We start from the raw sequence: 144,179 nt of genomic DNA, 5'->3' as shown, positions 1-144,179 counted from the left end.
CAAGAAAACATGCTTTACTCCTTCCCAAGATTTCTCAGGCTTTCAGTGGATTCAGTTGTCCACAAGGCTGCAAGCCATTCTGTAGTTATTTGAGCAGTGAGGCTGTGTCCCCAGCACCACGACCGCATGAAGGTTATGCCTGAAATAAATACACCAAAACTTTATTCTTTTAAACACTGCTGGCCAATTAGATTCAGCATTTTAACCCATTTCTAATAATCAGTGTAGTATAACGAGGTGCACTTACCAGGAAAAATTCAGCATGTCTGACATGGTGGCTGGCTGCATCGACATCTGCCTCAGAGAGCAGAGCTATGGCATCTGCCGGGGAGAGGGGAGCATGGCTTCTCTGAGCTCACTACCTCTTCCTCCCGGCATTCTATTTTGTTTACTCCACCTACCTATGTTCTAACCTATCAGCTGAAGCGGATTCTTTCTTTAATTAATCAATAAACTTCTTCTGTCACTTTATCCTTTCAACAGCTTGCCCATATAAATCTCCCATGTGTCTTCTGTTGTATAATCTTTCATTTGTAAAGAACTTGCACTCTCAGGGGAGGATTTTTCTGACATCTCTGTGGATGGAGATCATATGAGGAAGGTCAGATGAGCAACCATGACAACTCTAATGCTGTAGAGTTAGGTGGACCAGAGATTGATGGCTGACATTCCTGTGCTATGCATCAGATGCCCCTGAACTCTGGCCCTGTTGACAGACAGGCAGACATCAAGTTGGTCACACATACTTAACTCATTCGGGTTCACAGATACTGTAAATGGAGTTTTAATTCTTCTCCTAAACTAATAAAGAAACCAAGATTAGGAGAAGAGAAGAGCCTGAAGTAAGGCCTCAAAATGGGTCATTTTGCAAAGGAAAGGTTACCTGCCTCCATGTATGCTGTCTCCCTTTCTTAGTCAAATCCATCCTTCCAGTGTCTAGCTAACAGCTAACCATAGGATTGAACCCAACTGCCTTTGATTTCTGAAATAAGTGCTGTCTCCTTAAGGTCTCATAACAGCACAGGAAGGTTTGTAAGACTGTCCCAGCAACAATTTAAAGCAATTCTAGGACACCAAAGAGCAGCAAATTTGTTTAATTGGTAATAGAGATCGTTCTGATGGGACAAAATAATTTAGAATTAAAAAAAAAAAACAGATTGGTGTACTCACGATGAATTTATGTGATATGGCACACACAGGCTTCTGGTTCTGAAATCTTCATGCTCGGTGGGTTTTGGAGATTGTCGTGACCCTGAACCTAGCTGGAGGCTTTGGGGCCTTGAAAGGACAAGACTTAATATTTCCGGACATCCTTGTACTTGGTGCCCACTGTTTACTGATTTCCTTACAGAGAATGAGTAGCCATCTACTCCTGCTGCCATGCCTTCCCCACATGAATAGAGAGAAGACCCTATACACACAGGTCGCTTGTATCACATGTGAAGGCATAAGTCACAAACAAACTCCCACAGCAGTTTAGAATTGTGATTAATAGAATGATTAGTTCTTGAAAGGGGAAAAACTTAGAGATCACAATCCCTGACAAAAGCCCTCTGCAGGATCAGAAAAGGAGCCTAGTAGCCGGAAGGGAAGCTGCCCTCTGCAGGATCAGAAAAGGAGCCTAGTAGCCAGAAGGGAAGCTCAAGCAAGAGATCAAGCTGAAGGTAGAAGTTGATTTGTAAAAGAGAGAGAGACCACAACTCAATGGGCTGGTATCTCAGTGGCTATTCAGGAAACATCACAGAGAAAGGATCTGCTTCATGCATGAGAGTCACCGATGATTTCCCTTTAAGAAAAAAACCCATCAAAACTCGCAATAACATCATCAGCATTCAACAACATGTCTATGATTTCTTTGCCTTGCCTTTGATTGTGCAGTAAATGATGCTGATAGTTAATCTGTGCAATTAATGCAAATATCCTTGTAACTCACTAGACAGAATTGACAGGTTATCTTAAACAGAGCAGGGCATCACTCTACGATGGGATAGTTCATCATCACCTGTGTGCCAGTGACATAATTAAGATCTTTCCTTTGTCTATAAATCTCATTATGTTCAACATGATATGTTGTCATACAGATTTCTTAGGGTTTTGTCCCACTGGTGGTTTCCTTGGTATGCTTACATAATTTTTGCCAGATCCAATCAGTTTTGCCATGCACTCTCAGCTCCACGTCATTGTGTTCCCCTTATGTTCCAGTCCAGGCATTTTAGACCTCTTGTAACTGTTGTAAGCGTATCTCATGTTCCACCTAAATGATTTAGGGTTTTATTTAGGCTGGGTTTTATCTTGCATCACTGAGTTCATTGACTTTCCTTGGGCGTAATTCCTGGGACACTGAGCCTAACTCCTGGGGGATTCCTCCAGTTATTTCTCCTTTCTTAGATAGTGTACACTCTCACTATTACTTTGAGAGTGTTTCTGTAGTAAATATTCTTCTCAAGATGAGAAGAAACTTCAATATTACAATCCATTTGTTATTGTGATTTAAATACACACACACAAACACACACAAGTTAATGCACATACACTGATGATATCTCAATTTATGGGGCCATTCTGGGGATGTCAAGATCGATATCTCTCGAGTGGTTCTAAGAAGGCCATAGGGTGACCCTCTCTAGGTACTTAAGCAGGGAGGAGAAGTTGACCGCACTGTGACATGTCCCTAGAAACTATGTGTGCCTTGTCCCATAGTCAGACTGATGACTGACTATCTTGAAAACCACCATGGAACTTTTGTTTGGCAAATGATGGAGATCAAGTCAGGGTCAAAATCAGAAAACTAGATGGAGCTTCCAAGCTCCAGTGGAAGAGCAGATCGATGGAGAAAAAGCGCAAGGATGTCAGGAATATAAGGGCTTGGTCCACACTATGAGACACTGTGCCTGAACTAAGGGGATTTCAACTAATCCAGTGACCTGGGAATGAAAGAAGATGGGATCAAACCGGAAGCTCTGAATGTGGCTTACAATTGGGGCAGACGGAGAAGCCAAATATAATGGCACTTGCAATTGTCTGCATATCATACACTGGCTTTTTGTGATCATATTTTTTGTGGATGCATACCTTGCTAAATCTGGATGGATGAAGGGTGGGCTTGGACTTCCCACAGCTCAAAGTACCCTGCCCTCTATTTGGACTGGTGTTTGAGTGGAGAGGTTTATTTGCGGAGCAAGAAGAATGTGGGAGGAGGAAGAGAAGTGGAAAGTTTGATAATTATTATTATGAAGTAATGGAAAAATCAATAGAAAATAACCAATGAGGACATTGGAGCTAGGAAAAAAAAACATTTATGTGAGTTGTTGATTAAGACCAAAAATTATTTTACATAAAAAAACACAAAAATGGGTTGAGTTACATGGAAAATATGACTCAAGTAATTGGGAAGAAGATTGGGGTTTTTATTTTGGGTCTTCATGGGGCTGTATGAGCAGCATTTTAGGACCTGTATGCTGGATATTTCTGGGGGTTAGTAGGGAAGAAACCTGGCTAGGAGGAGTTTTATGACATAAGTAGAGCCTTGATGATGTCACAAAGCTTTGGTTGTGGGTGGCAACTCTGTTCCACATGAAGCACTGGTCTTCTTTGAAGGTGGGCTTACTATCTTCACGGTGGCTGAGGAGGTCAGTTCAGCTCTTGGGCTCTACAACTGTTCAACCGAATTTCCAGAAGTTGGAATCTAGAGAGCCAAGATATTTTCTTTTGGGTAAATATGTTTAGGAAGCAACTAGGACCTCTGTAGTCAAAGAAAGGTTTCTTTCAAATCTGCTCTGGGTCCAAAATTTATGTCGTTAACAGCTCCTATATTTGATAGCTGGGGGATGGATAATGTCAGGTATTCTCCCCACTCTATCTTTGCTAAAAATGTCCAATTCCTCAGTCCACTTAAATGACAAAGATCCCCTTTGTCCATATGTGTTTTAAAAGATAATTATTTCCAATAGGTGCTGTTGCACAGATTAATGTTTCTTTCTTTTGGCAGTTTGACTCACAGTACTCACTTCTCTAATGAAGATACAGAATATCTTTATGTAATCAACCTGGATCTGGATCAGGAGACACAATAGAGAGAGTCAGTGGACTGGAGTGCCATGACCTTGGGCAGGTGGTTATAGATCAGCCAACTAACCAGTAGCTTGAGTGGTAAGGAGAGGAGTGGCTGTTCTTTGAATTCTTTGCCATCTGTTCAGATATTTCTTTCTCACTTTAGGTATAGGCATAGCTTCCTCTCTCATTGATATAGTAAGTCAGGAAGTAGGTTTCTCAGTAGAGGTCAATTGCATTTTGCAGCAGGAATATGTCTCTGATACACATATACTGAGCTGTAGACAAGAGTTTGATAATTTTCCTATTAATTTCTTAAGAACATATTCCATTTAGGTATCCAAATCTATTCAGCCCTGCCTTTTTCACCTGCTCCAAAGTTATTCCTAAAAAGAGCCTTGACCTCACATCCTCACCTTCTTATCCTTGCAGGCACTTATGGTGGAGGAAACCACTTTGTGTCTGATTTAAACTGAAGAGTTCTTCCTATGCAGAGATTGGCAGCTATGAAGCCCAAGCACAGAAACAGAGCCAAGAGACAGTGGAACAGGAGTGCTGTGGCCTATCTCAGAAAGTCTCCCGCCATGATGAAGATGCCTCTTAGTATGAGTTGCATGCCACATCTCCAGAAGAAGAATGGGCCATTGCTCCAGATGCAAAAACTCAATAAGCATTTTGAGGCACTGGAGAATATTGTTGGCCACAGAATTTCTCATGGCTGGAAGGAAGCCAACGAACCAGTCACCCATTGGAAAGCCATCATTCTAGATCAACTGCCAACATATCCCTCTCTCTATTTGTTGAAATATGATGGGATTGATTGTGTCTATGGCTTGGAGCTTCATAGTGATGAAAGGATTTTAAACCTGAAGATCCTGCCTAATAATGTGCCATTTCCTCAGGTGACAGACACTCATCTCTCAAACACCATAGCTGGCAGAGCAGTGAAACATACATTCATGGGCACAAATGGCTCTAAGAATGACTGGAACGGGATGGTCCTAGAAGAGGTGCCAATCATGAAGACCTGGTTTTATATTACCTACAAGAAAGATCCGGTCTTGTACATTTACCACCTCCTGGATGACAACCTCGAAGGCAACCTCCACATCATGCCAGGCTCTAAGGAAGAGTGGAGTGGCGTGGTCCCAGATGAGGTGCAGACCATAAAGACCTGTTTCTACATTGTCAACGAGAATGATCCGGTCCTGTACCTTTACCACCATCATGATGATTCCATTGAAGGCAACCTCCACATCATGCCTGAATGTCCTCCAGTAGAGGTGACTTTGGAATTAGGCAGGGATTCCTTGGAGGGCAAAAGAGTGCAGTACAACAAAAAAGATGAAACCCAAGAGATAAGTAAAATTATTTGCTAAGTTCCCAACAAACCTTCTGTGTATTTCATCAAGTTTGATAATGACTTCCATATCTATGTCTATGATTTGTTGAAGATCTGTTAAAGTGAAATTCTCAAATTTGAGGGGCAGACTTAATTCTCTCCTTGGGAATGTGCTTTTTCAGAGATACCTCAGGTCTTCTATGAATCCTGTTATCTTCTCCAATGGATTATTCTTTCTCAAAGAATAAAAATTTTTTAACATGTTGTGTTATTTGGTCAATGATGGATTGTGTTTGGTGGATGGGGCATCACAGAAATACATGCCTCAAAACAAAGCAGGATTTATGGCCTTTTCCCCTTGGAGAGTAAAGGACTGGGGATGTGTGGTGTGGTAAAGGACAAGATGGCTGTCAAGGAAGCAGTGGAGAGGGGACAAAAAGTTGTATGATCTCGGGGCGGTATGAAGCTTGAGGGAAAACCATGTCAAATGGAAAGATGTGACCGATATCAGCGTGAGGTATTGGGACTTAAGAGGATAAAGAGTAGATTAATCAGGAAGGGACACAAATGTATACTCAAAATCAGAGAAAATTAGGTTTCATTTGATGAATGGTTTAATTCGTACAGGCTGTAAGTCAAAGGATGTTTGATCTCCACTAGAGCATGTTGCTTAGTGAAAAGTGTCTCCGCTCAGTTGCTCTTCTCCAGTAAGTTGGACATCAAGCTACCTACTTAGTTTTGCCAGAATTCTGTCTGCCACCTACTTTGTCATGCCTGGATTGGGTATGCCTTGAACTCTCATAGGTCTTATCCATGCCATCCAACCCTTGTCAGTTCATTTAAATAATTGCCCTGCCATATCTGGAAAACAGTGTTCCCTTTCATTGATCATGTTCTGTAGGACTTGGGCTATAAAACTCATGCACACACTCACCCACACACATGATAAACATGTACATATGATGCCCACTAGTGTGTGACATGCACACATATGATGAATGCACCGAACTCCATAATATCAGTAAAGTAGGGAATCCATGATGCTAGGTGGAGTCTGGCAAAGACCCCACACACCCATCAAACCGCCAAATACCAGTATGGTACTGATGTCTGACTCCCATCCTGTAAGGAACCTGCCATCCTGTAACTGGGCTATTTTTGGTTCCTTCATCTTCACAAACTTGGTTAAAATGTTAGAGTGGTCAAACTGGGAGGTAAGGTCCAGCATGTAGATCAGCTGTCCCAGGTCAGGTGATTTGGCTACAATTTGGGTGAGAAATTGTACAAGGGAATTCTGGTACACCCTCTCCTCTTCTTCTCCCTGTCCTCATCATCACTCTTGTGGGTGGGCCTGGAGCACAAAGAAGGTAAAATGGAATAAGCCTCCTCCTTAGTGGAAAACCTTGTCAATCCTTAATTTGACCTGACTCTCTGAGGGAATGCAGCACATTTTTTCCTACTAGGTCTCCTCATTCATTGGTTCACTCATTTTTCCAAGGAATGATTGAATTCATCCATTCTTCCTTGTCTCTCTCTCTTCTTTCTTCCCTTCTTCCATTTCCCCCTTGATTGTAGAAATTTGAGCAGCAGGGCTGCATCCCCATGAGGCTGCCTTGTAAGGTTATGCTCCGAAATAACAACACAAAACTATTCATTTAAACACTGCCTGCCCCATTATTTTCAGCCTCTTAACCCATGTCTAATAATGTATGTTGCAGCATGAGGTGCGCTTAGAAGGAAAGATTTAGCATGTCTGACCTGGTGGCTGGCTGTATCGCCATCTGCCTCAGAGTGCAGAGCTACCATTTCTGCCCATGGGAGAGGTGCATGGCATCTCTAAGCTCAATTCCTATTCCTCCCAGCATTCTCTTCTGTTTATTCCACCCACCTATGTTCTAACCTTTCAGGCCAAACAGTTTCTTTATTTAATTAACCAATGACCTATACTCCATCATTACTCCTATTTCTGTTTAAACAAGAACGGAATCTTTAACTTTAACATAGCAAAATTACATATAACAAAACAGTTATCAAGCAAGAATTACAGTTACAATATTTATATCTATTTTATCTTTTATCATAACAATGGAAAACTATAACTATCTATCTATTCTTCAACTCCATCAGAGACTCCATAATAATACAGTATTACCTAAGCAAACAAAAAGTAAGCCATTTTCAAACTCTAGAAATGACAGAGACATCTCGATGCCTGGACAGTCACCCAAAGTTCCTCTGTACCGTTGGGGTTTCCATCCTCAGCCCACAGGCCCATAGTTTCCAGCAGACATTTCCATGAAGCAGGAAATTTCAAAGGCAGTCACTATCTGCTTGTCTTGAAGAATGTTTTGTTGACCCTTTCCTGAATCAGGAACACGAAAAGATCATCTCACCTTTAGACAAGTTCAGTAGTCCCCTCTGAGTATTTTCTGTGTACAGTTTATGCAACAATCCAAGCAAGAGCAGTTTCTTCCCCAAATGGCTATCAAACTCCATAAGGATCCTCTTTGATGCCCATCTTCTTCCTGAAGTAGATATGTGCTGCCAAGAGTAGAGTGTCTCACTGTCATGAAAAACCCTAAGGTACTAAAACATTAAATACCCTATTTTGTAGTCTAGAGAGATATGAATATTGCCTATCTAACTGAAATATATATATCTATGTAGCTAGAAAATCTAACTAACATGACTACAAATTTGACTATTATTAATGCTTATCCATTAATAACCTATATACATTATATTTTTAAATGAACTACACAATCACAATACCTTAATTGAGATCAAAAATGCATATACATATAACAAAATTGACCTAAAATCTCTATCTGTAAAGCAACATCTATACTAATGCAAATATTCATATCTATATCACATCCCACTTTAAATGTAAAAGAACGTTTATAAGCCATATTTGGGAACGTGGGTGCAGTTTCTTCTCTCCAAAATGCTTCCTGCTGAATGGTGGCATCATTATTGATTTATCTCAGTTGGGAGTTGAGCGAAGCAATTTTTTAAAGGTGTTCACAGCAACCTTTAAGTAGGGCGTGGTCCATCCTGCCATATTAGGATAGAGGCATCCACAGACTATCACCCTCTGTGAAAACAAAATAGAAACTCCTTTCCAAAGCATCATGTCCTTAGATCCAAATTTCAAAGTCAAGGCATTTTCAAAATATCTATGTTGGATTATTTCAGCAGCTTTTATAAAGAAACATCTTTTAGCAGTTATTTTTTCTGCCTCAAAATTCAAATGATTCAAAAAGAGCATAATAGCATACAATATCAAAATTCGCTGTGAATTTTCCATCTTTGTGCGCTTCAATTTAACCTCTATTTTGTTTATTTTTCCTTTTTATTTTTTGCCTTTTGAGACAGGTTCTCTGTATCTTTGACCTGGAATAACTCTGTATACCTGTCTGTCCTTGAAGTCTCAGAGATCTGCCTCTCTCTGCCTTTCAGGCATTGAGATTAAAGGTGTATGCTACTACACATTGAACTCACAAATATCTGTTTGTCTCTGCCTTCAAGGCACTGGGATTAAAGGTGTGTGCTACCTCACCTTGAAGGTACAGAGGTCAATCTCCTCTGCCTCCCATGTGTTGGGTTGACAGGTGTGTACTACCATACCCAACAACTCTCTTCCTTTTTTTAACTTTAAGAACTTCAAATTTTAGCCTGCACATATTTTTAACACACTGTAAATCATTTAAAAATTTTCTTTGTCTTTGAATCTCTCTTTACTCTATTTCTCTCTCTGTTTTTCTGACCACATGAGTCTTTCATTTACCAAGCAATCTCAGTAGGACTAAAGCCGTGGCTTTGCTGGCCAGATGTAGCCCATTCCTTAGCTTTCTGCCATTCCAACCTTGTGGCTGAGGTACCGAACAGAGCCGCATTCAGTGCCACAAGTCTACAGTGTTTCAAGGTCCTTGCCATCAAAGAGGCTGCAACAGACAACACTCAAGCCCTCTTTCTCTAGCTGGCCCTCCTTCCTCAAACAGTCAGAGTTTGCCCAGGCAGGATGGCCCAGTAAGCCGGCATTTTAAAACAACACAGTTTATTTTCCTGCTACTGCTGAAAACATACAAGCATTCAGTTGGCTTTTATCAACACCATTTAAATGTTTTGTGGCAGGACCTCTTAAGGGCTGCAGGGTTTTGCAGCTAAAGCTGAGTCAGCAAGCCTCTTTTAGATGAGAGCCCTTGCTTTCTTCTAGCAAGCAGTGCAGACCGAGAAATCGATGCTACCAAGAAAACATGCTTTACTCTTTTCCAAGCTTTCTCAGGCTTTCAGTGGATTCAGTTGTCCACAAGGCTGCAAGCCATTCTGTAGTTGTTTGAGCAGCGAGGCTGTGTCCCCAGCACCACGGCCGCATGAAGGTTATGCCTGAAATAAATACACCAAAACTGTATTCTTTTAAACACTGCTGGCCCATTAGATTCAGCATTTTAACCCATTTCTAATAATCAGTGTAGTATAACGAGGTGCACTTACCAGGAAAAATTCAGCATGTCTGACATGGTGGCTGGCTGCATCGACATCTGCCTCAGAGAGCAGAGCTATGGCATCTGCCGGGGAGAGGGGAGCATGGCTTCTCTGAGCTCACTACCTCTTACTCCCGGCATTCTATTTTGTTTACTCCTCCTACCTATGTTCTAACCTATCAGCTGAAGCGGATTCTTTCTTTAATTAATCAATAAACTTCTTCTGTCACTTTATCCTTTCAACAGCTTGCCCATATAAATCTCCCATGTGTCTTCTGTTGTATAATCTTTCATTTGTAAAAAACTTGCACTCTCAGGGGAGGATTTTTCTGACATCTCTGTGGATGGAGATCATATGAGGAAGATCAGATGAGCAACCATGACAACTCTAATGCTGTAGAGTTAGGTGGACCAGAGATTGATGGCTGACATTCCTGTGCTATGCATCAGATGCCCCTGAACTCTGGCCCTGTTGACAGACAGGCAGACATCAAGTTGGTCACACATACTTAACTCATTCGGGTTCACAGATACTGTAAATGGAGTTTTAATTCTTCTCCTAAACTAATAAAAAAACCAAGATTAGGAGAAGAGAAGAGCCTGATGTAAGACCTCAAAATGGGTCATTTTGCAAAGTAAAGGTTACCTGCCTCCATGTATGCTGTCTCCCTTTCTTAGTCAAATCCATCCTTCCAGTGTCTAGCTCACAGCTAACCATAGGATTGAACCCAACTGCCTTTGATTTCTGAAATAAGTGCTGTCCCCTTAAGGTCTCATAACAGCACAGGAAGGTTTGTAAGACTGTCCCAGCAACAATTTAAAGCAATTCTAGGACACCAAAGATGCAGCAAATATGGTTTATTGGTAATATAGATCGTTCTGATGGGACAAAATAATTTAGAATTAAAAAAAAAAACAGATTGGTGTACTCACGATGAATTTATGTGATATGGCACACACAGGCTTCTGGTTCTGAATACTTCATGCTCGGTGGGTTTTGGAGATTGTCGTGACCCTGAACCTAGCTGGAGGCTTTGGGGCCTTGAAAGGACAAGACTTAATATTTCAGGACATCCTTGTACTTGGTCCCCACTGTTTACTGATTTCCTTAGAGAGCATGAGCAGCCATCTACTCCTGCTGCCATGCCTTCCCCACATGAACAGAGAGAAGACCCTATATACACAGGTCGCTTGTATCACATGTGAAGGCATAAGTCACAAACAAACTCCCACAGCAGTTTAGAATTGTGATTAATAGAATGATTAGTTCTTGAAAGGGGAAAAACTTAGAGATCACAATCCCTTACAAAAGCCCTCTGCAGGATCAGAAAAGGAGCCTAGTAGCCGGAAGGGAAGCTCAAGCAAGAGATCAAGCTGAAGGTAGAAGTTGCTTTTTCAAAGAGAGAGAGACCACAACTCAATGGGCTGGTATCTCAGTGGCTATTCAGGAAACATCACAGAGAAAGGATCTGCTTCATGCATGAGAGTCACCGATGATTTCCCTTTAAGAAAAAAACCCATCAAAACTCCCAATAACATCATCAGCATTCAACAACATGTCTATGATTTCTTTGCCTTGCCTTTGATTGTGCAGTAAATGATGCTGATAGTTAATCTGTGCAATTAATGCAAATTTCCTTGTAACTCACTAGACAGAATTGACAGGTTATCTTAAACACAGCAGGGAGTCACTCTACGATGGGACTGGTTCATCATCACCTGTGTGACAGTGACATAATTAAGATCTTTCCTTTGTCTATAAATCTCATTATGTTCAACATGATATGTTGTCATACAGATTTCTTAGGGTTTTGTCTCACTGGTGGTTACCTTGGTATGCTTACATAATTTTTGTCAGATCCAATCAATTTAACCATGCACTCTCAACTCCACGTCATTGTGTTCCCCTTATGTTCCAGTCCAGGCATTTTAGACCTCTTGTAACTGTTGTAAGCGTATCTCATGTTCCACCTAAATGATTTAGGGTTTTATTTAGGCTGGGTTTTATCTTCCATCACTGAGTTCATTGACTTTCCTTGGGCGTAATTCCTGGGACACTGAGCCTAACTCCTGGGGGATTCCTCCAGTTATTTCTCCTTTCTTAGATAGTGTACACTCTCACTATTACTTTGAGAGTGTTTCTGTAGCAAATATTCTTCTCAAGATGAGAAGAAACTTCAATATTACAATCCATTTGTTATTGTGATTTAAATACACACACACAAACACACACAAGTTAATGCACATACACTAATGTTATCTCAATTAATGGGGCCATTCTGGGGATGTCAAGATCGATATCTCTCGAGTGGTTCTCAGAAGGCCATAGGGTGACCCTCTCTAGGTACTTAAGCAGGGAGGAGAAGTTGACCGCACTGTGACATGTCCCTAGGAACTATGTGTGCCTTGTCCCATAGTCAGACGGATGACTGACTATCTTGAAAACCACCATGGAACTTTTGTTTGGCAAATGATGGAGATCAAGTCAGGGTCAAAATCAGAAAACTAGATGGAGCTTCCAAGCTCCAGTGGAAGAGCAGATCGATGGAGAAAAAGCGCAAGGATGTCAGGAATATAAGGGCTTGGTCCACACTATGAGACACTGTGCCTGAACTAAGGGGATTTCAACTAATCCAGTGACCTGGGAATGAAAGAAGATGGGATCAAACCGGAAGCTCTGAATGTGGCTTACAATTGGGGCAGACGGAGAAGCCAAAGATAATGGCACTTGCAATTGTCTGCATATCATACACTGGCTTTTTGTGATCATATTTTTTGTGGATGCATACCTTGCTAAATCTGGATGGATGAAGGGTGGGCTTGGACTTCCCACAGCTCAAAGTACCCTGCCCTCTATTTGGACTGGTGTTTGAGTGGAGAGGTTTATTTGCGGAGCAAGAAGAATGTGGGAGGAGGAAGAGAAGTGGAAAGTTTGATAATTATTATTATGAAGTAATGGAAAAATCAATAGAAAATAACCAATGAGGACATTGGAGCTAGGAAAAAAAAACATTTATGTGAGTTGTTGATTAAGACCAAAAATTATTTTACATAAAAAAACACAAAAATGGGTTGAGTTACATGGAAAATATGACTCAAGTAATTGGGAAGAAGATTGGGGTTTTTATTTTGGGTCTTCATGGGGCTGTATGAGCAGCATTTTAGGACCTGTATGCTGGATATTTCTGGGGGTTAGTAGGGAAGAAACCTGGCTAGGAGGAGTTTTATGACATAAGTAGAGCCTTGATGATGTCACAAAGCTTTGGTTGTGGGTGGTAACTCTGTTCCACATGAAGCACTGGTCTTCTTTGAAGGTGGGCTTACTATCTTCACGGTGGCTGAGGAGGTCAGTTCAGCTCTTGGGCTCTACAACTGTTCAACCGAATTTCCAGAAGTTGGAATCTAGAGAGCCAAGATATTTTCTTTTGGGTAAATATGTTTAGGAAGCAACTAGGACCTCTGTAGTCAAAGAAAGGTTTCTTTCAAATCTGCTCTGGGTCCAAAATTTATGTCGTTAACAGCTCCTATATTTGATAGCTGGGGGATGGATAATGTCAGGTATTCTCCCCACTCTATCTTTGCTAAAAATGTCCAATTCCTCAGTCCACTTAAATGACAAAGATCCCCTTTGTCCATATGTGTTTTAAAAGATAATTATTTCCAATAGGTGCTGTTGCACAGATTAATGTTTCTTTCTTTTGGCAGTTTGACTCACAGTACTCACTTCTCTAATGAAGATACAGAATATCTTTATGTAATCAACCTGGATCTGGATCAGGAGACACAATAGAGAGAGTCAGTGGACTGGAGTGCCATGACCTTGGGCAGGTGGTTATAGATCAGCCAACTAACCAGTAGCTTGAGTGGTAAGGAGAGGAGTGGCTGTTCTTTGAATTCTTTGCCATCTGTTCAGATATTTCTTTCTCACTTTAGGTATAGGCATAGCTTCCTCTCTCATTGATATAGTAAGTCAGGAAGTAGGTTTCTCAGTAGAGGTCAATTGCATTTTGCAGCAGGAATATGTCTCTGATACACATATACTGAGCTGTAGACAAGAGTTTGATAATTTTCCTATTAATTTCTTAAGAACATATTCCATTTAGGTATCCAAATCTATTCAGCCCTGCCTTTTTCACCTGCTCCAAAGTTATTCCTAAAAAGAGCCTTGACCTCACATCCTCACCTTCTTATCCTTGCAGGCACTTATGGTGGAGGAAACCACTTTGTGTCTGATTTAAACTGAAGAGTTCTTCCTATGCAGAGATTGGCAGCTATGAAGCCCAAGCACAGAAACAGAGCCAAGAGACAGTGGAACAGGAGTGCTGTGGCCTATCTCAGAAAGTCTCCCGCCATGATGAAGATGCCTCTTAGTATGAGTTGCATGCCACATCTCCAGAAGAAGAATGGGCCATCGCTCCAGATGCAAAAACTCAATAAGCATTTTGAGGCACTGGAGAATATTGTTGGCCACAGAATTTCTCATGGCTGGAAGGAAGCCAACGAACCAGTCACCCATTGGAAAGCCATCATTCTAGATCAACTGCCAACATATCCCTCTCTCTATTTGTTGAAATATGATGGGATTGATTGTGTCTATGGCTTGGAGCTTCATAGTGATGAAAGGATTTTAAACCTGAAGATCCTGCCTAATAATGTGCCATTTCCTCAGGTGACAGACACTCATCTCTCAAACACCATAGCTGGCAGAGCAGTGAAACATACATTCATGGGCACAAATGGCTCTAAGAATGACTGGAACGGGATGGTCCTAGAAGAGGTGCCAATCATGAAGACCTGGTTTTATATTACCTACAAGAAAGATCCGGTCTTGTACATTTACCACCTCCTGGATGACAACCTCGAAGGCAACCTCCACATCATGCCAGGCTCTAAGGAAGAGTGGAGTGGCGTGGTCCCAGATGAGGTGCAGACCATAAAGACCTGTTTCTACATTGTCAACGAGAATGATCCGGTCCTGTACCTTTACCACCATCATGATGATTCCATTGAAGGCAACCTCCACATCATGCCTGAATGTCCTCCAGTAGAGGTGACTTTGGAATTAGGCAGGGATTCCTTGGAGGGCAAAAGAGTGCAGTACAACAAAAAAGATGAAACCCAAGAGATAAGTAAAATTATTTGCTAAGTTCCCAACAAACCTTCTGTGTATTTCATCAAGTTTGATAATGACTTCCATATCTATGTCTATGATTTGTTGAAGATCTGTTAAAGTGAAATTCTCAAATTTGAGGGGCAGACTTAATTCTCTCCTTGGGAATGTGCTTTTTCAGAGATACCTCAGGTCTTCTATGAATCCTGTTATCTTCTCCAATGGATTATTCTTTCTCAAAGAATAAAAATTTTTTAACATGTTGTGTTATTTGGTCAATGATGGATTGTGTTTGGTGGATGGGGCATCACAGAAATACATGCCTCAAAACAAAGCAGGATTTATGGCCTTTTCCCCTTGGAGAGTAAAGGACTGGGGATGTGTGGTGTGGTAAAGGACAAGATGGCTGTCAAGGAAGCAGTGGAGAGGGGACAAAAAGTTGTATGATCTCGGGGCGGTATGAAGCTTGAGGGAAAACCATGTCAAATGGAAAGATGTGACCGATATCAGCGTGAGGTATTGGGACTTAAGAGGATAAAGAGTAGATTAATCAGGAAGGGACACAAATGTATACTCAAAATCAGAGAAAATTAGGTTTCATTTGATGAATGGTTTAATTCGTACAGGCTGTAAGTCAAAGGATGTTTGATCTCCACTAGAGCATGTTGCTTAGTGAAAAGTGTCTCCGCTCAGTTGCTCTTCTCCAGTAAGTTGGACATCAAGCTACCTACTTAGTTTTGCCAGAATTCTGTCTGCCACCTACTTTGTCATGCCTGGATTGGGTATGCCTTGAACTCTCATAGGTCTTATCCATGCCATACAACCCTTGTCAGTTCATTTAAATAATTGCCCTGCCATATCTGGAAAACAGTGTTCCCTTTCATTGATCATGTTCTGTAGGACTTGGGCTATAAAACTCATGCACACACTCACCCACACACATGATAAACATGTACATATGATGCCCACTAGTGTGTGACATGCACACATATGATGAATGCACCGAACTCCATAATATCAGTAAAGTAGGGAATCCATGATGCTAGGTGGAGTCTGGCAAAGACCCCACACACCCATCAAATCGCCAAATACCAGTATGGTACTGATGTCTGACTCCCATCCTGTAAGGAACCTGCCATCCTGTAACTGGGCTATTTTTGGTTCCTTCATCTTCACAAACTTGGTTAAAATGTTAGAGTTGTCAAACTGGGAGTTAGGGTCCAGCATGTAGATCAGCTGTCCCAGGTCAGGTGATTTGGCTACAATTTGGGTGAGAAATTGTACAAGGGAATTCTGGTACACCCTCTCCTCTTCTTCTCCCTGTCCTCATCATCACTCTTGTGGGTGGGCCTGGAGCACAAAGAAGGTAAAATGGAATAAGCCTCCTCCTTAGTGGAAAACCTTGTCAATCCTTAATTTGACCTGACTCTCTGAGGGAATGCAGCACATTTTTTCCTACTAGGTCTCCTCATTCATTGGTTCACTCATTTTTGCAAGGAATGATTGAATTCATCCATTCTTCCTTGTCTCTCTCTCTTCTTTCTTCCCTTCTTCCATTTCCCCCTTGATTGTAGAAATTTGAGCAGCAGGGCTGCATCCCCATGAGGCTGCCTTGTAAGGTTATGCTCCGAAATAACAACACAAAACTATTCATTTAAACACTGCCTGCCCCATTATTTTCAGCCTCTTAACCCATGTCTAATAATGTATGTTGCAGCATGAGGTGCGCTTAGAAGGAAAGATTTAGCATGTCTGACCTGGTGGCTGGCTGTATCGCCATCTGCCTCAGAGTGCAGAGCTACCATTTCTGCCCATGGGAGAGGTGCATGGCATCTCTAAGCTCAATTCCTATTCCTCCCAGCATTCTCTTCTGTTTATTCCACCCACCTATGTTCTAACCTTTCAGGCCAAACAGTTTCTTTATTTAATTAACCAATGACCTATACTCCATCATTACTCCTATTTCTGTTTAAACAAGAACGGAATCTTTAACTTTAACATAGCAAAATTACATATAACAAAACAGTTATCAAGCAAGAATTACAGTTACAATATTTATATCTATTTTATCTTTTATCATAACAATGGAAAACTATAACTATCTATCTATTCTTCAACTCCATCAGAGACTCCATAATAATACAGTATTACCTAAGCAAACAAAAAGTAAGCCATTTTCAAACTCTAGAAATGACAGAGACATCTCGATGCCTGGACAGTCACCCAAAGTTCCTCTGTACCGTTGGGGTTTCCATCCTCAGCCCACAGGCCCATAGTTTCCAGCAGACATTTCCATGAAGCAGGAAATTTCAAAGGCAGTCACTATCTGCTTGTCTTGAAGAATGTTTTGTTGACCCTTTCCTGAATCAGGAACACGAAAAGATCATCTCACCTTTAGACAAGTTCAGTAGTCCCCTCTGAGTATTTTCTGTGTACAGTTTATGCAACAATCCAAGCAAGAGCAGTTTCTTCCCCAAATGGCTATCAAACTCCATAAGGATCCTCTTTGATGCCCATCTTCTTCCTGAAGTAGATATGTGCTGCCAAGAGTAGAGTGTCTCACTGTCATGAAAAACCCTAAGGTACTAAAACATTAAATACCCTATTTTGTAGTCTAGAGAGATATGAATATTGCCTATCTAACTGAAATATATATATCTATGTAGCTAGAAAATCTAACTAACATGACTACAAATTTGACTATTATTAATGCTTATCCATTAATAACCTATATACATTATATTTTTAAATGAACTACACAATCACAATACCTTAATTGAGATCAAAAATGCATATACATATAACAAAATTGACCTAAAATCTCTATCTGTAAAGCAACATCTATACTAATGCAAATATTCATATCTATATCACATCCCACTTTAAATGTAAAAGAACGTTTATAAGCCATATTTGGGAACGTGGGTGCAGTTTCTTCTCTCCAAAATGCTTCCTGCTGAATGGTGGCATCATTATTGATTTATCTCAGTTGGGAGTTGAGCGAAGCAATTTTTTAAAGGTGTTCACAGCAACCTTTAAGTAGGGCGTGGTCCATCCTGCCATATTAGGATAGAGGCATCCACAGACTATCACCCTCTGTGAAAACAAAATAGAAACTCCTTTCCAAAGCATCATGTCCTTAGATCCAAATTTCAAAGTCAAGGCATTTTCAAAATATCTATGTTGGATTATTTCAGCAGCTTTTATAAAGAAACATCTTTTAGCAGTTATTTTTTCTGCCTCAAAATTCAAATGATTCAAAAAGAGCATAATAGCATACAATATCAAAATTCGCTGTGAATTTTCCATCTTTGTGCGCTTCAATTTAACCTCTATTTTGTTTATTTTTCCTTTTTATTTTTTGCCTTTTGAGACAGGTTCTCTGTATCTTTGACCTGGAATAACTCTGTATACCTGTCTGTCCTTGAAGTCTCAGAGATCTGCCTCTCTCTGCCTTTCAGGCATTGGGATTAAAGGTGTATGCTACTACACATTGAACTCACAAACATCTGTTTGTCTCTGCCTTCAAGGCACTGGGATTAAAGGTGTGTGCTACCTCACCTTGAAGGTACAGAGGTCAATCTCCTCTGCCTCCCATGTGTTGGGTTGACAGGTGTGTACTACCATACCCAACAACTCTCTTCCTTTTTTTAACTTTAAGAACTTCAAATTTTAGCCTGCACATATTTTTAACACACTGTAAATCATTTAAAAATTTTCTTTGTCTTTGAATCTCTCTTTACTCTATTTCTCTCTCTGTTTTTCTGACCACATGAGTCTTTCATTTACCAAGCAATCTCAGTAGGACTAAAGCCGTGGCTTTGCTGGCCAGATGTAGCCCATTCCTTAGCTTTCTGCCATTCCAACCTTGTGGCTGAGGTACCGAACAGAGCCGCATTCAGTGCCACAAGTCTACAGTGTTTCAAGGTCCTTGCCATCAAAGAGGCTGCAACAGACAACACTCAAGCCCTCTTTCTCTAGCTGGCCCTCCTTCCTCAAACAGTCAGAGTTTGCCCAGGCAGGATGGCCCAGTAAGCCGGCATTTTAAAACAACACAGTTTATTTTCCTGCTACTGCTGAAAACATACAAGCATTCAGTTGGCTTTTATCAACACCATTTAAATGTTTTGTGGCAGGACCTCTTAAGGGCTGCAGGGTTTTGCAGCTAAAGCTGAGTCAGCAAGCCTCTTTTAGATGAGAGCCCTTGCTTTCTTCTAGCAAGCAGTGCAGACCGAGAAATCGATGCTACCAAGAAAACATGCTTTACTCTTTCCCAAGTTTTCTCAGGCTTTCAGTGGATTCAGTTGTCCACAAGGCTGCAAGCCATTCTGTAGTTGTTTGAGCAGCGAGGCTGTGTCCCCAGCACCACGGCCGCATGAAGGTTATGCCTGAAATAAATACACCAAAACTGTATTCTTTTAAACACTGCTGGCCCATTAGATTCAGCATTTTAACCCATTTCTAATAATCAGTGTAGTATAACGAGGTGCACTTACCAGGAAAAATTCAGCATGTCTGACATGGTGGCTGGCTGCATCGACATCTGCCTCAGAGAGCAGAGCTATGGCATCTGCCGGGGAGAGGGGAGCATGGCTTCTCTGAGCTCACTACCTCTTACTCCCGGCATTCTATTTTGTTTACTCCTCCTACCTATGTTCTAACCTATCAGCTGAAGCGGATTCTTTCTTTAATTAATCAATAAACTTCTTCTGTCACTTTATCCTTTCAACAGCTTGCCCATATAAATCTCCCATGTGTCTTCTGTTGTATAATCTTTCATTTGTAAAAAACTTGCACTCTCAGGGGAGGATTTTTCTGACATCTCTGTGGATGGAGATCATATGAGGAAGATCAGATGAGCAACCATGACAACTCTAATGCTGTAGAGTTAGGTGGACCAGAGATTGATGGCTTACATTCCTGTGCTATGCATCAGATGCCCCTGAACTCTGGCCCTGTTGACAGACAGGCAGACATCAAGTTGGTCACACATACTTAACTCATTCTGGTTCAGAGATACTGTAAATGGAGTTTTAATTCTTCTCCTAAACTAATAAAAAAACCAAGATTAGGAGAAGAGAAGAGCCTGAAGTAAAGGCCTCAAAATGGGTCATTTTGCAAAGGAAAGGTTACCTGCCTCCATGTATGCTGTCTCCCTTTCTTAGTCAAATCCATCCTTCCAGTGTCTAGCTAACAGCTAACCATAGGATTGAACCCAACTGCCTTTGATTTCTGAAATAAGTGCTGTCCCCTTAAGGTCTCATAACAGCACAGGAAGGTTTGTAAGACTGTCCCAGCAACAATTTAAAGCAATTCTAGGACACCAAAGATGCAGCAAATTTGGTTAATTGGTAATATAGATCGTTCTGATGGGACAAAATAATTTAGAATTAAAAATAAACAGATTGGTGTACTCACGATGAATTTATGTGATATGGCACACTGGCTTCTGGTTCTGAATACTTCATGCTCGGTGGGTTTTGGAGATTGTTGTGACCCTGAACCTAGCTGGAGGCTTTGGGGCCTTGAAAGGGCAAGACTTAATATTTCAGGACATCCATGTACTTGGTCCCCACTGTTTACTGATTTCCTTACAGATAATGAGCAGCCATCTACTCCTGCTACCATGCCTTCTCCACATGAACAGAGAGAAGACCCTATATACACAGGTCGCTTGTATCACATGTGAAGGCATAAGTCACAAACAAACTCCCACAGCAGTTTAGAATTTTGATTAATAGAATGATTGGTTCTTGAAAGGGGAAAAACTTAGAGATCACAATCCCTTACAAATGCCCTCTGCAGGATCAGAAAAGGAGCCTAGTAGCCGGAAGGGAAGCTCAAGCAAGAGATCTAGCTGAAGGTAGAAGTTGCTTTTTCAAAGAGAGAGAGACCACAACTCAATGGGCTGGTATCTCAGTGGCTATTCAGGAAACATCACAGAGAAAGGATCTGCTTCATGCATGAGAGTCACCGATGATTTCCCTTTAAGAAAAAAACCCATCAAAACTCCCAATAACATTATCAGCATTCAACAACATGTCTATGATTTCTTTGCCTTGCCTTTGATTGTGCAGGAAATGATGCTGATAGTTAATCTGTGCAATTAATGCAAATTTCCTTGTAACCGACTAGACAGAATTGACAGGTTATCTTAAACACAGCAGGGAGTCACTCTACGATGGAACTGGTTCATCATCACCTGTGTGACAGTGACATAAGTGAGATCTTTCCTTTGTCTATAAATCTCATTATGTTCAACATGATATGTTGTCATACAGATTTCTTAGGGTTTTGTCCCACTGGTGGTTTCCTTGGTATGCTTACATAATTTTTGCCAGATCCAATCAGTTTTGCCATGCACTCTCAGCTCCACGTCATTGTGTTCCCATTATGTTCCAGTCCAGGCATTTTAGACCTCTTGTAACTGTTGTAAGAGTATCTCATGTTCCACCTAAATGATTTAGGGTTTTATTTAGGCTGGGTTTTATCTTCCATCACTGAGTTCATTGACTTTCCTTGGGCGTAATTCCTGGGACACTGAGCCTAACTCCTGGGGGATTCCTCCAGTTATTTCTCCTTTCTTAGATAGTGTACACTCTCACTATTACTGTGAGAGTGTTTCTGTAGCAAATATTCTTCTCAAGATGAGAAGAAACTTCAATATTACAATCCATTTGTTATTGTGATTTAAATACACACACACAAACACACACAAGTTAATGCACATACACTGATGATATCTCAATTTATGGGGCCATTCTGGGGATGTCAAGATCGATATCTCTCGAGTGGTTCTCAGAAGGCCATAGGGTGACCCTCTCTAGGTACTTAAGCAGGGAGGAGAAGTTGACCGCACTGTGACATGTCCCTAGGAACTATGTGTGCCTTGTCCCTTAGTCAGACGGATGACTGACTATCTTGAGAACCACCATGGAACTTTTGTTTGGCAAATGATGGAGATCAAGTCACGGTCAAAATCAGAAAACTAGATGGAGCTTCCAAGCTCCAGTGGAAGAGCAGATGGATGGAGAAAAAGAGCAAGGATGTCAGGAATATAAGGGTTTGGTCCACACTATGAGACACTGTGCCTGAACTAAGGGGATTTCAACTAATCCAGTGACCTGGGAATGAAAGAACATGGGATCAAACCGGAAGCTCTGAATGTGGCTGACAATTGGGGCAGACGGAGAAGCCAAAGATAATGGCACTTGCAATTGTCTGCATATCATACACTGGCTTTTTGTGATCGTATTTTTTGTGGATGCATACCTTGCTAAATCTGGATGGATGAAGGGTGGGCTTGGACTTCCCACAGCTCAAAGTACCCTGCCCTCTATTTGGACTGGTGTTTGAGTGGAGAGGTTTATTTGCGGAGCAAGAAGAATGTGGGAGGAGGAAGAGAAGTGGAAAGTTTGATAATTATTATTATGAAGTAATGGAAAAATCAATAGAAAATAACCAATAAGACATTGCAGAAAGGAAAAAAAAACATTCATGTGAGTTGTTGACTCAGACCAAAAATTATTTTACAGAAAAAAAAAAAACACATAAAGGGGTTGAGTTACTTGGAAAATATGACTCAAGTAATTGAGAAGAAGATTGGGGTTTTTATTTTGGGTCTTCATGGGGCTGTATGAGCAGCATTTTAGAACCTGTATGCTAAATATTTCTGGGGGTTAGTAGGGAAGAAACCTGGCTAGGAGGAGTTTTATGACATAAGTAGAGCCTTGATGATGTCACAAAGCTTTGGTTGGGGGTGGCAACTCTGTTCCACATGAAGCACTAGTCTTCTGTGAAGGTGGGCTTACTATCTTCACGGTGGCTGAGGAGGTCAGTTCAGCTCTTGGGCTCCACAACTGTTCAACCGAATTTCCAGAAGTTGGAATCTAGAGAGCCAAGATATTTTCTTTTGGTAAATATGTTTAGGAAGCAACTAGGACCTCTGTAGTCAAAGAAAGGTTTCTTTCAAATCTGGTCTGGGTCCAAAATTTATGTCGTTAACAGCTCCTATATTTGATAGCTGGGTGACGGTTAATGTCAGGTATTCTCCCCACTCTATCTTTGCTAAAAATGTCCAATTCCTCAGTCCACTTAAATGGCAAAGATCCTCTTTGTCCATATGTGTTTTAAAAGATAATTATTTCTAATAGGTGCTGTTGCACAGATTAATGTTTCTTTCTTTTGGCAGTTTGACTCACAGTACTCACTTCTCTAATGAAGATACAGAATATTTTTATGTAATCAACCTGGATCTGGATCGGGAGACACAATAGAGAGAGTCAGTGGACTGGAGTGCCATGACCTTGGGCAGGTGGTTATAGATCAGCCAACTAACCAGTAGTTTGAGTGGTAAGGAGAGGAGTGGCTGTTCTTTGAATTCTTTGCCATCTGTTCAGATATTTCTTTCTTACTTTAGGTATAGGCATAGCTTCCTCTCTCATTGATATAGTAAGTCAGGAAGTAGGTTTCTCAGTAGAGGTCAATTGCATTTTGCAGCAGGAATATGTCTCTGATACACATATACTGAACTGTAGAATAGAGTTTGATAATTTTCCTATTAATTTCTTAAGAACATATTCCATTTAGGTATCCAAATCTATTCAGCCCTGCCTTTTTCACCTGCTCCAAAGTTATTCCTAAAAAGAGCCTTGACCTCACATCCTCACCTTCTTATCCTTGTAGGCACTTATGGTGGAGGAAACCACTTTGTGTCTGATTTAAACTGAAGAGTTCTTCCTATGCAGAGATTGGCAGCTATGAAGACCAAGCACAGAAACAGAGCCAAGAGACAGTGGAACAGGAGTGCTGTGGCCTATCTCAGAAAGTCTCCCGCCATGATGAAGATGCCTCTTAGTATGAGTTGCATGCCACCTCTCCAGAAGAAGAATGGGCCATCGCTCCAGAAGCAAAAACTTAGTAAGCCTTTTGAGGCCCTGGAGAATATTGTTGGCCACAGAATTTCTCATGGCTGGAAGGAAGCCAATGAACCAGTCACCCATTGGAAAGCCATCATTCTAGATCAACTGCCAACATATCCCTCTCTCTATTTGTTGAAATATGATGGGATTGATTGTGTCTATGGCTTGGAGCTTCATAGTGATGAAAGGATTTTAAACCTGAAGATCCTGCCTAATAATGTGCCATTTCCTCAGGTGACAGACACTCATCTCTCAAACACCATAGTTGGCAGAGCAGTGAAACATACATTCATGGGCACAAATGGCTCTAAGAATGACTGGAACGGGATGGTCCTAGAAGAGGTGCCAATCATGAAGACCTGGTTTTATATTACCTACAAGAGAGATCCGGTCTTGTACATTTACCACCTCCTGGATGACTACCTGGAAGGCAACCTCCACATCATGCCAGGCTCTAAGGAAGAGTGGAGTGGCATGGTCCCAGGTGAGGTGCAGACCATAACGACCTGTTTCTACATTGTCAACGAGAATGATCCGGTCCTGTACCTTTACCACCATCATGATGATTCCATTGAAGGCAACCTCCACATCACGCCTGAATGTCCTCCAGTAGAGGTGACTTTGGAATTAGGCAGGGATTCCTTGGAGGGCAAAAGAGTGCAGTACAACAAAAAAGATGGAACCCAAGAGATAGGTAAAATTATTTGCCAAGTTCCCAACAAACCTTCTGTGTATTTCATCAAGTTTGATAATGACTTCCATATCTATGTCTATGATTTGGTGAAGATCTGTTAAAGTGAAATTCTCAAATTTTGAGGGGCAGACTTAATTCTCTCTTTGGGAATGTGTTTTTTCAGAGATACCTCAGGTCTTCTATGAATCCTGGTATCTTTTCCAATGGATTATTCTTTCTCAAAGAATAAAAATTTGCTAACATGTTGTGTTATTTGTTCAATGATGGGTTGTGTTTGGTGGATGGGGCATCACAGAAATACATGCCTCAAAACAAAGCAGGATTTATGGTCTTTTCCCCTTGGGGAGTAAAGGACTGGGGATGCGTGGTGTGGTAAAGGACAAGATGGCTGTCAAGGAAGCAGTGGAGAGGGGACAAAAAGTTGTATGATCTCGGGGCGGTATGAAGCTTGAGGGAAAACCATGTCAAATGGAAAGATGTGACCGATATCAGCGTGAGGTATTGGGACTTAAGAGGATAAAGAGAAGATTAATCAGGAAGGGACACAAATGTATACTCAAAATCAGAGAAAATTACGTTTCATTTGATGCATGGTTTAATTCGTACTGGCTGTAAGTCAAAGGATGTTTGTTCTCCACTAGAGCATGTTGCTTAGTGAAAAGTGTCTCCGCTCAGTTGCTCTTCTCCAGTAAGGTGGACATCAAGCTACCTACTTAGTTTTGCCAGAATTCTGTATGCCACCTACTTTGTCATGCCTGGATTCGGTATGCCTTGAACTCTCATAGGTCTTATCCATGCCATCCAACCCTTGTCAGTTCATTTAAATAATTGCCCTGCCATATCTGGAAAACAGTGTTCCCTTTCATTGATCATGTTCTGTAGTACTTGGGCTATAAAACTCATGAACACACTCACCCACACACAGGATAAACATGTACATATGATGCCCACTAGTGTGTGACATGCACACATATGATGAATGCACCGAACTCCATAATATCAGTAAAGTAGGGAATCCATGATGCTAGGTGGAGTCTGGCAAAGACCCCACACACCCATCAAACCGCCAAATACCAGTATGGTACTGATGTCTGACTCCCATCCTGTAAGGAACCTGCCATCCTGTAACTGGGCTATTTTTGGTTCCTTCATCTTCACAAACTTGGTTAAAATGTTAGAGTTGTCAAACTGGGAGTTAGGGTCCAGCATGTAGATCAGCTGTCCCAGGTCAGGTGATTTGGCTACAATTTGGGTGAGAAATTGTACCAGGGAATTCTGGTACACCCTCTCCTCTTCTTCTCCCTGTCCTCATCATCACTCTTGTGGGTGGGCCTGGAGCACAAAGAAGGTAAAATGGAATAAGCCTCCTCCTTAGTGGAAAACCTTGTCAATCCTTAATTTGACCTGACTCTCTGAGGGAATGCAGCACATTTTTTCCTACTAGGTCTCCTCATTCATTGGTTCACTCATTTTTCCAATGAATGATTGAATTCATCCATTCTTCCTTGTCTCTCTCTCTTCTTTCTTCCCTTCTTCCATTTCCCCCTTGATTGTAGAAATTTGAGCAGCAGGGCTGCATCCCCATGGGGCCGCCTTGTAAGGTTATGCTCCGAAATAACAACACAAAACTATTCATTTCAACACTGCCTGCCCCATTATTTTCAGCCTCTTAACCCATGTCTCATAATGTATGTTGCAGCACGAGGTGCGCTTAGAAGGAAAGATTTAGCATGTCTGACCTGGTGGCTGGCTGTATCGCCATCTGCCTCAGAGTGCAGAGCTACCATTTCTGCCCATGGGAGAGGTGCATGGCATCTCTAAGCTCAATTCCTATTCCTCCCAGCATTCTCTTATGTTTATTCCACCCACCTATGTTCTAACCTTGCAGGCCAAACAGTTTCTTTATTTAATTAACCAATGACCTATACTCCATCATTACTCCTATTTCTGTTTAAACAAGAACGGAATCTTTAACTTTAACATAGCAAAATTACATATAACAAAACAGTTATCAAGCAAGAATTACAGTTACAATATTTATATCTATTTTATCTTTTATCATAACAATGGAAAACTATAACTATCTATCTATTCTTCAACTCCATCAGAGACTCCAGAGTAATACAGTATTACCTAAGCAAACAAAAAGTAAGCCATTTTCAAAATCAAGAAATGACAGAGACATCTCGCTGCCTGGACAGTCACCCAAAGTTCCCCTGTACCGTTGGTGTTTCCATCCTCAGCCTACAGGCCCATAGTTTCCAGCAGACATTTCCATGAAGCAGGAAATTTCAAAGGCAGTCACTATCTGCTTGTCTTGAAGAATGTTTTGCTGACCCTTTCCTGAATCAGGAACACGAAAAGATCATCTCACCTTTAGGCAAGTTCAGTAGTCCTCTCTCTGAGTGTTTTCTGTGTACAGTTAATGCAACAATCCAGGCAAGAGCAGTTTCTTCCCCAAATGGCTATCAAACTCCATAAGGATCCTCTTTGATGCCCATCTTCTTCCTGAAGTAGATATGTGCTGCCAAGAGTAGAGTGTCTCACTGTCATGAAAAACCCTAAGGTACTAAGACATTAAATAGCCTGTTTTGTAGTCTAGAGAGATATGAATAATGCCTATCTAACTGAAATATACATATCTCTGTGTAGCTAGAAAATCTAACTAACATGACTACAAACTTGACTATTATTAATGATTATCCATTAATAACCTATATACATTATATTTTTAAATGAACTACACAATCACAATACCTTAATTAAGATCAAAAATGCATATACATATAACAAAATTGACCTAAAATCTCTATCAGTAAAGCAAAATCTATACTAATGCAAATATTCATATCTATATCACATCCCACTTTAAATGTAAAAGAACGTTTATAAGCCATATTTGGGAACGTGGGTGCAGTTTTTTCTCTCAAAAAGGCTTCCTGCTGAATGGTGGCATCATTATTGATTTATCTCAGTTGGCAGTTGAGCGAAGCAAATTTTTAAAGGTGTTCACAGCAACCTTTAAGTAGGGCGTGGTCCATCCTACCATATTAGGATAGAGGCATCCACAGACTATCACCCTCTGTGAAAACAAATAGAAACTCCTTTCCAAAGCATCATGTCCTTAGATCCAAATTTCAAAGTCAAGGCATTTTTAAAATATCTATGTTGGATTATTTCAGCAGCTTTTATAAAGAAACATCTTTTAGCAGCTATTGCTACTACCTCAAAATTCAAATGATTCAAAAAGAGCATAATAGCATACAATATCAAAATTTGCTGTGAATTTTCCATTTTGTGCGCTTCAATTTAACCTCTATTTTGTTTATTTTTCCTTTTTATTTTTTGCCTTTTGAGACAGGTTCTCTGTATCTTTGACCTGGAATAACTCTGTATACCTGTCTGTCCTTGAAGTCTCAGAGATCTGCCTCTCTCTGCCTTTCAGGCATTGGGATTAAAGGTGTATGCTACTACACATTGAACTCACAAAGATCTGTTTGTCTCTGATTTCAAGGCACTGGGATTAAAGGCGTGTGCTACCTCACCTTGAAGGTACAGAGGTCAATCTCCCTCTGCCTCCCATGTGTTGGGTTTAGAGGTGTGTACTACCACACCCAACAACTCTCTTCCTTTTTTTAACTTTAAGAACTTCACATTTTAGCCTGCACATATTTTTAACACACTGTAAATCATTTAAAAATTTTCTTTGTCTTTGAATCTCTCTTTACTCTATTTCTCTCTCTGTTTTTCTGACCACATGAGTCTTTCATTTACCAAGCAATCCCAGTAGGACTAAAGCCGTGGCTTTGCTGGCCAGATGTAGCCCATTCCTTAGCTTTCTGCCATTCCAACCTTGTGGCTGAGGTACCGAACAGAGCTGCATTCAGTGCCACAAGTCTACAGTGTTTCAAGGTCCTTGCCATCAAAGAGGCTGCAACAGACCACACTCAAGCCCTCTTTCTGTAGCTGGCCCTCCTTCCTCAAACAGTCAGAGTTTGCCCAGGCAGGATGGCCCAGAAAGCCGGCATTTTAAAACAACACAGTTTTTTATCCTGCTACTGCTGAAAACATACAAGCATTCAGTTGGCTTTTATCAACACCATTTAAATGTTTTGTGGCAGGACCTCGTAAGGGCTGCAGGGTTTTGCAGCTGAAGCTGAGTCAGCAAGCCTCTTTTAGATGAGAGCCCTTGCTTTCTTCTAGCAAGCAGAGCAGACCGAGAAATTGCTGCTACCAAGAAAACATGCTTTACACTTTCCCAAGCTTTCTCAGGCTTTCAGTGGATTCAGTTGTCCACAAGGCTGCAAGCCATTCTGTAGTTATTTGAGCAGCGAGGCTGTGTCCCCAGCACCACGACCGCATGAAGGTTATGCCTGAAATAAATAAACCAAAACTTTATTCTTTTAAACACTGCTGGCCCATTAGATTCAGCATTTTAACCCATTTCTAATAATCAGTGTAGTATAACGAGGTGCACTTACCAGGAAAAATTCAGCATGTCTGACATGGTGGCTGGCTGCATCGACATCTGCCTCAGAGAGCAGAGCTATGGCATCTGCCGGGGAGAGGGGAGCATGGCTTCTCTGAGCTCACTACCTCTTCCTCCCGGCATTCTATTTTGTTTACTCCACCTACCTATGTTCTAACCTATCAGCTGAAGCGGATTCTTTCTTTAATTAATCAATAAACTTCTTCTGTCACTTTATCCTTTCAACAGCTTGCCCATATAAATCTCCCATGTGTCTTCTGTTGTATAATCTTTCATTTGTAAAGAACTTGCACTCTCAGGGGAGGATTTTTCTGACATCTCTGTGGATGGAGATCATATGAGGAAGATCAGATGAGCAACCATGACAACTCTAATGCTGTAGAGTTAGGTGGACCAGAGATTGATGGCTGACATTCCTGTGCTATGCATCAGATGCCCCTGAACTCTGGCCCTGTTGACAGACAGGCAGACATCAAGTTGGTCACACATACTTAACTCATTCAGGTTCACAGATACTGTAAATGGAGTTTTAATTCTTCTCCTAAACTAATAAAAAAACCAAGATTAGGAGAAGAGAAGAGCCTGATGTAAGGCCTCAAAATGGGTCATTTTGCAAAGGAAAGGTTACCTGCCTCCATGTATGCTGTCTCCCTTTCTTAGTCAAATCCATCCTTCCAGTGTCTAGCTAACAGCTAACCATAGGATTGAACCCAACTGCCTTTGATTTCTGAAATAAGTGCTGTCCCCTTAAGGTCTCATAACAGCACAGGAAGGTTTGTAAGACTGTCCCAGCAACAATTTAAAGCAATTCTAGGACACCAAAGATGGAGCAAATTTGGTTAATTGGTAATATAGATCGTTCTGATGGGACAAAATAATTTAGAATTAAAAAAAAAACAGATTGGTGTACTCACGATGAATTTATGTGATATGGCACACACAGGCTTCTGGTTCTGAATACTTCATGCTCAGTGGGTTTTGGAGATTGTCCTGACCCTGAACCTAGCTAGAGGCTTTGGGGCCTTGAAAGGACAAGACTTAATATTTCAGGACATCCTTGTACTTGGTCCCCACTGTTTACTGGTTTCCTTACAGAGAATGATCAGCCATCTACTCCTGCTGCCATGCCTTCCCCATATGAACAGAGTGAAGACCCTATAGACACAGGTCGCTTGTATCACATGTGAAGGCTTAAGTCACAAACAAACTCCCACAGCAGTTTAGAATTGTGATTAATAGAATGATTAGTTCTTGAAAGGGGAAAAACTTAGAGATCACAATCCCTTACAAAAGCCCTCTGCAGGATCAGAAAAGGAGCCTAGTAGCCAGAAGGGAAGCTCAAACAAGGGATCTAGCTGAAGGTAGAAGTTGCTTTTTAAAAGAGAGAGAGACAACAACTCAATGGGTTGGTATCTCAGTGGCTATTCAGGAAACATCACAGAGAAAGGATCTGCTTCATGCATGAGTGTCACCGATGATTTCCCTTTAAGAAAAAAACCCATCAAAACTCCCAATAACATCATCAGCATTCAACAACATGTCTATGAATTCTTTGCCTTGCCTTTGATTGTGCAGTAAATGATGCTGATTGTTAATCTGTGCAATTATGCAAATTTCCTTGTAACTGACTAGACAGAATTGACAGGTTATCTTAAACACAGCAGGGAGTCACTCTACGATGGAACTGGTTCATCATCACCTGTGTGACAGTGACATAATTAAGATCTTTCCTTTGTCTATAAATCTCATTATGTTCAACATGATATGTTGTCATACAGATTTCTTAGGGTTTTGTCCCACTGGTGGTTTCCTTGGTATGCTTACATAATTTTTGCCAGATCCAATCAGTTTTGCCATACACTCTCAGCTCCACGTCCTTTTGTTCCCCTTATGTTCCAGTCCAGGCATTTTAGACCTCTTGTAACTGTTGTAAGAGTATCTCATGTTCCACCTAAATGATTTAGGGTTTTATTTAGGCTGGGTTTTATCTTCCATCACTGAGTTCATTGACTTTCCTTGGGCGTAATTCCTGGGACACTGAGCCTAACTCCTGGGGGATTCCTCCAGTTATTTCTCCTTGCTGAGAGAGTTTACACTCTCACGATTACTGTGAGAGTGTTTCTGTAGCAAATATTCTTCTCAAGATGAGAAGAAACTTCAATATTACAATCCATTTGTTATTGTGATTTAAATACACACACACAAACACACACAGGTTAATGCACATTCACTGATGATATCTCAATTTATGGGGCCATTCTGGGGATGTCAAGATCGATATCTCTTGAGTGGTTCTCAGAAGTCCATAGGGTGACCCTCTCTAGGTACTTAGGCAGGGAGGAGAAGTTGACCGCACTGTGACATGTCCCTAGGAACTATGTGTGCCTTGTCCCATAGTCAGACTGATGACTGACTATCTTGAAAACCACCATGGAACTTTTGTTTGGCAAATGATGGTGATCAAGTCAGGGTCAAAATCAGAAAACTAGATGGAGCTTCCAAGCTCCAGTGGAAGAGCAGATGGATGGAGAAAAAGAGCAAGGATGTCAGGAATATAAGGGCTTGGTCCACACTATGAGACACTGTGCCTGAACTAAGGGGATTTCAACTAATCCAGTGACCTGGGAATGAAAGAACATGGGATCAAACTGGAAGCTCTGAATGTGGCTGACAATTGGGGCAGACGGAGAAGCCAAAGATAATGGCACTTGCAATTGTCTGCATATCATACACTGGCTTTTTGTGATCATATTTTTGTGGATGCATACCTTGCTATATCTGGATGGATGAAGGGTGGGCTTGGACTTCCCACAGCTCAAAGTACCCTGCCCTCTATTGGGACTGGTGTTTGTGTAGAGAGGTTCATTTGCGGAGCAAGAAGAATGTGGGAGGAGGAAGAGAAGTGGAAAGTTTGATAATTATTATTATGAAGTAATGGAAAAATCAATAGAAAATAACCAATGAGGACATTTGAGCTAGGAAAAAAAAACATTCCTGTGAGTTGTTGACTCAGACCAAAAATTATTTTACAGAAAAAAAAAACACATAAAGGGGTTGAGTTACTTGGAAAATATGACTCAAGTAATTGGGACGAAGATTGGGGTATTTATTTTGGGTCTTCATGGGGCTGTATGAGCAGCATTTTAGAACCTGTATGCTGGATATTTCTGGGGGTTAGTAGGGAAGGAACCTGGCTAGGAGGAGTTTTATGACATAAGTAGGGCCTTGATGATGTCACAAAGCTTTGGTTGGGGGTGGCAACTCTGTTCCACATGAAGCACTAGTCTTCTGTGAAGGTGTGCTTACTATCTTCATGGTGGCTGAGGAGGTCAGTTCAGCTCTTGGGCTCCACAACTGTTCAACCGAATTTCCAGAAGTTGGAATCTAGCGAGCCAAGATATTTTCTTTTGGTAAATATGTTTAGGAAGCAACTAGGACCTCTGTAGTCAAAGAAAGGTTTCATTCGAATCTGCTCAGGGTCCAAAATTTATGTCGTTAACAGCTCCTATATTTGATAGCTGGGGGACGGTTAATGTAAGGTATTCTCCCCAGTCTATCTTTGCTAAAAATGTCCAATTCCTCAGTCCACTTAAATGGCAAAGATCCTCTTTGTCCATATGTGTTTTAAAAGATAATTATTTCTAATAGGTGCTGTTGCACAGATTGATGTTTCTTTCTTTTGGCAGTTTGACTCACAGTACTCACTTCTCTAATGAAGATACAGAATATCTTTATGTAATCAACCTGGATCTGGATCAGGAGACACAATAGAGAGAGCCAGTGAACTGGAGTGCCATGACCTTGGGCAGGTGGTTATAGATCAGCCAACTAACCAGTAGCTTGAGTGGTAAGGAGAGGAGTGGCTGTTCTTTGAATTCTTTGCCATCTTTTCAGATATTTCTTTCTCACTTTAGGTATAGGCATAGCTTCCTCTCTCATTGATATAGTAAGTCAGGAAGTAGGTTTCTCAGTAGAGGTCAATTGCATTTTGCAGCAGGAATATGTCTCTGATACACATATACTGAGCTGTAGACAAGAGTTTGATAATTTTCCTATTAATTTCTTAAGAACATATTCCATTTAGGTATCCAAATCTATTCAGCCCTGCCTTTTTCACCTGCTCCAAAGTTATTCCTAAAAAGAGCCTTGACCTCACATCCTCACCTTCTTATCCTTGCAGGCACTTATGGTGGAGGAAACCACTTTGTGTCTGATTTAAACTGAAGAGTTCTTCCTATGCAGAGATTGGCAGCTATGAAGCCCAAGCACAGAAACAGAGCCAAGAGAGAGTGGAACAGGAGTGCTGTGGCCTACCTCAGTAAGTCTCCCGCCATGGTGAAGATGCCTCTTAGTATGAGAGGCATGCCATATCTCCAGAGGAAGAATGGGCCATCGCTCCAGAAGCAAAAACTTAGTAAGCCTTTTGAGGCCCTGGAGAATATTGTTGGCCGCAGAATTTCTCATGGCTGGAAGGAAGCCAATGAACCAGTCACCCATTGGAAAGCCATCATTCTAGATCAACTGCCAACATATACCTCTTTCTATTTGTTGAAATATGATGGGATTGATTGTGTCTATGGCTTGGAGCTTCATAGTGATGAAAGGATTTTAAACCTGAAGATCCTGCCTAATAATGTGCCATTTCCTCAGGTGACAGACACTCATCTCTCAAACACCATAGCTGGCAGAGCAGTGAAACATACATTCATGGGCACAAATGGCTCTAAGAATGACTGGAACAGGATGGTCCTAGAAGAGGTGCCAATCATGAAGACCTGGTTTTATATTACCTACAAGAAAGATCCCGTCTTGTACATTTACCACCTCCTGGATGACTACCTGGAAGGCAACCTCCACATCATGCCAGGCTCTAAGGAAGAGTGGAGTGGCGTGGTCCCAGAGGAGGTGCAGACCATAACGACCTGTTTCTACATTGTCAACGAGAATGATCCGGTCCTGTACCTTTACCACCATCATGATGATTCCATTGAAGGCAACCTCCACATCACGCCTGAATGTCCTCCAGTAGAGGTGACTTTGGAATTAGGCAGGGATTCCTTGGAGGGCAAAAGAGTGCAGTACAACAAAAAAGATGGAACCCAAGAGATAGGTAAAATTATTTGCCATGTTCCCAACAAACCTTCTGTGTATTTCATCAAGTTTGATAATGACTTCCATATCTATGTCTATGATTTGGTGAAGATCTGTTAAAGTGAAATTCTCAAATTTTGAGGGGCAGACTTAATTCTCTCTTTGGGAATGTGTTTTTTCAGAGATACCTCAGGTCTTCTATGAATCCTGGTATCTTTCCAATGGATTATTCTTTCTCAAAGAATAAAAAATTGTTAACATGTTGTGTTATTTGGTCAATGATGGATTGTGTTTGGTGGATGGGGAATCACAGAAATACATGCCTCAAAACAAAGCAGGATTTATGGTCTTTTCCCCTTGGAGAGTAAAGGACTGGGGATGCGTGGTGTGGTAAAGGACAAGATGGCTGTCAAGGAAGCAGTGGAGAGGGGACAAAAAGTTGTATGATCTCGGGGCGGTATGAAGCTTGAGGGAAAACCATGTCAAATGGAAAGATGTGACCGATATCAGCGTGAGGTATTGGGACTTAAGAGGATAAATAGTACATTAATCAGGAAGGTACACAAATGTATACTCCAAATCAGAGAAAATTAGGTTTCATTTGATGAATGGTTTAATTCGTACTGGCTGTAAGTCAAAGGATGTTTGATCTCCACTAGAGCATGTTGCTTAGTGAAAAGTGTCTCCGCTCAGTTGCTCTTCTCCAGTAAGTTGGACATCAAGCTACCTACTTAGTTTTGCCAGAATTCTGTATGCCACCTACTTTGTCATGCCTGGATTGGGTATGCCTTGAACTCTCATAGGTCTTATCCATGCCATCCAACCCTTGTCAGTTCATTTAAATAATTGCCCTGCCATATCTTGAAAACAGTGTTCCCTTTCATTGATCATGTTCTTGGGCTATAAAACTCATGAACACACTCACCCACACACAGGATAAACATGTACATATGATGCCCACTAGTGTGTGACATGCACACATATGATGAATGCCCCGAACTCCATAATATCAGTAAAGTAGGGAATCCATGATGCTAGGTGGAGTCTGGCAAAGACCCCACACACCCATCAAACCGCCAAATACCAGTATGGTACTGATGTCTGACTCCCATTCTGTAAGGAACCTGCCATCCTGTAACTGGGCTATTTTTGGTTCCTTCATCTTCACAAACTTGGTTAAAATGTTAGAGTGGTCAAACTGGGAGTTAGGGTCCAGCATGTAGATCAGCTGTCCCAGGTCAGGTGATTTGGCTACAATTTGGGTGAGAAATTGTACCAGCGAATTCTGGTACACCCTCTCCTCTTCTTCTCCCTGTCCTCATCATCACTCTTGTGGGTGGGCCTGGAGCACAAAGAAGGTAAAATGGAATAAGCCTCCTCCTTAGTGGAAAACCTTGTCAATCCTTAATTTGACCTGACTCTCTGAGGGAATGCAGCACATTTTTTCCTACTAGGTCTCCTCATTCATTTGTTCACTCATTTTTCCAAGGAATGATTGAATTCATCCATTCTTCCTTGTCTCTCTCTCTTCTTTCTTCCCTTCTTCCATTTCCCCCTTGATTGTAGAAATTTGAGCAGCAGGGCTGCATCCCCATGGGGCCGCCTTGTAAGGTTATGCTCCGAAATAACAACACAAAACTATTCATTTCAACACTGCCTGCCCCATTATTTTCACCCTCTTAACCCATGTCTAATAATGTATGTTGCAGCACGAGGTGCGCTTAGAAGGAAAGATTTAGGATGTCTGACCTGGTGGCTGGCTGTATCGCCATCTGCCTCAGAGTGCAGAGCTACCATTTCTGCCCATGGGAGAGGTGCATGGCATCTCTAAGCTCAATTCCTATTCCTCCCAGCATTCTCTTATGTTTATTCCACCCACCTATGTTCTAACCTTTCAGGCCAAACAGTTTCTTTATTTAATTAACCAATGACCTATACTCCATCATTACTCCTATTTCTGTTTAAACAAGAACAGAATCTTTAACTTTAACATAGCAAAATTACATATAACAAAACAGTTATCAAGCAAGAATTACAGTTACAATATTTATATCATTTTATCTCTTATCATAACAATGGAAAACTATAACTATCTATCTATTCTTCAACTCCATCAGAGACTCCAGAATAATACAGTATTACCTAAGCAAACAAAAAGTAAGCCATTTTCAAACTCTAGAAATGACAGAGACATCTCGCTGCCTGGACAGTCACCCAAAGTTCCTCTGTACCGTTGGTGTTTCCATCCTCAGCCTACAGGCCCATAGTTTCCAGCAGACATTTCCATGAAGCAGGAAATTTCAAAGGCAGTCACTATCTGCTTGTCTTGAAGAATGTTTTGCTTACCCTTTCCTGAATCAGGAACACGAAAAGATCATCTGACCTTTAGGCAAGTTCAGTAGTCCTCTCTCTGAGTGTTTTCTGTGTACAGTTTATGCAACAATCCAGGCAAGAGCAGTTTCTTCCCCAAATGGCTATCAAACTCCATAAGGATCCTCTTTGATGCCCATCTTCTTCCTGAAGTAGATATGTGCTGCCAAGAGTAGAGTGTCTCACTGTCATGAAAAACCCTAAGGTACTAAAACATTAAATAGCCTATTTTGTAGTCTAGAGAGATATGAATAATGCCTATCTCACTGAAATATATATATCTGTGTAGCTAGAAAATCTAACTAACATGACTACAAACTTAACGATTATTAATGATTATCCATTAATAACCTATATACATTATATTTTTAAATGAACTACACAATCACAATACCTTAATTAAGATCAAAAATGCATATACATATAACAAAATTGACCTAAAATCTCTATCAGTAAAGCAAAATCTATACTAATGCAAATATTCATATCTATATCACATCCCACTTTAAATGTCAAAGAACTTTTATAAGCCATATTTGGGAACGTGGGTGCAGTTTTTTCTCTCCAAAATGCTTCCTGCTGAATGGTGGCATCATTATTGATTGATCTCAGTTGGCAGTTGAGCGAAGCAATTTTTTCAAGGTGTTCACAGCAACCTTTAAGTAGGGCGTGGTCCATCCTACCATGTTAGGATAGAGGCATCCACAGACTATCACCCTCTGTGAAATCAAAATAGAAACTCCTTTCCAAAGCATCATGTCCTTAGATCCAAATTTCAAAGTCAAGGCATTTTCAAAATATCTATGTTGGATTATTTCAGCAGCTTTTATAAAGAAACATCTTTTAGCAGCTATTGCTACTGCCTCAAAATTCAAATGATTCAAAAAGAGCATAATAGCCTACAATATCAAAATTCGCTGTGAATTTTCCATCGTTTTGCGCTTCAATTTAACCTCTATTTTGTTTATTTTTTCCTTTTTATTTTTTTCCTTTTGAGACAGGTTCTCTGTATCTTTGACCTGGAATAACTCTGTATACATGTCTGTCCTTGAAGTCTCAGAGATCTGCCTCTCTCTGCCTTTCAGGCATTGGGATTAAAGGTGTATGCTACTACACATTGAACTCACAAAGATCTGTTTGTCTCTGCCTTCAAGGCACTGGGATTAAAGGTGTGTGCTACCTCACCTTGAAGGTACAGAGGTCAATCTCCCTCTGCCTCCCATGTGTTGGGTTTACAGGTGTGTCCTACCACACCCAACAACTCTCTTCCTTTTTTTAACTTTAAGAACTTCAAATTTTAGCCTGCACATATTTTTAACACACTGTAAATCATTTAAAAATTTTCTTTGTCTTTGAATCTCTCTTTACTCTATTTCTCTCTCTGTTTTTCTGACCACATGAGTCTTTCATTTACCAAGCAATCTCAGTAGGACTAAAGCCGTGGCTTTGCTGGCCAGATGTAGCCCATTCCTTAGCTTTCTGCCATTCCAACCTTGTGGCTGAGGTACCGAACAGAGCCGCATTCAGTGCCACAAGTCTACAGTGTTTCAAGGACCTTGCCATCATATGGCTGCAACAGACAACACTCAAGCCCTCTTTCTGTACCTGGCCCTCCTTCCTCAAACAGTCAGAGTTTGCCCAGGCAGGATGGCCCAGAAAGCCGGCATTTTAAAACAACACAGTTTTTTTTCCTGCTACTGCTGAAAACATACAAGCATTCAGTTGGCTTTTATCAACACCATTTAAATGTTTTGTGGCAGGACCTCGTAAGGGCTGCAGGGTTTTGCAGCTGAAGCTGAGTCAGCAAGCCTCTTTTAGATGAGAGCCCTTGCTTTCTTTTAGCAAGCAGAGCAGACCGAGAAATTGCTGCTACCAAGAAAACATGCTTTACTCTTTCCCAAACTTTCTCAGGCTTTCAGTGGATTCAGTTGTCCACAAGGCTGCAAGCCATTCTGTAGTTATTTGAGCAGCGAGGCTGTGTCCCCAGCACCACGGCCGCATGAAGGTTATGCCTGAAATAAATACACCAAAACTGTATTCTTTTAAACACTGCTGGCCCATTAGATTCAGCATTTTAACCCATTTCTAATAATCAGTGTAGCATAACGAGGTGCACTTACCAGGAAAAATTCCGCATGTCTGACATGGTGGCTGGCTGCATCGACATCTGCCTCAGAGAGCAGAGCTATGGCATCTGCCGGTGAGAGGGGAGCATGGTTTCTCTGAGCTCACTACCTCTTCCTCCCGGCATTCTATTTTCTTTACTCCACCTACCTATGTTCTAACCTATCAGCTGAAGCGGATTCTTTCTTTAATTAATCAATAAACTTCTTCTGTCACTTTATTCTTTCAACAGCTTGCCCATATAAATCTCCCATGTGTCTTCTGTTGTATAATCTTTCATTTGTAAAGAACTTGCACTTTCAGGGGAGGATTTTTCTGACATCTCTGTGGATGGAGATCATATGAGGAAGATCAGATGAGCAACCATGACAACTCTAATGCTGTAGAGTTAGGTGGACCAGAGATGGATGGCTGACATTCCTGTGCTATGCATCAGATGCCCCTGAACTCTGGCCCTGTTGACAGACAGGCAGACATCAAGTTGGTCACACATACTTAACTCATTCCGGTTCACAGATACTGTAAATGGAGTTTTAATTCTTCTCCTAAACTAATAAAAAAACCAAGATTAGGAGAAGAGCCTGAAGTAAGGCCTCAAAATGGGTCATTTTGCAAAGGAAAGGTTACCTGCCTCCATGTATGCTGTCTCCCTTTCTTAGTCAAATCCATCCTTCCAGTGTCTAGCTAACAGCTAACCATAGGATTGAACCCAACTGCCTTTGATTTCTGAAATAAGTGCTGTTCCCTTAAGGTCTCCTAACAGCACAGGAAGTTTTGTAAGACTGTCTCAGCAAAAATTTAAAGCAATTCTAGGACACCAAAGATGCAGCAAATTTGGTTAATTGGTAATATAGATCGTTCTGATGGGACAAAATAATTTAGAATTAAAAAAAAACAGATTGGTGTACTCACGATGAATTTATGTGATATGGCACACACAGGCTTCTGGTTCTGAATACTTCATGCTCAGTGGGTTTTGGAGATTGTCCTGACCCTGAACCTAGCTGGAGGCTTTGGGGCCTTGAAAGGACAAGACTTAATATTTCAGTACATCCTTGTACTTGGTCCCCACTGTTTACTGATTTCCTTTCAGAGAATGAGCAGCCATCTACTCCTGCTGCCATGCCTTCCCCACATGAACAGAGAGAAGACCCTATACACACAGGTCGCTTGTATCACATGTGAAGGCATAAGTCACAAACAAACTCCCACAGCAGTTTAGAATTGTGATTAATTGAATGATTAGTTCTTGAAAGGGGAAAAACTTAGAGATCACAATCCCTTACAAAAGCCCTCTGCAGGATCAGAAAAGGAGCCTAGTAGCCGGAAGGGAAGCTCAAGCAAGAGATCAAGCTGAAGGTAGAAGTTGCTTTTTAAAAGAGAGAGAGACCACAACTCAATGGGCTGGTATCTCAGTGGCTATTCAGGAAACATCACAGAGAAAGGATCTGCTTCATGCATGAGTGTCACCGATGATTTCCCTTTAAGAAAAAAACCCATCAAAACTCCCAATAACATCATCAGCATTCAACAACATGTCTATGATTTCTTTGCCTTGCCTTTGATTGTGCAGTAAATGATGCTGATAGTTAATCTGTGCAATTAATGCAAATTTCCTTGTAACTGACTAGACAGAATTGACAGGTTATCTTAAACACAGCAGGGAGTCAATCTACGATGGAACTGGTTCATCATCACCTGTGTGACAGTGACATAATTAAGATCTTTCCTTTGTCTATAAATCTCATTATGTTCAACATGATATGTTGTCATACAGATTTCTTAGGGTTTTGTCCCACTGGTGGTTTCCTTGGTATGCTTACATATTTTTTGCCAGATCCAATCAGTTTTGCCATGCACTCTCAGCTCCACGTCATTGTGTTCCCCTTATGTTCCAGTCCAGGCATTTTAGACCTCTTGTAACTGTTGTAAGAGTATCTCATGCTCCACCTAAATGATTTAGGGTTTTATTTAGGCTGGGTTTTATCTTCCATCACTGAGTTCATTGACTTTCCTTGGGCGTAATTCCTGGGACACTGAGCCTAACTCCTGGGGGATTCCTCCAGTTATTTCTCCTTTCTTAGATAGTTTACACTCTCACTATTACTGTGAGAGTGGTTCTGTAGCAAATATTCTTCTCAAGATGAGAAGAAACTTCAATATTACAATCCATTTGTTATTGTGATTTAAATACACACACACAAACACACACAAGTTAATGCACATACACTGATGATATCTCAATTTATGGGGATATTCTGGGGATGTGAAGATCGATATCTCTCGAGTGGTTCTCAGAAGGCCATAGGGTGACCCTCTCTAGGTACTTAAGCAGGGAGGAGAAGTTGACCGCACTGTGACATGTCCCTAGGAACTATGTGTGCCTTGTCCCATAGTCAGACTGATGACTGACTATCTTGAGAACCACCATGGAACTTTTGTTTGGCAAATGATGGAGATCAAGTCAGGGTCAAAATCAGAAACCTAGATGGAGCTTCCAAGCTCCAGTGGAAAAGCAGATGGATGGAGAAAAAGAGCAAGGATGTCAGGAATATAAGGGCTTGGTCCACACTATGAGACACTGTGCCTGAACTAAGGGGATTTCAACTAATCCAGTGACCTGGGAATGAAAGAACATGGGATCAAACTGGAAGCTCTGAATGTGGCTGACAATTGGGGCAGACGGAGAAGCCAAAGATAATGGCACTTGCAATTGTCTGCATATCATACACTGGCTTTTTGTGATCATATTTTTTGTGGATGCATACCTTGCTAAATCTGGATGGATGAAGGGTGGGCTTGGACTTCCCACAGCTCAAAGTACCCTGCCCTCTATTTGGACTGGTGTTTGAGTGGAGAGGTTTATTTGCGGAGCAAGAAGAATGTGGGAGGAGGAAGAGAAGTGGACAGTTTGATAATTATTATTATGAAGTAATGGAAAAATCAATAGAAAATAACCAATGAGGACATTGGAGATAGGAAAAAAAACATTCACGTGAGTTGTTGACTCAGACCAAAAATTATTTTACAGAAAAAAAAAAAACACATAAAGGGGTTGAGTTACTTGGAAAATATGACTCAAGTAATTGGGAAGAAGATTGGGGTTTTTATTTTGGGTCTTCATGGGGCTGTATGAGCAGCATTTTAGGACCTGTATGCTGGATATTTCTGGGGGTTAGTAGGGAAGAAACCTGGCTAGGAGGAGTTTTATGACATAAGTAGAGCCTTGATGATGTCACAAAGCTTTGGCTGGGGGTGGCAACTCTGTTCCACATGAAGCACTAGTCTTCTGTGAAGGTGTGCTTACTATCTTCACGGTGGCTGAGGAGGTCAGTTCAGCTCTTGGGCTCCACAACTGTTCAACCGAATTTCCAGAAGTTGGAATCTAGAGAGCCAAGATATTTTCTTTTGGTAAATATGTTTAGGAAGCAACTAGGACCTCTGTAGTCAAAGAAAGGTTTCTTTCAAATCTGCTCTGGGTCCAAAATTTATGTCGTTAAAAGCTCCTATATTTGATAGCTGGGGGACGGTTAATGTCAGGTCTTCTCCCCACTCTATCTTTGCTAAAAATGTCCATTTCCTCAGTCCACTTAAATGGCAAAGATCCTCTTTGTCCATATGTGTTTTAAAAGATAATTATTTCTAATAGGTGCTGTTGCACAGATTAATGTTTCTTTCTTTTGGCAGTTTGACTCACAGTACTCACTTCTCTAATGAAGATACAGAATATCTTTATGTAATCAACCTGGATCTGGATCAGGAGACACAATAGAGAGAGCCAGTGGACTGGAGTGCCATGACCTGGGCAGGTGGTTATAGATCAGCCAACTAACCAGTAGCTTGAGTGGTAAGGAGAGGAGTGGCTGTTCTTTGAATTCTTTGCCATCTGTTCAGATATTTCTTTCTCACTTTATGTATAGGCATAGCTTCCTCTCTCATTGATATAGTAAGTCAGGAAGTAGGTTTCTCAGTAGAGGTCAATTGCATTTTGCAGCAGGAATATGTCTCTGATACACATATACTGAGCTGTAGACAAGATTTTGATACTTTTTCTATTAATTTCTTAAGAACATATTACATTTAGGTATCCAAATCTATTCAACCCTGCCTTTTTCACCTGCTCCAAAGTTATTCCTAAAAAGAGCCTTGACCTCACATCCTCACCTTCTTATCCTTGCAGGCACTTATGGTGGAGGAAACCACTTTGTGTCTCATTTAAACTGAAGAGTTCTTCCTATGCAGAGATTGGCAGCTATGAAGCCCAAGCACAGAAACAGAGCCAAGAGACAGTGGAACAGGAGTGCTGTGGCCTATCTCAGAAAGTCTCCCGCCTTGATGAAGATGCCTCTTAGTATGAGTTGCATGCCACATCTCCAGAGAAAGAATGGGCCATCGCTCCAGAAGCAAAAACTTAGTAAGCCTTTTGAGGCCCTGGAGAATACTGTTGGCCGCAGAATTTCTCATGGCTGAAAGTTAGCCAATGAACCAGTCACCCATTGGAAAGCCATCATTCTAGATCAACTGCCAACATATCCCTCTCTCTATTTGTTGAAATATGATGGGATTGATTGTGTCTATGGCTTGGAGCTTCATAGTGATGAAAGGATTTTAAACCTGAAGATCCTGCCTAATAATGTGCCATTTCCTCAGGTGACAGACACTCATCTCTCAAACACCATAGTTGGCAGAGCAGTGAAACATACATTCATGGGCACAAATGGCTCTAAGAATGACTGGAACGGGAGGGTCCTAGAAGAGGTGCCAATCATGAAGACCTGGTTTTATATTACCTACAAGAAAGATCCGGTCTTGTACATTTACCACCTCCTGGATGACTACCTGGAAGGCAACCTCCACATCATGCCAGGCTCTAAGGAAGAGTGGAGTGGCATGGTCCCAGGTGAGGTGCAGGCCATAACGACCTGTTTCTACATGGTCAACGAGAATGATCCGGTCCTCTACCTTTACCACCATCATGATGATTCCATTGAAGGCAACCTCCACATCACGCCTGAATGTCCTCCAGTAGAGGTGACTTTGGAATTAGGCAGGGATTCCTTGGAGGGCAAAAGAGTGCAGTACAACAAAAAAGATGGAACCCAAGAGATAGGTAAAATTATTTGCCAAGTTCCCAACAAACCTTCTGTGTATTTCATCAAGTTTGATAATGACTTCCATATCTATGTCTATGATTTGGTGAAGATCTGTTAAAGTGAAATTCTCAAATTTTGAGGGGCAGACTTAATTCTCTCTTTGGGAATGTGTTTTTTTCAGAGATACCTCAGGTATTCTATGAATCCTGGTATTTTTTCCAATGGATTATTCTTTCTCAAAGAATAAAAATTTGTTAACATGTTGTGTTATTTGGTCAATGATGGATTGTGTTTGGTGGATGGGGCATCACAGAAATACATGCCTCAAAACAAAGCAGGATTTATGGTCTTTTCCCCTTGGAGAGTAAAGGACTGGGGATGCGTGGTGTGGTAAAGGACTAGATGGCTGGCAAGGAAGCAGTGGAGAGGGGACAAAGAGTTGTATGTTATCGGGGCGGTATGAAGCTTGAGGGAAAACCATGTCAAATGGAAAGATGTGACCGATATCAGCGTGAGGTATTGGGACTTAAGAGGATAAAGAGTAGATTAATCAGGAAGGGACACAAATGTATACTCAAAATCAGAGAAAATTAGGTTTCATTTGATGAAAGGTTTAATTCGTACTGGCTGTAAGTCAAAGGATGTTTGATCTCCACTAGAGCATGTTGCTTAGTGAAAAGTGTCTCCGCTCAGTTGCTCTTCTCCAGCAAGTTGGACATCAAGCTACCTACTTAGTTTTGCCAGAATTCTGTCTGCCACCTACTTTGTCATGCCTGGATTGGGTATGCCTTGAACTCTCATAGGTCTTATCCATGCCATCCAACCCTTGTCAGTTCATTTAAATAATTGCCCTGCCATATCTGGAAAACAGTGTTCCCTTTCATTGATCATGTTCTGTAGTACTTGGGCTATAAAACTCATGAACACACTCACCCACACACAGGAAAAGCATGTATATATGATGCCCACTAGTGTGTGACATGCACACATATGATGAATGCACCGAACTCCATAATATCAGTAAAGTAGGGAATCCATGATGCTAGGTGGAGTCTGGCAAAGACCCCACACACCCATCAAACCGCCAAATACCAGTATGGTACTGATGTCTGACTCCCATCCTGTAAGGAACCTGCCATCCTGTAACTGGGCTATTTTTGGTTCCTTCATCTTCACAAACTTGGTTAAAATATTAGAGTTGTCCAACTGGGAGTTAGGGTCCAGCATGTAGATCAGCTGTCCCAGGTCAGGTGATTTGGCTACAATTTGGGTGAGAAATTGTACCAGGGAATTCTGGTACACCCTCTCCTCTTCTTCTCGCTGTCCTCATCATCACTCTTGTGGGTGGGCCTGGAGCACAAAGAAGGTAAAATGGAATAAGCCTCCTCCTTAGTGGAAAACCTTGTCAATCCTTAATTTGACCTGACTCTCTGAGGGAATGCAGCACATTTTTTCCTACTAGGTCTCCTCATTCATTTGTTCACTCATTTTTCCAAGGAATGATTGAATTCATCCATTCTTCCTTGCCTCTCTCTCTTCTTTCTTCCCTTCTTCCATTTCCCCTTTGATTGTAGAAATTTGAGCAGCAGGGCTGCATCCACATGGGGCCGCCTTGTAAGGTTATGCTCCGAAACAACAACACAAAACTATTCATTTAAACACTGCCTGCCCCATTATTTTCAGCCTCTTAACCCATGTCTAATAATGTATGTTGCAGCACGAGTTGAGCTTAGAAGGAAAGATTTAGCATGTTTGACCTGGTGGCTGGCTGTATCGCCATCTGCCTCAGAGTGCAGAGCTACCATTTCTGCCCATGGGAGAGGTGCATGGCATCTCTAAGCTCAATTCCTATTCCTCCCAGCATTCTCTTATGTTTATTCCACCCACCTATATTCTAACCTTTCAGGCCAAACAGTTCCTTTATTTAATTAACCAATGACCTATACTCCATCATTACTCCTATTTCTGTTTAAACAAGAACGGAATCTTTAACTTTAACATAGCAAAATTACATATAACAAAACAGTTATCAAGCAAGAATTACAGTTACAATATTTATATCTATTTTATCTTTTATCATAACAATGGAAAACTATAACTATCTATCTATTCTTCAACTCCATCAGAGACTCCAGAATAATACAGTATTACCTAAGCAAACAAAAAGTAAGCCATTTTCAAACTCTAGAAATGACAGAGACATCTCGCTGCCTGGACAGTCACCCAAAGTTCCTCTGTACCGTTGGGGTTTCCATCCTCAGCCTACAGGCCCATAGTTTCCAGCAGACATTTCCATGAAGCAGGAAATTTCAAAGGCAGTCACTATCTGCTTGTCTTGAAGAATGTTTTGCTGACCCTTTCCTGAATCAGGAACACGGAAAGATCATCTCACCTTTAGGCAAGTTCAGTAGTCCTCTCTCTGAGTGTTTTCTGTGTACAGTTTATGCAACAATCCAGGCAAGAGCAGTTTCTTCCCCAAATGGCTATCAAACTCCATAAGGATCCTCTTTGATGCCCATCTTCTTCCTGAAGTAGATATGTGCTGCCAAGAGTAGAGTGTCTCACTGTCATGAAAAACCCTAAGGTACTAAAACATTAAATAGCCTATTTTGTAGTCTAGAGAGATATGAATAATGCCTATCTAACTGAAATATATATATCTATGTAGCTAGAAAATCTAACTAACATGACTACAAACTTGACTATTATGAATGATTATCCATTAATAACCTATATACATTATATTTTTAAATGAACTACACAATCACAATACCTTAATGAAGATCAAAAATGCATGTACATATAAAAAAAATTGACCTAAAATCTCTATCAGTAAAGCAAAATCTATACTAATGCAAATATTCATATCTATATCACATCCCACTTTAAATGTAAAAGAACGTTTATAAGCCATATTTGGGAACGTGGGTGCAGTTTTTTCTCTCCAAAATGCTTCCTGCTGAATGGTGGCATCATTATTGATTTATCTCAGTTGGCAGTTGAGCGAAGCAATATTTTAAAGGTGTTCACAGCAACCTTTAAGTAGGGCGTGGTCCATCCTACCATATTAGGATAGAGGCATCCACAGACTATCACCCTGTGTGAAAACAAAATAGAAACTCCTTTCCAAAGCATCATGTCCTTAGATCTGAATTTCAAAGTCAAGGCATTTTCAAAATATCTATGTTGGATTATTTCAGCAGCTTTTATAAAGAAACATCTTTTAGCAGCTATTGCTACTGCCTCAAAATTCAAATGATTCAAAAAGAGCATAATAGCATACAATATCAAAATTCGCTGTGAATTTTCCATCTTTGTGCGCTTCAATTTAACCTCTATTTTGTTTATTTTTCCTTTTTATTTTTTGCCTTTTGAGACAGGTTCTCTGTATCTTTGACCTGGAATTACTCTGTATACCTGTCTGTCCTTGAAGTCTCAGAGATCTGCCTCTCTCTGCCTTTCAGGCATTGGGATTAAAGGTGTATGCTACTACACATTGAACTCACAAAGATCTGTTTGTCTCTGCCTTCAAGGCACTGGGATTAAAGGCGTGTGCTACCTCACCTTGAAGGTACAGAGGTCAATCTCCCTCTGCCTCCCATGTGTTGGGTTTACAGGTGTGTACTGCCACACCCAACAACTCTCTTCCTTTTTTTAACTTTAAGAACTTCAAATTTTAGCCTGCACATATTTTTAACACACTGTAAATCATTTAAAAATTTTCTTTGTCTTTGAATCTCTCTTTACTCTATTTCTCTCTCTGTTTTTCTGACCACATGAGTCTTTCATTTACCAAGCAATCTCAGTAGGACTAAAGCCGTGGCTTTGCTGGCCAGATGTAGCCCATTCCTTAGCTTTCTGCCATTCCAACCTTGTGGCTGAGGTACCGAACAGAGCCGCATTCAGTGCCACAAGTCTACAGTGTTTCAAGGTCCTTGCCATCATATGGCTGCAACAGACAACACTCAAGCCCTCTTTCTGTAGCTGGCCATCCTTCCTCAAACAGTCAGAGTTTGCCCAGGCAGGATGGCACAGAAAGCCGGCATTTTAAAACAACACAGTTTTTTTTCCTGCTACTGCTGAAAACATACAAGCATTCAGTTGGCTTTTATCAACACCATTTAAATGTTGTGTGGCAGGACCTCTTAAGGGCTGCAGGGTTTTGCAGCTGAAGCTGAGTCAGCAAGCCTCTTTTAGATGAGAGCCCTTGCTTTCTTCTAGCAAGCAGAGCAGACCAAGAAATCCCTGCTACCAAGAAAACATGCTTTACTCTTTCCCAAGCTTTCTCAGGCTTTCAGTGGATTCAGTTGTCCACAGGGCTGCAAGCCATTCTGTAGTTATTTGAGCAGCGAGGCTGTGTCCCCAGCACCACGGCCGCATGAAGGTTATGCCTGAAATAAATACACAAAAACTGTATTCTTTTAAACACTGCTGGCCCATTAGATTCAGCATTTTAACCCATTTCTAATAATCAGTGTAGTATAACGAGGTGCACTTACCAGGAAAAATTCAGCATGTCTGACATGGTGGCTGGCTGCATCGACATCTGCCTCAGAGAGCAGAGCTATGGCATCTGCCGGGGAGAGGGGAGCATGGCTTCTCTGAGCTCACTACCTCTTCCTCCCGGCATTCTATTTTCTTTACTCCACCTACCTATGTTCTAACCTATCAGCTGAAGCGGATTCTTTCTTTAATTAATCAATAAACTCCTTCTGTCACTTTATCCTTTCAACAGCTTGCCCATAGAAATCTCCCATGTGTCTTCTGTTGTATAATCTTTCATTTGTAAAGAACTTGCACTCTCAGGGGAGGATTTTTCTGACATCTCTGTGGATGGAGATCATATGAGGAAGATCAGATGAGCAACCATGACAACTCTAATGCTGTAGAGTTAGGTGGACCAGAGATTGATGGCTGACATTCCTGTGCTATGCATCAGATGCCCCTGAACTCTGGCCCTGTTGACAGACAGGCAGACATCAAGTTGGTCACACATACTTAACTCATTCAGGTTCACAGATACTGTAAATGGAGTTTTAATTCTTCTCCTAAACTAATAAAAAAACCAAGATTAGGAGAAGAGAAGAGCCTGAGTAAGGCCTCAAAATGGGTCATTTTGCAAAGGAAAGGTTACCTGCCTCCATGTATGCTGTCTCCCCTTCTTAGTCAAATCCATCCTTCCAGTGTCTAGCTAACAGCTAACCATAGGATTGAACCCAACTGCCTTTGATTTCTGAAATAAGTGCTGTCCCCTTAAGGTCTCATAACAGCACAGGAAGGTTTGTAAGACTGTCCCAGCAACAATTTAAAGCAATTCTAGGACACCAAAGATGCAGCAAATTTGGGTAATTGGTAATATAGATCGTTCCGATGGGAAAAAATAATGTAGCATTAAAAAAAAAACAGATTGGTGTACTCAAGATGAATTTATGTGATATGGCACACACAGGCTTCTGGTTCTGAATACTTCATGCTCGGTGGGTTTTGGAGATTGTCGTGACCCTGAACCTAGCTGGAGGCTTTGGGGCCTTGAAAGGACAAGACTTAATATTTCAGGACATCCTTGTACTTGGTGCCCACTGTTTACTGATTTCCTTACAGAGAATGAGCAGCCATCTACTCCTGCTGCCATGCCTTCCCCACATGAACAGAGAGAAGACCCTATACACACAGGTCGCTTGTATCACATGTGAAGGCATAAGTCACAAACAAACTCCCACAGCAGTTTAGAATTGTGATTAATAGAATGATTAGTTCTTGAAAGGGGAAAAACTAGGAGATCACAATCCCTGACAAAAGCCCTCTGCAGGATCAGAAAAGGAGCCTAGTAGCCGGAAGGGAAGCTCAAGCAAGAGATCAAGCTGAAGGTAGAAGTTGCTTTTTAAAAGAGAGAGAGACCACAACTCAATGGGCTGGTATCTCAGTGGCTATTCAGGAAACATCACAGAGAAAGGATCTGCTTCATGCATGAGAGTCACCGATGATTTCCCTTTAAGAAAAAAACCCATCAAAACTCCCAATAACATCATCAGCATTCAACAACATGTCTATGATTTCTTTGCCTTGCCTTTGATTGTGCAGTAAATGATGCTGATAGTTAATCTGTGCAATTATGCAAATTTCCTTGTAACTGACTAGACAGAATTGACAGGTTATCTAAAACACAGCAGGGAGTCACTCTACGATGAAACTGTTTCATCATCACCTGTGTGACAGTGACATAATTAAGATCTTTCCTTTGTCTATAAATCTCATTATGTTCAACATGATATGTTGTCATACAGATTTCTTAGGGTTTTGTCCCACTGGTGGTTTCCTTGGTATGCTTACATAATTTTGGCCAGATCCAATCAGTTTTGCCATGCACTCTCAGCTCCACGTCATTGTGTTCATCTTATGTTCCGGTCCAGGCATTTTAGACCTCTTGTAACTGTTGTAAGATTATTTCATGTTCCACCTAAATGATTTAGGATTTTATTTAGGCTGGGTTTTATCTTCCATCACTGAGTTCATTGACTTTCCTTGGATGAAATTCCTGGGACACTGAGCCTAACTCCTTGGGGATTCCTCCAGTTATTTCTCCTTTCTTAGATAGTTTACACTCTCACTATTACTGTGAGAGTGTTTCTGTAGCAAATATTCTTCTCAAGATGAGAAGAAACTTCAATATTACAATCCATTTGTTATTGTGATTTAAATACACATACACAAACACACACAAGTTAATGCACATACACTGATGATATCTCAATTTATGGGGCCATTCTGGGGATGTCAAGATCGATATCTCTCGAGTGGTTCTCAGAAGGCCATAGGGTGACCCTCTCTAGGTACTTAAGCAGGGAGGAGAAGTTGACCGCACTGTGACATGTCCCTAGGAACTATGTGTGCCTTGTCCCATAGTCAGACTGATGACTGACTATCTTGAAAACCACCATGGAACTTTTGTTTGGCAAATGATGGAGATCAAGTCAGGGTCAAAATCAGAAACCTAGATGGAGCTTCCAAGCTCCAGTGGAAGAGCAGATGGATGGAGAAAAAGAGCAAGGATGTCAGGAATATAAGGGCTTGGTCCACACTATGAGACACTGTGCCTGAACTAAGGGGATTTCAACTAATCCAGTGACCTGGGAATGAAAGAACATGGGATCAAACTGGAAGCTCTGAATGTGGCTGACAATTGTGGCAGACGGAGAAGCCAAAGATAATGGCACTTGCAATTGTCTGCATATCATACACTGGCTTTTTGTGATCATATTTTTTGTGGATGCATACCTTGCTAAATCTGGATGGATGAAGGGTGGGCTTGGACTTCCCACAGCTCAAAGTACCCTGCCCTCTATTTGGACTGGTGTTTGAGTGGAGAGGTTTATTTGCGGAGCAAGAAGAATGTGGGAGGAGGAAGAGAAGTGGAAAGTTTGATAATTATTATTATGAAGTAATGGAAAAATCAATAGAAAATAACCAATGAGGACATTGGAGCTAGGAAAAAAAAACATTCATGTGAGTTGTTGACTCAGACCAAAAATTATTTTACAGAAAAAAAAAAAGGGGGGTTGAGTTACTTGGAAAATATGACTCAAGTAATTGGGAAGAAGACGGGGGTTTTTATTTTGGGTCTTCATGGGGCTGTATGAGCAGCATTTTAGAACCTGTATGCTGGATATTTCTGGGGGTTAGTAGGAAAGAAACCTGGCTAGGAGGAGTTTTATGACATAAGTAGGGGCTTGATGATGTCACAAAGCTTTGGTTGGGGGTGGCAACTCTGTTCCTCATGAAGCACTAGTCTTCTGTGAAGGTGGGCTTACTATCTTCACCGTGGCTGAGGAGGTCAGTTCAGCTCTTGGGCTCCATAACTGTCCAACCGAATTTCCAGAAGTTGGAATCTAGAGAGCCAAGATATTTTCTTTTGGTAAATATGTTTAGGAAGCAACTAGGACCTCTGTAGTCAAAGAAAGGTTTCTTTCAAATCTGCTCTGGGTCCAAAATTTATGTCGTTAACAGCTCCTATATTTGATAGCTGGGGGACGGTTAATGTCGTGTATTCTCCCCACTCTATCTTTGCTGAACATGTCCAATTCCTCAGTCCACTTAAATGGCAAAGATCCTCTTTGTCCATATGTGTTTTAAAAGATAATTATTTCCAATAGGTGCTGTTGCACAGATTAATGTTTCTTTCTTTTGGCAGTTTGACTCACAGTACTCACTTCTCTAATGAAGATACAGAATATCTTTATGTAATCAACCTGGATCTGGATCAGGAGACACAATAGAGAGAGCCAGTGGACTGGAGTGCCATGACCTTGGGCAGGTGGTTATAGATCAGCCAACTAACCAGTAGCTTGAGTGGTAAGGAGAGGAGTGGCTGTTCTTTGAATTCTTTGCCATCTGTTCAGATATTTCTTTCTCACTTTAGGTATAGGCATAGCTTCCTCTCTCATTGATATAGTAAGTCAGGAAGTAGGTTTCTCAGTAGAGGTCAATTGCATTTTGCCGCAGGAATATGTCTCTGATACACATATACTGAGCTGTAGACAAGAGTTTGATAATTTTCCTATTAATTTCTTAAGAACATATTCCATTTAGGTATCCAAATCTATTCAGCCCTGCCTTTTTCACCTGCTCCAAAGTTATTCCTAAAAAGAGCCTTGACCTCACATCCTCACCTTCTTATCCTTGCAGGCACTTATGGTGGAGGAAACCACTTTGTGTCTGATTTAAACTGAAGAGTTCTTCATATGCAGAGATTGGCAGCTATGAAGCCCAAGCACAGAAACAGAGCCAAGAGACAGTGGAACAGGAGTGCTGTGGCCTATCTCAGAAAGTCTCCCGCCATGATGAAGATGCCTCTTAGTATGAGTTGCATGCCACATCTCCAGAAGAAGAATGGGCCATCGCTCCAGAAGCAAAAACTTAGTAAGCCTTTTGAGGCCCTGGAGAATATTGTTGGCCGCAGAATTTCTCATGGCTGGAAGGAAGCCAATGAACCAGTCACCCATTGGAAAGCCATCATTCTAGATCAACTGCCAACATATCCCTCTCTCTATTTGTTGAAATATGATGGGATTGATTGTGTCTATGGCTTGGAGCTTCATAGTGATGAAAGGATTTTAAACCTGAAGATCCTGCCTAATAATGTGCCATTTCCTCAGGTGACAGACACTCATCTCTCAAACACCATAGTTGGCAGAGCAGTGAAACATACATTCATGGGCACAAATGGCTCTAAGAATGACTGGAACGGGATGGTCCTAGAAGAGGTGCCAATCATGAAGACCTGGTTTTATATTACCTACAAGAAAGATCCCGTCTTGTACATTTACCACCTCCTGGATGACTACCTGGAAGGCAACCTCCACATCTGCCAGGCTCTAAGGAAGACTGGAGTGGCGTGGTCCCAGGTGAGGTGCAGACTATAACGATCTGTTTCTACATTGTCAACGAGAACGATCCGGTCCTGTACCTTTACCACCATCATGATGATTCCACGGAAGGCAACCTCCACATCACGCCTGAATGTCCTCCAGTAGAGGTGACTTTGGAATTAGGCAGGGATTCCTTGCAGGGCAAAAGAGTGCAGTACAACAAAAAAGATGGAACCCAAGAGATAGGTAAAATTATTTGCCAAGTTCCCAACAAACCTTCTGTGTATTTCATCAAGTTTGATAATGACTTCCATATCTATGTCTATGATTTGGTGAAGATCTGTTAAATTGAAATTCTCAAATTTTGAGGGGCAGACTTAATTCTCTCTTTGGGAATGTGTTTTTTCAGAGATACCTCAGGTCTTCTATGAATCCTGGTATCTTTTCCAATGGATTATTCTTTCTCAAAGAATAAAAATTTGTTAACATGTTGTGTTATTTGGTCAATGATGGATTGTGTTTGGTGGATGGGGCATCACAGAAATACATGCCTCAAAACAAAGCAGGATTTATGGTCTTTTCCCTTGGAGAGTAAAAGACTGGGGAAGCGTGGTGTGGTAAAGGACAAGATGGCTGTCAAGGAACCAGTGGAGAGGGGACAAAAAGTTGTATGATCTCGGGGCGGTATGAAGCTTGAGGGAAAACCATGTCAAATGGAAAGATGTGATCGATATCAGCGTGAGGTATTGGGATTTAAGAGGATAAAGAGTAGATTAATCAGGAAGGGACACAAATGTCTACTCAAAATCAGAGAAAATTAGGTTTCATTTGATGAAAGGTTTAATTCGTACTGGCTGTAAGTCAAAGGATGTTTGATAACCACTAGAGCATGTTGCTTAGTGAAAAGTGTCTCCGCTCAGTTGCTCTTCTCCAGTAAGTTGGACATCAAGCTACCTACTTAGTTTTGCCAGAATTCTGTCTGCCACCTACTTTGTCATGCCTGGATTCGGTATGCCTTGAACTCTCATAGGTCTTATCCATGCCATCCAACCCTTGTCAGTTCATTTAAATAATTGCCCTGCCATATCTGGAAAACAGTGTTCCCTTTCATTGATCATGTTCTGTAGTACTTGGGCTATAAAACTCATGAACACACTCACCCACACACAGGATAAACATGTACATATGATGCCCACTAGTGTGTGACATGCACACATATGATGAATGCACCGAACTCCATAATATCAGTAAAGTAGGGAATCCATGATGCTAGGTGGAGTCCGGCAAAGACCCCACACACCCATCAAACCGCCAAATACCAGTATGGTACTGATGTCTGACTCCCATCCTGTAAGGAACCTGCCATCCTGTAACTGGGCTATTTTTGGTTCCTTCATCTTCACAAACTTGGTTAAAATGTTAGCGTTGTCAAACTGGGAGTTAGGGTCCAGCATGTAGATCAGCTGTCCCAGGTTAGGTGATTTGGCTACAATTTGGGTGAGAAGCTGTACAAGGGAATTCCGGTACACCCTCTCCTCTTCTTCTCCCTGTCCTCATCATCACTCTTGTGGGTGGGCCTGGAGCACAAAGAAGGTAAAATGGAATAAGCCTCCTCCTTAGTGGAAAACCTTGTCAATCCTTAATTTGACCTGACTCTCTGAGGGAATGCAGCACATTTTTTCCTACTAGGTCTCCTCATTCATTGCTTCACTCAATTTTCCAATGAATGATTGAATTCTTCCATTCTTCCCTGTCTCTCTCTCTTCTTTCTTCCCTTCTTCCATTTCCCCCTTGATTGTAGAAATTTGAGCAGCAGGGCTGCATCCACATGGGGCCGCCTTGTAAGGTTATGCTCCGAAATAACAACACAAAACTATTCATTTCAACACTGCCTGCTCCATTATTTTAGGCCTCTTAACCCATGTCTAATAATGTATGTTGCAGCACGAGGTGCGCTTAGAAGGAAAGATTTAGCATGTCTGACCTGGTGGCTGGCTGTATCGCCATCTGCCTCAGAGTGCAGAGCTACCATTTCTGCCCATGGGAGAGGTGCATGGCATCTCTAAGCTCAATTCCTACTCCTCCCAGCATTCTCTTATGTTTATTCCACCCACCTATGTTCTAACCATTCAGGCCAAACAGTTTCTTTATTTAATTAACCAATGAACTATACTCCATCATTACTCCTATTTCTGTTTAAACAAGAACGGAATCTTTAACTTTAACATAGCAAAATTACATATAACAAAACAGTTATCGAGCAAGAATTACAGTTACAATATTTACATCTATTTTATCTTTTATCATAACAATGGAAAACTATAACTATCTATCTATTCTTCAACTCCATCAGAGACTCCAGAATAATACAGTATTACCTAAGCAAACAAAAAGTAAGCCATTTTCAAACTCTAGAAATGACAGAGACATCTCGCTGCCTGGACAGTCACCCAAAGTTCCTCTGTACCGTTGGGGTTTCCATCCTCAGCCTACAGGCCCATAGTTTCCAGCAGACATTTCCATGAAGCAGGAAATTTCAAAGGCAGTCACTATCTGCTTGTCTTGAAGAATGTTTGCTGACCCTTTCCTGAATCAGGAACACGAAAAGATCATCTCGCCTTTAGGCAAGTTCAGTAGTCCTCTCTCTGAGTGTTTTCTGTGTACAGTTTATGCAAGAATCCAGGCAAGAGCAGTTTCTTCCCCAAATGGCTATCAAACTCCATGAGGATCCTCTTTGATGCCCATCTTCTTCCTGAAGTAGATATGTGCTGCCAAGAGTAGAGTGTCTCACTGTCATGAAAAACCCTAAGGTACTAAAACATTAAATAGCCTATTTTGTAGTCTAGAGAGATATGAATAATGCCTATCTAACTGAATATTTATATCTATGTAGCTAGAAAATCTAACTAACATGACTACAAACTTGACTATTATTAATGATTATCCAGTAACAACCTATATACATTATATATTTAAATGAACTACACAATCACAATACCTTAATTAAGATCAAAAATGCATATACATATAACAAAATTGACCTAAAATCTCTATCAGTAAAGCAAAATCTATACTAATGCAAATATTCATATCTATATCACATCCCACTTTAAATGTAAAAGAATGTTTATAAGCCATATTTGGGAACGTGGGTGCAGTTTTTTCTCTCCAAAATGCTTCCTGCTGAATGGTGGCATCATTATTGATTTATCTCAGTTGGCAGTTGAGCGAAGCAATATTTTAAAGGTGTTCACAGCAACCTTTAAGTAGGTCGTGGTCCATCCTACCATATTAGGATAGAGGCATCCACAGACTATCACCCTCTGTGAAAACAAAATAGAAACTCCTTTCCAAAGCATCATGTCCTTAGATCCAAATTTCAAAGTCAAGGCATTTTCAAAATATCTATGTTGGATTATTTCAGCAGCTTTTATAAAGAAACATCTTTTAGCAGCTATTGCTACTGCCTCAAAATTCAAATGATTCAAAAAGAGCATAATAGCATACAATATCAAAATTCGCTGTGAGTTTTCCATCTTAGTGCGCTTCAATTTAACTTCTATTTTGTTTATTTTTCCTTTTTATTTTTTGCCTTTTGAGACAGGTTCTCTGTATCTTTGACCTGGAATAACTCTGTATACCTGTCTGTCCTTGAAGTCTCAGAGATCTGCCTCTCTCTGCCTTTCAGGCATTGGGATTAATGGTGTATGCTACTACACATTGAACTCACAAAGATCTGTTTGTCTCTTCCTTCAAGGCACTGGGATTAAAGGCATGTGCTACCTCACCTTGAAGGTACAGAGGTCAATCTCCCTCTGCCTCCCATGTGTTGGGTTTACAGGTGTGTACTACCACACCCAACAACTCTCTTCCTTTTTTTAACTTTAAGAACTTCAAATTTTAGCCTGCACATATTTTTAACACACTGTAAACCATTTAAAAATTTTCTTTGTCTTTGAATCTCTCTTTACTCTATTTCTCTCTCTGTTTTTCTGACCACATGAGTCTTTCATTTACCAAGCAATCTCAGTAGGACTAAAGCCGTGGCATTGCTGGCCAGATGTAGCCCATTCCTTAGCTTTCTGCCATTCCAACCTTGTGGCTGAGGTACCGAACAGAGCCGCATTCAGTGCCACAAGTCTACAGTGTTTCAAGGTCCTTGCCATCAAAGAGGCTGCAACAGACAACACTCAAGCCCTCTTTCTGTAGCTGGCCCTCCTTCCTCAAACAGTCAGAGTTTGCCCAGGCAGGATGGCCCAGAAAGCCGGCATTTTAAAACAACACACTTTTTTTTCCTGCTACTGCTGAAAACATACAAGCATTCAGTTGGCTTTTATCAACAACATTTAACTGTTTTGTAGCAGGACCTCTTAAGGGCTGCAGGGTTTTGCAGCTGAAGCTGAGTCAGCAAGCCTCTTTTAGATGAGAGCCCTTGCTTTCTTCTAGCAAGCAGAGCAGACCGAGAAATCGCTGCTACCAAGAAAACATGCTTTACTCTTTCCCAAGCTTTCTCAGGCTTTCAGTGGATTCAGTTGTCCACAAGGCTGCAAGCCATTCTGTAGTTATTTGAGCAGCGAGGCTGTGTCCCCAGCACCACGGCCGCATGAAGGTTATGCCTGAAATAAATACACAAAATCTGTATTCCTTTAAACACTGCTGGCCCATTAGATTCAGCTTTTTAACACATTTCTAATAATCAGTGTAGTATAACGAGGTGCACTTACCAGGAAAAATTCAGCATGTCTGACATGGTGGCTGGCTGCATCGACATCTGCCTCAGAGAGCAGAGCTATGGCATCTGCCGGGGAGAGGGGAGCATGGCTTCTCTGAGCTCACTACCTCTTCCTCCCGGCATTCTATTTTGTTTACTCCACCTACCTATGTTCTAACCTATCAGCTGAAGCGGATTCTTTCTTTAATTAATCAATAAACTTCTTCTGTCACTTTATCCTTTCAACAGCTTGCCCATATAAATCTCCCATGTGTCTTCTGTTGTATAATCTTTCATTTGTAAACAACTTGCACTCTCAGGGGAGGATTTTTCTGACATCTCTGTGGATGGAGATCATATGAGGAAGATCAGATGAGCAACCATGACAACTCTAATGCTGTAGAGTTAGGTGGACCAGAGATTGATGGCTGACATTCCTTTGCTATGCATCAGATGCCCCTGAACTCTGGCCCTGTTGACAGACAGGCAGACATCAAGTTGGTCACACATACTTAACTCATTCAGGTTCACAGATACTGTAAATGGAGTTTTAATTCTTCTCCTAAACTAATAAAAAAACCAAGATTAGGAGAAGAGAAGAGCCTGAAGTAAGGCCTCAAAATGGGTCATTTTGCAAAGGAAAGGTTACCTGCCTCCATGTATGCTGTCTCCCTTTCTTAGTCAAATCCATCCTTCCAGTGTCTAGCTAACAGCTAACCATAGGATTGAACCCAACTGCCTTTGATTTTGGAAATAAGTGCTGTCCCCTTAAGGTCTCTTAACAGCACAGGAAGGTTTGTAAGACTGTCCCAGCAACAATTTAAAGCAATTCTAGGACACCAAAGATGCAGCAAATTTGGTTAATTGGTAATATAGATCGTTCTGATGGGACAAAATAATTTAGAATTAAAAAAAAAAACAGATTGGTGTACTCACGATGAATTTATGTGATATGGCACACACAGGCTTCTGGTTCTGAATACTTCATGCTCGGTGGGTTTTGGAGATTGTCGTGACCCTGAACCTAGCTGGAGGCTTTGGGGCCTTGAAAGGACAAGACTTAATATTTCAGGACATCCTTGTACTTGGTGCCCACTGTTTATAGATTTCCTTACAGAGAATGAGCAGCCATCTACTCCTGCTGCCATGCCTTCCCCACATGAACAGAGAGAAGACTCTATACACACAGGTCTCTTGTATCACATGTGAAGGCATAAGTCACAAACAAACTCCCACAGCAGTTTAGAATTGTGATTAATAGAATGATGAGTTCTTGAAAGGGGAAAAACTTAGAGATCACAATCCCTGACAAAAGCCCTCTGCAGGATCAGAAAAGGAGCCTAGTAGCTGGAAGGTAAGCTCAAGTAAGAGATCAAGCTGAAGGTAGAAGTTGCTTTTTAAAAGAGAGAGAGACCACAACTCAATGGGCTGGTATCTCAGTGGCTATTCAGGTAACATCACAGGGAAAGGATCTGCTTCATGCATGAGAGTCACCGATGATTTCCCTTTAAGAAAAAAACCCATCAAAACTCCCAATAACATCATCAGCATTCAACAACATGTCTATGATTTCTTTGCCTTGCCTTTGATTGTGCAGTAAATGATGCTGATAGTTAATCTGTGCAATTAATGCAAATTTCCTTGTAACTGACTAGACAGAATTGACAGGTTATCTTAAACACAGCAGGGAGTCACTCTACGATGGAACTGGTTCATCATCACCTGTGTGACAGTGACATAATTAAGATCTTTCCTTTGTCTATAAATCTCATTATGTTCAACATGATATGTTGTCATACAGATTTCTTAGGGTTTTGTCCCACTGGTGGTTTCCTTGGTATGCTTACATAATTTTTGCCAGATCCAATCAGTTTTGCCATGCACTCTCAGCTCCACGTCATTGTGTTCCCCTTATGTTCCAGTCCAGGCATTTTAGACCTCTTGTAACTGTTGTAAGAGTATCTCATGTTCCACCTAAATGATTTAGGGTTTTATTTAGGCTGGGTTTTATCTTCCATCACTGAGTTCATTGACTTTCCTTGGGTGAAATTTCTGGGACACTGAGCCTAACTCCTGGGGGATTCCTCCAGTTATTTCTCCTTTCTTAGATAGTTTACACTCTCACTATTACTGTGAGAGTGTTTCTGTAGCAAATATTCTTCTCAAGATGAGAAGAAACTTCAATATTACAATCCATTTGTTATTGTGATTTAAATACACACACACAAACACACACAAGTTAATGCACATACACTGATGATATCTCAATTTATGGGGCCATTCTGGGGATGTCAAGATCGATATCTCTCGAGTGGTTCTCAGAAGGCCATAGGGTGACCCTCTCTAGGTACTTAAGCAGGGAGGAGAAGTTGACCACACTGTGACATGTCCCTAGGAACTATGTGTGCCTTGTCCCATAGTCAGACTGATGACTGACTATCTTGAAAACCACCATGGAACTTTTGTTTGGCAAATGATGGAGATCAAGTCAGGGTCAAAATCAGAAACCTAGATGGAGCTTCCAAGCTCCAGTGGAAGAGCAGATGGATGGAGAAAAAGAGCAAGGATGTCAGGAATATAAGGGCTTGGTCCACACTATGAGACACTGTGCCTGAACTAAGGGGATTTCAACTAATCCAGTGACCTGGGAATGAAAGAACATGGGATCAAACTGGAAGCTCTGAATGTGGCTGACAATTGTGGCAGACGGAGAAGCCAAAGATAATGGCACTTGCAATTGTCTGCATATCATACACTGGCTTTTTGTGATCATATTTTTTGTGGATGCATACCTTGCTAAATCTGGATGGATGAAGGGTGGGCTTGGACTTCCCACAGCTCAAAGTACTCTGCCCTCTATTTGGACTGGTGTTTGAGTGGAGAGGTTTATTTGCGGAGCAAGAAGAATGTGGGAGGAGGAAGAGAAGTGGAAAATTTGATAATTATTATTATGAAGTAATGGAAAAATCAATAGAAAATAACCACTGAGGACATTGGAGCTAGGAAAAAAAAAACATTCATGTGAGTTGTTGACTCAGACCAAAAATTATTTTACAGAAAAAAAAACACATAAAGGGGTTGAGTTACTTGGAAAATATGACTCAAGTAATTGGGAAGAAGATTGGGGTTTTTATTTTGGGTCTTCATGGGGCTGTATGAGCAGCATTTTAGGACCTGTATGCTGGATATTTCTGGGGGTTAGTAGGGAAGAAACCTGGCTAGGAAGAGTTTTATGACATAAGTAGAGCCTTGATGATGTCACAAAGCTTTGGTTGGGGGTGGCAACTCTGTTCCAGATGAAGCACTAGTCTTCTGTGAAGGTGGGCTTACTATCTTCACGATGGCTGAGGAGGTCAGTTCAGCTCTTGGGCTCCACAACTGTTCAACCGAATTTCCAGAAGTTGGAATCTAGAGAGCCAAGATATTTTCTTTTGGTAAATATGTTTAGGAAGCAACTAGGACCTCTGTAGTCAAAGAAAGGTTTCTTTCAAATCTGCTCTGGGTCCAAAATTTATGTCGTTAACAGCTCCTATATTTGATAGCTGGGGGACGGTTAATGTCAGGTATTCTCCCCACTCTATCTTTGCTAAAAATGTCCATTTCCTCAGTCCACTTAAATGGCAAAGATCCTCTTTGTCCATATGTGTTTTAAAAGATAATTATTTCTAATAGGTGCTGTTGCACAGATTAATGTTCCTTTCTTTTGGCAGTTTGACTCACAGTACTCACTTCTCTAATGAAGATACAGAATATCTTTATGTAATCAATCTGGATCTGGATCAGGAGACACAATAGAGAGAGCCAGTGGACTGGAGTGCCATGACCTTGGGCAGGTGGTTATAGATCAGCCAACTAACCAGTAGCTTGAGTGGTAAGGAGAGGAGTGGCTGTTCTTTGAATTCTTTGCCATCTGTTCAGATATTTCTTTCTCACTTTAGATATAGGCATAGCTTCCTCTCTCATTGATATAGTAAGTCAGGAAGTAGGTTTCTCAGTAGAGGTCAGTTGCATTTTCCACAGGAATATGTCTCTGATACACATATACTGAGCTGTAGACAAGAGTTTGATAATTTTCCTATTAATTTCTTAAGAACATATTCCATTTAGGTATCCAAATCTATTCAGCCCTGCCTTTTTCACCTGCTCCAAAGTTATTCCTAAAAAGAGCCTTGACCTCACATCCTCAACTTCTTATCCTTGCAGGCACTTATGGTGGAGGAAACCACTTTGTGTCTGATTTAAACTGAAGAGTTCTTCCTATGCAGAGATTGGCAGCTATGAAGCCCAAGCACAGAAACAGAGCCAAGAGACAGTGGAACAGGAGTGCTGTGGCCTATCTCAGAAAGTGTCCCGCCATGATGAAGATGCCTCTTAGTATGAGTTGCATGCCACATCTCCAGAAGAAGAATGGGCCATCGCTCCAGAAGCAAAAACTTAGTAAGCCTTTTGAGGCCCTGGAGAATATTGTTGGCCGCAGAATTTCTCATGGCTGGAAGGAAGCCAATGAACCAGTCACCCATTGGAAAGCCATCATTCTAGATCAACTGCCAACATATCCCTCTCTCTATTTGTTGAAATATGATAGGATTGATTGTGTCTATGGCTTGGAGCTTCATAGTGATGAAAGGATTTTAAACCTGAAGATCCTGCCTAATAATGTGCCATTTCCTCAGGTGACAGACACTCATCTCTCAAACACCATAGTTGGCAGAGCAGTGAAACATACATTCATGGGAACAAATGGCTCTAAGAAAGACTGGAACGGGATGGTCCTAGAAGAGGTGCCAATCATGAAGACCTGGTTTTATATTACCTACAAGAAAGATCCGGTCTTGTACATTTACCACCTCCTGGATGACTACCTGGAAGGCAACCTCCACATCATGCCAGGCTCTAAGAAAGAGTGGAGTGGCATGGTCCCAGATGAGGTGCAGGCCATAACGACCTGTTTCTACATTGTCAACGAGAATGATCCGGTCCTGTACCTTTACCACCATCATGATGATTCCATTGAAGGCAACCTCCACATCACGCCTGGATGTCCTCCAGTAGAGGTGACTTTGGAATTAGGCAGGGATTCCTTGGAGGGCAAAAGAGTGCAGTACAACAAAAAAGATGGAACCCAAGAGATAGGTAAAATTATTTGCCAAGTTCCCAACAAACCTTCTGTGTATTTCATCAAGTTTGATAATGACTTCCATATCTATGTCTATGATTTGGTGAAGATCTGTTAAAGTGAAATTCTCAAATTTTGAGGGGCAGACTTAATGCTCTCTTTGGGAATGTGTTTTTTCAGAGATACCTCAGGTCTTCTATGAATCCTGGTATCTTTTCCAATGGATTATTCTTTCTCAAAGAATAAAAATTTGTTAACATGTTGTGTTATTTGGTCAATGATGGATTGTGTTTGGTGGATGGGGCATCACAGAAATACATGCCTTAAAACAAAGCAGGATTTATGGTCTTTTCTCCTTGGAGAGTAAAGGACTGGGGATGCGTGGTGCGGTAGAGGACAAGATGGCTGTCAAGGAAGCAGTGGAGAGGGGACAAAAAGTTGTATGATCTCGGGGCGGTATGAAGCTTGAGGAAAAACCATGTCAAATGGAAAGATGTGACCGATATCAGCGTGAGGTATTGGGACTTAAGAGGATAAAGAGTAGATTAATCAGGAAGGGACACAAATGTATACTCAAAATCAGAGAAAATTAGGTTTCATTTGATGAAAGTGTTAATTCGTACTGGCTGTAAGTCAAAGGATGTTTGATCTCCACTAGAGCATGTTGCTTAGTGAAAAGTGTCTCCGCTCAGTTGCTCTTCTCCAGTAAGGTGGACATCAAGTTACCTACTTAGTTTTGCCAGAATTCTGTCTGCCACCTACTTTGTCATGCCTGGATTCGGTATGCCTTGAACTCTCATAGGTCTTATCCATGCCATCCAACCCTTGTCAGTTCATTTAAATAATTGCCCTGCCATATCTGGAAAACAGTGTTCCCTTTCATTGATCATGTTCTGTAGTACTTGGGCTATAAAACTCATGAACACACTCACCCACACACAGAATAAACATGTACATATGATGCCCACTAGTGTGTGACATGCACACATATGATGAATGCACCGAACTCCATAATATCAGTAAATTAGGGAATCCATGATGCTAGGTGGAGTCTGGCAAAGACCCCACACACCCATCAAACCGCCAAATACCAGTATGGTACTGATGTCTGACTCCCATCCTGTAAGGAACCTGCCATTCTGTAACTGGGCTATTTTTGGTTCCTTCATCTTCACAAACTTGGTTAAAATGTTAGAGTTGTCAAACTGGGAGTTAGGGTCCAGCATGTAGATCAGCTGTCCCAGGTCAGGTGATTTGGCTACAATTTGGGTGAGAAATTGTACCAGGGAATTCTGGTACACCCTCTCCTCTTCTTCTCCCTGTCCTCATCATCACTCTTGTGGGTGGACCTGGAGCACAAAGAAGGTAAAATGGAATAAGCCTCCTCCTTAGTGGAAAACCTTGTCAATCCTTAATTTGACCTGACTCTCTGAGGGAATGCAGCACATTTTTTCCTACTAGGTCTCCTCATTCATTTGTTCACTCATTTTTCCAAGCAATGATTGAATTCATCCATTCTTCCTTGTCTCTCTCTCTTCTTTCTTCCCTTCTTCCATTTCCCCCTTGATTGTAGAAATTTGAGCAGCAGGGCTGCATCCCCATGGGGCCGCCTTGTAAGGTTATGCTCCGAAACAACAACACAAAATTATTCATTTCAACACTGCCTGCCCCATTATTTTCAGCCTCTTAACCCATGTCTAATAATGTATGTTGCAGCACGAGGTGCGCTTAGAAGGAAAGATTTAGCATGTCTGACCTGGTGGCTGGCTGTATCGCCATCTGCCTCAGAGTGCAGAGCTACCATTTCTGCCCATGGGAGAGGTGCATGGCATCTCTAAGCTCAATTCCTATTCCTCCCAGCATTCTCTTATGTTTATTCCACCCACCTATGTTCTAACCATTCAGGCCAAACAGTTTCTTTGTTTAATTAACCAATGACCTATACTCCACCATTACTCCTATTTCTGTTTAAACAAGAACGGAATCTTTAATTTTAACATAGCAAAATTACATATAACAAAACAGTTATCAAGCAAGAATTACAGTTACAATATTTATATCTATTTTACCTTTTATCATAACAATGGAAAACTATAACTGTCTATCTATTCTTCAACTCCATCAGAGACTCCAGAATAATACAGTATTACCTAAGCAAACAAAAAGTAAGCCATTTTCAAACTCTAGAAATGACAGAGACATCTCGCTGCCTGGACAGTCACCCAAAGTTCCTCTGTACCGTTGGTGTTTCCATCCTCAGCCTACAGGCCCATAGTTTCCAGCAGACATTTCCATGAAGCAGGAAATTTCAAAGGCAGTCACTATCTGCTTGTCTTGAAGAATGTTTTGCTGACCCTTTCCTGAATCAGGAACACGAAAAGATCATCTCACCTTTAGGCAAGTTCAGTAGTCCTCTCTCTGAGTGTTTTCTTTGTACAGTTTATGCAACAATCCAGGCAAGAGCAGTTTCTTCCCCAAATGGCTATCAAACTCCATAAGGATCCTCTGTGATGCCCATCTTCTTCCTGAAGTAGATATGTGCTGCCAAGAGTAGAGTGCCTCACTGTCATGAAAAACCCTAAGGTACTAAAACATTAAATAGCCTATTTTGTAGTCTAGAGAGATATGAATAATGCCTATCTAACTGAAATATATATATCTATGTAGCTAGAAAATCTAACTAACATGACTACAAACTTGACTATTATTAATGATTATCCATTAATAACCTATATACATTATATTTTTAAATGAACTACACAATCACAATACCTTAATTAAGATCAAAAATGAATATACATATAACAAAATTGACCTAAAATCTCTATCAGAAAAGCAAAATCTATACTAATGCAAATATTCATATCTATATCACATCCCACTTTAAATGTAAAAGAACATTTATAAGCCATATTTGGGAACGTGGGTGAAGTTTTTTCTCTCCAAAATGCTTCCTGCTGAATGGTGGCATCATTATTGATTGATCTCAGTTGGCAGTTGAGAGAAGCAATTTTTTAAAGGTGTTCACAGCAACCTTTAAGTAGGGCGTGGTCCATCCTACCATATTAGGATAGAGGCATCCACAGACTATCACCCTCTGTGAAAACAAAATAGAAACTCCTTTCCAAAGCATCATGTCCTTAGATCCAAATTTCAAAGTCAAGGCATTTTCAAAATATCTATGTTGGATTATTTCAGCAGCTTTTATAAAGAAACATCTTTTAGCAGCTATTGCTACTGCCTCAAAATTCAAATGATTCAAAAAGAGCATAATAGCATACAATATCAAAATTCGCTGTGAATTTTTGTGCGCTTCAATTTAACCACTATTTTGATTATTTTCCTTTTTATTTTTTTGCCTTTTGAGACAGGTTCTCTGTATCTTTGACCTGGAATAACTCTGTATACCTGTCTGTCCTTGAAGTCTCAGAGATCTGCCTCTCTCTGCCTTTCAGGCATTGGGATTAAAGGTGTATGCTACTACACATTGAACTCACAAAGATCTGTTTGTCTCTGCCTTCAAGGCACTGGGATTAAAGGCGTGTGCTACCTCACCTTGAAGGTACAGAGGTCAATCTCCCTCTGCCTCCCATGTGTTGGGTTTACAGGTTTGTACTACCACACCCAACAACTCTCTTCCTTTTTTTAACTTTAAGAACTTCAAATTTTAGCCTGCACATATTTTTAACACACTGTAAATCAGTTAAAAATTTCCTTTGTCTTTGAATCTCTCTTTACTCTATTTCTCTCTCTGTTTTTCTGACCACATGAGTCTTTCATTTACCAAGCAATCTCAGTAGGACTAAAGCCGTGGCTTTGCTGGCCAGATGTAGCCCATTCCTTAGCTTTCTGCCATTCCAACCTTGTGGCTGAGGTACCGAACAGAGCCGCATTCAGTGCCACAAGTCTACAGTGTTTCAAGGTCCTTGCCATCATATGGCTGCAACAGACAACACTCAAGCCCTCTTTCTGTAGCTGGCCCTCCTTCCTCAAACAGTCAGAATTTGCCCAGGCAGGATGGCCTAGAAAGCCGGCATTTTAAAACAACACAGTTTTTTTTCCTGCTACTGCTGAAAACATACAAGCATTCAGTTGGCTTTTATCAACACCATTTAACTGTTTTGTGGCAGGACCTCTTAAGGGCTGCAGGGTTTTGCAGCTGAAGCTGAGTCAGCAAGCCTCTTTTAGATGAGAGCCCTTGCTTTCTTCTAGCAAGCAGAGCAGACCGAGAAATCGCTGCTACCAAGAAAACATGCTTTACTCTTTCCCAAGCTTTCTCAGCTTTCAGTGGATTCAGTTGTCCACAAGGCTGCAAGCCATTCTGTAGTTATTTGAGCAGCGAGGCTGTGTCCCCAGCACCACGGCCGCATGAAGGTTATGCCTGAAATAAATACACAAAAACTGTATTCTTTTAAACACTGCTGGCCCATTAGATTCAGCATTTTAACCCATTTCTAATAATCAGTGTAGTATAACGAGGTGTACTTACCAGGAAAAATTCAGCATGTCTGACATGGTGGCTGGCTGCATCGACATCTGCCTCAGAGAGCAGAGCTATGGCATCTGCCGGGGAGAGGGGAGCATGGCTTCTCTGAGCTCACTACCTCTTCCTCCCGGCATTCTATTTTGTTTACTCCACCTACCTATGTTCTAACCTATCAGCTGAAGCGGATTCTTTCTTTAATTAATCAATAAACTTCTTCTGTCACTTTATCCTTTCAACAGCTTGCCCATAGAAATCTCCCATGTGTCTTCTGTTGTATAATCTTTCATTTGTAAAGAACTTGCACTCTCAGGGGAGGATTTTTCTGACATCTCTGTGGATGGAGATCATATGAGGAAGGTCAGATGAGCAACCATGACAACTCTAATGCTGTAGAGTTAGGTGGACCTGAGATTGAAGGCTGACATTCCTGTGCTATGCATCAGATGCCCCTGAACTCTGGCCCTGTTGACAGACAGGCAGACATCAAGTTGGTCACACATACTTAACTCATTCAGGTTCACAGATACTGTAAATGGAGTTTTAATTCTTCTCCTAAACTAATAAAAAAACCAAGATTAGGAGAAGAGAAGAGCCTGAGTAAGGCCTCAAAATGGGTCATTTTGCAAAGGAAAGGTTACCTGCCTCCATGTATGCTGTCTCCCTTTCTTAGTCAAATCCATCCTTCCAGTGTCTAGCTAACAGCTAACCATAGGATTAAACCCAACTGCCTTTGATTTCTGAAATAAGTGCTGTCCCCTTAAGGTCTCATAACAGCACAGGAAGGTTTGTAAGACTGTCCCAGCAACAATTTAAAGCAATTCTAGGACACCAAAGATGCAGCAAATTTGGTTAATTGGTAATATAGATCGTTTTGATGGGACAAAATAATTTAGAATTAAAAAAAAACAGATTGGTGTACTCACGATGAATTTATGTGATATGGCACACACAGGCTTCTGGTTCTGAATACTTCATGCTCGGTGGGTTTTGGAGATTGTCGTGACCCTGAACCTAGCTGGAGGCTTTGGGGCCTTGAAAGGACAAGACTTAATATTTCAGGACATCCTTGTACTTGGTGCCCACTGTTTACTGATTTCCTTACAGAGAATGAGCAGCCATCTACTCCTGCTGTCATGCCTTCCTCACATGAAGAGAGAGAAGACCCTATACACACAGGTCGCTTGTATCACATGTGAAGGCATAAGTCACAAACAAACTCCCACAGCAGTTTAGAATTGTGATTAATAGAATGATTAGTTCTTGAAAGGGGAAAAACTTAGAGATCACAATCCCTTACAAAAGCCCTCTGCAGGATCAGAAAAGGAGCCTAGTAGCCGGAAGGGAAGCTCAAGCAAGAGATCAAGCTGAAGGTAGAAGTTGCTTTTTAAAAGAGAGAGAGACAACAACTCAATGGGCTGGTATCTCAGTGGCTATTCAGGAAACATCACAGAGAAAGGATCTGCTTCATGCATGAGAGTCACCGATGATTTCCCTTTAAGAAAAAAACCCATCAAAACTCCCAATAACATCATCAGCATTCAACAACATGTCTATGATTTCTTTGCCTTGCCTTTGATGGTGCAGTAAATGATGCTGATAGTTAATCTGTGCAATTAATGCAAATTTCCTTGTAACTGACTAGACAGAATTGACAGGTTATCTTAAACACAGCAGGGAGTCACTCTACGATGGAACTGGTTCATCATACCTGTGTGACAGTGACATAATTAAGATCTTTCCTTTGTCTATAAATCTCATTATGTTCAACATGATATGTTGTCATACAGATTTCTTAGGGTTTTGTCCCACTGGTGGTTTCCTTGGTATGCTTACATAATTTTTGCCAGATCCAATCAGTTTTGCCATGCACTCTCAGCTCCACGTCATTGTGTTCCCCTTATGTTCCAGTCCAGGCATTTTAGACCTCTTGTAACTGTTGTAAGAGTATCTCATGTTCCACCTAAATGATTTAGGGTTTTATTTAGGCTGGGTTTTATCTTCCATCACTGAGTTCATTGACTTTCCTTGGGCGTAATTCCTGGGACACTGAGCCTAACTCCTGGAGGATTCCTCCAGTTATTTCTCCTTTCTTAGATAGTTTATACTCTCACTATTACTGTGAGAGTGTTTCTGTAGCAAATATTCTTCTCAAGATGAGAAGAAACTTCAATATTACAATCCATTTGTTATTGTGATTTAAATACACACACACAAACACACACAAGTTAATGCACATACACTGATGATATCTCAATTTATGGGGCCATTCTGGGGATGTGAAGATCGATATCTCTCGAGTAGTTCTCAGAAGGCCATAGGGTGACCCTCTCTAGGTACTTAAGCAGGGAGGAGAAGTTGACCGCACTATGACATGTCCCTAGGAACTATGTGTGCCTTGTCCCATAGTCAGACTGATGACTGACTATCTTGAAAACCACCATGGAACTTTTGTTTGGCAAATGATGGAGATCAAGTCAGGGTCAAAATCAGAAACCTAGATGGAGCTTCCAAGCTCCAGTGGAAGAGCAGATGGATGGAGAAAAAGAGCAAGGATGTCAGGAATATAAAGGCTTGGTCCACACTATGAGACACTGTGCCTGAACTAAGGGGATTTCAACTAATCCAGTGACCTGGGAATGAAAGAACATGGGATCAAACTGGAAGCTCTGAATGTGGCTGACAATTGGGGCAGACGGAGAAGCCAAAGATAATGGCACTTGCAATTGTCTGCATATCATACACTGGCTTTTTGTGATCATATTTTTTGTGGATGCATACCTTGCTAAATCTGGATGGATGAAGGGTGGGCTTGGACTTCCCACAGCTCAAAGTACCCTGCCCTCTATTTGGACTGGTGTTTGAGTGGAGAGGTTTATTTGCGGAGCAAGAAGAATGTGGGAGGAGGAAGAGAAGTGGAAAGTTTGATAATTATTATTATGAAGTAATGGAAAAATCAATAGAAAATAACCACTGAGGACATTGGAGCTAGGAAAAAAAAACATTCATGTGAGTTGTTGACTCAGACCAAAAATTATTATACAGAAGAAAAAAAAAAACACACATAAAAAGGTTAAGTTACTTGGAAAATATGACTCAAGTAATTGGGAAGAAGAATGGGGTTTTTATTTTGGGTCTTCATGGGGCTGTATGAGCAGCATTTTAGGACCTGTATGCTGGATATTTCTGGGGGTTAGTAGGGAAGAAACCTGGCTAGGAGGAGTTTTATGACATAAGTAGTGCCTTGATGATGTCACAAAGCTTTGGTTGGGGGTGGCAACTCTGTTCCACATGAAGCACTAGTCTTCTGTGAAGGTGGGCTTACTATCTTCACGCTGGCTGAGGAGGTCAGTTCAGCTCTTGGGCTCCACAACTGTTCAACCGAATTTCCAGAAGTTGGAATCTAGAGAGCCAAGATATTTTCTTTTGGTAAATATGTTTAGGAAGCAACTAGGACCTCTGTAGTCAAAGAAAGGTTTCTTTCAAATCTGCTCTGGGTCCAAAATTTATGTCGTTAACAGCTCCTATATTTGATAGCTGGGGGACGGTTAATGTCAGGTCTTCTCCCCACTCTATCTTTGCTAAAAATGTCCAATTCCTCAGTCCACTTAAATGGCAAAGATCCTCTTTGTCCATATGTGTTTTAAAAGATACTTATTTCTAATAGGTGCTGTTGCACAGATTAATGTTTTTATTCTTTTGGCAGTTTGACTCACAGTACTCACTTCTCTAATGAAGATACAGAATATCTTTATGTAATCAACCTGGATCTGGATCAGGAGACACAATAGAGAGAGCCAGTGGACTGGAGTGCCATGACCCTGGGCAGGTGGTTATAGATCAGCCAACTAACCAGTAGCTTGAGTGGTAAGTAGAGAAGTGGCTGTTCGTTGAATTCTTTGCCATCTGTTCAGATATATCTTTCTCACTTTAGGTATAGGCATAGCTTCCTCTCTCATTGATATAGTAAGTCAGGAAGTAGGTTTCTCAGTAGAGGTCAATTGCATTTTGCAGCAGGAATATGTCTCTGATACACATATACTGAGCTGTAGACAAGAGTTTGATAATTTTCCTATTAATTTCTTAAGAACATATTCCATTTAGGTATCCAAATCTATTCAGCCCTGCCTTTTTCACCTGCTCCAAAGTTATTCCTAAAAAGAGCCTTGACCTCACATCCTCACCTTCTTATCCTTGCAGGCACTTATGGTGGAGGAAACCACTTTGTGTCTGATTTAAACTGAAGAGTTCTTCCTATGCAGAGATTGGCAGCTATGAAGCCCAAGCACAGAAACAGAGCCAAGAGACAGTGGAACAGGAGTGCTGTGGCCTATCTCAGAAAGTCTCCCGCCATGATGAAGATGCCTCTTAGTATGAGTGGCATGCCACATCTCCAGAAGAAGAATGGGCCATCGCTCCAGAAGCAAAAACTTAGTAAGCCTTTTGAGGCCCTGGAGAATATTGTTGGCCGCAGAATTTCTCATGGCTGGAAGGAAGCCAATGAACCAGTCACCCATTGGAAAGCCATCATTCTAGATCAACTGCCAACATATCCCTCTCTCTATTTGTTGAAATATGATGGGATTGATTGTGTCTATGGCTTGGAGCTTCATAGTGATGAAAGGATTTTAAACCTGAAGATCCTGCCTAATAATGTGCCATTTCCTCAGGTGACAGACACTCATCTCTCAAACACCATAGTTGGCAGAGCAGTGAAACATACATTCATGGGCACAAATGGCTCTAAGAATGACTGGAACGGGATGGTCCTAGAAGAGGTGCCAATCATGAAGACCTGGTTTTATATTACCTACAAGAAAGATCCGGTCTTGTACATTTACCACCTCCTGGATGACTACCTGGAAGGCAACCTCCACATCATGCCAGGCTCTAAGGAAGAGTGGAGTGGCGTGGTCCCAGATGAGGTGCAGGCCATGACGACCTGTTTCTACATTGTCAACGAGAATGATCCGGTCCTGTACCTCTACCACCATCATGATGATTCCATTGAAGGCAACCTCCACATCACGCCTGAATGTCCTCCAGTAGAGGTGACTTTGGAATTAGGCAGGGATTCCTTGGAGGGCAAAAGAGTGCAGTACAACAAAAAAGATGGAACCCAAGAGATAGGTAAAATTATTTGCCAAGTTCCCAACAAACCTTCTGTGTATTTCATCAAGTTTGATAATGACTTCCATATCTATGTCTATGATTTGGTGAAGATCTGTTAAAGTGAAATTCTCAAATTTTGAGGGGCAGACTTAATTCTCTCTTTGGGAACGTGTTTTTTTCAGAGATACCTCAGGTCTTCTATGAATCCTGGTATCTTTTCCAATGGATTATTCTTTCTCAAAGAATAAAAATTTGTTAACATGTTGTGTTATTTGGTCAATGATGGATTGTGTTTGGTGGATGGGGCATCACAGAAATACATGCCTCAAAACAAAGCAGGATTTATGGTCTTTTCCGCTTGGAGAGTAAAGGACTGGGGATGCGTGGTGTGGTAAAGGACTATATGGCTGTCAAGGAAGCAGTGGAGAGGGGACAAAAAGTTGTATGATCTCGGGGCGGTACAAAGCTTGAGGGAAAACCATGTCAAATGGAAAGATGTGACCGATATCAGCGTGAGGTATTGGGACTTAAGAGGATAAAGAGTAGATTAATCAGGAAGGGACACAAATGTATACTCAAAATCAGAGAAAATTAGGTTTCATTTGATGAAAGTGTTAATTCGTACTGGCTGTAAGTCAAAGGATGTTTGATCTCCACTAGAGCATGTTGCTTAGTGAAAAGTGTCTCCGCTCAGTTGCTCTCTCCAGCAAGTTGGACATCAAGCTACCTACTTAGTTTTGCCAGAATTCTGTATGCCACCTACTTTGTCATGCCTGGATTCGGTATGCCTTGAACTCTCATAGGTCTTATCCATGCCATCCAACCCTTGTCAGTTCATTTAAATAATTGCCCTGCCATACCTGGAAAACAGTGTTCCCTTTCATTGATCATGTTCTGTAGTACTTGGGCTATAAAACTCATGAACACACTCACCCACACACAGGATAAGCATGTACATATGAAGCCCACTAGTGTGTGACATGCACACATATGATGAATGCACCGAACTCCATAATATCAGTAAAGTAGGGAATCCATGATGCTAGGTGGAGTCTGGCAAAGACCCCACACACCCATCAAACCGCCAAACACCTGTATGGTACTGATGTCTGACTCCCATCCTGTAAGGAACCTTCCATCCTGTAACTGGGCTATTTTTGGTTCCTTCATCTTCACAAACTTGGTTAAAATGTTAGAGTTGTCAAACTGGGAGTTAGGGTCCAGCATGTAGATCAGCTGTCCCAGGTCAGGTGATTTGGCTACAATTTGGGTGAGAAATTGTACCAGGGAATTCTGGTACCCCCTCTCCTCTTGTTCTCCCTGTCCTCATCATCACTCTTGTGGGTGGGCCTGGAGCACAAAGAAGGTAAAATGGAATAAGCCTCCTCCTTAGTGGAAAACCTTGTCAATCCTTAATTTGACCTGACTCTCTGAGGGAATGCAGCACATTTTTTCCTACTAGGTCTCCTCATTCATTGGTTCACTCAATTTTCTAATGAATGATTGAATTCATCCATTCTTCCTTGTCTCTCTCTCTTCTTTCTTCCCTTCTTCCATTTCCCCCTTGATTGTAGAAATTTGAGCAGCAGGGCTGCATCCCCATGGGGCCGCCTTGTAAGGTCAGGCTCCGAAACAACAACACAAAATTATTCATTTAAACACTGCCTGCCCCATTATTTTCAGCCTCTTAACCCATGTCTAATAATGTATGTTGCAGCACGAGGTGCGCTTAGAAGGAAAGATTTAGCATGTCTGACCTGGTGGCTGGCTGTATCGCCATCTGCCTCAGAGTGCAGAGCTACCATTTCTGCCCATGGGAGATGTGCATGGCATCTCTAAGCTCAATTCCTATTCCTCCCAGCATTCTCTTATGTTTATTCCACCCACCTATGTTCTAACCTTTCAGGCCAAACAGTTTCTTTATTTAATTAACCAATGACCTATACTCCATCATTACTCCTATTTCTGTTTAAACAAGAACGGAATCTTTAATTTTAACATAGCAAAATTACATATAACACAAAAGTTATCAAGCAAGAATTACAGTTACAATATTTATATCTATTTTATCTTTTATCATAACAATGGAAAACTATAACTATCTATCTATTTTTCAATTCCATCAGAGACTCCAGAATAATACAGTATTACCTAAGCAAACAAAAAGTAAGCCATTTTCAAACTCTAGAAATGACAGAGACATCTCGCTGCCTGGACAGTCACCCAAAGTTCCTCTGTACCGTTGGGGTTTCCATCCTCAGCCTACAGGCCCATAGTTTCCAGCAGACATTTCCATGAAGCAGGAAATTTCAAAGGCAGTCACTATCTGCTTGTCTTGAAGAATGTTTGCTGACCCTTTCCTGAATCAGGAACACGAAAAGATCATCTCGCCTTTAGGCAAGTTCAGTAGTCCTCTCTCTGAGTGTTTTCTGTGTACAGTTTATGCAACAATCCAGGCAAGAGCAGTTTCTTCCCCAAATGGCTATCAAACTCCATAAGGATCCTCTTTGATGCCCATCTTCTTCCTGAAGTAGATATGTGCTGCCAAGAGTAGAGTGTCTCACTGTCATGAAAAACCCTAAGGTACTAAAACATTAAATAGCCTATTTTGTAGTCTAGAGAGATATGAATAATGCCTATCTAACTGAAATATATATATCTATGTAGCTAGAAAATCTAACTAACATGGCTACAAACTTGACTATTATTAATGATTATCCATTAATAACCTATATACATTATATTTTTAAATGAACTACACAATCACAATACCTTAATGAAGATCAAAAATGCATGTACATATAAAAAAAATTGACCTAAAATCTCTATCAGTAAAGCAAAATCTATACTAATGCAAATATTCATATCTATATCACATCCCACTTTAAATGTAAAAGAACGTTTATAAGCCATATTTGGGAACGTGGGTGCAGTTTTTTCTCTCCAAAATGCTTCCTGCTGAATGGTGGCATCATTATTGATTTATCTCAGTTGGCAGTTGAGCGAAGCAATTTTTTAAAGGTGTTCACAGCAACCTTTAAGTAGGGCGTGGTCCATCCTACCATATTAGGATAGAGGCATCCACAGACTATCACCCTCTGTGAAAACAAAATAGAAACTCCTTTCCAAAGCATCATGTCCTTAGATCCAAATTTCAAAGTCAAGGCATTTTCAAAATATCTACGTTGGATTATTTCAGCAGCTTTTATAAAGAAACTTCTTTGAGCAGCTATTGCTACTGCCTCAAAATTCAAATGATTCAAAAAGAGCATAATAGCATACAATATCAAAATTCGCTGTGAATTTTCCATCGTTGTGTGCTTCAATTTAACCTCTATTTTGTTTATTTTTCCTTTTTATTTTTTGCCTTTTGAGACAGGTTCTCTGTATCTTTGACCTGGAATTACTCTGTATACCTGTCTGTCCTTGAAGTCTCAGAGATCTGCCTCTCTCTGCCTTTCAGGCATTGGGATTAAAGGTGTATGCTACTACACATTGAACTCACAAAGATCTGTTTGTCTCTGCCTTCAAGGCACTGGGATTAAAGGCGTGTGCTACCTCACCTTGAAGGTACAGAGGTCAATCTCCCTCTGCCTCCCATGTGTTGGGTTTACAGGTGTGTACTGCCACACCCAACAACTCTCTTCCTTTTTTTAACTTTAAGAACTTCAAATTTTAGCCTGCACATATTTTTAACACACTGTAAATCATTTAAAAATTTTCTTTGTCTTTGAATCTCTCTTTACTCTATTTCTCTCTCTGTTTTTCTGACCACATGAGTCTTTCATTTACCAAGCAATCTCAGTAGGACTAAAGCCGTGGCTTTGCTGGCCAGATGTAGCCCATTCCTTAGCTTTCTGCCATTCCAACCTTGTGGCTGAGGTACCGAATAGAGCCGCATTCAGTGCCACAAGTCTACAGTGTTTCAAGGTCCTTGCCATCATATGGCTGCAACAGACAACACTCAAGCCCTCTTTCTGTAGCTGGCCCTCCTTCCTCAAACAGTCAGAGTTTGCCCAGGCAGGATGGCCCAGAATGCCGGCATTTTAAAACAACACAGTTTTTTTTCCTGCTACTGCTGAAAACATACAAGCATTCAGTTGGCTTTTATCAACACCATTTAAATGTTTTGTGGCAGGACCTCTTAAGGGCTGCAGGGTTTTGCAGCTGAAGCTGAGTCAGCAAGCCTCTTTTAGATGAGAGCCCTTGCTTTCTTCTAGCAAGCAGAGCAGACCGAGAAATCGCTGCTACCAAGAAAACATGCTTTACTCTTTCCCAAGCTTTCTCAGGCTTTCAGTGGATTCAGTTGTCCACAAGGCTGCAAGCCATTCTGTAGTTATTTGAGCAGCGAGGCTGTGTCCCCAGCACCACGGCCGCATGAAGGTTATGCCTGAAATAAATACACAAAAACTGTATTCTTTTAAACACTGCTGGCCCATTAGATTCAGCATTTTAACCCATTTCTAATAATCAGTGTAGTATAACGAGGTGTACTTACCAGGAAAAATTCAGCATGTCTGACATGGTGGCTGGCTGCATCGACATCTGCCTCAGAGAGCAGAGCTATGGCATCTGCCGGGAAGAGGGGAGCATGGCTTCTCTGAGCTCACTACCTCTTCCTCCCGGCATTCTATTTTGTTTACTCCACCTACCTATGTTCTAACCTATCAGCTGAAGCGGATTCTTTCTTTAATTAATCAATAAACTTCTTCTGTCACTTTATCCTTTCAACAGCTTGCCCATAGAAATCTCCCATGTGTCTTCTGTTGTATAATCTTTCATTTGTAAAGAACTTGCACTCTCAGGGGAGGATTTTTCTGACATCTCTGTGGATGGAGATCATATGAGGAAGGTCAGATGAGCAACCATGACAACTCTAATGCTGTAGAGTTAGGTGGACCTGAGATTGAAGGCTGACATTCCTGTGCTATGCATCAGATGCCCCTGAACTCTGGCCCTGTTGACAGACAGGCAGACATCAAGTTGGTCACACATACTTAACTCATTCAGGTTCACAGATACTGTAAATGGAGTTTTAATTCTTCTCCTAAACTAATAAAAAAACCAAGATTAGGAGAAGAGAAGAGCCTGAGTAAGGCCTCAAAATGGGTCATTTTGCAAAGGAAAGGTTACCTGCCTCCATGTATGCTGTCTCCCTTTATTAGTCAATTCCATCCTTCCAGTGTCTAGCTAACAGCTAACCATAGGATTGAACCCAACTGCCTTTGATTTCTGAAATAAGTGCTGTCCCCTTAAGGTCTCATAACAGCACAGGAAGGTTTGTAAGACTGTCCCAGCAACAATTTAAAGCAATTCTAGGACACCAAAGATGCAGCAAATTTGGTTAATTGGTAATATAGATCGTTTTGATGGGACAAAATAATTTAGAATTAAAAAAAAACAGATTGGTGTACTCACGATGAATTTATGTGATATGGCACACACAGGCTTCTGGTTCTGAATACTTCATGCTCGGTGGGTTTTGGAGATTGTCGTGACCCTGAACCTAGCTGGAGGCTTTGGGGCCTTGAAAGGACAAGACTTAATATTTCAGGACATCCTTGTACTTGGTGCCCACTGTTTACTGATTTCCTTACAGAGAATGAGCAGCCATCTACTCCTGCTGTCATGCCTTCCTCACATGAAGAGAGAGAAGACCCTATACACACAGGTCGCTTGTATCACATGTGAAGGCATAAGTCACAAACAAACTCCCACAGCAGTTTAGAATTGTGATTAATAGAATGATTAGTTCTTGAAAGGGGAAAAACTTAGAGATCACAATCCCTTACAAAAGCCCTCTGCAGGATCAGAAAAGGAGCCTAGTAGCCGGAAGGGAAGCTCAAGCAAGAGATCAAGCTGAAGGTAGAAGTTGCTTTTTAAAAGAGAGAGAGACCACAACTCAATGGGCTGGTATCTCAGTGGCTATTCAGGAAACATCACAGAGAAAGGATCTGCTTCATGCATGAGAGTCACCGATGATTTCCCTTTAAGAAAAAAACCCATCAAAACTCCCAATAACATCATCAGCATTCAACAACATGTCTATGATTTCTTTGCCTTGCCTTTGATGGTGCAGTAAATGATGCTGATAGTTAATCTGTGCAATTAATGCAAATTTCTTTGTAACTGACTAGACAGAATTGACAGGTTATCTTAACCACAGCAGGGAGTCACTCTACGATGGAACTGGTTCATCATACCTGTGTGACAGTGACATAATTAAGATCTTTCCTTTGTCTATAAATCTCATTATGTTCAACATGATATGTTGTCATACAGATTTCTTAGGGTTTTGTCCAACTGGTGGTTTCCTTGGTATGCTTACATAATTTTTGCCAGATCCAATCAGTTTTGCCATGCACTCTCAGCTCCACGTCATTGTGTTCCCCTTATGTTCCAGTCCAGGCATTTTAGACCTCTTGTAACTGTTGTAAGAGTATCTCATGTTCCACCTAAATGATTTAGGGTTTTATTTAGGCTGGGTTTTATCTTCCATCACTGAGTTCATTGACTTTCCTTGGGCGTAATTCCTGGGACACTGAGCCTAACTCCTGGAGGATTCCTCCAGTTATTTCTCCTTTCTTAGATAGTTTATACTCTCACTATTACTGTGAGAGTGTTTCTGTAGCAAATATTCTTCTCAAGATGAGAAGAAACTTCAATATTACAATCCATTTGTTATTGTGATTTAAATACACACACACACAAACACACACAAGTTAATGCACATACACTGATGATATCTCAATTTATGGGGCCATTCTGGGGATGTCAAGATCGATATCTCTCGAGTGGTTCTCAGAAGGCCATAGGGTGACCCTCTCTAGGTACTTAAGCAGGGAGGAGAAGTTGACCGCACTATGACATGTCCCTAGGAACTATGTGTGCCTTGTCCCATAGTCAGACTGATGACTGACTATCTTGAAAACCACCATGGAACTTTTGTTTGGCAAATGATGGAGATCAAGTCAGGGTCAAAATCAGAAACCTAGATGGAGCTTCCAAGCTCCAGTGGAAGAGCAGATCGATGGAGAAAAAGAGCAAGGATGTCAGGAATATAAGGGCTTGGTCCACACTATGAGACACTGTGCCTGAACTAAGGGGATTTCAACTAATCCAGTGACCTGGGAATGAAAGAACATGGGATCAAACTGGAAGCTCTGAATGTGGCTGACAATTGGGGCAGACGGAGAAGCCAAAGATAATGGCACTTGCAATTGTCTGCATATCATACACTGGCTTTTTGTGATCATATTTTTTGTGGATGCATACCTTGCTAAATCTGGATGGATGAAGGGTGGGCTTGGACTTCCCACAGCTCAAAGTACCCTGCCCTCTATTTGGACTGGTGTTTGAGTGGAGAGGTTTATTTGCGGAGCAAGAAGAATGTGGGAGGAGGAAGAGAAGTGGAAAGTTTGATAATTATTATTATGAAGTAATGGAAAAATCAATAGAAAATAACCAATGAGGACATTGGAGCTAGGAAAAAAAAACATTTATGTGAGTTGTTGACTCATACCAAAAATTATTATACAGAAGAAAAAAAAACACACATAAAAAGGTTAAGTTACTTGGAAAATATGACTCAAGTAATTGGGAAGAAGACGGGGGTTTTTATTTTGGGTCTTCATGGGGCTGTATGGGCAGCATTTTAGGACCTGTATGCTGGATAATTCTGGGGGTTAGTAGGGAAGAAACCTGGCTATGAGGAGTTTTATGACATAAGTAGAGCCTTGATGATGTCACAAAGCTTTGGTTGGGGGTGGCAACTCTGTTCCACATGAAGCACTAGTCTTCTGTGAAGGTGGGCTTACTATCTTCACGCTGGCTGAGGAGGTCAGTTCAGCTCTTGGGCTCCACAACTGTTCAACCGAATTTCCAGAAGTTGGAATCTAGAGAGCCAAGATATTTTCTTTTGGTAAATATGTTTAGGAAGCAACTAGGACCTCTGTAGTCAAAGAAAGGTTTCTTTCAAATCTGCTCTGGGTCCAAAATTTATGTCGTTAACAGCTCCTATATTTGATAGCTGGGGGACGGTTAATGTCAGGTCTTCTCCCCACTCTATCTTTGCTAAAAATGTCCAATTCCTCAGTCCACTTAAATGGCAAAGATCCTCTTTGTCCATATGTGTTTTAAAAGATACTTATTTCTAATAGGTGCTGTTGCACAGATTAATGTTTTTATTCTTTTGGCAGTTTGACTCACAGTACTCACTTCTCTAATGAAGATACAGAATATCTTTATGTAATCAACCTGGATCTGGATCAGGAGACACAATAGAGAGAGCCAGTGGACTGGAGTGCCATGACCCTGGGCAGGTGGTTATAGATCAGCCAACTAACCAGTAGCTTGAGTGGTAAGTAGAGAAGTGGCTGTTCGTTGAATTCTTTGCCATCTGTTCAGATATATCTTTCTCACATTAGGTATAGGCATAGCTTCCTCTCTCATTGATATAGTAAGTCAGGAAGTAGGTTTCTCAGTAGAGATCAATTGCATTTTGCAGCAGGAATATGTCTCTGATACACATATACTGAGCTGTAGACAAGAGTTTGATAATTTTCCTATTAATTTCTTAAGAACATATTCCATTTAGGTATCCAAATCTATTCAGCCCTGCCTTTTTCACCTGCTCCAAAGTTATTCCTAAAAAGAGCCTTGACCTCACATCCTCACCTTCTTATCCTTGCAGGCACTTATGGTGGAGGAAACCACTTTGTGTCTGATTTAAACTGAAGAGTTCTTCCTATGCAGAGATTGGCAGCTATGAAGCCCAAGCACAGAAACAGAGCCAAGAGACAGTGGAACAGGAGTGCTGTGGCCTATCTCAGAAAGTCTCCCGCCATGATGAAGATGCCTCTTAGTATGAGTGGCATGCCACATCTCCAGAAGAAGAATGGGCCATCGCTCCAGAAGCAAAAACTTAGTAAGCCTTTTGAGGCCCTGGAGAATATTGTTGGCCGCAGAATTTCTCATGGCTGGAAGGAAGCCAATGAACCAGTCACCCATTGGAAAGCCATCATTCTAGATCAACTGCCAACATATCCCTCTCTCTATTTGTTGAAATATGATGGGATTGATTGTGTCTATGGCTTGGAGCTTCATAGTGATGAAAGGATTTTAAACCTGAAGATCCTGCCTAATAATGTGCCATTTCCTCAGGTGACAGACACTCATCTCTCAAACACCATAGTTGGCAGAGCAGTGAAACATACATTCATGGGCACAAATGGCTCTAAGAATGACTGGAACGGGATGGTCCTAGAAGAGGTGCCAATCATGAAGACCTGGTTTTATATTACCTACAAGAAAGATCCGGTCTTGTACATTTACCACCTCCTGGATGACTACCTGGAAGGCAACCTCCACATCATGCCAGGCTCTAAGGAAGAGTGGAGTGGCGTGGTCCCAGATGAGGTGCAGGCCATGACGACCTGTTTCTACATTGTCAACGAGAATGATCCGGTCCTGTACCTCTACCACCATCATGATGATTCCATTAAGGCAACCTCCACATCACGCCTGAATGTCCTCCAGTAGAGGTGACTTTGGAATTAGGCAGGGATTCCTTGGAGGGCAAAAGAGTGCAGTACAACAAAAAAGATGGAACCCAAGAGATAGGTAAAATTATTTGCCAAGTTCCCAACAAACCTTCTGTGTATTTCATCAAGTTTGATAATGACTTCCATATCTATGTCTATGATTTGGTGAAGATCTGTTAAAGTGAAATTCTCAAATTTTGAGGGGCAGACTTAATTCTCTCTTTGGGAACGTGTTTTTTTCAGAGATACTTCAGGTCTTCTATGAATCCTGGTATCTTTTCCAATGGATTATTCTTTCTCAAAGAATAAAAATTTGTTAACATGTTGTGTTATTTGGTCAATGATGGATTGTGTTTGGTGGATGGGGCATCACAGAAATACATGCCTCAAAACAAAGCAGGATTTATGGTCTTTTCCGCTTGGAGAGTAAAGGACTGGGGATGCGTGGTGTGGTAAAGGACTATATGGCTGTCAAGGAAGCAGTGGAGAGGGGACAAAAAGTTGTATGATCTCGGGGCGGTACAAAGCTTGAGGGAAAACCATGTCAAATGGAAAGATGTGACCGATATCAGCGTGAGGTATTGGGACTTAAGAGGATAAAGAGTAGATTAATCAGGAAGGGACACAAATGTCTACTCAAAATCAGAGAAAATTAGGTTTCATTTGATGAATGGTTTAATTCGTACTGGCTGTAAGTCAAAGGATGTTTGATCTCCACTAGAGCATGTTGCTTAGTGAAAAGTGTCTCTGCTCAGTTGCTCTTCTCCAGTAAGTTGGACATCAAGCTACCTACTTAGTTTTGCCAGAATTCTGTCTGCCACCTACTTTGTCATGCCTGGATTCGGTATGCCTTGAACTCTCATAGGTCTTATCCATGCCATCCAACCCTTGTCAGTTCATTTAAATAATTGCCCTGCCATATCTGGAAAACAGTGTTCCCTTTCATTGATCATGTTCTGTAGTACTTGGGCTATAAAACTCATGAACACACTCACCCACACACAGGATAAACATGTACATATGATGCCCACTAGTGTGTGACATGCACACATATGATGAATGCACCGAACTCCATAATATCAGTAAAGTAGGGAATCCATGATGCTAGGTGGAGTCTGGCAAAGACCCCACACACCCATCAAACCGCCAAATACCAGTATGGTACTGATGTCTGACTCCCATCCTGTAAGGAACCTGCCATCCTGTAACTGGGCTATTTTTGGTTCCTTCATCTTCACAAACTTGGTTAAAATGTTAGAGTGGTCAAACTGGGAGGTAAGGTCCAGCATGTAGATCAGCTGTCCCAGGTCAGGTGATTTGGCTACAATTTGAGTGAGAAGTTGTACCAGTGAATTCTGGTACACCCTCTACTCTTCTTCTCCCTGTCCTCATCATCACTCTTGTGGGTGGGCCTGGAGCACAAAGAAGGTAAAATGGAATAAGCCTCCTCCTTAGTGGAAAACCTTGTCAATCCTTAATTTGACCTGACTCTCTGAGGGAATGCAGCACATTTTTTCCTACTAGGTCTCCTCATTCATTGGTTCACTCATTTTTCCAATGAATGATTGAATTCATCCATTCTTCCTTGTCTCTCTCTCCTCTTTCTTCCCTTCTTCCATTTCCCCCTTGATTGTAGAAATTTGAGCAGCAGGGCTGCATCCCCATGGGGCCGCCTTGTAAGGTTATGCTCCGAAATAACAACACAAAATTATTCATTTAAACACTGCCTGCGCCATTATTTTCAGCCTCTTAACCCATGTCTAATAATGTATGTTGCAGCACGAGGTGGGCTTAGAAGGAAAGATTTAGCATGTCTGACCTGGTGGCTGGCTGTATCGCCATCTGCCTCAGAGTGCAGAGCTACCATTTCTGCCCATGGGAGAGGTGCATGGCATCTCTAAGCTCAATTCCTATTCCTCCCAGCATTCTCTTATGTTTATTCCACCCACCTATGTTCTAACCTTTCAGGCCAAACAGTTTCTTTATTTAATTAACCAGTGACCTATACTCCATCATTACTCCTATTTCTGTTTAAACAAGAACGGAATCTTTAACTTTAACATAGCAAAATTACATATAACAAAACGGTTATCAAGCAAGAATTACAGTTACAATATTTATATCTATTTTATCTTTTATCATAACAATGGAAAACTATAACTGTCTATCTATTCTTCAACTCCATCAGAGACTCCAGAATAATACAGTGTTACCTAAGCAAACAAAAAGTAAGCCATTTTCAAACTCTAGAAATGACAGAGACATCTCGCTGCCTGGACAGTCACCCAAAGGTCCTCTGTACCTTTGGTGTTACCATCCTCAGCCTACAGGCCCATAGTTTCCAGCAGACATTTCCATGAAGCAGGAAATTTCAAAGGCAGTCACTATCTGCTTTTCTTGAAGAATGTTTGCTGACCCTTTCCTGAATCAGGAACACGAAAAGATCATCTCACCTTTAGGCAAGTTCAGTAGTCCTCTCTCTGAGTGATTTCTGTGTACAGTTTATGCAACAATCCAAGCAAGAGCAGTTTCTTCCCCAAATGGCTATCAAACTCCATAAGGATCCTCTGTGATGCCCATCTTCTTCCTGAAGGAGATATGTGCTGCCAAGAGTAGAGTGTCTCACTGTCATGAAAAACCCTAAGGTACTAAAACATTAAATAGCCTATTTTGTAGTCTAGAGAGATATGAATAATGCCTATCTAACTGAAATATATATATCTATTTAGCTAGAAAATCTAACTAACATGACTACAAACTTGACTATTACTAATAATTATCCATTAATAACCTATATACATTATATTTTTAAATGAACTACACAATCACAATACCTTAATTAAGATCAAAAGTGCATATACATATAACAAAATTGACCTAAAATCTCTATCAGTAAAGCAAAATCTATACTAATGCAAATATTCATGTCTATATCACATCCCACTTTAAATGTAAAAGAACGTTTATAAGCCATATTTGGGAACGTGGGTGCAGTTTTTTCTCTCCAAAATGCTTCCTGCTGAATGGTGGCATCATTATTGATTTATGTCAGTTGGCAGTTGAGTGAAGCAATTTTTTAAAGGTGTTCACAGCAACCTTTAAGTAGGGAGTGGTCCATCCTACCATATTAGGATAGAGGCATCCACAGACTATCACCCTCTGTGAAAACAAAATAGAAACTCCTTTCCAAAGCATCATGTCCATAGATCCAAATTTCAAAGTCAAGGCATTTTCAAAATATCTATGTTGGATTATTTCAGCAGCTTTTATAAAGAAACATCTTTTAGCAGCTATTGCTACTGCCTCAAAATTCAAATGATTCAAAAAGAGCATAATAGCATACCATATCAAAATTCGCTGTGAATTTTCCATCTTTGTGCACTTCAATTTAACCTCTATTTTGTTTATTTTAACTTTTTATTTTTTGCCTTTTGAGACAGGTTCTCTGTATCTTTGACCTGTAATAACTCTGTATACCTGTCTGTCCTTGAAGTCTCAGAGATCTGCCTCTCTCTGCCTTTCAGGCATTGGGATTAAAGGTGTATGCTACTACACATTGAACTCACAAAGATCTGTTTGTCTCTGCCTTCAAGGCACTGGGATTAAAGCCGTGTACTACCTCACCCTGAAGGTACAGAGGTCAATCTCCCTCTGGCTCCCATGTGTTGGGTTTACAGGTTTGTACTACCACACCCAACAACCCTCTTCCTTTTTTTTTAACTTTAAGAACTTCAAATTTTAGCCTGCACATATTTTTAACACACTGTAAATAATTTAAAAATTTTCTTTGTCTTTGAATCTCTCTTTACTCTATTTCTCTCTCTGTTTTTCTGACCACATGAGTCTTTCATTTACCAAGCAATCTCAGTAGGACTAAAGCCGTGGCTTTGCTGGCCAGATGTAGCCCATTCCTTAGCTTTCTGCCATTCCAACCTTGTGGCTGAGGTACCGAACAGAGCCGCATTCAGTGCCACAAGTCTACAGTGTTTCAGGTTCCTTGCCATCAAAGAGGCTGCAACAGACAACACTCAAGCCCTCTTTCTGTAGCTGGCCCTCCTTCATCAAACAGTCAGAGATTGCCCAGGCAGGATGGCCCAGAAATCTGGCATTTTAAAACAACACAGTTTTTTTCCCTTCTACTCCTGAAAACATACAAGCATTCAGTTGGCTTTTATCAACACCATTTAAATGTTTTGTGGCAGGACCTCTTAAGGGCTGCAGGGTTTTGCAGCTGAAGCTGAGTCAGCAATCCTCTTTTAGATGAGAGCCCTTGCTTTCTTCTAGCAAGCAGAGCAGACCGAGAAATCGCTGCTACCAAGAAAACATGCTTTACTCTTTCCCAAGCTTTCTCAGGCTTTCAGTGGATTCAGTTGTCCACAAGGCTGCAAGCCATTCTGTAGTTATTTGAGCAGTGAGGATGTGTCCCCAGCACCACGGCCGCATGAAGGATATGCCTGAAATAAATACACAAAAACTGTATTCTTTTAAACACTGCTGGCCCATTAGATTCAGCATTTTAACCCATTTCTAATAATCAGTGTAGTATAATGAGGTGCACTTACCAGGAAAAATTCAGCATGTCTGACATGGTGGCTGGCTGCATCGACATCTGCCTCAGACAGCAGAGTTATGGCATCTGCCGGGGAGAGGGGAGCATGGCTTCTCTGAGCTCACTACCTCTTCCTCCCGGCATTCTATTTTGTTTACTCCACCTACCTATGTTCTAACCTATCAGCTGAAGCGGATTCTTTCTTTAATTAATCAATAAACTTCTTCTGTCACTTTATCCTTTCAACAGCTTGCCCATAGAAATCTCCCATGTGTCTTCTGTTGTATAATCTTTCATTTGTAAAGAACTTGCACTCTCAGGGGAGGATTTTTCTGACATCTCTGTGGATGGAGATCATATGAGGAAGATCAGATGAGCAACCATGACAACTCTAATGCTGTAGAGTTAGGTGGACCAGAGATTGATGGCTGACATTCCTGTGCTATGCATCAGATGCCCCTGAACTCTGGCCCTGTTGACAGACAGGCAGACATCAAGTTGGTCACACATACGTAACTCATTCAGGTTCACAGATACTGTAAATGGAGTTTTAATTCTTCTCCTAAACTAATAAAAATCCAAGATTAAGAGCAGAGAAGAGCCTGAAGTAAGGCCTCAAAATGGGTCATTTTGCAAAGGAAAGGTTACCTGCCTCCATGTATGCTGTCTCCCTTTCTTAGTCAAATCCATCCTTCCAGTGTCTAGCTAACAGCTAACCATAGGATTGAACCCAACTGCCTTTGATTTCTGAAATAAGTGCTGTCCCCTTAAGGACTCATAACAGCACAGGAAGGTTTGTAAGACTGTCCCAGCAACAATTTAAAGCAATTCTAGGACACCAAAGATGCAGCAAATTTGGTTAATTGGTAATATAGATCGTTCTGATGGGACAAAATAATTTAGAATTAAAAAAAAAAAACAGATTGGTGTACTCACGATGAATTTATGTGATATGGCACACACAGGCTTCTGGTTCTGAATACTTCATGCTCGGTGGGTTTTGGAGATTGTCGTGACCTTGAACCTAGCTGGAGACTTTGGGGCCTTGAAAGGACAAGACTTAATATTTCAGGACATCCTTGTACTTGGTCCCCACTGTTTACTGATTTCCTTACAGAGAATGAGCAGCCATCTACTCCTGCTGTCATGCCTTCCCCACATGAACAGAGAGAAGACCCTATACACACAGGTCGCTTGTATCACATGTGAAGGCATAAGTCACAAACAAACTCCCACAGCAGTTTAGAATTGTGATTAATAGAATGATTAGTTCTTGAAAGGGGAAAAACTTAGAGATCACAATCCCTTACAAAAGCCCTCTGCAGGATCAGAAAAGGAGCCTAGTAGCCGGAAGGGAAGCTCAAGCAAGAGATCAAGCTGAAGGTAGAAGTTGCTTTTTAAAAGAGATAGAGACCACAACTCAATGGGCTGGTATCTCAGTAGCTATTCAGGAAACATCACAGAGAAAAGATCTGCTTCATGCATGAGAGTCACCGATGATTTCGCTTTAAGAAAAAAACCCATCAAAACTCCCAATAACATCATCAGCATTCAACAACCTGTCTATGATATCTTTGCCTTGCCTTTGATTGTGCAGTAAATGATGCTGATAGTTAATCTGTGCAATTAATGCAAATTTCCTTGTAACTGACTAGACAGAATTGACAGGTTATCTTAAACACAGCAGGGAGTCACTCTACGATGGAACTGGTTCATCATCACCTGTGTGACAGTGACATAATTGAGATCTTTCCTTTGTCTATAAATCTCATTATGTTCAACATGATATGTTGTCATACAGATTTCTTAGGGTTTTGTCCCACTGGTGGTTTCCTTGGTATGCTTACATAATTTTTGCCAGATCCAATCAGTTTTGACATGCACTCTCAGCTCCACGTCCTTGTGTTCCCCTTATGTTCCAGTCCAGGTATTTTAGACCTCTTGTAACTGTTGTAAGAGTATCTCATGTTCCACCTAAATGATATAGGGTTTTTTTAGGCTGGGTTTTATCTTCCATCACTGAGTTCATTGACTTTCCTTGGGCGTAATTCCTGGGACACTGAGCCTAACTCCTGGGGGATTCCTCCAGTTATTTCTCCTTTCATAGATAGTTTACACTCTCACTATTACTGTGAGAGTGTTTCTGTAGCAAATATTCTTCTCAAGATGAGAAGAAACTTCAATATTACTATCCATTTGTTATTGTGATTTAAATACACACACACAAACACACACAAGTTAATTCACATACACTGATGATATCTCAATTTATGGGGCCATTCTGGGGATGTCAAGATCGATATCTCTCGAGTGGTTCTCAGAAGGCCATAGGGTGACCCTCTCTAGGTACTTAAGCAGGGAGGAGAAGTTGACCGCACTGTGACATGTCCCTAGGAACTATGTGTGCCTTGTCCCATAGTCAGACTGATGACTGACTATCTAGAAAACCACCATGGAACTTTTGTTTGGCAAATGATGGAGATCAAGTCAGGGTCAAAATCAGAAAACTAGATGGAGCTTCCAAGCTCCAGTGGAAGAGCAGATGGATGGAGAAAAAGAGCAAGGATGTCAGGAATATAAGCGCTTGGTCCACACTATGAGACACTGTGCCTGAACTAAGGGGATTTCAACTAATCCAGTGACCTGGGAATGAAAGAACATGGGATCAAACTGGAAGCTCTGAATGTGGCTGACAATTGTGGCAGACGGAGAAGCCAAAGATAATGGCACTGTCACTTGTCTGCATATCATACACTGGCTTTTTGTGATCATATTTTTTGTGGATGCATACCTTGCTAAATCTGGATGGATGAAGGGTGGGCTTGGACTTCCCACAGCTCAAAGTACCCTGCCCTCTATTTGGACTGGTGTTTGAGTGGAGAGGTTTATTTGCGGAGCAAGAAGAATGTGGGAGGAGGAAGAGAAGTGGAAAGTTTGATAATTATTATTATGAAGTAATGGAAAAATCAATAGAAAATAACCAATGAGGACATTGGAGCTAGGAAAAAAAAACATTCACGTGAGTTGTTGACTCAGACGAAAAATTATTTTACAGAAAAAAAAAACACATAAAGGGGTTGAGTTACTTGGAAAATATGACTCAAGTAATTGGGAAGAAGATTGGGGTTTTTATTTTGGGTCTTCATGGGGCTGTATGAGCAGCATTTTAGGACCTGTATGCTGGATATTTCTGGGGGTTAGTAGGGAAGAAACCTGGCTAGGAGGAGTTTTATGACATAAGTAGAGCCTTGATGATGTCACAAAGCTCTGGTTGGGGGTGGCAACTCTGTTCCACATGAAGCACTGGTCTTCTGTGAAGGTGGGCTTACTATCTTCACGGTGGCTGAGGAGGTCAGTTCAGCTCTTGGGCTCCACAACTGTTCAACCGAATTTCCAGAAGTTGGAATCTAGAGAGCCAAGATATTTTCTTTTGGTAAATATGTTTAGGAAGCAACTAGGACCTCTGTAGTCAAAGAAAGGTTTCGTTCAAATCTGCTCTGGGTCCAAAATTTATGTCGTTAACAGCTCCTATATTTGATAGCTGGGGGACGGTTAATGTCAGGTATTCTCCCCACTCTATCTTTGCTAAAATTGTCCAATTCCTCAGTCCACTTAAATGGCAAAGATCCTCTTTGTCCCTATGTGTTTTAAAAGATAATTATTTCTAATAGATGCTGTTGCACAGATTAATGTTTCTTTCTTTTGGCAGTTTGACTCACAGTACTCACTTCTCTGATGAAGATACAGAATATCTTTATGTAATCAACCTGGATCTGGATCAGGAGACACAATAGAGAGAGCCAGTGGACTGGAGTGCCATGACCTTGGGCAGGTGGTTATAGATCAGCCAACTAACCAGTAGCTTGAGTGGTAAGGAGAGGAGTGGCTGTTCTTTGAATTCTTTGCCATCTGGTCAGATATTTCTTTCTCACTTTAGGTATAGGCATAGCTTCATCTCTCATTGATATAGTAAGTCAGGAAGTAGGTTTCTCAGTAGAGGTCAATTGCATTTTGCAGCAGGAATATGTCTCTGATACACATATACTGAGCTGTAGACAAGAGTTTGATAATTTTCCTATTAATTTCTTAAGAACATATTCCATTTAGATATCCAAATCTATTCAGCCCTGCCTTTTTCACCTGCTCCAAAGTTATTCCTAAAAAGAGCCTTGACCTCACATCCTCACCTTCTTATCCTTGCAGGCACTTATGGTGGAGGAAACCACTTTGTGTCTGATTTAAACTGAAGAGTTCTTCCTATGCAGAGATTGGCAGCTAAGAAGCCCAAGCACAGAAACAGAGCCAAGAGACAGTGGAACAGGAGTGCTGTGGCCTATCTCAGAAAGTCTCCCGCCATGAAGAAGATGCCTCTTAGTATGAGTGGCATGCCACATCTCCAGAAGAAGAATGGGCCATCGCTCCTGAAGCAAAAACTTAGTAAGCCTTTTGAGGCCCTGGAGAATATTGTTGGCCGCAGAATTTCTCATGGCTCAAGGAAGCCAATGAACCAGTCACCCATTGGAAAGCCATCATTCTAGATCAACTGCCAACATATCCCTCTCTCTATTTGTTGAAATATGATGGGATTGATTGTGTCTATGGCTTGGAGCTTCATAGTTATGAAAGGATTTTAAACCTGAAGATCCTGCCTAATAATGTGCCATTTCCTCAGGTGACAGACACTCATCTCTCAAACACCATAGTTGGCAGAGCAGTGAAACATACATTCATGGGCACAAATGGCTCTAAGAATGATTGGAACGGGATGGTCCTAGAAGAGGTGCCAATCATGAAGACCTGGTTTTATATTACCTACAAGAAAGATCCGGTCTTGTACATTTACCACCTCCTGGATGACTACCTGGAAGGCAACCTCCACATCATGCCAGGCTCTAAGGAAGAGTGGAGTGGCGTGGTCCCAGATGAGGTGCAGACCATAACGACCTGTTTCTACTTTGTCAACGAGAATGATCCGGTCCTGTACCTTTACCACCATCATGATGATTCCATTGAAGGCAACCTCCACATCACGCCTGAATGTCCTCCAGTAGAGGTGACTTTGGAATTAGGCAGGGATTCCTTGGAGGGCAAAAGAGTGCAGTACAACAAAAAAGATGGAACCCAAGAGATAGGTAAAATTATTTGCCAAGTTCCCAACAAACCTTCTGTGTATTTCATCAAGTTTGATAATGACTTCCATATCTATGTCTATGATTTGGTGAAGATCTGTTAAAGTGAAATTCTCAAATTTTGAGGGGCAGACTTAATGCTCTCTTTGGGAATGTGTTTTTTCAGAGATACCTCAGGTCTTCTATGAATCCTGGTATCTTTTCCAATGGATTATTCTTTCTCAAAGAATAAAAATTTGTTAACATGTTGTGTTATTTGTTCAACGATGGATTGTGTTTGGTGGATGGGGCATCACAGAAATACATGCCTCAGAACAAAGCAGGATTTATGGTCTTTTCCCCTTGAGGAATAAAGGACTGGGGATGCGTGGTGTGGTAAAGGACAAGATGGCTGTCAAAGAAGCAGTGGGGAGGGGACAAAAAGTTGTATGATCTCGGGGCGGTATGAAGCTTGAGGGAAAACCATGTCAAATGGAAAGATGTGACCGATATCAGTGTGAGGTATTGGGACTTAAGAGGATAAAGAGTAGATTAATCAGGAAGGGACACAAATGTATACTCAAAATCAGAGAAAATTAGGTTTCATTTGATGAATGGTTTAATTCATACCGGCTGTAAGTCAAAGGATGTTTGATCTCCACTAGAGCATGTTGCTTAGTGAAAAGTGTCTCTGCTCAGTTGCTCTTCTCCAGTAAGTTGGACATCAAGCTACCTACTTAGTTTTGCCAGAATTCTGTCTGCCACCTACTTTGTCATGCCTGGATTCGGTATGGCTTGAACTCTCATAGGTCTTATCCATGCCATCCAACCCTTGTCAGTTCATTTAAATAATTGCCTTGCCATATCTGGAAACAGTGTTCCCTTTCATTGATCATGTTCTGTAGTACTTGGGCTATAAAACTCATGAACACACTCACCCACAAACAGGATAAACATGTACATATGTTGCCCACTAGTGTGTGACATGCACACATATGATGAATGCACCGAACTCCATAATATCAGTAAAGTAGGGAATCCATGATGCTAGGTGGAGTCTGGCAAAGACCCCACACACCCATCAAACCGCCAAATACCAGTATGGTACTGATGTCTGACTCCCATCCTGTAAGGAACCTGCCATCCTGTAACTGGGCTATTTTTGGTTCCTTCATCTTCACAAACTTGGTTAAAATGTTAGAGTTGTCAAACTGGGAGTTAGGGTCCAGCATGTAGATCAGCTGTCCCAGGTCAGGTGATTTGGCTACAATTTGGGTGAGAAATTGTACCAGGGAATTCTGGTACACCCTCTCCTCTTCTTCTCGCTGTCCTCATCATCACTCTTGTGGGTGGGCCTGGAGCACAAAGAAGGTAAAATGGAATAAGCCTCCTCCTTAGTGGAAAACCTTGTCAATCCTTAATTTGACCTGACTCTCTGAGGGAATGCAGCACATTTTTTCTTACTAGGTCTCCTCATTCATTGGTTCCCTCATTTTTCCAATGAATGATTGAATTCATCCATTCTTCCTTGTCTCTCTCTCTTCTTTCTTCCCTCCTTCCATTTCCCCCTTGATTGTAGAAATTTGAGCACCAGGGCTGCATCCCCATGCGGCCGCCTTTTAAGGTTATGTTCCGAAATAACAACACAAAATTATTCATTTCAACACTGCCTGCCCCATTATTTTCAGCCTCTTAACCCATGTCTAATAATGTATGTTGCAGCACGAGGTGCACTTAGAAGGAAAGATTTAGCATGTCTGACCTGGTGGCTGGCTGTATCGCCATCTGCCTCAGAGTGCAGAGCTACCATTTCTGCCCATGGGAGAGGTGCATGGCATCTCTAAGCTCAATTCCTATTCCTCCCAGCATTCTCTTATGTTTATTCCACCCACCTATGTTCTAACCTTTCAGGCCAAACAGTTTCTTTATTTAATTAACCAATGACCTATACTCCATCATTACTCCTATTTCTGTTTAAACAAGAACGGAATCTTTAACTTTAACATAGCAAAATTACATATAACAAAACAGTTATCAAGCAAGAATTACAGTTACAATATTTATATCTATTTTATCTTTTATCATAACAATGGAAAACTATAACTATCTATCTATTCTTCAACTCCATCAGAGACTCCAGAATAATACAGTATTACCTAAGCAAACAAAAAGTAAGCCATATTCAAACTCTAGAAATGACAGAGACATCTCGCTGCCTGGACAGTCACCCAAAGTTCCTCTGTACTGTTGGTGTTTCCATCCTCAGCCTACAGGCCCATAGTTTCCAGCAGACATTTCCATGAAGCAGGAAATTTCAAAGGCAGTCACTATCTGCTTGTCTTGAAGAATGTTTGCTGACCCTTTCCTGAATCAGGAACACGAAAAGATCATCTCACCTTTAGGCAAGTTCAGTAGTCCTCTCTCTGAGTGTTTTCTGTGTACAGTTTATGCAACAATCCAGGCAAGAGCAGTTTCTTCCCCAAATGGCTATCAAACTCCATAAGGATCCTCTTTGATGCCCATCTTCTTCCTGAAGTAGATATGTGCTGCCAAGAGTAGAGTGTCTCACTGTCATGAAAAACCCTAAGGTACTAAAACATTAAATAGCCTGTTTTGTAGTCTAGAGAGATATGAATAATGCCTATCTAACTGAAATATATATATCTCTATGTAGCTAGAAAATCTAACTAACATGACTACAAACTTGACTATTATTAATGATTATCCATTAATAACCTATATGCATTATATTTTTAAATGAACTACACAATCACAATACCTTAATTAAGATCAAAAATGCATATACATATAACAAAATTGACCTAAAATCTCTATCAGTAAAGCAAAATCTATACTAATCCAAATATTCATATCTATATCACATCCCACTTTAAATGTCAAAGAACGTTTATAAGCCATATTTGGGAACGTGGGTGCAGTTTTTTCTCTCCAAAATGCTTCCTGCTGGATGGTGGCATCATTATTGATTTATCTCAGTTGGCAGTTGAGCGAAGCAATTTTTTAAAGGTGTTCAGAGTAACCTTTAAGTAGGGTGTCGTCCATCCTACCATATTAGGATAGAGGCATCCACAGACTATCACCCTCTGTGAAAACAAAATAGAAACTCCTTTCCAAAGCATCATGTCCTTAGATCCAAATTTCAAAGTCAAGGCATTTTCAAAATATCTATGTTGGATTATTTCAGCAGCTTTTATAAAGAAACATCTTTTAGCAGCTATTGCTTCTGCCTCAAAATTCAAATGATTCAAAAAGAGCATAATAGCATACAATATCAAAATTCACTGTGAATTTTCCATCTTTGTGCGCTTCAATTTAACCTCTATTTTGTTTACTTTTCCTTTTTATTTTTTGCCTTTTGAGAAAAGTTTCTCTGTATCTTTGACCTGGAATAACTCTGTATACCTGTCTGTCCTTGAAGTCTCAGAGATCTGCCTCTCTCTGCCTTTCAGGCATTGGGATTAAAGGTGTATGCTACTACACATTGAACTCACAAAGATCTGTTTGTCTCTGCCTTCAAGGCACTGGGATTAAAGGCATGTGCTACCTCACCTTGAAGGTACAGAGGTCAATCTCCCTCTGCCTCCCATGTGTTGGGTTTACAGGTGTGTCCTACCACACCCAACAACTCTCTTCCTTTTTTTAACTTTAAGAACTTCAAATTTTAGCCTGCACATATTTTTAACACACTGTAAATCATTTAAAAAATTTCTTTGTCTTTGAATCTCTCTTTACTCTATTTCTCTCTCTGTTTTTCTGACCACATGAGTCTTTCATTTACCAAGCAATCTCAGTAGGACTAAAGCCGTGGCTTTGCTGGCCAGATGTAGCCCATTCCTTAGCTTTCTGCCATTCCAACCTTGTGGCTGAGGTACCGAACAGAGCCGCATTCAGTGCCACAAGTCTACAGTGTTTCAATGTCCTTGCCATCAAAGAGGCTGCAACAGACAACACTCAAGCCCTCTTTCTGTAGCTGGCCCTCCTTCCTCAAACAGTCAGAGTTTGCCCAGGCAGGATGGCCCAGAATGCCGGCATTTTAAAACAACACAGTTTTTTTTCCTGCTACTGCTGAAAACATACAAGCATTCCAGTTGGCTTTTATCAACACCATTTAAATGTTTTGTGGCAGGACCTCTTAAGGGCTGCAGGGTTTTGCAGCTGAAGCTGAGTCAGCAAGCCTCTTTTAGATGAGAGCCCTTGCTTTCTTCTAGCAAGCAGAGCAGACCGAGAAATCCCTGCTACCAAGAAAACATGCTTTACTCTTTCCCAAGCTTTCTCAGGCTTTCAGTGGATTCAGTTGTCCACAAGGCTGCAAGCCATTCTGTAGTTATTTGAGCAGCGAGGCTGTGTCCCCAGCACCACGGCCGCATGAAGGTTATGCCTGAAATAAATACACAAAAACTTTATTCTTTTAAACACTGCTGGCCCATTAGATTCAGCATTTTAACCCATTTCTAATAATCAGTGTAGTATAACGAGGTGCACTTACCAGGAAAAATTCAGCATGTCTGACATGGTGGCTGGCTGCATCGACATCTGCCTCAGAGAGCAGAGCTATGGCATCTGCCGGGGAGAGGGGAGCATGGCTTCTCTGAGCTCACTACCTCTTCCTCCCGGCATTCTATTTTCTTTACTACACCTACCTATGTTCTAACCTATCAGCTGAAGCGGATTCTTTCTTTAATTAATCAATAAACTTCTTCTGTCACTTTATCCTTTCAACAGCTTGCCCATAGAAATCTCCCATGTGTCTTCTGTTGTATAATCTTTCATTTGTAAAGAACTTGCACTCTCAGGGGAGGATTTTTCTGACATCTCTGTGGATGGAGATCATATGAGGAAGATCAGATGAGCAACCATGACAACTCTAATGCTGTAGAGTTAGGTGGACCAGAGATTGATGGCTGACATTCCTGGGCTATGCATCAGATGCCACTGAACTCTGGCCCTGTTGACAGACAGGCAGACATCTAGTTGATCACACATACTTAACTCATTCAGGTTCACAGATACTGTAAATGGAGTTTTAATTCTTCTCCTAAACTAATAAAAATACCAAGATTAGGAGAAGAGAAGAGCCTGAAGTAAGGCCTCAAAATGGGTCATTTTGCAAAGGAAAGGTTACCTGCCTCCATGTATGCTGTCTCCCTTTCTTAGTCAAATCCATCCTTTAGTTAGTGTCTAGCTAACAGCTAACCATAGGATTGAACCCAACTGCCTTTGATTTCTGAAATAAGTGCTGTCCCCTTAAGGTCTCATAACAACACAGGAAGGTTTGTAAGACTGTCCCAGCAACAATTTAAAGCAATTCTAGGACACCAAAGATGCAGCAAATTTGGGTAATTGGTAATATAGATCGTTCCGATGGGACAAAATAATGTAGCATTAAAAAAAATACAGATTGGTGTACTCACGATGAATTTATGTGATATGGCACACACAGGCTTCTGGTTCTGAATACTTCATGCTCGGTGGGTTTTGGAGATTGTCGTGACCCTGAACCTAGCTGGAGGCTTTGGGGCCTTGAAAGGACAAGACTTAATATTTCAGGACATCCTTGTACTTGGTCCCCACTGTTTACTGATTTCCTTACAGAGAATGAGCAGCCATCTACTCCTGCTGCCATGCCTTCCCCACATGAACAGAGAGAAGACCCTATACACACAGGTCGCTTGTATCACATGTGAAGGCATAAGTCACAAACAAACTCCCACAGCAGTTTAGAATTGTGATTAATAGAATGATTAGTTCTTGAAAGGGGAAAAACTTAGAGATCACAATCCCTGACAAAAGCCCTCTGCAGGATCAGAAAAGGAGCCTAGTAGCCGGAAGGGAAGCTCAAGCAAGAGATCAAGCTGAAGGTAGAAGTTGCTTTTTAAAAGAGAGAGAGACCACAACTCAATGGGCTGGTATCTCAGTGACTATTCAGGAAACATCACAGAGAAAGGATCTGCTTCATGCATGAGAGTCACCGATGATTTCCCTTTAAGAAAAAAACCCATCAAAACTCCCAATAACATCATCAGCATTCAACAACATGTCTATGATTTCTTTGCCTTGCCTTTGATGGTGCAGTAAATGATGCTGATAGTTAATCTGTGCAATTATGCAAATTTCCTTGTAACTGACTAGACAGAATTGACAGGTTATCTTAAACACAGCAGGGAGTCACTCTACGATGGAACTGGTTCATCTTCACCTGTGTGACAGTGACATAATTAAGATCTTTCCTTTGTCTATAAATCTCATTATGTTCAACATGATATGTTGTCATACAGATTTCTTAGGGTTTTGTCCCACTGGTGGTTTCCTTGGTATGCTTACATACTTTTTGCCAGATCCAATCAGTTTTGCCATGCACTCTCAGCTCCACATCATTGTGTTCCCCTTAGGTTCCAGTCCAGGCATTTTAGACCTCTTGTAACTGTTGTAAGAGTATCTCATGTTCCACCTAAATGATTTAGGGTTTTATTTAGGCTGGGTTTTATCTTCCATCACTGAGTCATTGACTTTCCTTGGGCGTAATTCCTGGGACACTGAGCCTAACTCCTGGGGGATTCCTCCAGTTATTTCTCCTTTCTTAGGTAGTTTACACTTTCACTATTACTGTGAGAGTGTTTCTGTAGCAAATATTCTTCTCAAGATGAGAAGAAACTTCAATATTACAATCCATTTGTTATTGTGATTTAAATACATACACACACACACACACACACAAGTTAGTGCACATACACTGATGATATCTCAATTTATGGGGCCATTCTGGGGATGTCAAGATCGATATCTCTCGAGTGGTTCTCAGAAGGCCATAGGGTGACCCTCTCTAGGTACTTAAGCAGGGAGGAGAAGTTGACCGCACTGTGACATGTCCCTAGGAACTATGTGTGCCTTGTCCCATAGTCAGACTGATGACTGACTGTCTTGAAAACCACCATGGAACTTTTGTTTGGCAAATGATGGAGATCAAGTCAGGGTCAAAATCAGAAAACTAGATGGAGCTTCCAAGCTCCAGTGGAAGAGCAGATGGATGGAGAAAAAGAGCAAGGATGTCCGGAATATAAGGGCTTGGTCCACACTATGAGACACTGTGCCTGAACTAAGTGGATTTCAACTAATCCAGTGACCTGGGAATGAAAGAACATGGGAACAAACTGGAAGCTCTGAATGTGGCTGACAATTGGGGCAGACGGAGAAGCCAAAGATAATTGCACTTGCAATTGTCTGCATATCATACACTGGCTTTTTGTGATCATATTTTTTGTGGATGCATACCTTGCTAAATCTGGATGGATGAAGGGTGGGCTTTGACTTCCCACAGCTCAAAGTACCCTGCCCTCTATTTGGACTGGTGTTTGAGTGGAGAGGTTTATTTGCGGAGCAAGAAGAATGTGGGAGGAGGAAGAGAAGTGGAAAGTTTGATAATTATTACTATGAAGTAATGGAAAAATCAATAGAAAATAACCAATGAGGACATTGGAGTTAGGAAAAAAAAACATACATTGAGTTGTTGACTCAGACCAAAAATTATTATACAGAAAAAAAAAACACATAAAAAGATTGAGTTACTTGGAAAATATGACTCAAGTAATTGGGAAGAAGATTGGGGTTTTTATTTTGGGTCTTCATGGGGCTGTATGAGCAGCATTTTAGGACCTGTATGCTGGATATTTCTGGGGGTTAGTAGGGAAGAAACCTGGCTAGGAGGAATTTTAAGACATAAGTAGGGCCTTGATGATGTCACAAAGCTTTGGTTGGGGGTGGCAACTCTGTTCCACATGAAGCACTAGTATTCTGTGAAGGTGTGCTTACTATCTTCACGGTGGCTGAGGAGGTCAGTTCAGCTCTTGGGCTCCACAACTGTTCAACCGAATTTCAAGAAGTTGGAATCTAGAGAGCCAAGATATTTTCTTTTGGTAAATATGTTTAGGAAGCAACTAGGACCTCTGTAGTCAAAGAAAGGTTTCTTTCAAATCTGCTCTGGGTCCAAAATTTATGTCGTTAACAGCTCCTATATTTGATAGCTTGGGGACGGTTAATGTCAGGTATTCTCCCCACTCTATCTTTGCTAAAAATGTCCAATTCCTCAGTCCACTTAAATGGCAAAGATCCTCTTTGTCCATATGTGTTTTAAAAGATAATTATTTCTAATAGGTGCTGTTGCACAGATTAATGTTTCTTTCTTTTGGCAGTTTGACTCACAGTACTCACTTCTCTAATGAAGATACAGAATATCTTTATGTAATCAACCTGGATCTGGATCAGGAGACACAATAGAGAGAGCCAGTGGACTGGAGTGCCATGACCTTGGGCAGGTGGTTATAGATCAGCCAACTAACCCGTAGCTTGAGTGGTAAGGAGAGGAGTGGCTGTTCTTTGAATTCTTTGCCATCTGTTCAGATATTTCTTTCTCACTTTAGGTATAGGCATAGCTTCCTCTCTCATTGATATAGTAAGTCAGGAAGTAGGTTTCTCAGTAGAGGTCAATTGCATTTTGCAGCAGGAATATGTCTCTGATACACATATACGGAGCTGTAGACAAGAGTTTGATACTTTTCCTATTAATTTCTTAAGAACATATTCCATTTAGGTATCCAAATCTATTCAGCCCTGCCTTTTTCACCTGCTCCAAAGTTATTCCTAAAAAGAGCCTTGACCTCACATCCTCACCTTCTTATCCTTGCAGGCACTTATGGTGGAGGAAACCACATTGTGTCTGATTTAAACTGAAGAGTTCTTCCTATGCAGAGATTGGCAGCTATGAAGCCCAAGCACAGAAACAGAGCCAAGAGACAGTGGAACAGGAGTGCTGTGGCCTATCTCAGAAAGTCTCCCGCCATGATGAAGATGCCTCTTAGTATGAGTTGCATGCCACATCTCCAGAAGAAGAATGGGCCATCGCTCCTGAAGCAAAAACTTAGTAAGCCTTTTGAGGCCCTGGAGAATATTGTTGGCCGCAGAATTTCTCATGGCTGGAAGGAAGCCAATGAACCAGTCACCCATTGGAAAGCCATCATTCTAGATCAACTGCCAACATATCCCTCTCTCTATTTGTTGAAATATGATGGGATTGATTGTGTCTATGGCTTGGAGCTTCATAGTGATGAAAGGATTTTAAACCTGAAGATCCTGCCTAACAATGTGCCATTTCCTCAGGTGACAGACACTCATCTCTCAAACACCATAGTTGGCAGAGCAGTGAAACATACATTCATGGGCACAAATGGCTCTAAGAATGACTGGAACGGGATGGTCCTAGAAGAGGTGCCAATCATGAAGACCTGGTTTTATATTACCTACAAGAAAGATCCGGTCTTGTACATTTACCACCTCCTGGATGACTACCTGGAAGGCAACCTCCACATCATGCCAGGCTCTAAGGGAGAGTGGAGTAGAATGGTCCCAGGTGAGGTGCAGGCCATAACGACCTGTTTCTACATGGTCAACGAGAATGATCCGGTCCTGTACCTTTACCACCATCATGATGATTCCATTGAAGGCAACCTCCACATCACGCCTGAATGTCCTCCAGTAGACGTGACTTTGGAATTAGGCAGGGATTCCTTGGAGGGCAAAAGAGTGCAGTAAAACAAAAAAGATGGAACCCAAGAGATAGGTAAAATTATTTGCAAAGTTCCCAACAAACCTTCTGTGTATTTCATCAAGTTTGATAATGACTTCCATATCTATGTCTATGATTTGGTGAAGATCTGTTAAAGTGAAATTCTCAAATTTTGAGGGGCAGACTTAATTCTCTCTTTGGGAATGTGTTTTTTCAGAGATACCTCAGGTCTTCTATGAATCCTGGTATTTTTTCCAATGGATTATTCTTTCTCAAAGAATAAAAATTTGTTAACATGTTGTGTTATGTGGTCAATGATGGATTGTGTTTGGTGGATGGGGCATCACAGAAATACATGCCTCAAAACAAAGCAGGATTTATGGTCTTTTCCCCTTGGAGAGTAAAGGACTGGGGATGCGTGGTGTGGTAAAGGACTAGATGGCTGGCAAGGAAGCAGTGGAGAGGGGACAAAGAGTTGTCTGATCTCGGGGCGGTACGAAGCTTGAGGGAAAACCATGTCAAAAGGAAAGATGTGACTGATATCAGCGTGAGGTATTGGGACTTAAGTGGATAAAGAGTAGATTAATCAGGAAGGGACACAAATGTCTACTCAAAATCAGAGAAAATTAGGTTTCATTTGATGAATGGTTTAATTCGTAATGGCTGTAAGTCAAAGGATGTTTGATCTCCACTAGAGCATGTTGCTTAGTGAAAAGTGTCTCCGCTCAGTTGCTCTTCTCCAGTAAGTTGGACATCAAGCTACCTACTTAGTTTTGCCAGAATTCTGTCTGCCACCTACTTTGTCATGCCTGGATTCGGTATGCCTTGAACTCTCATAGGTCTTATCCATGCCATCCAACCCTTGTCAGTTCATTTAAATAATTGCCCTGCCATATCTGGAAAACAGTGTTCCCTTTCATTGATCATGTTCTGTAGGACTTGGGCTATAACTCATAAACACACTCACCCACACACAGGATAAGCATGTATATATGATGCCCACTAGTGTGTGACATGCACACATATGATGAATGCACCGAACTCCATAATATCAGTAAGGTAGGGAATCCATGATGCTAGGTGGAGTCTGGCAAAGACCCCACACACCCATCAAACCGCCAAATACCAGTATGGTATTGATGTCTGACTCCCATCCTGTAAGGAACCTGCCATCCTGTAACTGGGCTATTTTTGGTTCCTTCATCTTCACAAACTTGGTTAAAATGTTAGAGTTGTCCAACTGGGAGTTAGGGTCCAGCATGTAGATCAGCTGTCCCAGGTCAGGTGATTTGGCTACAATTTGGGTGAGAAATTGTACCAGGGAATTCTGGTACACCCTCTCCTCTTCTTCTCCCTGTCCTCATCATCACTCTTGTGGGTGGGCCTGGAGCACAAAGAAGGTAAAATGGAATAAGCCTCCTCCTTAGTGGTAAACCTTGTCAATCCTTAATTTGACCTGACTCTCTGAGGGAATGCAGCACATTTTTTCCTACTAGGTCTCCTCATTCATTGGTTCCCTCATTTTTCCAAGGAATGATTGAATTCATCCATTCTTCCTTGTCTCTCTCTCTTCTTTCTTCCCTTCTTCCATTTCCCTCTTGATTGTAGAAATTTGAGCAGCAGGGCTGCATCCCCATGGGGCCGCCTTGTAAGGTTATGCTCCGAAACAACAACACAAAACTATTCATTTAAACACTGCCTGCCCCATTATTTTCAGCCTCTTAACCCCTGTCTAATAATGTATGTTGCAGCACGAGGTGCGCTTAGAAGGAAAGATTTAGCATGTTTGACCTGGTGGCTGGCTGTATCGCCATCTGCCTCAGAGTGCAGAGCTACCATTTCTGCCCATGGGAGAGGTGCATGGCATCTCTAAGCTCAATTCCTATTCCTCCCAGCATTCTCTTATGTTTATTCCACCCACCTATGTTCTAACCTTTCAGGCCAAACAGTTCCTTTATTTAATTAACCAATGACCTATACTCCATCATTACTCCTATTTCTGTTTAAACAAGAACGGAATCTTTAACTTTAACATAGCAAAATTACATATAACAAAACAGTTATCAAGCAAGAATTACAGTTACAATATTTATATCTCTTTTATCTTTTATCATAACAATGGAAAACTATAACTATCTATCTATTCTTCAACTCCATCAGAGACTCCAGAATAATACAGTATTACCTAAGCAAACAAAAAGTAAGCCATTTTCAAACTCTAGAAATGACAGAGACATCTCGCTGCCTGGACAGTCACCCAAAGTTCCTCTGTACCGTTGGGGTTTCCATCCTCAGTCTACAGGCCCATAGTTTCCAGCAGACATTTCCATGAAGCAGGAAATATCAAAGGCAGTCACTATCTGCTTGTCTTGAAGAATGTTTTGCTGACCCTTTCCTGAATCAGGAACACGGAAAGATCATCTCACCTTTAGGCAAGTTCAGTAGTCCTCTCTCTGAGTGTTTTCTGTGTACAGTTTATGCAACAATCCAGGCAAGAGCAGTTTCTTCCCCAAATGGCTATCAAACTCCATAAGGATCCTCTTTGATGTCCATCTTCTTCCTGAAGTAGATATGTGCTGCCAAGAGTAGAGTGTCTCACTGTCATGAAAAACCCTAAGGTACTAAAACATTAAATAGCCTATTTTGTAGTCTAGAGAGATATGAATAATGCCTATCTAACTGAAATATATATATATCTATGTAGCTAGAAAATCTAACTAACATGACTACAAACTTGACTATTATGAATGATTATCCATTAATAACCTATATACATTATATTTTTAAATGAACTACACAATCACAATACCTTAATTAAGATCAAAAATGCATATACATATAACAAAATTGACCTAAAATCTCTATTAGTAAAGCAAAATCTATACTAATGCAAATATTCATATCTATATCACATCCCACTTTAAATGTAAAAGAATGTTTATAAGCCATATTTGGGAACGTGGGTGCAGTTTTTTCTTTCCAAAATGCTTCCTGCTGAATGGTGGCATCATTATTGATTTATCTCAGTTGGCAGTTGAGCGAAGCAATATTTTAAAGGTGTTCACAGCAACCTTTAAGTAGGGAGTGGTCCATCCTACCATATTAGGATAGAGGCATCCACAGACTATCACCCTCTGTGAAAACAAAATAGAAACTCCTTTCCAAAGCATCATGTCCTTAGATCTAAATTTCAAAGTCAAGGCATTTTCAAAATATCTATGTTGGATTATTTCAGCAGCTTTTATAAAGAAACATCTTTGAGCAGCTATTGCTACTGCCTCAAAATTCAAATGATTCAAAAAGAGCATAATAGCATACAATATCAAAATTCGCTGTGAATTTTCCATCTTTGTGCGCTTCAATTTAACCTCTATTTTGTTTATTTTTCCTTTTTATTTTTTGCCTTTTGAGACAGGTTCTCTGTATCTTTGACCTGGAATTACTCTGTATACCTGTCTGTCCTTGAAGTCTCAGAGATCTGCCTCTCTCTGCCTTTCAGGCATTGGGATTAAAGGTGTATGCTACTACACATTGAACTCACAAAGATCTGTTTGTCTCTGCCTTCAAGGCACTGGGATTAAAGGCGTGTGCTACCTCACCTTGAAGGTACAGAGGTCAATCTCCCTCTGCCTCCCATGTGTTGGGTTGACAGGTGTGTACTACCACACCCAACAACTCCCTTCCTTTTTTTAACTTTAAGAACTTCAAATTTTAGCCTGCACATATTTTTAACACACTGTAAATCATTTAAAAATTTTCTTTGTCTTTGAATCTCTCTTTACTCTATTTCTCTCTCTGTTTTTCTGAGCACATGAGTATTTCATTTACCAAGCAATCTCAGTCGGACTAAAGCCGTGGCTTTGCTGGCCAGATGTAGCCCATTCCTTAGCTTTCTGCCATTCCAACCTTGTGGCTGAGGTACCGAACAGAGCCGCATTCAGTGCCACAAGTCTACAGTGTTTCAAGGTCCTTGCCATCAAAGAGGCTGCAACAGACAACACTCAAGCCCTCCTTCGGTAGCTGGCCCTCCTTCCTCACACAGTCAGAGTTTGCCCAGGCAGGATGGCCCAGAAAGCCGGCATTTTAAAACAACACAGTTTTTTTTCCTGCTACTTCTGAAAGCATACAAGCATTCAGTTGGCTTTTATCAACACCATTTAAATGTTGTGTGGCAGGACCTCTTAAGGGCTGCAGGGTTTTGCAGCTGAAGCTGAGTCAGCAAGCCTCTTTTAGATGAGAGCCCTTGCTTTCTTCTAGCAAGCAGAGCAGACCGAGAAATCGCTGCTACCAAGAAAACATGCTTTACTCTTTCCCAAGCTTTCTCAGGCTTTCAGTGGATTCAGTTGTCCACAAGGCTGCAAGCCATTCTGTAGTTATTTGTGCAGCGAGGCTGTGTCCCCAGCACCACGGCCGCATGAAGGTTATGCCTGAAATAAATACACAAAAACTGTATTCTTTTAAACACTGCTGGCCCATTAGATTCAGCATTTTAACCCATTTCTAATAATCAGTGTAGTATAACGAGGTGCACTTACCAGGAAAAATTCAGCATGTCTGACATGGTGGCTGGCTGCATCGACAACTGCCTCAGAGAGCAGAGCTATGGCATCTGCCGGGGAGAGGGGAGCATGGCTTCTCTGAGCTCACTTCCTCTTCCTCCCGGCATTCTATTTTGTTTACTCCACCTACCTATGTTCTAACCTATCAGCTGAAGCAGATTCTTTCTTTAATTAATCAATAAACTTCTTCTGTCACTTTATCCTTTCAACAGCTTGCCCATATAAATCTCCCATGTGTCTTCTGTTGTATAATCTTTCATTTGTAAAGAACTTGCACTCTCAGGGGAGGATTTTTCTGACATCTCTGTGGATGGAGATCATATGAGGAAGATCAGATGAGCAACCATGACAACTCTAATGCTGTAGAGTTAGGTGGACCAGAGATTGATGGCTGACATTCCTGTGCTATACATCAGATGCCCCTGAACTCTGCCCCTTTGACAGACAGGCAGACATCAAGTTGGTCACACATACTTAACTCATTCAGGTTCACAGATAATGTAAATGGAGTTTTAATTCTTCTCCTAAACTAATAAAAAACCAAGATTAGGAGAAGAGAAGAGCCTGAAGTAAGGCCTCAAAATGGGTCATTTTGAAAAGGAAAGGTTACCTGCCTCCATGTATGCTGTCTCCCCTTCTTAGTCAAATCCAACCTTCCAGTGTCTAGCTAACAGCTAACCATAGGATTGAACCCAACTGCCTTTGATTTCTGAAATAAGTGCTGTCCCCTTAAGGTCTAATAACAGCACAGGAAGGTTTGTAAGACTGTCCCAGCAACAATTTAAAGCAATTCTAGGACACCAAAGATGCAGCAAATTTGGGTAATTGGTAATATAGATCGTTCCGATGGGACAAAATAATGTAGCATTAAAAAAAATACAGATTGGTGTACTCACGATGAATTTATGTGATATGGCACACACAGGCTTCTGGTTCTGAATACTTCATGCTCGGGGGGTTTTGGAGATTGTCGTGACCCTGAACCTAGCTGGAGGCTTTGGGGCCTTGAAAGGACAAGACTTAATATTTCAGGAGATCCTTGTACTTGGTCCCCACTGTTTACTGATTTCCTTACAGAGAATGAGCAGCCATCTACTCCTGCTGCCATGCCTTCCCCACATGAACAGAGAGAAGACCCTATACACACAGGTCGCTTGTATCACATGTGAAGGCATAAGTCACAAACAAACTCCCACAGCAGTTTAGAATTGTGATTAATAGAATGATTAGTTCTTGAAAGGGGAAAAACTTAGAGATCACAATCCCTGACAAAAGCCCTCTGCAGGATCAGAAAAGGAGCCTAGTAGCCGGAAGGGAAGCTCAAGCAAGAGATCAAGCTGAAGGTAGAAGTTGCTTTTTAAAAGAGAGAGAGACCACAACTCAATGGGCTGGTATCTCAGTGACTATTCAGGAAACATCACAGAGAAAGGATCTGCTTCATGCATGAGAGTCACCGATGATTTCCCTTTAAGAAAAAAACCCATCAAAACTCCCAATAACATCATCAGCATTCAACAACATGTCTATGATTTCTTTGCCTTGCCTTTGATGGTGCAGTAAATGATGCTGATAGTTAATCTGTGCAATTATGCAAATTTCCTTGTAACTGACTAGACAGAATTGACAGGTTATCTTAAACACAGCAGGGAGTCACTCTACGATGGAACTGGTTCATCTTCACCTGTGTGACAGTGACATAATTAAGATCTTTCCTTTGTCTATAAATCTCATTATGTTCAACATGATATGTTGTCATACAGATTTCTTAGGGTTTTGTCCCACTGGTGGTTTCCTGGGTATGCTTACATACTTTTTGCCAGATCCAATCAGTTTTGCCATGCACTCTCAGCTCCACATCATTGTGTTCCCCTTATGTTCCAGTCCAGGCATTTTAGACCTCTTGTAACTGTTGTAAGAGTATCTCATGTTCCACCTAAATGATTTAGGGTTTTATTTAGGCTGGGTTTTATCTTCCATCACTGAGTCATTGACTTTCCTTGGGCGTAATTCCTGGGACACTGAGCCTAACTCCTGGGGGATTCCTCCAGTTATTTCTCCTTTCTTAGGTAGTTTACACTTTCACTATTACTGTGAGAGTGTTTCTGTAGCAAATATTCTTCTCAAGATGAGAAGAAACTTCAATATTACAATCCATTTGTTATTGTGATTTAAATACATACACACACACACACACACAAGTTAGTGCACATACACTGATGATATCTCAATTTATGGGGATTCTGGGGATGTCAAGATCGATATCTCTCGAGTGGTTCTCAGAAGGCCATAGGGTGACCCTCTCTAGGTACTTAAGCAGGGAGGAGAAGTTGACCACACTGTGACATGTCCCTAGGAACTATGTGTGCCTTGTCCCATAGTCAGACTGATGACTGACTGTCTTGAAAACCACCATGGAACTTTTGTTTGGCAAATGATGGAGATCAAGTCAGGGTCAAAATCAGAAAACTAGATGGAGCTTCCAAGCTCCAGTGGAAGAGCAGATGGATGGAGAAAAAGAGCAAGGATGTCCGGAATATAAGGGCTTGGTCCACACTATGAGACACTGTGCCTGAACTAAGGGGATTTCAACTAATCCAGTGACCTGGGAATGAAAGAACATGGGATCAAACTGGAAGCTCTGAATGTGGCTGACAATTGGGGCAGACGGAGAAGCCAAAGATAATTGCACTTGCAATTGTCTGCATATCATACACTGGCTATTTGTGATCATATTTTTTGTGGATGCATACCTTGCTAAATCTGGATGGATGAAGGGTGGGCTTGGACTTCCCACAGCTCAAAGTACCCTGCCATCTATTTGGACTGGTGTTTGAGTGGAGAGGTTTATTTGCGGAGCAAGAAGAATGTGGGAGGAGGAAGAGAAGTGGAAAGTTTGATAATTATTACTATGAAGTAATGGAAAAATCAATAGAAAATAACCAATGAGGACATTGGAGTTAGGAAAAAAAACATACATTGAGTTGTTGACTCAAACCAAAAATTATTATACAGAAAAAAAAAACACATAAAAAGGTTGAGTTACTTGGAAAATATGACTCAAGTAATTGGGAAGAAGATTGGGGTTTTTATTTTGGGTCTTCATGGGGCTGTATGAGCAGCATTTAGGACCTGTGCTGGATATTTCTGGGGGTTAGTAGGGAAGAAACCTGGCTAGGAGGAATTTTAAGACATAAGTAGGGCCTTGATGATGTCACAAAGCCTTGGTTGGGGGTGGCAACTCTGTTCCACATGAAGCACTAGTATTCTGTGAAGGTGTGCTTACTATCTTCACGGTGGCTGAGGAGGTCAGTTCAGCTCTTGGGATCCACAACTGTTCAACCGAATTTCCAGAAGTTGGAATCTAGAGAGCCATGATATTTTCTTTTGGTAAATATGTTTAGGAAGCAACTAGGACCTCTGTAGTCAAAGAAAGGTTTCTTTCAAATCTGCTCTGGGTCCAAAATTTTTGTCGTTAACAGCTCCTATATTTGATAGCTGGGGGACGGTTAATGTCAGGTCTTCTCCCCACTCTATCTTTGCTAAAAATGTCCAATTCCTCAGTCCACTTAAATGGCAAAGATCCTCTTTGTCCATATGTGTTTTAAAAGATAATTATTTCTAATAGGTGCTGTTGCACAGATTAATGTTTCTTTCTTTTGGCAGTTTGACTCACAGTACTCACTTCTCTAATGAAGATACAGAATATCTTTATGTAATCAACCTGGATCTGGATCAGGAGACACAACAGAGAGAGCCAATGGACTGGAGTGCCATGACCTGGGCAGGTGGTTATAGATCAGACAACTAACCAGTAGCTTGAGTGGTAAGGAGAGGAGTGGCTGTTCTTTGAATTCTTTGCCATCTGTTCAGATATTTCTTTCTCACTTTAGGTATAGGCATAGCTTCCTCTCTCATTGATATAGTAAGTCAGGAAGTAGGTTTCTCAGTAGAGGACAATTGCATTTTGCAGCAGGAATATGTCTCTGATACACATATACTGAGCTGTAGACAAGAGTTTGATACTTTTCCTATTAATTTCTTAAGAACATATTCCATTTAGGTATCCAAATCTATTCAGCCCTGCCTTTTTCACCTGCTCCAAAGTTATTCCTAAAAAGAGCCTTGACCTCACATCCTCACCTTCTTATCCTTGCAGGCACTTATGGTGGAGGAAACCACTTTTTGTCTGATTTAAACTGAAGAGTTCTTCCTATGCAGAGATTGGCAGCTATGAAGCCCAAGCACAGAAACAGAGCCAAGAGACAGTGGAACAGGAGTGCTGTGGCCTATCTCAGAAAGTGTCCCACCATGATGAAGATGCCTCTTAATATGAGTGGCATGCCACATCTCCAGAAGAAGAATGGGCCATCGATCCAGAAGCAAAAACTTAGTAAGCCTTTTGAGGCCCTGGAGAATATTGTTGGCCGCAGAATTTCTCATGGCTGGAAGGAAGCCAATGAACCAGTCACCCATTGGAAAGCCATCATTCTAGATCAACTGCCAACATATCCCTCTCTCTATTTGTTGAAATATGATGGGATTGATTGTGTCTATGGCTTGGAGCTTCATAGTGATGAAAGGATTTTAAACCTGAAGATCCTGCCTAATAATGTGCCATTTCCTCAGGTGACAGACACTCATCTCTCAAACACCATAGGTGGCAGAGCAGTGAAACATACATTCATGGGCACAAATGGCTCTAAGAATGACTGGAACGGGATGGTCCTAGAAGAGGTGCCAATCATGAAGACCTGGTTTTATATTACCTACAAGAAAGTTCCCGTCTTGTACATTTACCACCTCCTGGATGACTACCTGGAAGACAACCTCCACATCATGCCAGGCTCTAAGGAAGAGTGGAGTGGCGTGGTCCCAGGTGAGGTGCAGACCATAACGACCTGTTTCTACATTGTCAACGAGAATGATCCGGTCCTGTACCTTTACCACCATCATGATGATTCCATTGAAGGCAACCTCCACATCACGCCTGAATATCCTCCAGTAGAGGTGACTTTGGAATTAGGCACGGATTCCTTGGAGGGCAAAAGAGTGCAGTACAACAAAAAAGATGGAACCCAAGAGATAGGTAAAATTATTTGCCAAGTTCCCAACAAACCTTCTGTGTATTTCATCAAGTTTGATAATGACTTCCATATCTATGTCTATGATTTGGTGAAGATCTGTTAAAGTGAAATTCTCAAATTTTGAGGGGCAGACTTAATGCTCTCTTTGGGAATGTGTTTTTTTCAGAGATACCTCAGGTCTTCTATGAATCCTGGTATCTTTTCCAATGGATTATACTTTCTCAAATAATAAAAATTTGTTAACATGTTGTGTTATTTGGTCAATGATGGATTGTGTTTGGTGGATGGGGCATCACAGAAATACATGTCTCAAAACAAAGCAGGATTTATGGTCTTTTCCCCTTGGAGAGTAAAGGACTGGGGATGCGTGGTGTGGTAAAGGACAAGATGGCTGTCAAGGAAGCAGTGAAGAGGGGACAAAAAGTTGTATGATCTCGGGGCGGTACGAAGCTTGAGGGAAAACCATGTCAAATGGAAAGATGTGACTGATATCAGCGTGAGGTATTGGGACTTAAGAGGATAAAGAGTAGATTAATCAGGAAGGGACACAAATGTATACTCAAAATCAGAGAAAATTAGGTTTCATTTGATGAATGGTTTAATTCGTACTGGCTGTTAGTCAAAGGATGTTTGATCTCCACTAGAGCATGTTGCTTAGTGAAAAGTGTCTCCGCTCAGTTGCTCTTCTCCAGTAAGTTGAACATCAAGCTACCTACTTAGTTTTGCCAGAATTCTGTCTGCCACCTACTTTGTCATGCCTGGATTCGGTATGGCTTGAACTCTCATAGGTCTCATCCATGCCATCCAACCCTTGTCAGTTCATTTAAATAATTGCCCTGCCATATCTGGAAAACAGTGTTCCCTTTCATTGATCATGTTCTGTAGTACTTGGGCTATAAAACTCATGAACACACTCACCCACACACAGGATAAACATGTACATATGATGCCCACTAGTGTGTGACATGCACACATATGATGAATGCACCGAACTCCATAATATCAGTAAAGTAGGGAATCCATGATGCTAGGTGGAGTCTGGCAAAGACCCCACACACCCATCAAACCGCCAAATACCAGTATGGTACTGATGTCTGACTCCCATCCTGTAAGGAACCTGCCATCCTGTAACTGGGCTATTTTTGGTTGTTCATCTCCACAAACTTGGTTAAAATGTTAGAGTTGTCAAACTGGGAGTTAGGGTCCAGCATGTAGATCAGCTGTCCCAGGTCAGGTGATTTGGCTACAATTTGGGTGAGAAATTGTACCAGGGAATTCTGGTACACCCTCTCCTCTTCTTCTCCCTGTCCTCATCATCACTCTTGTGGGTGGGCCTGGAGCACAAAGAAGGTAAAATGGAATAAGCCTCCTCCTTAGTGGAAAACCTTGTCAATCCTTAATTTGACCTGACTCTCTGAGGGAATGCAGAACATTATTTCCTACTAGGTCTCCTCATTCATTGGTTCACTCATTTTTCCAATGAATGATTGAATTCATCCATTCTTCCTTGTCTCTCTCTCTTCATTCTTCCCTTCTTCCATTTCCCCCTTGATTGTAGAAATTTGAGCAGCAGGGCTGCATCCCCATGGGGCCGCCTTGTAAGGTTATGCTCCGAAATAACAACACAAAACTATTCATTTCAACACTGCCTGTCCCCTTATTTTCAGCCTCTTAACCCGTGTCTAATAATGTATGTTGCAGCACGAGGTGCACTTAGAAGGAACGATTTAGCATGTCTGACCTGGTGGCTGGCTGTATCGCCATCTGCCTCAGAGTGCAGAGCTACCATTTCTGCCCATGGCAGAGGTGCATGGCATCTCTAAGCTCAATTCCTATTCCTCCCAGCATTCTCTTATGTTTATTCCACCCACCTATGTTCTGACCTTGCAGGCCAAACTGTTTCTTTATTTAATTAACCAATGACCTATACTCCATCATTACTCCTATTTCTGTTTAAACAAGAATGGAATCTTTAACTTTAACATAGCAAAATTACATATAACAAAACAGTTATCAAGCAAGAATTACAGTTACAATATTTATATCTATTTTATCTTTTATCATAACAATGGAAAACTATAACTATCTATCTCTTCTTCAACTCTATCAGAGACTCCAGAATAATACAGTATTAATTAAGCAAACAAAAAGTAAGCCATTTTCAAACTCTAGAAATGACAGAGACATCTCGCTGCCTGGACAGTCACCCAAAGTTCCTCTGTACCGTTGGTGTTTCCATCCTCAGTCTACAGGCCCATAGTTTCCAGCAGACATTTCCATGAAGCGGGAAATTTCAAAGGCAGTCACTATCTGCTTGTCTTGAAGAATGTTTTGCTGACCCTTTCCTGAATCAGGAACACGGAAAGATCATCTAACCTTTAGGCAAGTTCAGTAGTCCTCTCTCTGAGTGTTTTCTGTGTATAGTTTATGCAACAATCCAGGCAAGAGCAGTTTCTTCCCCAAATGGCTATCAAACTCCATAAGGATCCTCTTTGATGCCCATCTTCTTCCTGAAGTAGATATGTGCTGCCAAGAGTAGAGTGTCTCACTGTCATGAAAAACCCTAAGGTACTAAAACATTAAATAGCCTATTTTGTTGTCTAGAGGGATATGAAAAATGCCTATCTAACTGAAATATATATCTCTATGTAGCTAGAAAATCTAACTAACATGACTACAAACTTGACTATTATTAATGATTATCCATTAATAACCTATATGCATTATATTTTTAAATGAACTACACAATCACAATACCTTAATGAAGATCAAAAATGCATATACATATAACAAAATTGACCTAAAATCTCTATCAGTAAAGCAAAATCTATACTAATCCAAATATTCATATCTATATCACATCCCACTTTAAATGTAAAAGAACATTTATAAGCCATATTTGGGAACGTGGGTGCAGTTTTTTCTCTCCAAAATGCTTCCTGCTGAATGGTGGCATCATTATTGATTTATCTCAGTTGGCAGTTGAGCGAAGCAATTTTTTAAAGGTGTTCACAGCAACCTTTAAGTAGGGCGTGGTCCATCCTACCATATTAGGATAGAGGCATTCACATACTATCACCCTCTGTGAAAACAAAATAGAAACTCCTTTCCAAAGCATCATGTCCTTAGATCCAAATTTCAAAGTCAAGGCATTTTCAAAATATCTATGTTGGATTATTTCAGCAGCTTTTATAAAGAAACATCTTTTAGCAGCTATTGCTACTGCCTCAAAATTCAAATGATTCAAAAAGAGCATAATAGCATACAATATCAAAATTCGCTGTGAATTTTCCATCTTTGTGCGCTTCAATTTAACCTCTATTTTGTTTATTTTTCCTTTTTATTTTTTGCCTTTTGAGACAGGTTCTCTGTATCTTTGACCTGGAATAACTCTGTATACCTGTCTGTCCTTGAAGTCTCAGAGATCTGCCTCTCTCTGCTTTTCAGGCATTGGGATTAAGGGTGTATGCTACTACAGATTGAACTCACAAAGATCTGTTTGTCTCTGCCTTCAAGGCACTGGGATTAAAGGCGTGTGCTACCTCACCTTGAAGGTACAGAGGTCAATCTCTCTCTGCCTCCCATGTGTTGGGTTGACAGGTGTGTACTACCACACCCAACAACTCTCTTCCTTTTTTTAACTTTAAGAACTTCAAATTTTAACCTGCACATATTTTTAACACACTGTAAATCATTTAAAAATTTTCTTTGTCTTTGAATCTCTCTTTACTCTATTTCTCTCTCTGTTTTTCTGACCACATGAGTCTTTCATTTACCAAGCAATCTCAGTAGGACTAAAGCCGTGGCTTTGCTGGCCAGATGTAGCCCATTCCTTAGCTTTCTGCCATTCCAACCTTGTGGCTGAGGTACCGAACAGAGCCGCATTCAGTGCCACAAGTCTACAGTGTTTCAAGGTCCTTGCCATCAAAGAGGCTGCAACAGACAACACTCAAACCTTCTTTCTGTAGCTGGCCCTCCTTCCTCAAACAGTCAGAGTTTGCCCAGGCAGGATGGCCCAGAAAGCCGGCAATTTAAAACAACACAGTTTGTTTTCCTGCTACTGCTGAAAACATACAAGCATTCAGTTGGCTTTTATCAACACCATTTAACTGTTTTGTGGCAGGACCTCTTAAGGGCTGCAGGGTTTTGCAGCTGAAGCTGAGTCAGCAAGCCTCTTTTAGATGAGAGCCCTTGCTTTCTTCTAGCAAGCAGAGCAGACCGAGAAATCGCTGCTACCAAGAAAACATGCTTTACTCTTTCCCAAGCTTTCTCAGGCTTTCAGTGGATTCAGTTGTCCACAAGGCTGCAAGCCATTCTGTAGTTATTTGAGCAGCGAGGCTGTGTCCCCAGCACCACGGCCGCATGAAGGTTATGCCTGAAATAAATACACAAAAACTTTATTCTTTTAAACACTGCTGGCCCATTAGATTCAGCATTTTAACCCATTTCTAATAATCAGTGTAGTATAACGAGGTGCACTTACCAGGAAAAATTCAGCATGTCTGACATGGTGGCTGGCTGCATCGACATCTGCCTCAGAGAGCAGAGCTATGGCATCTGCCGGGGAGAGGGGAGCATGGCTTCTCTGAGCTCACTACCTCTTCCTCCCGGCATTCTATTTTGTTTACTCCACCTACCTATGTTCTAACATATCAGCTGAAGCGGATTCTTTCTTTAATTAATCAATAAACTTCTTCTGTCACTTTATCCTTTCAACAGATTGCCCATATAAATCTCCCATGTGTCTTCTGTTGTAAAATCTTTCATTTGTAAAGAACTTGCACTCTCAGGGGAGGATTTTTCGGACATCTCTGTGGATGGAGATCATATGAGGAAGGTCAGATGAGCAACCATGACAACTCTAATGCTGTAGAGTTAGGTGGACCAGAGATTGATGGCTGACATTCCTGTGCTATGCATCAGATGCCCCTGAACTCTGGCCCTGTTGACAGACAGGCAGACATCAAGTTGGTCACACATACTTAACTCATTCAGGTTCACAGATACTGTAAATGGAGTTTTAATTCTTCTCCTAAACTAATAAAGAAACCAAGATTAGGAGAAGAGAAGAGCCTGAAGTAAGGCTTCAAAATGGGTCATTTTGCAAAGGAAAGGTTACCTGCCTCCATATATACTGTCTCCCTTTCTTAGTCAAATCCATCCTTCCAGTGTCTAGCTAACAGCTAACCATAGGATTGAACCCAACTGCCTTTGATTTCTGAAATAAGTGCTGTCCCCTTAAGGTCTCATAACAGCACAGGAAGGTTTGTAAGACTGTCCCAGCAACAATTTAAAGCAATTCTAGGACACCAAAGATGCAGCAAATTTGGTTAATTGGTAATATAGATCGTTCTGATGGGACAAAATAATTTAGAATTAAAAAAAACAGATTGGTGTACTCACGATGAATTTATGTGATATGGCACACACAGGCTTCTGGTTCTGAATACTTCATGCTCGGTGGGTTTTGGAGATTGTTGTGACCCTGAACCTAGCTGGAGGCTTTGGGGCCTTGAAAGGACAAGACTTAATATTTCAGGACATCCTTGTACTTGGTGCCCACTGTTTACTGATTTCCTTACAGAGAATGAGCAGCCATCTACTCCTGCTGCCATGCCTTCCCCACATGAACAGAGAGAAGACCCTATACACACAGGTCGCTTGTATCACATGTGAAGGCATAAGTCACAAACAAACTCCCACAGCAGTTTAGAATTGTGATTAATAGAATGATTAGTTCTTGAAAGGGGAAAAACTTAGAGATCACAATCCCTTACAAAAGCCCTCTGCAGGATCAGAAAAGGAGCCTAGTAGCCGGAAGGGAACCTCAAGCAAGAGATCAAGCTGAAGGTAGACGTTGCTTTGTAAAAGAGAGAGAGACCACAACTCAATGGGCTGGTATCTCAGTGGCTATTCAGGAAACATCACAGAGAAAGGATCTGCTTCATGCATGAGAGTCACCGATGATTTCCCTTTAAGAAAAAAACCCATCAAAACTCCAAATAACATCATCAGCATTCAACAACATGTCTATGATTTCTTTGCCCTGCCTTTGATTGTGCAGTAAATGATGCTGATAGTTAATCTGTGCAATTAATGCAAATTTCCTTGTAACTGACTAGACAGAATTGACAGGTTATCTTAAACACAGCAGGGAGTCACTCTATGATGGAACTGGTTCATCATCACCTGTGTGACAGTGACATAATTGAGATCTTTCCATTGTCTATAAATCTCATTATGTTCAACATGATATGTTGTCATACAGATTTCTTAGGGTTTTGTCCCACTGGTGGTTTCCTTGGTATGCTTCCATAATTTTTTCCAGATCCAATCAGTTTTGACATGCACTCTCAGCTCCACGTCATTGTGTTCCCCTTATGTTCCAGTCCAGGCATTTTAGACCTCTTGTAACTGTTGTAAGAGTATCTCATGTTCCACCTAAATGATTTAGCGTTTTATTTAGGCTGGGTTTCATCTTCCATCACTGAGTTCATTGACTTTCCTTGGGCGTAATTCCTGGGACACTGAGCCTAACTCCTGGGGGATTCCTCCAGTTATTTCTCCTTTCTTAGATAGTTTATACTCTCACTATTACTGTGAGAGTGTTTCTGTAGCAAATATTCTTCTCAAGATGAGAAGAAACTTCAATATTACAATCCATTTGTTATTGTGGTTTAAATACACACACACAAACACACACAAGTTAATGCACATACACTGATGATATCTCAATTTATGGGGCCATTCTGGGGATGTCAAGATCGATATCTCTCGAGTGGTTCTCAGAAGGCCATAGGGTGACCCTCTCTAGGTACTTAAGCAGGGAGGAGAAGTTGACCACACTGTGACATGTCCCTAGGAACTATGTGTGCCTTGTCCCAAAGTCAGACTGATGACTGACTATCTTGAAAACCACCATGGAACTTTTGTTTGGCAAATGATGGAGATAAAGTCAGGGTCAAAATCAGAAAACTAGATGGAGCTTCCAAGCTCCAGTGGAAGAGCAGATGGATGGAGAAAAAGAGCAAGGATGTCAGGAATATAAGGGCTTGGTCCACACTATGAGACACTGTGCCTGAACTAAGGGGATTTCAACTAATCCAGTGACCTGGGAATGAAAGAACATGGGATCAAACTGGAAGCTCTGAATGTGGCTGACAATTGGGGCAGACAGAGAAGCCAAAGATAATGGCACTTGCAATTGTCTGCATATCATACACTGGCTTTTTGTGATCATACTTTTTGTGGATGCATACCTTGCTAAATCTGGATGGATGAAGGGTGGGCTTGGACTTCCCACAGCTCAAAGTACCCTGCCCTCTATTTGGACTGGTGTTTGAGTGGAGAGGTTTATTTGCGGAGCAAGAAGAATGTGGGAGGAGGAAGAGAAGTGGAAAGTTTGATAATTATTATTATGAAGTAATGGAAAAATCAATAGAAAATAACCAATGAGGACATTGGAGCTAGGAAAAAAAAACATTCATGTGAGTTGTTGACTCAGACCAAAAATTATTTTACAGAAAAATAAAAAACACATAAAGGGGTTGAGTACTTGGAAAATATGACTCAAGTAATTGGGAAGAAGATTGGGGTTTTTATTTTGGGTCTTCATGGGGCTGTATGAGCAGCATTTTAGGACCTGTATGCTGGATATTTCTGGGGGTTAGTAGGGAAGAAACCTGGCTAGGAGGAGTTTTATGACATAAGTAGAGCCTTGATGATGTCACAAAGCTTTGGTTGGGGGTGGCAACTCTGTTCCACATGAAGCACTGGTCTTCTGTGAAGGTGGGCTTACTATCTTCACGGTGGCTGAGGAGGTCAGTTCAGCTCTTGGGCTCCACAACTGTTCAACCGAATTTCCAGAAGTTGGAATCTAGAGAGCCAAGATATTTTCTTTTGGTAAATATGTTTAGGAAGCTACTAGGACCTCTGTAGTCAAAGAAAGGTTTCTTTCAAATCTGCTCTGGGTCCAAAATTTATGTCGTTAACAGCTCCTATATTTGATAGCTGGGGGACGGTTAATGTCAGGTCTTCTCCCCACTCTATCTTTGCTAAAAATGTCCAATTCCTCTGTCCACTTAAATGGCAAAGATCCTCTTTGTCCATATGTGTTTTAAAAGATAATTATTTCTAATAGGTGCTGTTGCACAGATTAATGTTTTTTTCTTTTGGCAGTTTGACACACAGTACTCACTTCTCTATTGAAGATACAGAATATCTTTATGTAATCAACCTGGATCTGGATCAGGAGACACAACAGAGAGAGCCAGTGGACTGGAGTGCCATGACCTTGGGCAGGTGGTTATAGATCAGCCAACTAACCAGTAGCTTGAGTGGTAAGGAGAGGAGTGGCTGTTCTTTGAATTCTTTGCCATCTGTTCAGATATTTCTTTCTCGCTATAAGTATAGGCATAGATTCCTCTCTCATTGATATAGTAAGTCAGGAAGTAGGTTTCTCAGTAGAGGTCAATTGCATTTTGCAGCAGGAATATGTCTCTGATACACATATACCGAGCTGTAGACAAGAGTTTGATAATTTTCCTATTAATTTCTTAAGAACATATTCCATTTAGGTATCCAAATCTATTCAGCCCTGCCTTTTTCACCTGCTCCAAAGTTATTCCTAAAAAGAGCCTTGACCTCACATCCTCACCTTCTTATCCTTGCAGGCACTTATGGTGGAGGAAACCACTTTGTGTCTCATTTAAACTGAAGAGTTCTTCCTATGCAGAGATTGGCAGCTATGAAGCCCAAGCACAGAAACAGAGCCAAGAGACAGTGGAACAGGAGTGCTGTGGCCTATCTCAGAAAGTCTCCCGCCATGATGAAGATGCCTCTTAGTATGAGTGGCATGCCACATCTCCAAAAGAAGAATGGGCCATCGCTCCAGAAGCAAAAACTTAGTAAGCCTTTTGAGGCCCTGGAGAATATTGTTGGCCGCAGAATTTCTCATGGCTGGAAGGAAGCCAATGAACCAGTCACCCATTGGAAAGCCATCATTCTAGATCAACTGCCAACATATCCCTCTCTCTATTTGTTGAAATATGATGGGATTGATTGTGTCTATGGCTTGGAGCTTCATAGTGACGAAAGGATTTTAAACCTGAAGATCCTGCCTAATAATGTGCCATTTCCTCAGGTGACAGACACTCATCTCTCAAACACCATAGTTGGCAGAGCAGTGAAACATACATTCATGGGCACAAATGGCTCTAAGAATGACTGGAACGGGATGGTCCTAGAAGAGGTGCCAATCATGAAGACCTGGTTTTATATTACCTACAAGAAAGATCCCGTCTTGTACATTTACCACCTCCTGGATGACTACCTGGAAGGCAACCTCCACATCATGCCAGGCTCTAAGGAAGAGTGGAGTGGCGTGGTCCCAGATGAGGTGCAGACCATAACGACCTGTTTCTACATTGTCAACGAGAATGATCCGGTCTTGTACCTTTACCACCATCATGATGATTCCATTGAAGGCAACCTCCACATCACGCCTGAATGTCCTCCAGTACAGGTGACTTTGGAATTAGGCACGGATTTCTTGGAGGGCAAAAGAGTGCAGTACAACAAAAAAGATGGAACCCAAGAGATAGGTAAAATTATTTGCCAAGTTCCCAACAAACCTTCTGTGTATTTCATCAAGTTTGATAATGACTTCCATATCTATGTCTATGATTTGGTGAAGATCTGTTAAAGTGAAATTCTCAAATTTTGAGGGGCAGACTTAATGCTCTCTTTGGGAATGTGTTTTTTCAGAGATACCTCAGGTCTTCTATGAATCCTGGTATCTTTTCCAATGGATTATTCTTTCTCAAAGAATAAAAATTTGTTAACATGTTGTGTTATTTGGTCAATGATGGATTGTGTTTGGTGGATGGGGCATCACAGAAATACATGCCTCAAAACAAAGCAGGATTTATGGTCTTTTCCCCTTGGAGAGTAAAGGACTGGGGATGCGTGGTGCGGTAGAGGACAAGATGGCTGTCAAGGAAGCAGTGGAGAGGGGACAAAAAGTTGTATGATCTCGGGGCGGTATGAAGCTTGAGGGAAAACCATGTCAAATGGAAAGATGTGACCGATATCAGCGTGAGGTATTGGGACTTAAGAGGATAAAGAGTAGATTAATCAGGAAGGGACACAAATGTATACTCAAAATCAGAGAAATTTAGGTTTCATTTGATGAATGGTTTAATTCGTACTGGCTGTAAGTCAAAGGATGTTTGATCTCCACTAGAGCATGTTGCTTAGTGAAAAGTGTCTCCGCTCAGTTGCTCTTCTCCAGTAAGGTGGACATCAAGTTAGTTTTGCCAGAATTCTGTCTGCCACCTACTTTGTCATGCCTGGATTCGGTATGGCTTGAACTCTCATAGGTCTTATCCATGCCATCCAACCCTTGTCAGTTCATTTAAATAATTGCCCTGCCATATCTGGAAAACAGTGTTCCCTTTCATTGATCATGTTCTGTAGTACTTGGGCTATAAAACTCATGAACACACTCACCCACACACAGGATAAACATGTACATATGATGCCCACTAGTGTGTGACATGCACACATATGATGAATGCACCGAACTCCATAATATCAGTAAATTAGGGAATCCATGATGCTAGGTGGAGTCTGGCAAAGACCCCACACACCCATCAAACCGCCAAATGCCAGTATGGTACTGATGTCTGACTCCCATCCTCTAAGGAACCTGCCATCCTGTAACTGGGCTATTTTTGGTTCCTTCATCTTCACAAACTTGGTTAAAATGTTAGAGTTGTCAAACTGGGAGTTAGGGTCCAGCATGTAGATCAGCTGTCCCAGGTCAGGTGATTTGGCTACAATTTGGGTGAGAAATTGTACCAGGGAATTCTGGTACACCCTCTCCTCTTCTTCTCCCTGTCCTCATCATCACTCTTGTGGGTGGACCTGGAGCACAAAGAAGGTAAAATGGAATAAGCCTCCTCCTTAGTGGACAACCTTGTCAATCCTTAATTTGACCTGACTCTCTGAGGGAATGCAGCACATTTTTTCCTACTAGGTCTCCTCATTCATTGGTTCACTCATTTTTCCAAGGAATGATTGAATTCATCCATTCTTCCTTGTCTCTCTCTCTTCTTTCTTCCCTTCTTCCATTTCCCCCTTGATTGTAGAAATTTGAGCAGCAGGGCTGCATCCCCATGGGGCCGCCTTGTAAGATTATGCTCTGAAATAACAACACAAAACTATTCATTTCAACACTGCCTGCCCCATTATTTTCAGCCTCTTAACCCATGTCTAATAATGTATGTTGCAGCACGAGGTGCGCTTAGAAGGAAAGATTTAGCATGTCTGACCTGGTGGCTGGCTGTATCGCCATCTGCCTCAGAGTGCAGAGCTACCATTTCTGCCCATGGCAGAGGTGCATGGCATCTCTAAGCTCAATTCCTATTCCTCCCAGCATTCTCTTATGTTTATTCCACCCACCTATGTTCTAACCTTTCAGGCCAAACAGTTTCTTTATTTAATTAACCAATGACCTATACTCCATCATTACTCCTATTTCTGCTTAAACAAGAACGGAATCTTTAACTTTAACATAGCAAAATTACATATAACAAAACAGTTATCAAGCAAGAATTACAGTTACAATATTTATATCTATTTTATCTTTTATCATAACAATGGAAAACTATAACTATCTATCTATTCTTCAACTCCATCAGAGACTCCAGAATAATACAGTATTACCTAAGCAAACAAAAAGTAAGCCATTTTCAAACTCTAGAAATGACAGAGACATCTCGCTGCCTGGACAGTCACCCAAAGTTCCTCTGTACCGTTGCTGTTTCCATCCTCAGCCTACAGGCCCATAGTTTCCAGCAGACATTTCCATGAAGCAGGAAATTTCAAAGGCAGTCACTATCTGCTTGTCTGGAAGAATGTTTTGCTGACCCTTTCCTGAATCAGGAACATGAAAAGATCATCTCACCTTTAGGCAAGTTCAGTAGTCCTCTCTCTGAGTGTTTTCTGTGTACAGTTTATGCAACAATCCAGGCAAGAGCAGTTTCTTCCCCAAATGGCTATCAAACTCCATAAGGATCCTCTGTGATGCCCATCTTCTTCCTGAAGTAGATATGTGCTGCCAAGAGTAGAGTGTCTCACTGTCATGAAAAACCCTAAGGTACTAAAACATTAAATAGCCTATTTTGTAGTCTAGAGTGTAGTAGTAAGAGCGGCGGGCTGAGTCCCCACACCCGGCCGCCTGAACGGCTAGCTTTACCCGAAATAATTACACGGAAACTGTATTCTTTTAAACACTGCCTGACCCATTAGTTTCAGTTTCTTATTGGCTAGCTTTTACATATTGATCTAACCCATTTCTATTAATCTGTGTAGCCCACAAGCTGGCTTACCAGGAATGATCTTAACCTGCGTCTGTCTGGAGTGGGAGAACCATGGCGACTCCTTGACTCAGCTTCTTTCTCCCAGCATTCCATTCTGTTTACTCCGCCTACCTAAGGGTTGGCCTATCAAATGGGTCTAGGCAGTTTCTTTATTAATAAGAAATCACTCCCACATCATTTCCCCTTTTTCTGTTTAAACAAAAAAGAAAGGCTTTAACTTTAACATAATAAAATTACATATAGCAAAACACTTATTAAGCAAGAATCACAGTTACAATATTTATATCTATTTTATCTTTTATCATAACAATGGAAAACTATAACTACCTATACATTCTTCAACTCCATCAAAGACTCCAGAAGGATATAATATTACCTAAGTAAACAAGAAAATGACAGAGACATCTCGCTGCTTGTACAGTCACCCAAAGTTCCTCTGTACCATTGGGGCATCCATCTTCAGCCTTCAGGCCCATAGTATCCAGCAGACATTTCCATGAAGCAGGCAATTTCAAAGACAGTTCAGTCACTATCTGCTGTGTCCTGCAGAATGTCTCGCAGACTCTTTCATGAGTCATGAACCCCAAAAGACCGTCTCACCTTTAGGCAAGTTCAGCAGTCCTCTCTCTGCGGGTTCTCTGTGTCCATTTTATGCAACAGTCCAGGCAAGAGCAGTTTCTTGCCCAAATGGCTATCAAACTCCATAAGGATCCTCTTCGATGCCCATCTTCTTCTTGAAGTAGATTGGTGCTACCAGGAGCAGAGTGTCTCATTGTCATGAAAAGTCCTAAGTTATTAAAACATTAAATGCCATATTCTGCAGTCTTTGAAAGATATGAAGAATGTCTATCTAACTGAAATGTATCTCTATATATCTAGAAAATCTAACTAATATGACTACAAGCTTGACTATTACTGATGATTATCCATTAACCTATATTTCTTAATTATACATTACATTTTTTAATGAACTACACAATCACAATACCTTAATCAAGATCAGAAATACATATACATATAACAAAATTGACTGTAAAATCCATACCAATGCAAATTATTCATACCTATATCATACCCCCCTTTAAATGTAAAAGAACATTTATAAACAATTTTTGGGAATATGGGCGCAGTTTTTTCTCTCCAAACTGCTTCCTGCTGAATGGGGGCGTTGTTAATTAAGTCTTTCATGGTATAACCTGTGTGCCAGGGTCATCTCAGTTGGCAGTTGAGTGAAGTAATTTTTTGAGGGTGTTACAGCAACCTTTCAGGAGGGCGTGGTCTATCATACCAAATTGGAATAGAAGAAATCCACAGGGTCTGGTCCTCTGTGAAAACAAAAGAAGACCCTTTCCGAAGCATCATATCCTTAGACCCAAATTTTGAAATCGTAATACCCTTATATCCATTCTGGTTTAGCTTGGCAGCCCATGTAATGAAATGTCTCTCTGTACTTAGCTCCTTCACAGTCAAAAATTTTAAAGAAAACACAATGTACATAATCCAGACTTTCTGTGAATTTTCCATTTTTACGTGGCTTATTTTTCTTTATTTCTTTTAATCTCTTAACTATCTGTACTCTGTCTCTTTAAAGACTTTACCTTTTTTTTTTTTAAACCATTAACTTTATTCTCTATATTCTTTTTCTTCTCTCTCTCAAGCCTACGTACATTCATCCAACAGTATGGTCTTTTATGTCTGAATCTGTTTTATTGTGAATCTGTAACATTTTTTTTACTATCCAGGAGCATTTCTTAAAATGTTAAGCAGTTCTTAAAAACTTAAGTTGCACCATGTACAGGTAATACGGTAATAAGGTACAGCCTGTTTCCTGCCCAATCTAAACCTTAACTGCGCTGTTTTTATGGTAATTACGGTAGTTCCTACCTGAGACCAGCACAGTTCAGCATGGCGGAGCTGCTCAGCTCCTGCCTTAGAGCCATTTGGTGCCCCTGAGCCACACACAGTTCCAGGCACACAGCAGTCCACATTGCCATCAACCAAGCCGTAGAGCTTTACTCCAAATGCTCCATTCAAAAGCTCTGTCTCCCACAGAGGCCAGACAGAGATCACAATGGCGGCACAGCCCAGAAAGCCGGCATTTTAAAACAGCCAGTTTTTTCCTGCTGCTGAGTCAGGACAATTTCTTTGTGGCGCGCAACCCACAAACAGCAAAAAGCTGTCTAAAATTCTCTCTCTCTCTCTCTCTCTCTCTCTCTCTCTCTCTCTCTCCTTTTTAAGCCCTCTCAGGTTTTACGTGGAATTCATTAGCACGTTGGGTGCCACTCTGTAGTAGTAAGAGCAGCGGGCTGAGTCCCCACACCCGGCCGCCTGAACGGCTAGCTTTACCCGAAATAATTACACGGAAACTGTATTCTTTTAAACACTGCCTGACCCATTAGTTTCAGTTTCTTATTGGCTAGCTTTTACATATTGATCTAACCCATTTCTATTAATCTGTGTAGCCCACAAGCTGGCTTACCAGGAATGATCTTAACCTGCGTCTGTCTGGAGTGGGAGAACCATGGCGACTCCTTGACTCAGCTTCTTTCTCCCAGCATTCCATTCTGTTTACTCCGCCTACCTAAGGGTTGGCCTATCAAATGGGTCTAGGCAGTTTCTTTATTAATAAGAAATCACTCCCACATCACTAGAGAGTTATGAATAATGCCTATCTGACTGAAATATATATATCTATGTAGCTAGAAAATCTAACTAACATGACTACAAACTTGACTATTATTAATGATTATCCATTAATAACCTATATACATTATATTTTTAAATGAACTACACAATCAAAATACCTTAATGAAGATCAAAAATGCATATACATATAACAAAATTGACCTAAAATCTCTATCAGTAAAGCAAAATCTATACTAATCCAAATATTCATATCTATATCACATCCCACTTTAAATGTAAAAGAACGTTTATAAGCCATATTTGGGAACGTGGGTGCAGTTTCTTCTCTCCAAATTGCTTACTGCTGAATGGTGGCATCATTATTGATTTATCTCAGTTGGCAGTTGAGCGAAGCAATTTTTTAAAGGTGTTCACAGCAACCTTTAAGTAGGGCGTGGTCCATCCTACCATATTAGGATAGAGGCATCCACAGACTATCACCCTCTGTGAAAACAAAATAGAAACTCCTTTCCAAAGCATCATGTCCTTAGATCCAAATTTCAATGACAAGGCATTTTCAAAATATCTATGTTGGATTATTTCAGCAGCTTTTATAAAGAAACATCTTTTAGCAGCTATTGCTACTGCCTCAAAATTCAAATGATTCAAAAAGAGCATAATAGCATACAATATCAAAATTCGCTGTGAATTTTCCATCTTTGTGTGCTTCAATTTAACCTCTATTTTGTTTATTTTTCCTTTTTATTTTTTGCCTTTTGAGACAGGTTCTCTGAATTTTTGACCTGGAATAACTCTGTATACCTGTCTGTCCTTGAAGTCTCAGAGATCTGCCTCTCTCTGCCTTTCAGGCATTGGGATTAAAGGTGTATGCTACTACACATTGAACTCACAAAGATCTGTTTGTCTCTGCCTTCAAGGCACTGGGATTAAAGGCGTGTGCTACCTCACCTTGAAGGTACAGAGGTCAATCTCCCTCTGCCTCCCATGTGTTGGGTTGACAGGTGTGTACTACCACACCCAACAACTCTCTTCCTTTTTTTAACTTTAAGAACTTCAAATTTTAGCCTGCACATATTTTTAACACACTGTAAATCATTTAAAAATTTTCTTTGTCTTTGAATTTCTCTTTACTCTATTTCTCTCTCTGTTTTTCTGACCACATGAATCTTTCATTTACAAAGCAATCTCAGTAGGACTAAAGCCGTGGCTTTGCTGGCCAGATGTAGCCCATTCCTTAGCTTTCTGCCATTCCAACCTTGTGGCTGAGGTACCGAACAGAGCCGCATTCAGTGCCACAAGTCTACAGTGTTTCAAGGTCCTTGCCATCAAAGAGGCTGCAACAGACAACACTCAAGCCCTCTTTCTGTAGCTGGCCCTCCTTCCTCAAACAGTCAGATTTTGCCCAGGCAGGATGGCCCAGAAAGCCGGCATTTTAAAACAACACAGTTTTTTTTCCTGCTACTGCTGAAAACATACAAGCATTCAGTTGGCTTTTATCAACACCATTTCAATGTTTTGTGGCAGGACCTCTTAAGGGCTGCAGGGTTTTGCAGCTGAAGCTGAGTCAGCAAGCCTCTTTTAGATGAGAGCCCTTGCTTTCTTCTAGCAAGCAGAGCAGACCGAGAAATCGCTGCTACCAAGAAAACATGCTTTACACTTTCCCAAGCATTCTCAGGCTTTCAGTGGATTCAGTTGTCCACAAGGCTGCAAGCCATTCTGTAGTTATTTGAGCAGCGAGGCTGTGTCCCCAGCACCACGACCGCATGAAGGTTATGCCAGAAATAAATACACAAAACTGTATTCTTTTAAACACTGCTGGCCCACTAGACTCAGCATTATAACCCATTTCTAATAATCAGTGTAGTATAATGAGGTGCACTTACCAGGAAAAATTCAGCATGTCTGACATGGTGGCTGGCTGCATCGACATCTGCCTCAGAGAGCAGAGCTATGGCATCTGCCGGGGAGAGGGGAGCATGGCTTCTCTGAGCTCACTACCTCTTCCTCCCGGCATTCTATTTTGTTTACTCCACCTACCTATGTTCTAACCTATCAGCTGAAGCAGATTCTTTCTTTAATTAATCAATAAACTTCTTCTGTCACTTTATCCTTTCAACAGCTTGCCCATATAAATCCCCCATATGTCTTCTGTTGTATAATCTTTCATTTGTAAAGAACTTGCACTTTCAGGGGAGGATTTTTCTGACATCTCTGTGGATGGAGATCATATGAGGAAGATCAGATGAGCAACCATGACAACTCTAATGCTGTAGAGTTAGGTGGACCAGAGATTGATGGCTGACATTCCTGTGCTATGCATCAGATGCCCCTGAACTCTGGCCCTGTTGACAGACAGGCAGACATCAAGTTGGTCACATATACTTAACTCATTCAGGTTCACAGATACTGTAAAAGGAGTTTTAATTCTTCTCCTAAACTAATAAAAAAAACAAGATTAGGAGAAGAGAAGAGCCTGAAGTAAGGCCTCAAAATGGGTCATTTTGCAAAGGAAAGGTTACCTGCCTCCATGTATGCTGTCTCCCTTTCTTAGTCAAATCCATCCTTCCAGTGTCTAGCTAACAGCTAACCATAGGATTGAACCCAACTGCCTTTGATTTCTGAAATAAGTGCTGTCCCCTTAAGGTCTCATAACAGCACAGGAAGGTTTGTAAGACTGTCCCAGCAACAATTTAAAGCAATTCTAGGACACCAAAGATGCAGCAAATTTGGTTAATTGGTAATATAGATCGTTCTGATGGGACAAAATAATTTAGAATTGAAAAAAAAAACAGATAGGTGTACTCACGATGAATTTATGTGATATGGCACACACAGGCTTCTGGTTCTGAATACTTCATGCTCGGTGGGTTTTGGAGATTGTCGTGACCCTGAACCTAGCTGGAGGCTTTGGGGCCTTGAAAGGACAAGACTTAATATTTCAGGACATCCTTGTACTTGGTGCCCACTGTTTACTGATTTCCTTACAGAGAATGAGCAGCCATCTACTCCTGCTGCCATGCCTTCCCCACATGAACAGAGAGAAGACCCTATACACACAGGTCGCTTGTATCACATGTGAAGGCATAAGTCACAAACAAACTCCCACAGCAGTTTAGAATTGTGATTAATAGAATGATTAGTTCTTGAAAGGGGAAAAACTTAGAGATCACAATCCCTTACAAAAGCCCACTGCAGGATCAGAAAAGGAGCCTAGTAGCCGGAAGGGAAGCTCAAGCAAGAGATCAAGCTAAAGGTAGATAGAAGTTGCTTTGTAAAAGAGAGAGAGACCACAAGTCAATGGGCTGGTATCTCAGTGGCTATTCAGGGAACATCACAGAGAAAGGATCTGCTTCATGCATGAGAGTCACCGATGATTTCCCTTTAAGAAAAAAACCCATCAAAACTCCCAATAACATCATCAGCATTCAACAACATGTCTATGATTTCTTTGCCTTGCCTTTGATTGTGCAGTAAATGATGCTGATAGTTAATCTGTGCAATTAATGCAAATTTCCTTGTAACTGACTAGACAGAATTGACAGGTTATCTTAAACACAGCAGGGAGTCACTCTACGATGGAACTGCCATTCATCATCACCTGTGTGACAGTGACATAATTGAGATCTTTCCTTTGTCTATAAATCTCATTATGTTCAACATGATATGTTGTCATACAGATTTCTTAGGGTTTTGTCCCACTGGTGGTTTCCTTGGTATGCTTACATAATTTTTTCCAGATCCAATCAGTTTTGACATGCACTCTCAGCTCCACGTCATTGTGTTCATCTTATGTTCCAGTCCAGGCATTTTAGACCTCTTGTAACTGTTGTAAGAGTATCTCATGTTCCACCTAAATGATTTAGCGTTTTATTTAGGCTGGGTTTCATCTTCCATCACTGAGTTCATTGACTTTCCTTGGGCGTAATTCCTGGGACACTGAGCCTAACTCCTGGGGGATTCCTCCAGTTATTTCTCCTTTCGTAGATAGTTTATACTCTCACTATTACTGTGAGAGTGTTTCTGTAGCAAATATTCTTCTCAAGATGAGAAGAAACTTCAATATTACAATCCATTTGTTATTGTGTTTTAAATACACACACACAAACACACACAAGTTAATGCACATACACTGATGATATCTCAATTTATGGGGCCATTCTGGGGATGTCAAGATCGATATCTCTCGAGTGGTTCTCAGAAGGCCATAGGGTGACCCTCTCTAGGTACTTAAGCAGGGAGGAGAAGTTGACCGCACTGTGACATGTCCCTAGGAACTATGTGTGCCTTGTCCCAAAGTCAGACTGATGACTGACTATCTTGAAAACCACCATGGAACTTTTGTTTGGCAAATGATGGAGATCAAGTCAGGGTCAAAATCAGAAAACTAGATGGAGCTTCCAAGCTCCAGTGGAAGAGCAGATGGATGGAGAAAAAGAGCAAGGATGTCAGGAATATAAGGGCTTGGTCCACACTATGAGACACTGTGCCTGAACTAAGGGGATTTCAACTAATCCAGTGACCTGGGAATGAAAGAACATGGGATCAAACTGGAAGCTCTGAATGTGGCTGACAATTGGGGCAGACGGAGAAGCCAAAGATAATGGCACTTGCAATTGTCTGCATATCATACACTGGCTTTTTGTGATCATATTTTTTGTGGATGCATACCTTGCTAAATCTGGATGGATGAAGGGTGGGCTTGGACTTCCCACAGCTCAAAGTACCCTGCCCTCTATTTGGACTGGTGTTTGAGTGGAGAGGTTTATTTGCGGAGCAAGAAGAATGTGGGAGGAGGAAGAGAAGTGGAAAGTTTGATAATTATTATTATGAAGTAATGGAAAAATCAATAGAAAATAACCAATGAGGACATTGGAGTTAGGAAAAAAAAAACATTCATGTGAGTTGTTGACTCAGAACAAAAATTATTATACAGAAAAAAAAACACACATAAAAAGGTTGAGTTACTTGGAAAATATGACTCAAGTAATTGGGAAGAAGATTGGGGTTTTTATTTTGGGTCTTCATGGGGCTGTATGAGCAGCATTTTAGGACCTGTAGGCTGGATATTTCTGGGGGTTAGTAGGGAAGAAACCTGGCTAGGAGGAGTTTTATGACATAAGTAGGGCCTTGATGATGTCACAAAGCTTTGGTTGGGGGTGGCAACTCTGTTCCACATGAAGCACTAGTCTTCTGTGAAGGTGGGCTTACTATCTTCACGGTGGCTGAGGAGGTCAGTTCAGCTCTTGGGCTCCACAATTGTTCAACCGAATTTCCAGAAGTTGGAATCTAGAGAGCCAAGATATTTTCTTTTGGTAAATATGTTTAGGAAGCAACTAGGACCTCGGTAGTCAAAGAAAGGTTTCTTTCAAATCTGCTCTGGGTCCAAAATTTATGTCGTTAACAGCTCCTATATTTGATAGCTAGGGGACGGTTAATGTCAGGTATTCTCCCCACTCTATCTTTGCTAAAAATGTCCAATTCCTCTGTCCACTGAAATGGCAAAGATCCTCTTTGTCCATATGTGTTTTAACAGATAATTATTTCTAATAGGTGCTGTTGCACAGATTAATGTTTCTTTCTTTTGGCAGTTTGACTCACAGTACTTACTTCTCTAATGAAGATACAGAATATCTTTATGTAATCAACCTGGATCTGGATCAGGAGACACAATAGAGAGAGCCAGTGGACTGGAGTGCCATGACCTTGGGCAGGTGGTTATAGATCAGCCAACTAACCAGTAGCTTGAGTGGTAAGGAGAGGAGTGGCTGTTCTTTGAATTCTTTGCCATCTGTTCAGATATTTCTTTCCCACTTTATGTATAGGCATAGCTTCCTCTCTCATTGATATAGTAAGTCAGGAAGTATTTTTCTCAGTAGAGGTCAATTGCATTTTGCAGCAGGAATATGTCTCTGATACTGAGCTGTAGACAAGAGTTTGATACTTTTCCTATTAATTTCTTAAGAACATATTCCATTTAGGTATCCAAATCTATTCAGCCCTGCCTTTTTCACCTGCTCCAAAGTTATTCCTAAAAAGAGCCTTGACCTCACATCCTCACCTTCTTATCCTTGCAGGCACTTATGGTGGAGGAAACCACTTTGTGTCTGATTTAAACTGAAGAGTTCTTCCTATGCAGAGATTGGCAGCTAGGAAGCCCAAGCACAGAAACAGAGCCAAGAGACAGTGGAACAGGAGTGCTGTGGCCTATCTCAGAAAGTGTCCCACCATGATGAAGATGCCTCTTAATATGAGTGGCATGCCACATCTCCAGAAGAAGAATGGGCCATCGATCCAGAAGCAAAAACTTAGTAAGCCTTTTGAGGCCCTGGAGAATATTGTTGGCCGCAGAATTTCTCATGGCTGGAAGGAAGCCAATGAACCAGTCACCCATTGGAAAGCCATCATTCTAGATCAACTGCCAACATATCCCTCTCTCTATTTGTTGAAATATGATGGGATTGATTGTGTCTATGGCTTGGAGCTTCATAGTGATGAAAGGATTTTAAACCTGAAGATCCTGCCTAATAATGTGCCATTTCCTCAGGTGACAGACACTCATCTCTCAAACACCATAGTTGGCAGAGCAGTGAAACATACATTCATGGGCACAAATGGCTCTAAGAATGACTGGAACGGGATGGTCCTAGAAGAGGTGCCAATCATGAAGACCTGGTTTTATATTACCTACAAGAAAGATCCGGTCTTGTACATTTACCACCTCCTGGATGACTACCTGGAAGGCAACCTCCACATCATGCCAGGCTCTAAGGAAGAGTGGAGTGGCGTGGTCCCAGGTGAGGTGCAGACCATAACGACCTGTTTCTACATTGTCAACGAGAATGATCCGGTCCTGTACCTTTACCACCATCATGATGATTCCATTGAAGGCAACCTCCACATCACGCCTGAATGTCCTCCAGTAGAGGTGACTTTGGAATTAGGCACGGATTCCTTGGAGGGCAAAAGAGTGCAGTACAACAAAAAAGATGGAACCCAAGAGATAGGTAAAATTATTTGCCAAGTTCCCAACAAACCTTCTGTGTATTTCATCAAGTTTGATAATGACTTCCATATCTATGTCTATGATTTGGTGAAGATCTGTTAAAGTGAAATTCTCAAATTTTGAGGGGCAGACTAAATTCTCTCTTTGGGAATGTGTTTTTTCAGAGATACCTCAGGTCTTCTATGAATCCTGGTATCTTTTCCAATGGATTATACTTTCTCAAATAATAAAAATTTGTTAACATGTTGTGTTATTTGGTCAATGATGGATTGTGTTTGGTGGATGGGGCATCACAGAAATACATGCCTCAAAACAAAGCAGGATTTATGGTCTTTTCCCCTTGGAGAGTAAAGGACTGGGGATGCGTGGTGTGGTAAAGGACAAGATGGCTGTCAAGGAAGCAGTGAAGAAGGGACAAAAAGTTGTATGATCTCGGGGCGGTACGAAGCTTGAGGGAAAACCATGTCAAATGGAAAGATGTGACTGATATCAGCGTGAGGTATTGGGACTTAAGAGGATAAAGAGTAGATTAATCAGGAAGGGACACAAATGTATACGCAAAATCAGAGAAAATTAGGTTTCATTTGATGAATGGTTTAATTCGTACTGGCTGTAAGTCAAAGGATGTTTGATCTCCACTAGAGCATGTTGCTTAGTGAAAAGTGTCTCCGCTCAGTTGCTCTTCTCCAGTAAGTTGAACATCAAGCTACCTACTTAGTTTTGCCAGAATTCTGTCTGCCACCTACTTTGTCATGCCTGGATTCGGTATGCCTTGAACTCTCATAGGTCTTATCCATGCCATCCAACCCTTGTCAGTTCATTTAAATAATTGCCCTGCCATATCTGGAAAACAGTGTTCCCTTTCATTGATCATGTTCTGTAGTACTTGGGCTATAAAAATCATGAACACACTCACCCACACACAGGATAAACATGTACATATGATGCCCACTAGTGTGTGACATGCACACATATGATGAATGCACCCAACTCCATAATATCAGTAAAGTAGGGAATCCATGATGCTAGGTGGAGTCTGGCAAAGACCCCACACACCCATCAAACCGCCAAATACCAGTATGGTACTGATGTCTGACTCCCATCCTGTAAGGAACCTGCCATCCTGTAACTGGGCTATTTTTGGTTCCTTCATCTTCACAAACTTGGTTAAAATGTTAGAGTTGTCAAACTGGGAGTTAGGGTCCAGCATGTATTTCAGCTGTCCCAGGTCAGGAGATTTGGCTACAATTTGGGTGAGAAATTGTACCAGGGAATTCTGGTACACCCTCTCCTCTTCTTCTCCCTGTCCTCATCATCACTCTTGTGGGTGGGCCTGGAGCACAAAGAAGGTAAAATGGAATAAGCCTCCTCCTTAGTGGAAAACCTTGTCAATCCTTAATTTGACCTGACTCTCTGAGGGAATGCAGCACATTTTTTCCTACTAGGTCTCCTCATTCATTGGTTCACTCATTTTTCCAAGGAATGATTGAATTCATCCATTCTTCCTTGTCTCTCTCTCTTCTTTCTTCCCTTCTTCCATTTCCCCCTTGATTGTAGAAATTTGAGCAGCAGGGCTGCATCCCCATGGGGCCGCCTTGTAAGGTTATGCTCCGAAATAACAACACAAAACTATTCATTTCAACACTTCCTGCCCCATTATTTTCAGCCTCTTAACCCATGTCTAATAATGTATGTTGCAGCACAGGTGCGCTTAGAAGGAAAGATTTAGCATGTCTGACCTGGTGGCTGGCTGTATTGCCATCTGCCTCAGAGTGCAGAGCTACCATTTCTGCCCATGGGAGAGTTGCATGGCATCTCTAAGCTCAATTCCTATTCCTCCCAGCATTCTCTTATGTTTATTTCACCCACCTATGTTCTAACCTTTCAGGCCAAACAGTTTCTTTATTTAATTAACCAATGACCTATACTCCATCATTACTCCTATTTCTGTTTAAACAAGAACGGAATCTTTAACTTTAACATAGCAAAATTACATATAACAAAACAGTTATCAAGCAAGAATTACAGTTACAATATTTATATCTATTTTATCTTTTATCATAACAATGGAAAACTATAACTATCTATCTCTTCTTCAACTCTATCAGAGACTTCAGAATAATACAGTATTACCTAAGCAAACAAAAAGTAAGCCATTTTCAAACTCTAGAAATGACAGAGACATCTCGCTGCCTGGACAGTCACCCAAAGGTCCTCTGTACCGTTGGTGTTTCCATCCTCAGTCTACAGGCCCATAGTTTCCAGCAGACATTTCCATGAAGCGGGAAATTGCAAGGCAGTCACTATCTGCTTGTCTTGAAGAATGTTTTGCTGACCCTTTCCTGATTCAGGAACACAGAAAGATCATCTCACCTTTAGGCAAGTTCAGTAGTCCTCTCTCTGAGTGTTTTCTGTGTATAGTTTATGCAACAATCCAGGCAAGAGCAGTTTCTTCCCCAAATGGCTATCAAACTCCATAAGGATCCTCTTTGATGCCCATCTTCTTCCTGAAGAAGATATGTGCTGCCAAGAGTAGAGTGTCTCACTGTCATGAAAAACCCTAAGGTACTAAAACATTAAATAGCCTATTTTGTAGTCTAGAGGGATATGAATAATGCCTATCTAACTGAAATATATGGAGCTAGAAAATCTAACTAACATGACTACAAACTTGACTATTATTAATGATTATCCATTAATAACCTATATGCATTATATTTTTTAATGAACTACACAATCACAATACCTTAATGAAGATCAAAAATGCATGTACATATAAAAAAAATTGACCTAAAATCTCTATCAGTAAAGCAAAATCTATACTAATGCAAATATTCATATCTATATCACATCCCACTTTAAATGTAAAAGAACGTTTATAAGCCATATTTGGGAACGTGGGTGCAGTTTTTTCTCTCCAAAATGCTTCCTGCTGAATGGTGGCATCATTATTGATTTATCTCAGTTGGCAGTTGAGCGAAGCAATTTTTTAAAGGTGTTCACAGCAACCTTTAAGTAGGGCGTGGTCCATCCTACCATATTAGGATAGAGGCATCCACAGACTATCACCCTCTGTGAAAACAAAATAGAAACTCCTTTCCAAAGCATCATGTCCTTAGATCCAAATTTCAAAGTCAAGGCATTTTCAAAATATCTATGTTGGATTATTTCAGCAGCTTTTATAAAGAAACATCTTTTAGCAGCTATTGCTACTGCCTCAAAATTCAAATGATTCAAAAAGAGCATAATAGCATACATATCAAAATTCGCTGTGAATTTTCCATCTTTGTGCGCTTCAATTTAACCTCTATTTTGTTTATTTTTCCTTTTTATTTTTTGCCTTTTGAGACAGGTTCTCTGTATCTTTGACCTGGAATAACTCTGTATACCTGTCTGTCCTTGAAGTCTCAGAGATCTGCCTCTCTCTGCCTTTCAGGCATTGGGATTAAAGGTGTATGCTACTACACATTGAACTCACAAAGATCTGTTTGTCTCTGCCTTCAAGGCACTGGGATTAAAGGCGTGTGCTACCTCACCTTGAAGGTACAGAGGTCAATCTCCCTCTGCCTCCCATGTGTTGGGTTGACAGGTGTGTACTACCACACCCAACAACTCTCTTCCTTTTTTTAACTTTAAGAACTTCAAATTTTAGCCTGCACATATTTTTAACACACTGTAAATCATTTAAAAATTTTCTTTGTCTTTGAATCTCTCTTTACTCTATTTCTCTCTCTGTTTTTCTGAGCACATGAGTCTTTCATTTACCAAGCAATCTCAGTAGGACTAAAGCCGTGGCTTTGCTGGCCAGATGTAGCCCATTCCTTAGCTTTCTGCCATTCCAACCTTGTGGCTGAGGTACCGAACAGAGCCGCATTCAGTGCCACAAGTCTACAGTGTTTCAAGGTCCTTGCCATCAAAGAGGCTGCAACAGACAACACTCAAGCCTTCTTTCTGTAGCTGGCCCTCCTTCCTCAAACAGTCAGAGTTTGCCCAGGCAGGATGGCCCAGAAAGTCGGCAATTTAAAACAACACAGTTTGTTTTCCTGCTACTGCTGAAAACATACAAGCATTCAGTTGGCTTTTATCAACACCATTTAACTGTTTTGTGGCAGGACCTCTTAAGGGCTGCAGGGTTTTGCAGCTGAAGCTGAGTCAGCAATCCTCTTTTAGATGAGAGCCCTTGCTTTCTTCTAGCAAGCAGAGCAGACCGAGAAATCGCTGCTACCAAGAAAACATGCTTTACTCTTTCCCAAGGTTTCTCAGGCTTTCAGTGGATTCAGTTGTCCACAAGGCTGCAAGCCATTCTGTAGTTATTTGAGCAGCGAGGCTGTGTCCCCAGCACCACGGCCGCATGAAGGTTATGCCTGAAATAAATACACAAAAACTGTATTCTTTTAAACACTGCTGGCCCATTAGATTCAGCATTTTAACCCATTTCTAATAATCAGTGTAGTATAACGAGGTGCACTTACCAGGAAAAATTCAGCATGTCTGACATGGTGGCTGGCTGCATCGACATCTGCCTCAGAGAGCAGAGCTATGGCATCTGCCGGGGAGAGGGGAGCATGGCTTCTCTGAGCTCACTACCTCTTCCTCCCGGCATTCTATTTTGTTTACTCCACCTACCTATGTTCTAACATATCAGCTGAAGCGGATTCTTTCTTTAATTAATCAATAAACTTCTTCTGTCACTTTATCCTTTCAACAGCTTGCCCATATAAATCTCCCATGTGTCTTCTGTTGTATAATCTTTCATTTGTAAAGAACTTGCACTCTCAGGGGAGGATTTTTCTGACATCTCTGTGGATGGAGATCATATGAGGAAGGTCAGATGAGCAACCATGACAACTCTAATGCTGTAGAGTTAGGTGGACCAGAGATTGATGGCTGACATTCCAGTGCTATGCATTAGATGCCCCTGAACTCTGGCCCTGTTGACAGACAGGCAGACATCAAGTTGGTCACACATACTTAACTCATTCAGGTTCACAGATACTGTAAATGGAGTTTTAATTCTTCTCCTAAACTAATAAAGAAACCAAGATTAGGAGAAGAGAAGAGCCTGAAGTAAGGCTTCAAAATGGGTCATTTTGCAAAGGAAAGGTTACCTGCCTCCATGTATACTGTCTCCCTTTCTTAGTCAAATCCATCCTTCCAGTGTCTAGCTAACAGCTAACCATAGGATTGAACCCAACTGCCTTTGATTTCTGAAATAAGTGCTGTCCCCTTAAGGTCTCATAACAGCACAGGAAGGTTTGTAAGACTGCCCCAGCAACAATTTAAAGCAATTCTAGGACACCAAAGATGCAGCAAATTTGGTTAATTGGTAATATAGATCATTCTGATGGGACAAAATAATTTAGAATTAAAAAAAACAGATTGGTGTACTCACGATGAATTTATGTGATATGGCACACACAGGCTTCTGGTTCTGAATACTTCATGCTCGGTGGGTTTTGGAGATTGTCGTGACCCTGAACCTAGCTGGAGGCTTTGGGGCCTTGAAAGGACAAGACTTAATATTTCAGGACATCCTTGTACTTGGTGCCCACTGTTTACTGATTTCCTTACAGAGAATGAGCAGCCATCTACTCCTGCTGCCATGCCTTCCCCACATGAACAGAGAGAAGACCCTATACACACAGGTCGCTTGTATCACATGTGAAGGCATAAGTCACAAACAAACTCCCACAGCAGTTTAGAATTGTGATTAATAGAATGATTAGTTCTTGAAAGGGGAAAAACTTAGAGATCACAATCCCTTACAAAAGCCCTCTGCAGGATCAGAAAAGGAGCCTAGTAGCCGGAAGGGAAGCTCAAGCAAGAGATCAAGCTGAAGGTAGAAGTTGCTTTTTAAAAGAGAGAGAGACCACAACTCAATGGGCTGGTATCTCAGTGGCTATTCAGGAAACATCACAGAGAAAGGATCTGCTTCATGCATGAGAGTCACCGATGATTTCCCTTTAAGAAAAAAACCCATCAAAACTCCAAATAACATCATCAGCATTCAACGACATGTCTATGATTTCTTTGCCTTGCCTTTGATTGTGCAGTAAATGATGCTGATAGTTAATCTGTGCAATTAATGCAAATTTCCTTGTAACTGACTAGACAGAATTGACAGGTTATCTTAAATACAGCAGGGAGTCACTCTACGATGGAACTGGTTCATCATCACCTGTGTGACAGTGACATCATTAAGATCTTTCCTTTGTCTATAAATCTCATTATGTTCAACATGATATGTTGTCATACAGATTTCTTAGGGTTTTGTCCCACTGGTGGTTTCCTTGGTATGCTTACATAATTTTTGCCAGATCCAATCAGTTTTGCCATGCACTCTCAGCTCCACGTCATTGTGTTCCCCTTATGTTCCAGTCCAGGCATTTTAGACCTCTTGTAACTGTTGTAAGAGTATCTCATGTTCCACCTAAATGATTTAGCGTTTTATTTAGGCTGGGTTTTATCTTCCATCACTGAGTTCATTGACTTTCCTTGGGCGTAATTCCTGGGACACTGAGCCTAACTCCTGGGGGATACCTCCAGTTATTTCTCCTTTCTTAGATAGTTTATACTCTCACTATTACTGTGAGAGTGTTTCTGTAGCAAATATTCTTCTCAAGATGAGAAGAAACTTCAATATTACAATCCATTTGTTATTGTGATTTAAATACACACACACAAACACACACAAGTTAATGCACATACACTGATGATATCTCAATTTATGGGGCCATTCTGGGGATGTCAAGATCGATATCTCTCGAGTGGTTCTCAGAAGGCCATAGGGTGACCCTCTCTAGGTACTTAAGCAGGGAGGAGAAGTTGACCACACTGTGACATGTCCCTAGGAACTATGTGTGCCTTGTCCCAAAGTCAGACTGATGACTGACTATCTTGAAAACCACCATGGAACTTTTGTTTGGCATATGATGGAGATAAAGTCAGGGTCAAAATCAGAAAACTAGATGGAGCTTCCAAGCTCCAGTGGAAGAGCAGATGGATGGAGAAAAAGAGCAAGGATGTCAGGAATATAAGGGCTTGGTCCACACTATGAGACACTGTGCCTGAACTAAGGGAATTTCAACTAATCCAGTGACCTGGGAATGAAAGAACATGGGATCAAACTGGAAGCTCTGAATGTGGCTGACAATTGGGGCAGACAGAGAAGCCAAAGATAATGGCACTTGCAATTGTCTGCATATCATACACTGGCTTTTTGTGATCATATTTTTTGTGGATGCATACCTTGCTAAATCTGGATGGATGAAGGGTGGGCTTGGACTTCCCACAGCTCAAAGTACCCTGCCCTCTATTTGGACTGGTGTTTGAGTGGAGAGGTTTATTTGCGGAGCAAGAAGAATGTGGGAGGAGGAAGAGAAGTGGAAAGTTTGATAATTATTATTATGAAGTAATGGAATAATCAATAGAAAATAACCAATGAGGACATTGGAGCTAGGAAAAAAAAAACATTCATGTGAGTTGTTGATTCAGACCAAAAATTATTTTACAGAAAAATAAAAAACACATAAAGGGGTTGAGTTACTTGGAAAATATGACTCAAGTAATTGGGAAGAAGATTGGGGTTTTTATTTTGGGTCTTCATGGGGCTGTATGAGCAGCATTTTAGGACCTGTATGCTGGATATTTCTGGGGGTTAGTAGGGAAGAAACCTGGCTAGGAGGAGTTTTATGACATAAGTAGAGCCTTGATGATGTCACAAAGCTTTGGTTGGGGGTGGCAACTCTGTTCCACATGAAGCACTGGTCTTCTGTGAAGGTGGGCTTACTATCTTCACGGTGGCTGAGGAGGTCAGTTCAGCTCTTGGGCTCCACAACTGTTCAACTGAATTTCCAGAAGTTGGAATCTAGAGAGCCAAGATATTTTCTTTTGGTAAATATGTTTAGGAAGCAACTAGGACCTCTGTAGTCAAAGAAAGGTTTCTTTCAAATCTGCTCTGGGTCCAAAATTTATGTCGTTAACAGCTCCTATATTTGATAGCTGGGGGACGGTTAATGTCAGGTATTCTCCCCACTCTATCTTTGCTAAAAATGTCCAATTCCTCTGTCCACTTAAATGGCAAATATCCTCTTTGTCCATATGTGTTTTAAAAGATAATTATTTCTAATAGGTGCTGTTGCACAGATTAATGTTTTTTTTCTTTTGGCAGTTTGACACACAGTACTCACTTCTCTATTGAAGATACAGAATATCTTTATGTAATCAACCTGGATCTGGATCAGGAGACACAACAGAGAGAGCCAGTGGACTGGAGTGCCATGACCTTGGGCAGGTGGTTATAGATCAGCCAACTAACCAGTAGCTTGAGTGGTAAGGAGAGGAGTGGCTGTTCTTTGAATTCTTTGCCATCTGTTCAGATATTTCTTTCTCGCTATAAGTATAGGCATAGATTCCTCTCTCATTGATATAGTAAGTCAGGAAGTAGGTTTCTCAGTAGAGGTCAATTGCATTTTGCAGCAGGAATATGTCTCTGATACACATATACTGAGCTGTAGACAAGAGTTTGATAATTTTCCTATTAATTTCTTAAGAACATATTCCATTTAGGTATCCAAATCTATTCAGCCCTGCCTTTTTCACCTGCTCCAAAGTTATTCCTAAAAAGAGCCTTGACCTCACATCCTCACCTTCTTATCCTTGCAGGCACTTATGGTGGAGGAAACCACTTTGTGTCTGATTTAAACTGAAGAGTTCTTCCTATGCAGAGATTGGCAGCTATGAAGCCCAAGCACAGAAACAGAGCCAAGAGACAGTGGAACAGGAGTGCTGTGGCCTATCTCAGAAAGTCTCCCGCCATGATGAAGATGCCTCTTAGTATGAGTGGCATGCCACATCTCCAAAAGAAGAATGGGCCATCGCTCCAGAAGCAAAAACTTAGTAAGCCTTTTGAGGCCCTGGAGAATATTGTTGGCCGCAGAATTTCTCATGGCTGGAAGGAAGCCAATGAACCAGTCACCCATTGGAAAGCCATCATTCTAGGTCAACTGCCAACATATCCCTCTCTCTATTTGTTGAAATATGATGGGATTGATTGTGTCTATGGCTTGGAGCTTCATAGTGACGAAAGGATTTTAAACTTGAAGATCCTGCCTAATAATGTGCCATTTCCTCAGGTGACAGACACTCATCTCTCAAACACCATAGTTGGCAGAGCAGTGAAACATACATTCATGGGCACAAATGGCTCTAAGAATGACTGGAACGGGATGGTCCTAGAAGAGGTGCCAATCATGAAGACCTGGTTTTATATTACCTACAAGAAAGATCCGGTCTTGTACATTTACCACCTCCTGGATGACTACCTGGAAGGCAACCTCCACATCATGCCAGGCTCTAAGGAAGAGTGGAGTGGCGTGGTCCCAGATGAGGTGCAGACCATAACGACCTGTTTCTACATTGTCAACGAGAATGATCCGGTCCTGTACCTTTACCACCATCATGATGATTCCATTGAAGGCAACCTCCACATCACGCCTGAATGTCCTCCAGTAGAGGTGACTTTGGAATTAGGCAGGGATTCCTTGGAGGGCAAAAGAGTGCAGTACAACAAAAAAGATGGAACCCAAGAGATAGGTAAAATTATTTGCCAAGTTCCCAACAAACCTTCTGTGTATTTCATCAAGTTTGATAATGACTTCCATATCTATGTCTATGATTTGGTGAAGATCTGTTAAAGTGAAATTCTCAAATTTTGAGGGGCAGACTTAATGCTCTCTTTGGGAATGTGTTTTTTCAGAGATACCTCAGGTCTTCTATGAATCCTGGTATCTTTTCCAATGGATTATTCTTTCTCAAAGAATAAAAATTTGTTAACATGTTGTGTTATTTGGTCAATGATGGATTGTTTTTGGTGGATGGGGCATCACAGAAATACATGCCTTAAAACAAAGCAGGATTTATGGTCTTTTCCCCTTGGAGAGTAAAGAACTGGGGATGCGTGGTGCGGTAGAGGACAAGATGGCTGTCAAGGAAGCAGTGGAGAGGGGACAAAAACTTGTATGATCTCGGGGCGGTATGAAGCTTGAGGGAAAACCATGTCAAATGGAAAGATGTGACCGATATCAGCGTGAGGTATTGGGACTTAAGAGGATAAAGAGTAGATTAATCAGGAAGGGACACAAATGTATACTCAAAATCAGAGAAAATTAGGTTTCATTTGATGAAAGGGTTAATTCGTACTGGCTGTAAGTCAAGGGATGTTTGATCTCCACTAGAGCATGTTGCTTAGTGAAAAGTGTGTCCGCTCAGTTGCTCTTCTCCAGTAAGGTGGACATCAAGTTACCTACTTAGTTTTGCCAGAATTCTGTCTGCCACCTACTTTGTCATGCCTGGATTCGGTATGCCTTGAACTCTCATAGGTCTTATCCATGCCATCCAACCCTTGTCTGTTCATTTAAATAATTGCCCTGCCATATCTGGAAAACAGTGTTCCCTTTCATTGATCATGTTCTGTAGTACTTGGGCTATAAAACTCATGAACACACTCACCCACACACAGAATAAACATGTACATATGATGCCCACTAGTGTGTGACATGCACACATATGATTAATGCACCGAACTCCATAATATCAGTAAATTAGGGAATCCATGATGCTAGGTGGAGTCTGGCAAAGACCCCACACACCCATCAAACCGCCAAATACCAGTATGGTACTGATGTCTGACTCCCATCCTGTAAGGAACCTGCCATCCTGTAACTGGGCTATTTTTGGTTCCTTCATCTTCACAAACTTGGTTAAAATGTTAGAGTTGTCAAACTGGGAGTTAGGGTCCAGCATGTAGATCAGCTGTCCCAGGTCAGGTGATTTGGCTACAATTTGGGTGAGAAATTGTACCAGGGAATTCTGGTACACCCTCTCCTCTTCTTCTCCCTGTTCTCATCATCACTCTTGTGGGTGGACCTGGAGCACAAAGAAGGTAAAATGGAATAAGACTCCTCCTTAGTGGAAAACCTTGTCAATCCTTAATTTGACCTGACTCTCTGAGGGAATGCAGCACATTTTTTCCTACTAGGTCTCCTCATTCATTGGTTCACTCATTTTTCCAAGGAATGATTGAATTCATCCATTCTTCCTTGTCTCTCTCTCTTCTTTCTTCCCTTCTTCCATTTCCCCCTTGATTGTAGAAATTTGAGCAGCAGGGCTG

Source organism: Microtus pennsylvanicus (assembly GCF_037038515.1).
Source record: "Microtus pennsylvanicus isolate mMicPen1 chromosome Y unlocalized genomic scaffold, mMicPen1.hap1 SUPER_Y_unloc_3, whole genome shotgun sequence".
Taxonomy (NCBI): Eukaryota; Metazoa; Chordata; class Mammalia; order Rodentia; family Cricetidae; genus Microtus; species Microtus pennsylvanicus.
This window is presented reverse-complemented; position numbering follows the sequence as displayed.